This window comes from Amblyomma americanum, chromosome 5, assembly GCF_052857255.1.
Source record: "Amblyomma americanum isolate KBUSLIRL-KWMA chromosome 5, ASM5285725v1, whole genome shotgun sequence".
Taxonomy (NCBI): Eukaryota; Metazoa; Arthropoda; class Arachnida; order Ixodida; family Ixodidae; genus Amblyomma; species Amblyomma americanum.
In genome coordinates this window covers 56,370,621-56,506,325 of record NC_135501.1, presented here as the reverse complement: position 1 = coordinate 56,506,325, position 135,705 = coordinate 56,370,621, and the positions used below count along the sequence as shown (strand labels likewise).

At 46.9% G+C, this 135,705-nt stretch overlaps 3 protein-coding genes across 3 annotated transcripts in view; 1 reads left to right on the top strand and 2 right to left on the bottom strand.

Annotated features, from left to right (window-relative positions):
- The window catches only part of LOC144132460 (uncharacterized), a 113,030-nt gene extending 83,201 nt beyond the window's left edge, over positions 1–29,829 (top strand). Inside the window, exons 8-13 of the mRNA XM_077664879.1 lie at positions 3,123–3,261; positions 10,622–10,743; positions 15,061–15,172; positions 18,771–18,938; positions 24,799–24,909; positions 29,355–29,829. Of these exons, the coding sequence (XP_077521005.1) occupies positions 3,123–3,261; positions 10,622–10,743; positions 15,061–15,172; positions 18,771–18,938; positions 24,799–24,909; positions 29,355–29,501 (799 nt within the window). The 3' untranslated portion in view covers positions 29,502–29,829. The remainder of the gene's footprint in view (positions 1–3,122; positions 3,262–10,621; positions 10,744–15,060; positions 15,173–18,770; positions 18,939–24,798; positions 24,910–29,354) is intronic.
- A 27,522-nt stretch (positions 29,830–57,351) lies between these two features.
- Positions 57,352–61,379, bottom strand: LOC144134714 (uncharacterized). Its single transcript, XM_077667561.1, has 4 exons — positions 61,082–61,379; positions 60,080–60,208; positions 58,875–58,997; positions 57,352–57,881 (listed from the first exon to the last, which is right to left on the bottom strand). Exons 1-4 carry the CDS (start codon positions 61,377–61,379, stop codon positions 57,457–57,459), a joined length of 975 nt encoding a protein of 324 aa, XP_077523687.1. The 3' UTR covers positions 57,352–57,456.
- Positions 61,380–62,881: 1,502 nt separating this feature from the next.
- On the bottom strand, positions 62,882–134,989 carry LOC144134713 (medium-chain acyl-CoA ligase ACSF2, mitochondrial-like). Its single transcript, XM_077667560.1, has 16 exons — positions 134,765–134,989; positions 133,121–133,301; positions 126,085–126,213; positions 120,737–120,790; positions 115,767–115,885; positions 112,407–112,454; positions 110,247–110,352; positions 84,372–84,464; positions 82,370–82,518; positions 79,564–79,655; positions 76,465–76,538; positions 72,897–73,004; positions 70,320–70,471; positions 69,608–69,749; positions 69,149–69,259; positions 62,882–63,743 (listed from the first exon to the last, which is right to left on the bottom strand). Exons 1-16 carry the CDS (start codon positions 134,896–134,898, stop codon positions 63,618–63,620), a joined length of 1,818 nt encoding a protein of 605 aa, XP_077523686.1. The 5' UTR covers positions 134,899–134,989; the 3' UTR covers positions 62,882–63,617.
- Between the last annotated feature and the right edge of the window lie 716 nt (positions 134,990–135,705).

Here is a 135,705-nt window from a genome sequence, read left to right as displayed (position 1 = left end):
CACTTGATATGAGTGCTGCAAAGGGCCCAACTGTTTTTTTCTTTGTTTCAGGTGTTCTGTAAACTGGCAGCGCGTGCGAGATTGTTCAGTTTAAAGTGCTTTGGGTGTCTTACCGAAGAAATTCAGTTTCAAAGTAACTATAATTGGCTTCGTTTAGAAGCCAAAGTGAGAAGTTTTGGCGTACTTTTAAACTTCGCAGTTTATTTGGTATGTGAAATATTTTGTAATTCAAAGATAAACATGCAACACGAGGATGCCCAGCTATGAACTGCTAGCCGGGAGCGCTTGCCGAAAAACAAAAGACAATTGCAGAAGTGTTTTTTTCCAATGCAAGTTTTTTTTATTCACAACTGCATTCCTCAAGCAATGAACATAGCGCCGTTTTTTGTTCCAAAGTACATAAATATATATATAGCATGAAGCGCTACCCAGAAAACTATAATTAACGACTGGTTCTAACATCGTGTAATATCTCATTGCAGAGTAGAACCGATATAATGCATGAGTTAAGTCCTCTAGCAGAGATGTGGGCCGATAGAACGCAGTGAACAACACAAAGTGCCGTGCCACCGTCACTTACGCTGTTACTCCTGTGTTCAATAATCGTGCCCAAGTGGGTGACGTCAGCTGCCTCAAGTCCTCTACTTTTCCTGGGGACCCTTGTGTTATTCCCATTCCGTTCTTCCTTTCCTGACATTTTTATCCCCATTACATGCTCACCACTTCAAAAAAAGGTGCGTCAAATTCATCCCGCCTTGTTAAAGCGCAGCGTTTAGAACTTGCCTGCAGCCATATGCAATGTTCAACCTGGGAACAGAATGACCTTGAATGTCTGTAATTACAGCTGTGTCAAAGAGAATTGGGTGACACATAAATGCGCAATGATAACTGGCGCGAAGACGAAGAGGAATAACACACAGAGACGGGACAAGCGGCAACTACCAACTCAGTATATTTTTCAAAAAAGCACAATATAAACCGCACCGGATTACACAAAACCGGTAGAAAAAGAGAGTGAACAAGGATAAGATACTCGCGAAGTAACATGAGGAGCGATTAAAATACTGGCAAAGACACGGTCAAAAAATCAATTATGTCTCGTTACAACCAAGTAGCTCAAAATAATGCACTGCTAAACACTGCGTGCAGTGCGAGGTACAAACAGACGCGAGCGGTCTACAGGGAGAGTGGTTCGGCTCAAGAAATGGCGTTGCATGCGTGTTTTAGGTACAGCAACACCAATAAAGAAGTACCGCGCCGGAACGTAGTCTGCGTGCGCTGTCCTCCAGTAATTGAAAACGGGAACATCCGTGTGCATCTTGGCAGGAATAATCGTAAGCAAAGAAACATGTGGTAGTGCTACGTCGTGGTAGTGGTGACCTGCTTCAACCCGCGTTCATTTTGGATATCTGACATTCGACGATGCACCTGCCTGACGGCTTGTCATCTTTTGTATGGGAAGGAAGTATTCGTCAAAGTTAACGCAGGCGCCGGCGTGAATACAATGAGTTAAGGGCTGGCTTCCATAGATAAGCTTGCAATATTATGCTGGAGAACTTTCGCAGAGCACTGTGCGCGAGCTTTTAAGTGTCCAGCTTCCATCCCTCCATTTCGAACGGACCTAAATTCGGCAAGGCACCCAATGCCCTTCTCTCCAGTTCACTCGAAACGCCTGTATTCCAGCGTTGACCAATGTTTGGTTTCGCGCAAATATTTACAGAAATACAGTACCCTTGTATGGAAGAGGGGCGAACGTAACAGTGGGCGAATGTCAGATATGCTGATCAGATTAGTAGGTTTTAAGAGGTAGATTTGCCGCAGCTGACTACACCAGGGATAATTTAAGACCACTCAGAGGGCCGTCTTTGACCAGCAGCGGACGTGGTATGGCGGTGGCTGATAATGATGATGGTGAAGCAAAGAGGCTCTTCAGAAGCTTTGACTTCCGGTCATTGTACTCAGAAAGCTGAATTTCCTGGCGGCAGCGCTCCAGCGCCCTACATGGATTCCTGCTATCTTATCCGGCCTACAGTTTATCGTTTTACACTCGCAGATACAGACATTGAGTACTGGGGCTAACAAAAAAAATTGCAAAATAATGTGTCCCTACGTGAACTGGTGACACCCGACGGCCTTAACAAAGCAATAAATATAAATGAGAATGCCCTTACAGCCAAATAGGGTTTGACACTCGAGAAGGCGGGAAAATGCTATATTCCTACATCAACTTAATTTAAGCGAAGCATCAGCAGGCTAGTGGGTCCAGGGCTCTACCTTGAGATGTGGCCTTGAAAGGTTGAGAAGATATGAATTTTGATGAGGATGCTGGGAGTGGGTTGAGGTTTGGAGTAATGTGGAATGGGAAAGTGTTTCCAATAGAGTCGAGCTCTTTTACAGGCCTCCGTAGAGCCTAATCTGGCACTCGGCTTCCAAACGAGCTTCGAAACTGCAGAACAATTGCCGGGGTCTCCAAGCTAGGCCTACCTATAACAAGGGAGGTATCCGGGTTTCCATTCGCCAAGCAAGTTCCGTCACCCCAACCTTCCTCGACTACTAGAGACCTGTGATTTCGATCTCTCTGAGGATGTACGGATCTTGCTAACCGGTTTTTTATTTGTTTGCAACTCAAGGGTCCCGATACGGGACATTTCATGAAGCTGTTTCGTGTGCGGGAACCGTCACACTTTTGGGCCCGCCGTAGCCTGCACGTATGCTTGCATGGCCAAAATTCTTGCACAATTATTTTGAATATTGCAAAGCTAGGTGGTTCCGATATAGAAATATTGAAGGTCCATTCTTCCGATATGTAGCGAAATCTTTCTTTTTACTGTTTCCATCGCTCGCATCGAGCAGTTGAGACTGCTGTAGAAAACCAACGGGGAACGCTTATGACGATGGCAAAAACGTCGATGAGAGATCTGCGGATATGTTGAGCGTTAAAGTGAAATCTTAAATAATGTGAAAAAATTCACTTAATAACACCTTCCAGTTCAAAAATGCTCTTATCCAAAATTTTTCGGTATGCCTGCCAGGAGTGGTTTAATGTCCTCTCTTCAGTCCAGAATGTCAGTATCCTGCAGCTACTGAGGTACGGGAACCCTTTTTTAAATATATATGCGCAGGTACGCTCAGGACGCCGCCGCTCAGGTGTCGAGACTGAGCCATCTGTGGAACCGCGGCGTCCGCCACTTCGGCATCCTCCACGCCTGGGACACTGCCAGCAACCTCACCTCCTATAACTACAAACTTAATTTCATCAAGGTCAGTGAGGAATGCTTTGTTAGAAGCGGTTTTGAACGTTATCTTTATTATGCGTAGGTGAACATCTCACTTAACGTGCAGGACACGAGGAATATGATACAAGTTAACGGAGCCTAATAACCCCCATGTAATGGGCGCTCGTAGGAGCACAGCTGGGATAATTAGGCGTAGATGAACACAAGAGTAGGCTTTATAATCATAGGTTGTTAGTACCGTCCATCTGTTCATTGCCCCGACAAGCAGGTAAAAATGTGAGGGAACACTTAAGCTCCACCTTATAGGCATGACGCGACAGCGTTTCGGGTTAATTCCCGTATACGCAAAAGGTCTTTCTCTATTCTACATTCATAGATCCTTGGGAGTCCTCATGCCCATCCAGGTGCAGTGATGCAGCGGTTAAGCGATGCGTCGCTGCCCCGCGATGGCAGGTGCTCCCGGTTGTGGGCCTTGTGCGGCCCAGGTTGCCCTTCCCTAGCGAACAATCATTAATTTACCTGGCACTATCTGGTTGCCAGGTTGTGATGACGCTGCAAGGTGACGTGACCAAGCTGGCCCACCTGCCTCCTAAGTTGCTCTCTGGGCACCACCTGCCGGAGTATGCTCGTGAATTCTAGCTCACCATGCCGACGCCTGATTTTCTGGAGAACCTGGCCTCGAACGCCATCCTTTTAAATGTTCTGTAGAATTTTGCAGAGGTAGCTGTTAAGGGCGCGTTTGCCGTTCTTCGACGCAGGCGTAACACAGCGCCACACTGATTAATAAACAAGCAGTAGCGTCACTCATGAAGTCAGCCCAACGCGAGACGCTGATTAGTCGGAATTCCGTGATGTACAACAGAACTTCACTGCAAAGCGCCACGAAAACGTGTCACATCGAGTGGTTCGAACACTTCAATTGACGACTGACAGCCTGCTGACGTTAAGCACACTCTGCTTTCGAAGAAGAGAATTGATAACGAAGAAGCGATGTGGTACAGCTCCGCAAGGAGCAGTCGGTGAATCTAGCGTTACGCAGTGTTAACCATGCTGCGCGATATTTTTTCTTATTTCATTTATGACAAAACTAAATACGCCGTAACATCGGTGGCTTTAAAAGAGTAGAACTGGTTGCAAAGCTATCGATCGTGCGCCACCCATGGGAGGTGTGTGACGGGTCCTCACAGTGGCGCAACCAGGTTTTACCTACGGCGTTCTTTAAGGACGCGACAAAAGCCGACGGTCAAATTGCGTCGCGGGCATAGGCACGCTACGGCCGATACACGTTTTGAGGCCTTACCACTGCACTAGCGATGGTCGGAGTGCAAGCGAATGATCGCTGCTTTTGAGGGTTAAATATTAATGGGTCACCTAAATTTCAATGTAGTCTAGCGTAATGGGGCCACAAACCGAGCATAATCAGACCTGTTACACGCAGAGAAGCTCGTCCAAAGAATTACTCTATGTCACCTATGGCATGAACACAGCCGGGATAAGCCATAAAATATTTGTGGGCAAAAGGCGTGTGGCCTTATCCGCGAATACAGGAGCTTCATTATTTAAAGATTTACTCGCCGACTGCGATACGTTGGTCTCTCTTACTTGCCAGACTGCTTCAGCGGCCAGGTAGTGGTCGACTGGCAAATGGGTTTCGGTCGATGTAGCATGTACATAATGAGGCGGTGGTTTCCAAGGCGCGTGAAAGCGAAGCGTGCCTCCAGCATGCTTTTAATTAAAGCCTTAGCGCGACACCGACAGATGCGCAAAGCAAGCACGAGCTTCCAGAGTCACTCGCGCTCGTTCATTTAAGTGAAGCCGCAAGTTTCAGAGCACCAAAAGGTGGTAAACATATTGGCTTCGTAATCACCTGACGGATTTCGTAACAACGACACAACGATTATTAGGTCAAGTTTTCGTTACTTTCCCTTAATTTGTCGAGATCTTACGGCTTTTCAGGTCCTGAAATTAGCAGAGCACCACGAGCGTTGTTTGAAGGGGCTGATGGGAATGTAAATTGTGGCAATCATTTTCTATTCCTTTCTGCACACCAACCAGTCTTGTCCGCTGGATAGCCACTGGTAGTTCCTCGTGTCGTACCCGATAACCATAGTTTAGGCTTTTTTGCTAGGCTAGTATTTTCGTTCGGTAAAAATTTTAAAATATCATTGATTTTGCTCAGCACGAAGTAGTGATGTCATGCGTGTAATTATTTTTAAAGGAAAACAAAAAAAGAGAGGGTCCTTCTCGTCTATATACCCGAAAGAATAAACTAGTGTAAGAGGCCAACTCCGCGCGCATGCCGACGCTGGGAACATTTCTTCCCATCATCGATTATCAGCAACATTCAAAGCTTGCGTGTGCCATTTAGCCCACTTGTAGGTTCTGTGACTATTGCTTCATTAGGGTCAGAAACGCGTCAGGCGAAAAATTTTAGAAAGTCTTCCGGCAAATAGATGTTTGATAATTAGTGTTTTCGCTCTTCCCTTTTATGGTTTATAGTTTATGGTGCTTTAACGTCCCAAAGCGACTGAGGCTGTGAGGGACGCCGTAAATGGCTCCGGAAATTTCGAACACGTAGGATTCTTTAAAGTGCACTGATATTACGCAGTACACGGGCCTCCAGAATTTCGGCGGTATTGAACCCGCGTCTTCCGGGTCAGCAGCCGAACGCCGTAACCACTCAGCCACCGCGGCTGCCTCCCTCTTGCTTTTTCTAGGTTTCCATTGAAATAGCGGCTGTTTGAAAGCGAACCAAAAACCTCTAGATTTCTTATTAAATATCAAAGGACGGAAATGGCGGCATCCGTGGTCTTTTCTTTTTCGATTATACCAGCAGCCTTTGCGCGTCTTTATCAGGGTGGCAGCGAATGTACTGTGATGCTGGTCTGGTCACTCCGGTGAGAGCTTGCCACTGCCTAAAGTCACTATCGCTTGCGGTACAAGTTATGTGAGACGCATTCGCGTAGGAAATACTCACTGTGCGTTTTTGTGGAGCTCGTTGTTGCACAGTTTTATTAATGCCAACCCGATTTCCCTCGCTATATTTGGCTCAAACAAGACTTCAAAACTGTTCGATGAACAGAAGAGCAGAAATGTACTTATGTCGCGGTTCACTTTCATTTTACACCTTATTGCTGCGTCTGAATGTGAACTCCTGTCCTTATATGTCCAACGCTCGGACTCGGAAGGCAGCGAACATCTTGGACTCTCTCCTTATTGTCTCCGTTAAACCGTAGGAGCTGCTGGACGCTAACAAAACTGGAACATGAGGAAGGGACTATATCATAACAACATATGTGAAATGTACAGAGTGTTTACAGATGAAGTTTCATTTTTTTTACCGCGATTGCGTAAAATGCCCCGTTACCCAGAAAATCCAGGGGGTGTCGGCGTCGTTCGCGTTGTGAGAAAAAAAAGCTCGAGCATGGCTGTGGCAGGTGATGCCGAGAAAGCAAGCTAGCAGCAAGGTGGGCCACCTTGGTCTCGTGACCTTGCGGCGTCATCGCAACCTGTCCACCGGAGATTGAGCAAACTGCCCACCGAGGCAGGCTACAGTTTAATTACTGATTAGTAGCTAGGGAAGAGCAACCTTTGCCACACAACGCCCACCGCTGGGAGCACCTGCAATTACAGGTGCGCATCGCTTAAGTGCTGTAACAGTGCGCCCGGAGGGATTTGAGGACTTCCAGGGTTATGTGAATGTAAAGTATAAAATTACCTCCTGCATACATGGGAATTAACGCATTGCGCTATCCCGTCATATCCTTCAGGCGGAGCTCTAGTGTTCCGTCCAATTTTTTTTTCAAAGAAGCACCAGTTGTAGACAAAACCCACGATACGCGCTCATGAACGGCGCCCTTCTGTCACATAATCTTTGGAATCTCTGCCCTTTCACTTGCTTTATGCGCGGCCGTTTCCTTGAACGTCTTAGTCACGCCGGTCGGGCTTAGTAGTCATCTAGCGCTATCCAGTGAGCTAAGAGACGCTTCTATTTTCTTCCGTATTCGCTCTTTAGTTGCTTTCAGTTTTTCTTTAGAGCCGGCTAATTATTTTTCGTTGTAAAAGCACTATTAAAACCTAATAAAATATTTGCATGATCACTGTCTTCTTTTAGAGCGCATTTGGTTAAGATGCGTCAGGAACGGGAACAGAAACGCGTACCGCTGTCTTTAGCACGATTGCCGTCTTGGTGCCTCCGACGGCCCATCTGTACTGACGTTTGTAACGCCCCCTGTTGCCCTGCGGAATTAAAATGGTCATTTACACTCCATGGATGAGAAGAGGATGATCTTAACGTGGCGACACTGCGAGCATGAGAGACTTGTTGAAACAACGAAACAGCTCGCCTGTTTTTTTGAAGGTGTAAGCCTTTCTTGGCACATTACAGAGAGAGACAAATAAATTTATTGACCATGGGATTTGGAAAACGTAGGTACCTGGGTCCCTGCATGACCACACTGCGCTATACTTTCATTAGTTCATACAGTACCACGACGTGGGCGGCCCGGTCAGTCCCGATCTTCTTCCTGGCCAGGTCCGTCGAGTGCTGTAGGATCTCCCATACCTCCCAAGTGATCAGGAGCTTCAGGCCCCGCGGGGGCGGGTCCTTAAGGGAATTCAAGGGGAACGTGGGTAAGAGTAGCGTGGCGGTGAGTGCACTGTGTACAGGAGGGGGTGTATGCTCCCGTGTGGATGCGGGAAAGGAAATAAGGGGAGGTAAGGGTACAAGTCTGGAGGCGGCATCATAATATTTGGCGATAATTGTCAAGGCAATGATGGAGTGGGGGTATAGCTGGCGTTTGGCACGATATGACTGGGTCAGTTCACTGAAAGAGTGCATGCGCTCCCGGCAGAGGCTGGCTCCAACTCCGCCGCCACCGGATTGATAAGACCTCGGGCGTGCTCATTGGCGGCCTCGTTGCCAGGGTTCCCAGAGTGCGCAGACACCCAGATTAGCTCCGCATGGCGGGGCGCGTTTATGGGGGGCGAGCTGAGGATGCGGAAATTTGTCTTTCATGGACTCAGACTCGTGAAAAATTAGGAGTGCAGTTTTTGAGTCGGTAAGGACATACTGGGCATGAGTGTGTGTAAGAGCAAGAGCGATTGCCGCCTCTTCCGAGGATTCCGGGGTGTATGTGGCTGGAAAGTGAGAAGTGGAGATGGGTGGGTTGGAGAGCGTAGACAACGACTGCAATTGTCGCGTCTTCACCCGTGCAGGCTGCGTCCACGCATACGGCCGGCGTCGACTTCCAAACAGTAGTCTTTGTGGAGAGCTTTGCACAGGCTATGCGGCAGGCCCAGTGATAGGTGGCATGGGTGCTCTGAAGGAGAGGTTTTACTAGGAGCTGTGTGTATGGGGTGGGGGATTGGCAGTAGTGTGGGGTCGGCTACTGGTATGCGAATGTGGAGGGTCTCCAGTATGTGACGTGCTGCAAAAGGTTGAGGTAGGCGAATGTATTGCGCTGTTCTGTGGGCCTCTATGAGTTCGTGTACAGTGCTGCGGAGGCCAAGCTGGAGAGGTTTAGTTATATGGGTGCTAGGGGGATCGTGCAGGGCTATCTTGTAAGCTTTACGGAGCAGAGCATCTAGTGTGGCGATTTCTTGTCTGAGTCGGAGGTACGGGACTGCGTAGAAGAAGCGACTGCGGATAAACTCATGAGACGGCACAAATCGTGCTCCTTCATGCTGCAGTGTTAGCTGGCAATTCCGTGCATGAGGTGCGAGAGCGCTTCTGTCATCCGCTTGAGTTTCATGATAATGAAAGTGTTCCACCCGTTTTTCTGGATGTGAGGGCCCAGTATGCGGAGTGCGTCAACTTCCGGGACAGGGCGTCCGCCCAGAGTAACTCTGATGTTGGCTGTGGGAGGGGTACGTGGTGAGTGGCATATGAATTGGAGCGGGGACTTTACAGGAGAACAGGAGACCTATGCTGTGTGCGCGGTGTTGTATTTTGCTTGTAGTGGTTTGTAAGGTTTCCTCTATGGCGCTATCACTGCCGTCGGTGGCTCACAGAGTGATTTCGTCCGCATAGAGGGTTTGTAGAAGGTGAGGTATATTGTGAAGAACGCTTGCTATGGGAATGAGTGTGGCATTGAACAGGAATTGGGAGAGTACAGAATCCTGCGGGGTGCCCACTCCTCTAAGGGTGTAGGGAGGGGACGCATGGGGGCCCTTGTGAACCTCAGCCGTGCATCCCAAGAGGAAAGCTTGTTTGTAGGCGCACATGCGGACGCCTACATTGAGGTGAAGAGAGCCGCCATAATAGCCTGGTGTTCTACGTGATCAAAGGCCTTGGATAAGTCCAGGGCCGGCTTTAGTATACGCGACGATGAGAGGGTAAAAGATGTCATGCGTCAATTGAAGCATGACATCTTGGGCAGAGAGACGCGGGTGGATGCCTACCATGCTCTGCTGGTATAGTCTGTTTAAGGCAACATGCTCGAGAAGTTCCCCGTTGCACGATGTTGGGGATGATGGGGATGAAGATATTGGCGTGGCACCAGGGCTTTGGAAGGGTGCCCTATCTCCAACAGTGGTTACAATATTCTGCACTCTGTGTGATCGACTGATCATCTAGGTTACGGGACATAGGGTTGGTGATTCTGCCTTCTCCTCGTGCAGAACTTGTGCGGAGGTTTTGGAGGGCCATGCAGACCTCTTGTTCCGTGGGGTCGGCGTCCAGAACCTCATTCTTGGCTCCTGTGTAGGGCGAAAGATGGGAGGACATGCCGGGTGCAGTGTGTGTAGTCCGGCGTTCGTCCAAAAGGTTGTCCGTTGAGACTATGGAATTATGCATGAGGCGTGTAATGTGATGTTGTGAGGCTGTGCATGAGTGTGTAGTGTCTATGAGGTGCCGCAGGAGTTGCCATGCGTTCTTCGTAGAGAGTTTACCGGCTACGCTGTTGCACACCTCACCACAGTTAGCGGGGTGTAGCTCCTCGGCGTGTGCAGTTATTTGTGCCTGTTGCGCGGCCAGCCGGCGTGATGTGGACAGAAGTTGCAGACGGATGTTGCCCGCCCGAACTGTCAATCATAAATAGTATGGTAAATAAAGTAAAATGGGAAAATTTTTTAAACATCTATTCATAAGCAACATATATGTAACAAAACCCAAAAATAAAATAAAAATGAAAAAGTATATAAAGAACATAAACAGCCAAAAATAAACATTCTGGAAATAAAAATAAATGAAATAAAAAACGTATAAAAACCATAAATATAAATAAAACAGATATGAAAAACTCTAGGATTAAAACGAACAATGGCGGGAGAAAGAGAGGACAGGGAAAGGCTTTCGCATTTTCGCTCTTAAGAAGACTTAAGGGCAATCACAATTTTCTTTTCTCGGGACAATGTTGCCGACAGCTTATGCGCTTATTTTGCAGGAGGCTAAAAAAACGCAAACCGCGCTGGGAAGTGGCAGCACCGTACACATGGCGTTGGGATTCCAGGTGAAGAAAAGAAGCGAGTCAAGCAAGACCAGGAATATCTTGAGTTACATTCAAAAGTGAGACCTTCTCATTTTTGGCTACTACAAACATCGCATAGAAGCAGGAGTAGTCGCTAGCATTTGGGCTTAAGCAATATTTCCTGCCAGTTGGATTAAAACAAAAAACAATCAAACACACAGCGCGATGCGTGAACATGTTGAAACTAGTCCTTCAGTGGTGCCATGCAGGACGTATGTACGTATGAAGCCAATGCGTAAGCGTTAAGCCTCAACCAAAACCAGCATGAACAATTGCTTCGGGATCACGCCACACGAAAAGACGCGCCACTTTCCTAACTTTTGAGGTTTGTTTGAGACAGGACGCCACCATCTGGAAGACGAAGTAACTAGCGTTAGCTGTTTGGTTTACTAGCTGAAGAGAGCGAAAAATAACGCGCCGCTCGTCTCGACAAACGGAATGTAAGACCCTTTGAAACGGAGAGGATTGCCACCATGCTCAGCTACGCGTGCACGCACGCCGACTAGCGAAATAATCGCAGTCTAGCGCAATCTACCAGAGAAATTACGATGCACGTCTACCCATTGTTTAGTTGCACCCCCTCAATAACGTCCCAAACGGAATTTGCTTCGTTTGGGGGGTCAAGGTAGGCCTAGAATTCGGTTTCAGGTGCGATATGGTAACGCTTCAACTAGTAATGCATCTATACAATGTTTACCTATTATTTAACTGCGGTTTTATTTTACAACCCATAGGGCTATATTTGCCTACCAAATTCGATACACAACTTTCCCCGGATGGGTGGGTGCCCCTGTGTTGTAGTATATATATATAGCGGAACGAATGCATACCTGTATAGCCGTCCGTAGCGGGACAGTTTTCCTACCCGTTATAGAATGTTTTTGGTGAGGGGGGAAAGAGATGAGAGGACACAACAAATTTTAATGGCCGCCATCATGGATTCGAGAAACCGAAACTATGCTGCCATTTCGCCCGCTGACGTCATACTCACATAGTTCCACCTCTATCCACCCGTATTGGAGCGCGACGTCATCAATGGCACGCGGCAGGTGGTTGTTTCTACAATGCTATTACAGATGGCGCTACAAGTCTCAATACGAAAAATCCAGGGTTCGACGGAAACCCGTCTGGTCGGGTACGTTCATGGCGGAAAATCTTCAAGCGCCGACCAATCGTTAAAAAGATGACGTTTCGGCCCCGGCTTACAAGGCCCCCGTAAGCCGGGGCCGAAACGTTATCTTTTTAACGATTGGTCGGCGCTTTAAGATTTTCCGCCAAGTCTCAATACGAGATGCGCGTTTTCTAGTGGCTGCCACAGATGGCGCTTTGATCTCAGGCTGGTAGGAAACTTCACGAAGTCTCGAAACGTAATGAGTAGTTGCTGCCACAGATGGCGCTGTGCTCAAAGTTTGTAGCAAAGCCCACAAAATCTCGAAACGTGATGAGTAAGTGCTAACGTTCTTAAAAACCAATAGCAGCGTTCTTTTGAAGAAGAAAAAAAGCTTTTTATCGCGAAAGGAATACTACGCCAGGTCTAACCGCTCGTCGTAACCGCATATCATTCAGCTGCCTGCCCCTAGTCAATGTCATGCTACGATTTGCTTCGGCTACTTGTTATTTGATCATCCCTTTCCTCTGAGCCGCCGCGGTGGCTGAGTTGTTATGGCGCTCGGCTGCCGGCCCGAAAGACGCGTGTTGAATCCCGGCCGCGGCGGTCGCATTTCGATGGAGGCGAAATTCTTGAGGCCCGTGTACTGTGCGATGTCAGTGCACGTTAAAGAACCCCAGGTGGTCGAAATTTCCGGAGCCCTTCACTACGGCGTCTCTCATAGCCTGAGTCGTTTTGGGACGTTAAACCCCCATAAACCAAACCAATCCAAACCATTCCTCTTACACCACTTGAAGCGTAACGGAAGCTCAAGTGATTTTTTAGAATTCCCAGTTTTTCAGGAATTCGAATGTATGAAGCTTCTAGGAACACGTCTACTTAGGGCAGGTAGTGACAGCTGATCCGGATCATGAGAGGGAAATAACTAGAAGGATGAGAATGGGGTGGAGCGCACACGGCAGGTTCTCTCAGATCATGAACGACACTTCACCAATACCCCTAAAGAGAAAAGTGTGCAACTGCTGCATCTTACCGGCACTCACCTACAAGGCACAAATGTGGAGGATAACGGAAAGGGTTCAGCTTAAGTTAAGGACCACGCAGCGAACCATGGAGATAAAAATGATAGGTGTAACGTTATGAAACCTGACGCTGGCAGACTGCTTGAGGGAACAAACGCGTGTAATTGCCATCCTAGTCGAAATCAAGAGGAAGAAATGGGCTTGAGCAGGGCATGTGATGCGAAGGCAAGATAACCGCTTGTCCTTAAGGGTAACGGAGTGGATAGCAAGAGAAGGCAAGCATAGCAGGGGGTGGCAGAAGGATAGGTGGGCGGACGAAATTAGGAAGTTTGCAGGCATAGGGTGGACGCAGCTGGCAAAGGACAGGGTTAATTCGAGAGACAGAGAGGCATTTGCCCTGCAGTGGGTGTAGACAGGCTGATGATGATGATGATGAAATGCTAGAGCCAAACGCTTTCGCAGGTTCTACCTGAATGTTTCACACTTTCGGCCCTTTTAATGTCATCGAATTATAAAATCTCTTGAGTTGCCCTGAAGCAAACTGCACACAAATGTAGCGCAAAATTCATGCCTCTGGTCTCGTATCCGGAATGCGACGAAAGGAACGTTATGAATCGTTCCATAATTAATAGCTTGTATACCTCGTGGCGTCATATGAAAGTAGGAGTGTATTGCCTAATGTATATGTGCTCAGTTTGTTTTTATTAGGAGAAACAGGAAGTGAGTATCGGAAATGTTGAATTGATTGTAGGATTTTTATAGATAAACAGCTGTGGTCCATGACTGAATCGGTACTGGATGACTTTTTATTACTTTCAACCACCTATGGTACGTTAAGATGCACATAAATTTTCGTGCATGGGCGCTTCTTTATCTTTTCTGAGTATATATGCCTGCCGCGGCTGGAATAGAAGGCGCGAGTAATCGGGTTTCGTCTCTTTGTGAGCGTACTTCTTGTGTAGGCAGCAGACACGCTAGAAGTCAGGATATGTTCGTTCAGGGAAGCAATCAAATCGCTGTGGCGCGTTTTGTTAGCGTTCGGCTTGGATGCAGCTCGTCGTTCTGGCAGTCGGAATCCACCCCTAGAGCCGGAAGCATTGACGCTTGAGAGACGCGTGATAGTCTTTAGCGAGCGATAAGCTTAATTTATTAATGAACAGTAGCTATTTACCTATAACAAGACTCTGCTGATGGAAGTTTGCGGTGAAACCTTAGCATGCAGAAGCCCGTCTGTAGTCCTCAGATCACTAGAGATATCTGCGCATTTTTTTTTTTGACGATCGCATAACTGCAGCGCGCCTGACGAAGGATCACACCTGCTTCGTGGGGACGGCCTGAAATGAAGCGTGTCTCTCTAAACTTCGTTAGATCCTCCAAACGTCGCAACTTCTGGCGCCCTTGGTGTGAAGGCTGCACCAAAGATAAGACGGGGCCAGCAAAAATTGGTACCAGCGCTTAATGAGCCCAAAGGCCAAACAGCACTCAAATAACCAAATCCCACGGTAGAGCGTGCGCTAACCGGTTTGCTAACCGATTCTGGAGAGGATAGCATTACTAGGCTGTTTAAACCCACTTGATTAAATATACATCGCGCGAAATATTCCTAAGCTTTGACTTCAGTCAATTTTAGAAAAGACTGAGCTCACGAAACACAAGTCGTTTGCAGTTTATAACATCGTAAGGCTTCCGGAGGTGTTAATTGCCGCTCATGGCAATAACATGTACACTTCAGCACTGCTGTATATTTGGGGGCTTCTCTGTGGAAGCCCACTTTTTCTGGTGAAATGTCTTTTAGGTGGCCGGGGTGTGGCAGAACTATTGACGAAATAAACGCCTTGTGTAAGTGTACAACCTCTAATTTACAAACAGTGCCAAAGAAAGCAAGTGCTTTAAAATAAGACATTTAATTTTCCGCGTTCGGGGTTGGTGGTTTTAGTGTCTCTCTTTAAAGCGATCCTAATTGCTCGCACAAATGACAAACAAGGAACTAATACAAGGATGGCAGGGATAATCTAGTAATAAGGAAGATAGCGAAAAACTGCAGTAAACGATGATGTCAAGGACAAAAATGAATTGAGCAACTTGGAGTGGGGGTGGGCCAAACACAGGTGACAGATACGGTGGGCGACCTGTTAAAACGAAAGAGTTTGCTTAAAGCAATTCCGTGAGCTTGTGCTATTAGAAATAACGTTTCTTCTCTTGTTCTTCTCTTGTTTTTTTTTCAGAAATTACCCTGTAACCATCCTTATTACGGTCACTCACACAATCAGGGCTGTAAAGAACGACTACTCCGAAGGGCCTACTTCGTGGGCCAACAGCCATGTTTCGTACTCATTGGTGAGCGTGGTATCCAACAGTTGTGTTTCTTGAGGCACGGCCTCGGTCTGCGAGATATTCACGTGTATAACAACACAGACCCCTCATGCTTTCACCCTACAGCGATTAGAGCCGCCCCCTGAAAGCCCCTGTCAATTGCCGAAGTTGTACCATCCGGTTCGATTCTTTCAGAGCTTACTTTTGAATTCCTAATTGCAAAATTAAATGCAGACTCTCTTGAGTGTAAAGGTGCCTCGCTACCCAAACGACGACTTCCAATACCCATGATTAATTTCGAGGGGAAAAAGTCGTTGTATTAAAAATAACAAAATGATGAAGAGGTTTACGTTTCGGGAGGAGCCACCCCTAACAGGGCAACGCAAGTTTAATAAAGCTCTGCGCCCCTCAAAATACTAGACACATCTACGCGAAACATTATCCGTAAGCCATGACAATATCCAACCTATGCAAGTAGTGAACGAGCGAAGCAGTGAAGTCTGAAAACAGTACATAGTTCATCATATCTGCTGCGCATTGTGCCTGTGGGGATCTATGCTTCTAGTTCTCAAAATTGCGCAAGCAACTTGCACATTTACATTGTTGCAGATAAGTCAGCCGTGCAATACGTCCGTTTACCCGCGGCGGTAGCTCACTGTCTTTAGCGTACGGCTGCTTATTCCAACGCTGCGAATTAGACTCTGCCGCGACGGCATTGCTTCGACGGAGGCAAAATACAATTACGCATGCGTGCTATGCGACATGAGCGCACCGTAAACAACACCAGGTGCTCTAAATTATTATGGGGGCCTCATTGCGGCCTCACTCATAGCCTAAATCACATCGACACTTTAAATACTCCGAAATCCTACACGCTGAGTACTTGCCAGATGAAAACAAATACCGTTGTAGAAAATGTGTTTAGCGCACTCTTCCTTCCTCCTAAAATTGTTCATTGTCTTTCATATTTAGTGCCACAGTTATAAAACCGGAAGTCACCTCGGAATGACCAACGTATGCTGATAAGTAATGTCCCGTGTGCCTTTAGTGCAAGAGGGCTTGTTTCGTTCCTTACCCGAAATGGCAGAGAATGTGCAGTTTCGCGTCGTAGATCCTCTGTGTCAATTATGAACCGCAAGTACCCATCACGAGGAAGTCGAAGTCTGGGTAACGCTAGTCCAAGCGAACGTTCAGGACCCTTATCTTCCCGTGGCCTTTGTTGGTAAACACGTGCACTGCACGGCTGAGTTATATATAACATGGCATGCGTAAGCTTGCTAGTATACGTTTGAAAAATAGAAGCATGGATCCACACAGGCACAAGGTGGAGCCGTCCTCAGTTCCTTCTGGAGGGTGCTTCCGGTGTCCACGTTGCGCATATAGTGATAACCGCAAATTTTACGACAAATATCTGCACCAGTTTGATTTCCGGTCACATGGTATACGATCCTCGGCTTGCTTATAGGCAAAAGAAAGATAAATAATTTGTGGATACCTGGAATTATGTCTCTTTACAATAGCTTACATTACAAAAATCTCTATACATTTTTTTTAAGCGAAATGATATTGTAGTTCTCTTTTCGTTTTTAGTGCGACAAAGACAGCATCCACTTCATCCGTGCCCACCCCAAAGAAATAAATGGTGGTGGTTCAGCTCTCGTTAAACATGGAGTGACGCGATAGCTACAGCTGGCCGAGTGAAACTTGCTCAGTTCAATTGCAAATTCAGTCTTTCGCCCCTCCGTTTCTCTGGGCGTTCCTTCTTCATCTTCGCCCCACTTGACATGACGCATGCGCACAGGTGTTGCAGCTCGGTTTCGCCGGGGCGCCGCGCCCCGGCAGCTGCCCTGCACCGCTCGACCAACCACGTGACAACGTGGTGGCGCAGCCACGGGGTGGCGGCGCCGCCACGCTAAAGGCTCGAAATGCTACCGTAGTGTAGCTATCAGTACAAAACTACACATTATGTAGTGTTGAACATCATTGGATGAAGTGGCTGCAACCACTAGAGGGTGGGAGGGGGGATAGTCATCTTCCACGAATTTCACTGCCTTATCTCCAATTTCTCGAACTTTTTACTCATATAAGTACTTGGTACCTTATATTATTATTGAGGCATCCGTTGCATACGCCTTCAAGTGGCCTCCATCTCTTACACCACCTCGATTATTTTGATACACAGTAAAAAAAAATAAAACACCTAAAACTAGTCTTAGTACTGAGAAATCTGTCCTAATATCGGGATCCTGCATTTCGTGAATCTTCGCATAGCTAGTTGCAATTTTACCTTTTGTGAAAGCAGAGGTAAATATGAAAAAAATATTTTTTCAGCGTCACTCGATAACATTGAGCATTACTCTGAATATAGCTCTTATATTTCCATACCTTAGATTAGGCTTTCTGGCACTCCCAGCCTATACCAATAGCAAGCTGGTGTGTGTTACTATTCTCTTGACGAACTCAATATTCTCGCTGGAGGAAAATTTGATAAATATACATCAAGAAGACCAACTGTGACAAGGATTAATTACGGTCTTCGTACACACTACTTCAGATTGGACACGGCGTTCTAGATTTCAGGAAAACTTGTGAATGATTCCAGTGATATGCAGTCGTTATGAAAAAGAAATAAGCCAACTGCAAACAATTTAAAGCTCTTGTACTTGCAAAATAGTCAAACTAAATACACTGAGTGGATATGTATCAGAGGTGCAGTGGTGTATATAATTTTTTACAAATTAAATTTTCGGCCTGAGCAAAATTGATCGCGTCTACATTGGAGGCCATTTTTCTTTGTATACAAGAAGTTTGATATTAGTAAGCTCGCATACACAAATGTGGTTGGAACGGCGTGAAAGTGTTTTGCTAATATATCACCGCCTATACGTCTTACATAATGCAGCGAGTCAGGCACGAAAATTCATTTGTAGAAATTTATAGCCGCCACTGCACCTCTTAAACATATCCATTAAGTGTGTGATTTAGCTTGCCTGTTCTCAAGCTCTTCCACCCACATTTGTGTACGCGAGCTTACCATTATCTACCCTCTTCTATACAAAAGGCAATTGCCTCTAATGTAACAAGGTGAAAAGTTGGGCTGGTTGGTGCATGATCTTATGGCGGGAGCAGCGCAGCGTCGTGTTCTGCCTCTCTCTTCTTTGTACCGTGCTGCGCTGCTCCCGCCCAAAAATACCTCTATTGTGGACGCGGTAAAATTTGCTCAGACCGAAAAATTAATTTCTAGAAATTTATAGGCACCACTGCCCCTCCGATACCTATCCATCTAATATATGATTCAGTTTGCAAGCACAACAGTTTTAAATTTTCATAACGACTGAATATGACAGTAATCATTGAAAACAAGTTTTCCTGACCCCTCGAACGCCATGTTTAGGGGTCAACATGGTTATAACTGATTATACGAGAACCAGCATAATTAATCCTTGGCATCATGCGTAATCTTCTCGATGTATTTTTATAATTTTGCTTGTAGATGGGCACAATTTCTTACTTTTACCGCAGAACAAGTAAAATTTCCAGCTCTGGCATTTCCTCCAGCCTTCGCGCAGGTTACCACTTCTCGAGGCAACGCTAACGTGCATCCTCTTATTGTGTACTCCAGGCTCTCATCGCGGACGAGTGGAGAGCAGCGGCGCTAAACGACACCGTGTGGTTCATGCCATCATTCACACTGGCAGCCGTAACGTGGAAACTTCTCAACGACTACTACTCGTCCCACCCAGATGGGTCCTACCAGATTAGATATTGGGGTCCAACGATCTTTGAGCAGGTATGAATACGTGGAAATCTGTTTTTCAGAGCGAGACCTCTATTCTTCGGGGTACGACTTCCGATTTGGATCCGGATAGATAAGGGCCTTCAAAGCCTCACAAGGTCAAACCGAACTTAACTGCGTAGTCATATGGGCCAAGCTATGGTAGTATGACAACATGATCACATGGCTGACCATTGGGTACCTGACCCTGACCCTTCACCTTGACATTTGATTTGAGACAGTGGGGACCATGTTTAATAGAGCTTTCGCTCGTGCAACCAGAAGGAATTAAGAAAAAGGTGCCGTAGTGGAGGGCTCCGGAATAATTTCGACCACCTGGGGATCTTTAACGCGCACTGACATCGCACAGCACACGAACGTCAGCGTTTTTCCTCCATAAAAAAAAAACGCTGACGCCCGTGTGCTGTGCGATGTCAGTAGACGTTAAAGATCCCCAAGTTGTCTAAATTATTCCGGAGCTCTCCACTACAGCACCTCTTTCTTCATCTCTTTCAGTCCCTCCTTTATCCCTTCCCTTACGGCGCGGTTCAGGTGTCCAACATTATATGAGACAGATACTGCGTCTTTTCCTTTCCCCCAAAACCAATTATTATTAGTACAACCAGATTCAAGCCACGTTTAACCCCAGACATTTTTTTTCTTGTGGCAATCCTCTGAATACTGCCACATTAAGGCAGTTGTAATCCGTGCATAATAATAATAATAATAATAATAATAATAATAATAATAATAATAATAATAATAATAATAATAATAATAATAATAATAATAATAATAATAATAATTGGTTTTGGGGGGAAAGGAAATGGCGCAGTATTTTCTCATATATCGTTGGACACCTGAACCGCGCCGTTAGGGAAGGGATAAGGAAGAGAGTGAAAGAAGAAAGGAAGGAGGTGCCGTAGTGGAGGGCTCCGGAATAATTTCGACCACCTGGGGATCTTTAACGTGCACTGACATCGCACAGCACACGGGTGCCTTAGCGTTTTTCCTCCATAAAAACGCAGCCGCCGCGGTCGCGTTCGAACCCGGGAACTCCGGATCATTCAGTTTTCCATTTCTGATATCATTAAGACTCAGAATTCCTGCAATCGATGCACACCCATCGTTATGATGAGTTCGAGACGAAGGCATGAATATTGCACTGCACTTTGCCTCCAGTACCTAAACACTGCAGTTTATTTTGTTGGCGCTCTCAGTGCAAGCTTACCCTCAATATTGATTCAGTGGCTGAATTATTCGATGTAATTTTTCAATTTACTCAGCATGCTTTCCGTGCGCCTCAAACTGAAACCGTGTTTAACATCAAGGTCTGTAGGGCTGTGCAGACCACGCATACAAAAATCGAAATTCTTTTGGTGGCCGTATCCTGTAATAAATACGCGAAAATCACGCAGAAACACATTGTGGCAGAAATACATTTATTTGGAGGTTGCGAGGCGGGTGCCTCAGAGGCCGCGTCCGCTGACAACGCTAGCCTGGCTTGTCTTGTTCTACCGAGCTCGCGTCAGTCACCATCTCTTCTACGCCAGCCTCAATGGTGGTGCTACAGAGGCCCCCTCTCAGGCAACAGGTCAAGTAAACGAAGGAAAAAATAATGTGAAGCACAGGGCAGAGGAGAGCCCACCTGCACTTTGTACGGAATTGGCTTTTTGAGGAAAGGAAATGACGCAGTAACTGTCTCACTTGTCTTGGCAGACATCCGAACCGCGCGGTAAGAGAAGGGATAGAGGGGGGAGTGAAAGAAGAAAGGAGGAAAGATGTGCCGTAGATCGGAATAATTTCGACCACCTGGGGTACGTACGTGAACATTTTTAAAATTTGTTTTTGGGAAAGGAAATGGCGCAGTATCTGTCTGACATCTAGGCGGACACCTGAACCGCGCCGCAAGAGAAGGGATAAAGGACGGACTGAGAGAAAAAAAAGAGGTGCTGTAGTGGAGGGCTTCACAATAATTTCGACCACCTGGGGATCTTTAACGTGCACTGACATCGCACGGCACACGGGCGCCTTATAGCGTTTCGCCTCCATCGAAACGCGGCCGCCGCTCTCGGGTCCGAGCCCGGGTGTTCTAGGTCGGTAGACGAGCGCCTTAACCACTGAGCCACCGCTTTAATAATTGAAATAAGGGGAGTGTTTCTTGAAGCTTTTTGGGGGGAGGCGTTCTCATTCTAGGACTCCACTGGCTTGAGCCGTCAGGCGGACCTGTTTTATGGGGTTGGTGGTGGTGGAAACTTTATTACATACAGGGGAGTTTAGGACGGCAGGTCTTTGGACCCCGCAAGGACCCACTGCACTCAAACGTTCATGTCCCGGAGGCTCATAACGCTGGCAGCCGCTCTTTTAACGTGCACTGACGTCGCACTGCACACGGGTGCCTTTTGCGTTTCGCCTCCGTCGAATCGCAGTCGCCGCGGTCGGGTTCAACCCCGAGTACTCCGGCTCAGATGCTTTGGTGAGACGCGATGGGAGGGTAACGGCAGTTGCGGAGGTCGTGGCTGGGAGAAACGTAAGGTGCAGAGAGGCAGGACGACGCTGCAATCGGCTAGTGAAGCGTGTGCCATCGCTGTGCTGGCGGCAAGGGCAGGAAACAAATGACGCTGATCTCCAAATGCACTGCAGGTAGGTGTTGCTTGAGCACGCAGAATTGCGGGGGAATCTTTGGGACGCGGCGAGGGTCTTCGGCCAGTGGCCGATGCGATCGCTACAGCGAAGATTGTGCGGGTTTAGGGTGCTGTCGCTTGACCACGCAAAGCTGCCGGGACTGGGGCTTAGGCATCGTTGGCGTGTCGGATGGCGCCGAGCGAGTCAGACGGGCATGACGAAGAGCTGGGGGGGGGGGGGGGGGATGCGTGTATGAGGTCAAGGGTGGAAACAAGTCATTAAGGAAGATGGTGCCATGCCGTGGAACCTTGGTAGAGCGTACTGTGGGGAAAGGCCGTGACGGCCGATACCGGCGGGCGCTGGACGTTCAGGTAGCTTTGGTGAAAACTTCTGTACAGTATGATTGGAGGGTAGTGGGGAAGTCAGAGCGGCCGCGATGAAACAACCCGGTGGCGTTTGGTAGGGGTCGGTGGCCCTCCGACGGTGTCCTAGTGAGGGCGCGGACAAACAGCACGCTCCGATAGGTGAGGCGCATGAAAGAGAGTCTCGTGAGCGGACGCACCAACAATGAAGAGGCGATGGCCGCAAGAAGACAATTGAGGGAGACAATCCGCGCGTTGCTCGAGTGCACTGAGGCATCAGCAGAAGCGAAAACCGCGGGGAGCTCGGAGGTGAACTCGCCAGGAAGCACCGAGTCGGCGGGTGTCTCAGGCTTGTCAACCCCCATCGGAACTGGGCTAAGGGTGGTGCTGCAGTGCGCAGGGTGTGCAGGTTCCGAGATAGGGAGCGGCGCAGGGATGGTAGCCGAGGTAGCGGTGTGATGCACAGGGCAGTGTGCGCCGTCGAACTTGCAGAAAACGAGGGCATGGCTTAATGTCTGTAAGAGGCGGTTTTGAGAGCATCAATTAAGATTTTCCTCCGGTGGCGGCATGTCGAGCTGATCGTAGAGCTTACCGGGTAGGCTCCACTTGACAGGCGCCAGCCCTGGGAACTGATGCCGCTGACGTACGGCAGAGACTCGGCCTGCGTCAACCAGGCTGCCCGGGATAGCGGGAGGAAATGCGGGAGGCGCAGCGTAGCGGGATTGGCGATGATGGGCGCACACCAATAGTCCGTCCGTAGTGCCATGGCCTGCAGTCGGTATGGCGGAACGGCCGGGACGGCAGGCGTAGGTGCATCGATGGCGGGCAGCGAAAGCTCCCAATGGCCGGTTCCAGGGGCTCAGGGCTTTCCGTAGTCACCTATGTCGCGCACACAGAGAGCACATCTATAAATGGAGCAATAAATTAAAATTAAAGAAAGAAATAAACAAGATGCAATTCAAGCAGTGGAATTAAAACAAAATAAAAACAATAAAGATAGAAATGAAAAGCAAAAACTAGAAATAGAAAAGAAAAATTCATCAAAAATTAAAATAAAATAATAAAAAATAGACATAAGTAAAAGTAAAGATTTGAAAAAAGAATTCTACAACGAAATTCGTTGACAATTACGGAGAGAACTAAAGAAGGAAATGTGTAAAGAATTGTAGAAAGAATTTAAGGAAATTAGCTTTCGCACTGCATTAAGGTTCGGAAGAATTGCGATGAACATGCGCACATTTTTTTTTTTTTGGGGGGGGGGGGGGGAGGGAGGGTTGGCGTTCTTTTTAACTTAAATTTTGTTAGGTTGCTCGAATTCTTATGCTTTTTTCCCACCCTGCCTTGTGTAATGCTTTTATGCCTTTGAGAGGAAGTAAATTAAACTAAATGAAGCCGTTCCAGATGCGCAACTTCAATGCAGCTTGTAAATTGCGAGCATCGAGGTAGAAGCGGGAAATGCGTTGAATGTACCCCATCGCAAGAGGTGTTCCGAGATGATGAATTACGAAGAACGCAGCCTATCGTCGTTCTAATGCAGACCCGAGATCCCTGCAGGATGTGCATAATTGTTTGGATGTAGTTTGACGATGGACATCGACGGTTCCACGAGCACTTCTAATAAATTTTCGTGAGATGATGTCAGCCGACAGCTGATGCACCCTGTGCTTTAAGACATTTCGTGTCGGAATTTTTCCACTCTGGGAGCAGTGTTACGAAGGCACTCTAGTTACGCGACCCTTGCTCCAAAGCATGCGCCAGGCCGTGCGTTTGTCGGGGCCCTGATTGTGCTTATTAATGTTTAAGAATCCTCACGATTACCGAAATTAACATCAACAGCAGGAAAGTTTGGCCCCTGTTGCACAGATGGCACTGCCATTATAAGGTTGCACGAATTTTAGGCGCGCCCCCTTTGAAACGAAGTGGTGGCAGCTGCCACCATGCTCGACAATTTTTTTCTTTATCTCTCTCTAACCAATGTGTGAAAGTAAACGGCGGCTCAATAAATTCGCCTTTTTTTAAATATACATTTGCTGATCTTCCCAGATACCAGCTTCTGTCACAATGTCCTAGCGAAATGCCTAACCCCATCTTTCCACGCTACCCTCGGCCGCTGCACGCAATGCTACCCTTCCTTTGGAATCGAACTCACTATGCCGGCGGACTTTCTCCTTTCGGCCTTAAACCTCGCCGAAACTCTATTATAATCTCCTTGTGAATTACGCAACAATATTATTAATTCCGGGTATTTCTGGTAATTCACGTTGTTGGCTTGCTCTGGCTTCTGGTGCACTGCCCCTCTGAATGCCTGACACAGTTGTATGAATAATCGATAAGATTTTTGTTAGAGCCACCAAGTTTCTCCTTCATGTCTGCGCCCTGGCAGGACATGAAAAAAAAACTTGTTCATGCAATATTGCTATAGGTGTGTTCATAACATGATAGTGCCTCTCTAATGCATATAGGCGAGGACAACTCGCTGTAGGATCTGAATTCCGCCAGTACTATTTCCTGACAAAAAAACTGCGCGCCGATAAGTGAGGGCTTCGCTAACTGCCAAAAAAGAGGTTAGCTGAACAATGCCGTAAAAAGTGGTCAAATAGAAAGGCTGCATTCAGCAGATACGCAAGCAGCTCTTATCGTGTAAATTGGTTCGAGATCATAACTGTCAGGTGGCACGCCGCGTTGTTGACGTTGGATTAATACGCTTATTGTTTAGTTTTCGGAAAGTCCACACGAATCTTAATGCTATGCAGAAGGTGAAACCGCGTCCTGGTATTTTATTTTGCAAAAAAGATGGGTTCAAGTGCACATTTAGCCACACTCTAACGCTTGGTTTACTATGTCGGTAATGTTATTTCACTGGTAATAACTCTCCATACGCAACACAGGCCTGCGGGGGCTCAGGACATGAAGACAAATCCGGTTGGTACATGTACCGGGGCAACTGGAACTCCGGACAACTGCTCACGTGGGACTACTCTTACACCTTGGTCAAGAAGGTACGATCACCATAGCCTCGATGCGCAACGCAATCGCGGGTATGAAACGGCAGCTGCTGCTGGCCGCTTGCTGGAGGCATCCTCAGGACAATTCCACCCTATGTACATTATGAGTAAAAGTCAATTCTATGACTCGGTGTACCTACATCGATGCTTGTCTGGCAGCAATGGACGCATTTATTGCTGACGAAGATGAATTTAATAATATGACATATGTTTCTTCCGCTTGGTCCAAACCAGTAACGCCAAGTCCAAGGAGGACTCGGTGTTCACCATTTGGAAGTGAGTGGCAGCGAAGCGTAGTCTCAGAGATCCGCGCATAAGGTCACCGGAGCTAACTTAACACAAAAATAATAAAAGCTCTGTTTTCAATGAAAGTAGCTGCGTTGCAACTCGAACGCGGTAGGATATCGATACAGGCCATCTTGATTTTTTTCTCGGTGTCCCCCCAAGATGGCAGTAATCCGTGTTACTTGTCTATTGTCTCGCACAGCAGGGCACGGTCATTTCTGGCCGCCGAGTAGCGCTGTCGCGTGGAAAGCCTTTGGCTAAGGTGCGGCGGCGCAGGCGCCTGCAATAGTAGATTTGTCCGGCGTATGGTTGAATCTCAATACCTTTATTTAGCCAGATAAATTGGAAGGATCTGCTCGGGTTTCATGAAGACTGCCACACACGGCATTGTGCAGAAATACAACACATAAATGATGTGAACTGTGAATACTGAACTGGTTACGGTGAACTGAAAAAGAAAAAGCGCGGTCTCACCTGCGAACTGGAGCTGAAGATTCAAAGCCTACAGTAGACAAGTATAACGCAGCGTCATTTAGGATTGCCATTTGTAGGCCACCTCCGCGGAAACCGAGTTTTTTTTAAAGCGGTGCTGGAACTTGGGTTCATCTTTTGCCTTGTTGTCAAGACCCATGTATTGTGCATTGAGTGTAACGCAAAAGACCTTCAAACTCATAGACTGTATCACATCGATCACTTATGCGGTTTAGCTCAACGCAAACTTGGCTTCCTAAAACGAAAACTGAGACATGCGACATCATGTATTAAGCTTCCAGCATATGTGTTTAGTCCGACCAAAGTTAGAATATGCAAGCATAATATGGGAACCACATTGTCCATATCAGATCAATAAACTTGAAAAAGTGCAAAGGTTAGCTTTAAGATTTATATTCTCTGCTTACTGCAAAACACAGTCAGCGACAGCATTACGCCTCCAAGCTCAACTTACAGAACTACCCACACGTAGAAAGATAGCTCGTCTCAAGTTTCTTTACATGCTTCGTGAAAATAAGTTAATTTAGACACCTCTTTGTACATTCGACCTCCAGGGAGATTATCTTCCGGTGCTAACCACCCATTCGCCATTATGTCATACACAACTAGAGTTGACATATTTAAGTACTCATTCCTCCTGAAAACCATCGTAGAATTTAATAAACTGGATCCGCACTTGTATCAGGACACAAATTCAGCTGACATTTTTTGCTCTTTTTTATTTTTTCCTGCCACCCTTTAACAGGCCGTGAAGGGCTTACAGTATTGTAAAAAATGCTTTTGTACAGGTACTGTACTGTGCCAGGTATTTGGACTACTGTATCTGTACTTTGCTCGGAGCGGTATCTAGCAGCTCTTATACTCATTGCGTCCGTGTCAGCATTCGCACATTGAAACGTAGCGAACGAGCGAAGCGCTGAATGTTTTCCGTGCAGTCAAGTTGTGAGTTTACGGCGTACAATAGCGGTCAGGAAAGGTGCGGGAAGTGCTAGAATTTCACTTTGATTACAGCAAGTCGTTGCGATTGCTATCCTTTGCTCAAAGTGTATCCCGCTGTAACTCGTATATATACCTTCTGCCCTGCTCCTAGCGTGGTAATGACAATAACCTGAGGATAATCCTTTGTTCATGATTTAAACAGACAATAAATGTGTGCACAATTGTGTGGCCTATTTCTGTTATTATGGCCAAATCAAGCAATCAGCAAAAAATTAGCAGTGGCCTAGCTCGGCTATGCCAGGATATACGTAGCGCGAGCTACGCTGATGCCCTGAGCATCAACTGCCGCTGAGCAGCAATTTCGCTCTCCTTCTCCATGGCTATACAACACCAGCAAACGCCCCGCTATACGTATACCTCCACTTATACTTCTGCGCATGCGCACAAAATGAGAGGTGCTATCAAGCGGCTCCGGCGCAACGTCACAATTGGCTAAACGCTACGCAGGCGCACAACTGGGCACGCGCTGGTGCCAGTGCGTCTGCCGTGGCTATGACGTCACTCCTCCGGAATGCGCAGACCTGCAAAGCGCGCGCGGCGGCGGCAGTTCCGGCGCTCCAGCTGTGCGCCGTGTGACGTCACTGCTCCTCGCGCATGCGCAGCACGGCTGTCCAGGAGCCATGAGAAACTGCTCAACCTCGGTCAGTGTAGCTCATGCTACAAAATTTTGGGCTATTCAGCCATGCTCGCGCTGGAATAAAAGGCTGCTCATCTGTATAGACACGGCGCTGAAGTCCTCACGTGGCGTTACGTAGACTGACACAAACCGAGGTGACGTTCCTATCTGAAAAAAAAAATTGCCGTGCTTCTCTACACTAGCCCATGTCTTGCTTTGTGTAGTGCTTATAGAGACAAGCCAGGTATGTAGTGAATGCCGAGTAAAGGGTACCATGGGTAGTTTGATGCATATTAAGATCTGAATATTAAGAGCTGTTGCGATACTTTTTCTGGCGGACGCGTGTACAAAAAATGTCGAGCCGTTTTTTAAGCGGTCGGTTCTACTATCACCAACGGCATCCAGCTTTGATGAGCTGCGGGCATGGAGGAAAGAAAAAAACTCGAGAGATGTGGCTACGTCAGATTTTTTACGCCGCCTACCCCTGTCTCCCCTCCTTCATATTCCCCGCCGTCTCGGCGCGCTTACGCATGCGCTGCAGGAATTGCAGCAGACGACGTCGCTGGATACCGTTTTACTATTGGCTGCTCTGCTTTGTCCGCCAAAGACTCCCAGTAGTCCTTGCGAAAGCGCGTGACTTCCTGCACACTTTTTTGGCATTCAGCTCAAGATAGCAAGGGCCCTCCCTAGCTGTCCTTCCTCCACGGCTCTGGGTATATGCTTGACCTTTGGAATAGCGCCGTCGCAGAGTCGTCATGATGACGTATCCTTTCGTCTGTTGCCGGTCGTATTGTTTGCGGGCTCGAACACGCCAGCCGTAAACGAAATAAGGATGATTACAAACCATTTGAAAAATTTCCTCATTGCATTTCACATTAGTGTCTCTATAGATGGCGATTAATAAAACTACACAGTTTCAGGCGTGCACATCTTTTTACACAAACAGTGCCAGGTTAGACTGCATTGGGGTTGATTGCGAGTCTCAAGCAGGCAGTGACCGAGAAGTGAGCAGTTAAGAATTCGATCGGCGAGCAAACTCTTCAGAGAAGGGAGAATAAATACTTCCGTTGTTAGCTTACAACACTCAGAGTGAATGCTTTCTTCAGCCTGACTACTACAGCATGTCTGGAACTGGAATGATTAAAAGGGGTCATAACTTTCAAAGCCTCTCTTCGCTGGTTAACGGCTTTCATTTACGAAGTTGGACTGTATATCTCAACTGCCGGAATTTTTTTTTTCAATTTCAGTTTATTTCTTTCATCCTGATATACAGAAACTGGAGCAAAAGCAATAAGCAAAAAGCCTGGCAAATGCCTCTGCTCCTTATGCACACAGACATCACAAACATATAACACCGAAATTGCGCACAACAGTCTCACTTTTTAGGGGACAAAAGAGATATATCAATGTACACTGAAAGGCCGCAAATGCTAACAAAACACAAGAAAAATAATTGAAATGAATTCAATGTTTTCTTGCAATATTAGACTGTTGAGAAACTTCTGGGGAATTGGCTTGCTGAAATGAAGAAATTTTTCAGTGTGATTTAGTAGAGACGGTATTTGAAACTGTACGTGTTGCCGAGCGTTGTTTCTCCTGACTATATGGGTTTTTCTCTACGTGTGCGGAAGCAATACTATGCCGCGAAGTTTTCTGCGCTGTAAAGTTTCTGGTTCTGGACATGTTTAAGAGCCTATAACGTTATAATTGGTTAACCGTTATCAGTGAATACTTTATTACGTTAAACCGCTTTTGAATGTTAACTGTCGCCGAAAACACAAAGGTCTAACAACATGGCTTCTGATGGGCTATTGTGATAAGCGTTAACTTTGCCCTGTGAAATCCCCCTTCTTGTAGTTTGCCTTTTTCGCACTGATTACTACGTCACAGCTCATTATTATAGAAGAGCACCTGTTTCGTCTTTAGAAATTTCCTTTGGAGACGTCAGGTTTGTATACATTCGCGCTGAGCGGAGCACGCGCGGCATTTGGGGGCACGGAAGTATGTCCTTTCAGTGTGTACAATTTTCTTTTCTTTATCCTCGCAGATGATGAACTTCTTCGGACGCGTGGGAACGGCTCCAAAGAAGCACGGTATAGCCGTGTACGATGTGGATTACGACGACCCGCATGCCAAGTGCCTGAAGGGGGCGTTTTTCCGCCTGAAGATGATGAACAGATATATGCGTCTGTGAAAAAGCGCATGTTCGAAACCCGGCGTGGAGCCATGATGACTGTCTTATGAAACAAATGTTTTCGACTTATCCTTCCGTATTGTATATAATTTCCAACCATCGCTCGTTAAGCAGTAACTCTGTGCACTAAATTCGGCGGTTGTCTAGTTCTTCGAGCTTTTACTTTGGCGGCTGATGTGGGGTCTGATCCGCAGTGTCTCCAGGTACCCACCGGTGATTTAATGGGCTCATGAGTTTCCCTGACGCGGTGCACAGTTCGTTTCTGCTGGAATGCAGGAGTGGAAAATACTTTTTGCCATGGCGCTGTTTCGACAAGAGCAACCTTTGCGCTATTAAAATTCATCAACAAAATTATTTACTTCTTGACTACATACCTTTTGAAGCTGTAGGCATGACATGTGTCATTTACGTGCACTTTTAAGAACGCTTAAGACGGGCAATCATTGAAGCGGAATGCATTTCCCGGTTGGAAGATGACTGCTGTGCCTTTTCGTCGCTCTGCTGCCAAAGGAGCTCTCATATCTGGCTGATACGCTTTGCTAGCGAATGGTTTGATGGTGCATGTTTGATAAGACGATATAAACCACCCTTTGCGAAATAATTTTCTGGATGTTAGCGTTGTGTGTGGTTGTCTTTCTGAGTTGTTTTTCGTTTTGCGCTATGATTTTTACCCTTGAAATGAACCAACAAGCCCAAGGGTCTACCCTTCAGGAGGCATTAATGGGCGGCGCTGTGCACATTCACGGCACCACGCAATTAGTGCTTGTAGTAGGCCTCAGAGCTGTCTTCGCTAAGCGTTAGTCCTGCTTTGGGAGAAGGTTAGGACATTTCAGAATCTAGCCGTTATTCCCGGGCTGCCTTGGTTACACAGGTTTGCCTCTGAGGGCTGCCATCATCTGTCATCACCCCACTACGTTCCCTACAGTAAGAAGGCCCCTTCAGCTGATTCTTAACTCTGTGCCCAGGTGTTAAAAGTCGCCACTTCACGAATATCTTGAGCAGATATTTCATTGGCTGTGAATGGTTGCAGCTGATTTTTCTGTAGTTAGAATTTGAAATTTAGCATTTTCGCTCCTTTCTCCCTCTCGTCACTTTTGCGCAATTAAAAATCGACGCTCCTCCGGTGGCCTCACTCCCTTGGCCACACAGCCGGCTGCTGACGCGGGCACGAATTTCCCGGGATGGGGGGGGGGGGGGGGGGGGGCTGCTTCACTTGCCGAAACAAAGCTACTGGCTGGCCGCAGCCGTGGCAGTGCGTGACGTCTTAAAGAATCTAGTTGCCATCTCTTAAATGACATTCGCAGAAACCTGAAACGGAAGAGGGCGCGAGTACAGAAAAAGCCAGCGGAAAGGGCCCGTAAAGTGTTGCGCGATCGTGGGCAGGACGTATTCATGAGAACACAATGCAGTGAATGAGCGAGTTTGTGTGCTCTCCTCGAGGGGTGTTTTATGGCCCTTTTAAACATAAATGTTGGTAAACGGTCTGCTACTGCATTACAGACCTTGCCCTCGCTAATTCGCTGTCGGCTAGGATAGAATAACTGGCATTTTTCCCTAACCTAGACTACTTTTTTGATGTCTTACCTCTCTCCATAGCTGGCTGTGAAGTGTTCAGTTTTGGTTTTCGGTAGCCTCCAAATGTCGGTCATATCGGCGAGTCCATAATTTTATTCCCTTCCGAGCAGCTTTTTAGCCTCAGGCACAGTTCAGAAAGTCATTTGTAAAGTTTTCGCTTACGAGGGTGCTCGGCAACAGGTTTTGTCTGTGCAATACTTTCCCTCATCACTCGCTCCTGTTGAACAAAGTCCTTGTATATGATTATAGTCACTGTATGCGTTCATTTCTTGCTACAACGACTGTTTTAGATCGCTACTCGTTGTTTGCAAAAATATTTATCACATCGTTATGTTGCCTAATGTAACAAGAATTTTTCATCCTAGTGAGTGCGAAGGTAAGGTCATTGACATCGGTAGCCGACGAAGACTCGTAAAGTCTTTCCTGCATGAGACTGCATGAGACTGAATCAAGTTACAGTGACTTCAGTGTGAACGCTTCAGTCCGCAACTACGAAAGCATAATTCTGGACATTGCCCTGCACTTCTGAATCTGTTTCGCTTGTTTCGCTTGGATGCACCCTGGCCGCATGGATTTCTTCACTTCTCGAGTAAACCTCGTTAAGGTGATTGTGACGCTTCCGGCCAGATCTTCGCTCCATGTGAAAAACTGAACAGGGATTAAAATCAGTAGGAATAGCGGCTTGTATGCACCTTTTTTTTCAATAAGCTGAGGCGTCCTCACTGTATTCATGACGAACTGAAGCTTTGCAATTGACCTGCCTGGGCGCATCTTGGTACTGAGTGCCGCGCTTCCCTACCGCATTCGTTAGCTTGGCGGCCTTCTAGTAAATGAAAACTAAAACTACTTCGTTGTATTTTGAAACTGAAATGCAGTGATGTGAACTGATTTTTTTTTCCTTTTTAGTGCCTTTGAACTGTTAATCTCTACTGGCGTCATCATTGGACGGTACCTACTAATCAAGCACTCTTGCATATCCGCTTGGTAGCAAGGGGTATCCATCGTGAATGTAGTTTTATTTTTTGTTTTATCTATCGGACACTGCATGCCAATGCATTGCTTAGGAAAGAGCGGGAAAAAACACGAAAGACTTAGGCTACACAGTTCTTAAAAGAGTAAACCATGCACTGCACTGAAAGAGAATTTAGTTTCTTTATAATTCAAATCATTTTCTACTCTCTTGCCTTAGCCCAACGAGAGGCTGCAGTGAGTTAAATAAACAAATAAAATAATGTTCCCTGTTACTTATTCAACACTATCTTCGATTGCTTTGCGTAACAGAGTTAATTGGCGCACCATCATACCCGACAATTTTGGACAACGGGATTTTTGAACCGGAAATCTTTTATGAACGCAATATTTTCATATGACGTAAAATTTCACTGTAACAATCAATATATTCAGAGACCAGCCTACCGCGGTCTTTCAATATATTAGCGTTTTTGCCATCATCAAATGCGTTCCCCATTGGTTTTCTAAGGCAGTTTTAACTGTTCGATGCGATCGTTGGAAACTCTTTAGAATAAAGATTTTGCTACATATCCGAAGAATGGACGAATACCTTAATATTTCCATAACAGTACCTTACAATTTTCGATTTTCAAAATTTTTGACCGAGAATATTGGGCATGATTCATTTTCAATTTCAACAGGTTTTATCTGATTGTCACCAGTTCGCGGCATCCAGGTGGTGCGCATCTGAAGTGAAATCAGAACCTCGTAGCCGCAAAAGTCAGGGCAGAGGGAGGGAAGGACGTTCTCCTCTCTGAGCAGGAACCAGAGGGGAAGGGATTTCCTTCAGGCTTCGGTGAGTATTAAGAGTAATGCTGGCGAGACGCCACACCAATTAAGACAATTTTCTCGCAAAAAACTGCTGCTTCCCTTTTCGATACGAAACGAACTAAATTGCCTGAATGGAACATGGGTAACGAACAGTCTTTTACACTTTGGAGAAAATAAGCAAGCGATTACAATCAAACTATCTCCATCATAAAGTGTAATTGATTTCGGAGATCAATTACAGCCTGAACAGTCTAACTGATCTGAACCACTGCGTACTTTTCTTTGTCTTTTATTGCTCTAACACAACTTTATGCACACCACAATGAAATAATGAGGCTACGTGTTAATTTTCAACAGGAGCTCTTTTTCGAAGTCGCCAGTTTTCCCACCTTTCCTCGTGAAGAGAGCAACAGACACTGAACACTCTGAATTATGCGCTGGAGGGAGGGGCGTTATTTTAACATACAAACACTTCCACACGGGCAAGCAGTCGCGCAACGCGTTAGGTAAAACTCTGGCAACGAATACGCGTGATAAAATTTATTTTTTGTCTCTGTTGTGCTTTAGCGTCGCTTACTTAGAACTGTTTCATTAAAAACAGTCTATGATCGCCGCGCATTGTTGTTACTCCGCTCATAATGTGGAAGCCTCACAGTTTGGTATAGTTGGAGGTTAAGGTGCGGCGCCAACAGACAGGAGGGGGTCCGCTACAGAACGGTCAAGTGATCGTTCTCTCGAGAACTGTCGTTGAATAGAGCGCTGACCTAGTTAGTCCAGACATGATCGCGTGCGATGTTTCTCCGCAGCAGGTATGGTGTCGCTGTCACGAAGGAAACATCCTCATAAGCACCAGTATTTGCCTTTATGTTGAGGTTTTTAGAGCAGTACCGTTGGTTACAACTTGTTTTTGCAAAAAGTAACTGATTACGAGTAATCGATTACGGAAAGTAATTCAATTACTTGGAACCTTACCGTTTGAAACGCAATTGTTTAATTAGAAACTGCAAGAAAATGCAAATGATAACAAGTAGTCAGTTACTTCTGACGCGTTAGGTAGAACTCTGGTAACGAATACGTGTATTTTTGTCGCTGTTGTGCCTTAGTGTCGGTTACTTGGAACTGTTTCATTAAAAACAGTGTTCACACTTCTCCAAGCACTAGCTGGCATAATTAGATCGAAGTAATGTATTTTTTTAGTTAGCGCCTCATAATGAAACCAAAAATGTCAGTGATTGCGTGCACAGTAACTTGGGTTGAAAAGCCACTATTTAGGAGAGTTTTTTTTTTCACCGGGAAATTTAGTTTCTAAACGACAGCAGAACGCAAAGCATGGAGCTTCCGTTGCTGTGCTTACGTGTCTTCTCTCCTTTCTTTCCAGCTTAATTGAAGTTTCCCAACATGCATTATTGTCATCTAATGTTCTGATGATTTATGCACGTGTATATTTCATGTATTCCAGCAACAACAAATGCAGCAGAGAGCACTAATTCGAGAGGCAACGTCTTGTCTGCGCAGTATTCTCTATTCTTTGGTCTCAAATAATTTTAGGAGGGAAATCAAGGTTGGTAAAATTAGCGGTCATACTGAAAACTTTAGGGTAAATTCATGCTGTGTTCGGGAATAGATTCTGCCCAAATGAATAAATAAGTGGTAGGGTTTTAATGTGTAACGTAGCTAAACCGAGAAGACATGCGAAAAATGCGAAAACATGTACTTAGCCTGTTTGGCTCATGGTTTTGCTTTGCTTGGTCGTCGGCACGTCTGGCGACAATATTAGAAGACTGAGGTTGAGCTCTGATTGAGGTTAACTTGATCTGATCTGTTCGCGCCGCAAATAGAAGTTGACTAAGATAACGATGTGCAGGGAACAGCGCGAGAGTCACGATGTCGCAGGCTAACACGAGCCGCGATCGGCTTCTGCGATAGCATAGTGCCTTTGTGCTGTGTCTAGAGAAGCTGATCTGTTCGCGCCGCCGCGGGGTCGAAGTCTAGTCGCGGCGATTATTTTATTCCTGCATGGGCTGTTCCTATGCTACGTTTTGCCTTGGTCACATTTAAGGTCAAGCTTAACACAAACTTGGTTAGCCGGTTAGTACCCGTGTAGTAGTTCTTTCCCACTAAAACAAGAACCGATAGTCATCCTGACTGTGCATTTTATGGCACCTGCTACATTCTTAATGTTATCATTGGCGCTTTGTCTGTTACGTGTGTGCAGTTTAAATACAACACCGTTCCTGTAATCTTAACTTCAGGACTTCGATGAAATATTCGGGATATAAAATCATGTAATCCACACTTCCGGCGCCATAATTATATCCGCGCATTGAAGAGATAACTTGATATAGATTTTTGAGCCCCGTGTGCAGCGATTTGATAGGGTGGCCCTCGTCCGCTATTGTATCTGATGCGTGCTGTGGCGGTCGGCAGACGTTTAACCTATCTGCTCCGTTTGCCCAGTTTATTACACTGAACGTAATCAAAATGGCGTGCAACAAGAATCAGAGGCCCTTTGTGACATCTTTCTGGAGCATTCGAGGTGAGCAACAGGGCAGATCCTCTGAAGTTGCTCCTTTGAGCCGATCTGATGCCGATTTGAGCCGATCATTGAGCCCAGGTGGTCGAAATTATTCCAGAGCCTCCACTACGGCATCTCTCTCGTCCTTTCTTCTTTCACTCCCTCCTTTATCCCTTTCCTGACGGCGCTGTTCAGTTGTCCAACGATGTATGAGACAGATACTGCGCCATTTCCTTTCCCCTAAAACCAATTAATAATATTAATTCTGCGCCTCTGCATCGGTGTGGCAGCACGCCCTCTGAACGCTTCTCTTTATCCCCCTACTAGGCATATACAGACCTCGGGTTCCTGTAAAGATTCTTTGCGCAGAACACTGTCGCAACATAATCAGCCCACCGGTCATTTCAGCTGTCTACCAGAAGGCTTTCCTGCATTGCTCCAGCTTATCTGTGAGCCATGAGTGTACGCGCTGAGGCAGCTTGATGACTTAAATGCTGCATGTTTGTAAAGGCTGCAGATGGAAATACTGGAGCTCCATGAGAGTGCTACGCCCCGTTTTTGTCTCGTTGCCGTGTTTAATTGGAAGATGCGGAATTTTACCATTGTTTGGAAGAGACAGAACACCAAGGCATCTTTCTTAACTCTTTCTAGACGCTTAATTATCATGCGGCAATCGTTTTTTTCTCTTTGTAGTATAAGACGTCAGCTGGCCTTCAACCAAGAGGTCCTTCCGAAACCAGGAACCCGGTATGGCACGACACAGTAGCGTTTTTAGCGTTCGGCCCGTCGTCGGCTACTTCTTCCACAACACCAACACTGCGTCGTCGTCTTCTTTTGTCACCGGCCGCTGGCGCTTCCCAAGCCTCATTTCTGTCCAACATCTGTTTTATCTGGGTGAATAAAATCTGTCGCATATGGGTGTCTTTAGCATGACTAATATACCTGTCATATAGACAACGTAGAGGTTCTTTTTATAAAGGCGGGACAGCATATAAAGTTGAGCATTATCTTAAAGGAGCAGTGGCGCTGCTATACGAAGCAGAGCCGACTTTTAGCTGCTGCTTTCTCATGCCACTTGGAGAAAAGATATATGGAGCCAATGTTTTACGTGCAGTTATGTTTTTATTTTTGTGTTAATTTGTTTTAAACAGGCACATTATATTTTTGGCAAACTTAGGCGGCCGCTCCGACGCACAATCTTTAAAAAGACTTCAATTTACCGAGTTCAACCGAGTTCGCATCTATCCCACACTCCATGGATCGGTTTGCTTGTTCTTTTTTTTTTTTTCATGCACAGTGCTTGCTAGCGTCTGCGGTGACATCGTGCCGACTGTCACTTTAAGATACTCCGCATGCGTAGTCAGCAAGATTGTGCTGGTTTTTGATTCACAGAGTGTTGCACCTGTGCCTGTTGCGAGTGTTGTGTCGTGTATGTTGCGAGTGCCGCAACGAGTGAATGGCGCCTCATGTAGTCGACTGAGGTAACCCTGTAGAGAGTATATGGCCGTTATAAACAGAATTACTCTACGACTCGCAACCGCCACCAAATTGCTTTTTATTGCAAACATGTTTTTAAATATTGAAGCTCCCCGTGTGGAATATTGTGTCCCACACTGGGAACAGGAGGGCGCCTTAGCTGAGGGAGATCATCGTGCTTCTTTAGTATAAAGCTCCGTTTAGCGAAACGTGCTTTAGCTTCCCGTGTGGCACCTCATGCAACTCCCTGTATATAAAAGAACATTATCTTAAAGAACTTTAACCTGTCCGCGTGACAGGAGTATAAAACGTGCTCCTTTTGTCACAATCGTATCGCCCAGCAAGACTATTGCGTAGACGTAACAATAAAGAAACCTCTTTGCGCCGCGCAATGATGCCGTTTCATGCTGATCGTGATAATACCAATATTAGCAGAAAATGAACGTGCGTTCTGCTCCCCTCCTGCATTATTCCTGAATTTCACTTTTTTTTTACAAAAGCATTCCAAGATACTTGGGCGAGACGCAGAGAGCTCATGGATTCCGGTCTTCTTTTGCATATCTATACAGGCATTTCGCAGCAAAAGATGTCGTAGAGCGACGCGGCGGTGTGAGTAAAATGTGGACGCAATAGATGAAGAACGTGAAGAAACGCCCATTGGTTTTCGGTTGATTTTTGCGCCGACGTACAGCTGCTTGACAGCCTCTACTTTGAATGCGCGGGTGCGCCACGTCCAGGACCAAAACGGCCTGAGCTGATCCGTGCAGTCATGCATGTACAGGAGTTCCAGTACACTATCCGCTTGTGCAAGGCGCTCATTAGCAGACGAGGCTTTTCCGGCACTGACTGAGATCAGTCTTACGTTCGCCGTATGCCGCACTCGTGTGTGTGTGTGTGTGTGTTATGTCTTTTTCCCTTCTCTCTTCCTCCTTTTAGTCCCCTAATCCCCCTTCCCCAGTTGCAGGGTAGCCAACCGGAACCTCTTTCTGGTTAACATCCCTGCCTTTCCCTCCTCCTCTTTATCTATCTATCTACAAGGCCGTCGCTGTGGGATCGGGAGGCCATCCTGACCGTCGTATCGTTCTTCGCCGGCCTTATCGTGGCCAGTGCTGCTGTCATCGGCATCGGCATCGAACCCAAAAGGTTATAACCAGTGAGGAAGCAGCGGGCGTCGGCGCTGGCCAATCAGCTGCCATGTCTCTGTCTGTATCTCTCTCTCTCACACACACACACACACACACACACACACACACACACACACACACACACACACACACACACACACACACACACACACACACACACACACAGACGTTACTTGTGTCGTCACGTTTACCTGTCACCAATGGCGCGTTCTGAACCTGCAATCTGCGAGGACACTCCACCGCACTCAGGAGCGTTTATATTGGCCGCGGATGCACTCAACTATTGAGAAGCACGCAGCCAGTTGTGCCCAGTGTCAGTCACAAACATCCGACTGGTGCTGCTTCTGGTATGCTTCACCCTGTGGCGCCACCAAAAACTCCTTTCGAGAAAGTCGGAATCATCCTGTTGGGCGCTTTTCCCAAGTCGCAGAATAGAAACTGCTGGGTCGTCGTCTGCGTGGATTACTTCAAGCGTTACTTTGCGACGGCCGCCCTTCCCGCGGCTACAGCGTAGGACGTGTCGCTTTTCTTGCTGCATTCTATCATCTTGCGACATCGGCTCCCACGAGTTGTGTTAAGCGACATAGGCTGCCAGTTCACCGCCGACGACATCGAGGAACTCTCCTGTCTGTGCGCATCTCATTTCGGACATTCGACCTTTACCATCCTCAAACCAACGGGTTAACGGACCGCACCAACAGAACACTAACCAATATGGTTTTAATGTACGTCGCTTCCAATCACAAGAACTGGGGCTCTGTGTGACCGTTCATCCCATACGCTTTCAACACGGCCAGACATGAAACAACATGCTACACTCCATTCTTCCTCCCTTATGCGCGTTCCCCTCGCCAGCTCTCGACACCAGCCTCCCATTCTTCAGCGATGACGATCCTTGCTTAGTGGAGACCCTCTGCCTAATTTAAAAGGCTCGCCGGCTTACCCACCTGAGGACTGCCGCATCCCAAGACCACACAAAAGAGACCACTTAAAAGCTCGCTACGGTGGCCACCATGACCTACCTTCCGGGCGAATTTGTCTGCCTTTGGTGACCAATAAGAAAAAGCGGGTTACGCTAGAAAATTCTGGCACACAACACTTGCCCTTATCTAATCGTGGGCCAACTCGGTGACCTGAAGTACCGCATTGAGGGCCTTACCGCCAGCGGTCGGCGTTCCGCAACAACGGAAGTCACGCACGTTGCCCAGGCGAAGCCCCGCAATTCTCCTTACAGTGCCTTACTCTCCAAGAGGGCTTCGCGTGCGAGGGTAAAGTGTTACGTGACGATGACGACTTCGGGAGCTGGGAAGAAGACGAGGACATAGAAGCTCATGCTTGTTTTGATGGGATAGTGTACTCCCGCTAGCCACTGCCTGTCTCTGTGTGCCTGTGTCACTAACTGCAACGTTTCAGGCGTTGTACTGTTCTAATATAGAAAATTGAAGACACTCAATAAACAACATGGATGTAGTGTCATCTGCTCCGAGTCGTTAGGGCGGAGCACAGAACCCGCATTACATACGCCCCTCTAAAGCTACAGTTATAGCCTGCGGCCCATTCAAGACGGCTCTGCCAGGAGAGATAGCGCGTATACGCCGCACACACCCCTTTGCAGAGACAAATGCGCTGCTACCTGAGGAGCGCTATGTTGCAGTGCGGGCGTCTGACAGCAGCTTCGTGTGTTTCCAAGTCAGAGCCGGAGGACTCGTAAATGGCATGCGCCGTTTCCCTGCCCCTGTCCGAAGCAGAACTCAAAGAACTGTGCGCTTGTGGAAGCTTCATTACTAGCATTTAATGAATGCAAAAGTGCACGAAGAGCTTGTTTCGGTTGCGATTTTCCCAGCTTTGCAAAAATTTACTCTAACTTGGAAGCACAATTGAAGAAAAAGTTAAAATTCACCCTTCGGCCCGCAAACAAAGAGCTGTGTGCTCATAGGCGGTTAAGCCAATTGGAACAACATTAATTGTCAGTGAGCAAGAAGAGACGAAAGTAGTAAGCGCGAGGGAAGATATGTATGTGTCATAGTAGAACGTTTCATTTCATTTATTTTATCCTTAATGGCCCGAAGGCATTACATGGAGGGGAACTTTCCTTTCGTTTGCTTACAAGATGTACGGTTGAAAGTTTTAAGCAGGGAAACGGAAGTTGATATGCCGTGTTAAGTGAATTTCTAAACGACTTACCATTAGGAAAAATAGCACTATCCAGCTAGATTTAGTGACCTGAATTCTATCGTTTTTTAAGCTATGGTGATGATTTTGGAAACGAAGCATCCGATCGTATCTCCCAAGCTCTTTCTCGCCCTAGTTAGCAAAGCGATGACCCTTCTATATTGTATGAATTCATAACTCCTAAGCGAATCCGGAAAAACGAGAGAAGCTACACCTTTTAGCGTAGGACGATACACCGTAATCGGCTCCTTTTAGCGGTTTCTTTTCATAGATAGTCACTCTTCGTTGTTGAAATTCACACATTTATCACAATTATCATCACACAATTTCCACATTCTTGTCTTTTAACTCTAACGCACTGCAGTTAACGCACAAAATGTTCCTCTACTCAGTATCTCAATAATCGGCACACCTCCTCTTCACCCCACCAGTTTCAACTTACTAGGCTCGATATTAAGAACCCCCCCCCCCCCCCCCCCCCCCTCAACGTACCTCACTCAACTCAACGCGCCTATGTGGTCTAGTCGGGGGCGTGCCTAACTGGCAACCCAAGTGCCGTATTTTCGAATAGGCTAAAATTTATAATTTTCCTTTATATTGTAAATATAAAGCTTATTTAATATCAATTATTTTACAATGTTAAGCCTGAGGAGATATGGGTTGACCTTGAATTCACATTATAAGTGTTATTTTACACTATGTTCATTCCAGGTGTACATGCCTGACGCCAGGCGTGAATGGGTTTCACGACACGACAACGCCGCCGGGATGACGCTAAGATTTCAACCGATGACGAGCCTTAAAGCAGTCGCGTTAAAACCGTTTGAACCAACAGTCAGATAGACTACTTCTAGCAATATACATGCCATACATATCACCGCCATCCCGAGTTCATCAGGCCCTCGACAGTGCCACAACTTTGGTACTCCTCTCAATGCTACGAGTCGGAAAGCGCGCTGATTCATCTGAGCGGTAAGCCTCCGCAGTGGCTCAGTGGCTTTGGCGCTCGGCTGCTAACGCCAAGATCATGGGCTCGATCCCGGCCACGGCGGCCATATCACAATGTATGCGAAAGAGAAAAATGCCCACGTTGTGTACTGTCACCGCACATAAAGAATCCCTGATAATCGAAATTAAATCCGCAGCCCGCCGCCACAGCGTCTCTCACGGCCTTAGTGTCGCTTCGAGGCTTAAACCACACAGTTTATGCAGATCTGAACGACTGTGCTAAGCTTACGGTTTAAAGTTCTTGCGTTATACGGCTTCACGCGGGCCGGATGTGAAAATGCAGTAGGGGAAGCTGGCCGAGCTAAGCATTCTCGTACTTTAGTAACTCTCTGCGCTGCCTATATTCTATATGTACAATGTTTGCCCATAGATCTAGCGTCGCATAAGCAAGAAGTAAATTTTTACCAGAATAATATGCGCTTTACCGGGCACAGTATGCCCTCACCTGCTACATGTCTTTTGCCATTGCGTTTGTTTATGGCTTTGTCAGGCTTTGTCATGCTCTGAATGGATGGATGGACGGACGGACGGACGGATGGATGGACGGACGGAAAACTTTATTAGCGAGCGAGTTGGGACCCTTTAAGGTCTCAGGGCCACCGCACAGCCCTCACATTACACGCATGTGTCCAGGCCACGTAGTGCCATGGCACTGGCACCCCGGTTCACACAGAGAAGTTGGATGTCCGGGTCCAGCGACGCAAGGAGGGCCTCCCATTCCTCCCATGTTCCCATGGCGGGCTGTGCCTGCGGGGGAGGACCGGCAGGGCAGCCGAAGAGGATGTGGTCCAGGGTGGCATGTCATTCTCCACAGAGAGTGCACTCTGGGGAAATCGGGTGGAAGTAGGATAGGAGCTGAGGGGTGGGAACAGTTCGGGCCTGAAGTATATTGTCACATTCGCGTTGGCGTAGAGACAGCAACGGCGTTAAGCGACCGAGAGTCAGTAGCGGCATAGCCCTGGACGAGAGCGCTTCCTCAACACTTCGTTCTCTTCTTGATCGGCGCGTTCGTCTTCCCGAGTGCTGGCGTCATTAGCCCCCTCCTCCGAAAGCATCGACCCGATGCTGAAAAGAAAACAGGGGGTCTCGAGAAGAGCTAGGGTGGTGTCCTTGCGTACTAGGGCTTGAGGCAAACCACGTGGACCACTTCGGACCGGTGGTGGCGTCGAGATTTTTGAGTCTCATGAGGGACGACTTCATAATTGAGGGCTCCAAGGCGTCGCACAATTCGGTACGGACCGAAGTAGCGGCGAAAGAGCTTTTCACTCAGTCCGCGTCGTCGGATTGGAGACCAACCCAGACAAGGTCACCAGGGTGGTATTCCACATGCCGCCTCCGTAGGTTGTAGCGTTGTGCATCCTGGCCCTGTTGGTCCTGAATTCGAACCCGTGCGAGTTGGCAGGCAGATTCGGCGCGTTGTAAGAAAGACGCAACATCGTCATTTGGACGATCGTCGACATGAGGCAGCATGGCATCGAGTGTTGTCTTGACCTGACGTCCATAAACTAGGCCAAATGGTGTCATGTTGGTTGTTTCCTGCACGGCTGTATTGTATGCGAACGTGACGTAGGGTAGGACGTCGTCCCAGGTTTTATGTTCCACGTCCACGTACATTGAAAGCATGTCCGCAAGCGCCTTTTTTAGACGTTTCATCAGTACGTTAGCTTGGGGATGATAAGAAGTCGTTCGACGGTGACTGGTGTGCCTGAAAATTAGAATATGGTGCAGGAGCTCAGAGGTAAAGGCAGCCCCTATGTCCGTAATTAAAACTCGTGGAGCACTATTACATAACACGATTTGAGTAACAAAGAACTGGGCTACTTCAGTGGCGGTGCGACTTTGAAGAGATGCTGTCTCCGCGTAACGTGTGAGATAATCAGTGGCTACTATTATCCACCTTTTTCCGGAGTCTGATGTAGGAAAGGGCCCGAGCAAATCCATGCCAACTTGAAACACTTGCGAAGGCGGCTCAATTGGCATGAGGAATCCGGCTGGCTTCACGGGCGGAACTTTGCGGCGCTGGCAATCCCGGCAAGTGCGGACGTAATGCGCAACGTCAGGGCTCAGGCGAGGCCAGTAGTACTTGTCTTGAATCCTAGCTTGTGTTCTAGTAACACCAAGGTGGCCGGAAGCTGGTTCGTCATGGCAGGCGTGAAGAATTTCGTCGCGTAGGTTCACAGGGACGACCAGCAAGTATTGCTTACTGTTCGCGGCGAAATTCTTCTTGAAGAGAACACCATTTCGTATGCAGAGAGACGACAAAGCTTGCCTGAAGGCTTTAGGAACTCTCCTGCTGGTACCTTCAAGATAACGAATGATATCGTGGAGGTCGGGGTCGGCGCGTTGATGCTCGGCGAAATCGTTGGCATGTATTGCATTCAAGAAGACTTCATCGTCATCAGCAGCGTCGACCGGAGCTGCTTGAACGGGAGCACGAGATAAGCAGTCGGCGTCTGCGTGTTTGTGACTGGATTTGTAATTGACGGTGATATCGAACTCTTGGAGTCGAAGGCTCCATCGTGCGAGGCGCCCGGAGGGATCCTTGAGGTTGGTAAGCCAGCATAGTGCGTGGTGATCGGTCCCTACTGTAATGTTGTAGCGTGCGGCAGCCGAGCGGCCGCCCCAAAGAACCAGCGAAGACCGGTGCAGGACAAGGAATCAGCGTTTATTTGTCTGACGCTTCTTTTATACGCAGCGGTTGCTTATCCGCTGCTGCTATCAGTGCGCGTCATGGCAAAGTGACGCGTCATGCACTTGACGCTATCACATTCCTTCCCTCCAAGATCTTCGCCTCCACTCATTAGCTGTAGTGGCGGAAATCGTGGGAGGTATATCGGTCGGGTGGTTTCCAGGCGCGCTGGCTTCTGCGCAGTGTTGTTGGTGGAGAGTCGGAAGGCGCTTCAGCTTGCGCCTCAGGATGTGCGTTGTGAGCAGCTGGCAGCTGCAATTCTTGCCCGTCTTGTGGTGGCGGGGTCGGGGTTGGTGCATCATCGCGAAGAGGGGGTACTGCCGCGTCCGCGTCATGCTGCGCCTCTTGTGGTGGGGAGGGGAGCGTCTCCTGATGACGCTCAAGGTCGTCGGTGTCGGGTCGTCTCGGGGCTTCCGCCCCGGTGTCCAGTCTTGCATACTGGAAAGAGCTGCGGGATCGCAAATGATCAACATGAACGTACCGAACTGTGTTCTGAGTCTCTACGAGATAGGTCACAGGGCTGACTAGCCGCACTATACGCCCTTCCGTCCATGACACCTTCTCTTGCCGGACAGTCTTCACGTACACCCAGTCTCCTTCCTTAAACGAACGGAAAGTTGATCTCCGTTGGTCATGCTGCTGCTTTAGCCCTTCTTGCCTACTCTGCATGTCATCCCGAAATGATGGTCTTAGTAATGACAGTTTAGTGCGTGGAGTTCGTTTCAGAAACAGTTCAGCCGGACACTTGCCAGTTGCCGTGTTAGGGGTTGTCCTATACGCCAGCAGGAAGTCGTCCAGTCTCTCCCGCATCGATCTGTTGTTACCTCCCTTGTTGTCGTGCAGAAGCTGCTTACGAAGACTCCTTTTTACAGTTTGCACCGACCTTTCGGCAGCCCCGTTGGACTGCGGATGGTATGGCGGGCTGTACGTGCGTCGGATGCCACAGGCATCGAGGAAGTCCTGGAACTCCTGCGCTGAAAACTGGGGGCCGTTATCAGAAACCAGTTGTTCAGGGTATCCGTAAGCAGCAAACAGACTTCGCAAGCGCTCGATAGTTTTCGCGGCTGTAGTAGAGCGCATAGGAAACACTTCGATTCACTTTGAAAACGAGTCCACGCACAAAAGAAATGTCGTTTTTTCAAAGTCAAAAAAGTCCACATGCACTCGCTGCCAGCAGCGGGCGGGAACCGGCCATGGCTCGAGTGGAGAACGGGGAGCGCTATTTTGCATTTGTTGGCAAATGCTACACGTTTTTACCGTGTTTTCTATCTCTGCGTCTAGCCCTGGCCACCAGAGCAAGCTACGTGCGAGCATCTTCATGCGTGAAGCACCGGGGTGTTCCGTGTGCAACAGACTCAACACTGCATTTCTCATCTTTGTTGGCACAACAACACGACTGCCCCATGTGACGCATCCCGCTTCCAGCGACAGCTCCGCACGTCTGTTATAGTACGGTACAAGTTGAGCATCATTGATTTGTGCTGGCCATCCTTCAAGCGTATATCTGTAGACTTTGCTGAGAATGCCGTCATACTTGCTAGCTTTGCCAACGTCTTTAGCCGTCAGTGGCGCAGTTTCAAAAACAGCGAGCGTATGTGTCTCATCAACGCTGTTTTCGGTTGCAACAGGCAGTCTGGACAGCGCGTCCGTCACTTCCATTTGAGATCCTTTCCGATATCTCAAGTCGTAGCGATAAGAAGCCAGGATTAACGCCCACCGTTGCATTCGAGCAGCCGCCAAAGATGGGACCTGCTTCCGTGGCCCTAAGATGCCTAGTAATGGTTGATGATCCGTGAACAACGTGAATGCCCTTCCATATAGGTAAAGATGAAACTTCTTGAGAGCAAAGATTATTGCCAGCGCTTCTCGCTCGATCTGGGCATAGCCGCGCTCAGCTTGCGATAACGTCCTGGAAGCAAAAGCGACAGGCTTTTCTTGCCCACTGGGAAGTATGTGAAAAAGAACCGCGCTGAGCCCATACTGCGACGCATCACAGCTTAGAGCCAAGGGTTGCTTCGGATTGTAGTAAGCAAGTACCGGACTGGTCGTGAGCAAGTTCTTCGTTTTTCGAAACGCGCGAGAACACTCGCTTGTCCATTTCCAACGCGTGCTCTTCTTCAGGAGCTCGTAGAGCGGCGCAGCCACAGTCGCCAAGTTCGACAGGGACTTGGAGTAGAATGTTACCATTCCCAGGAAAGACTTCAGTGCAGTACCATTTGTAGGCTCCGGTGCACGCTCTATTGCCCTTGTTTTCGATTCCAGTGGCTTTATTCCATCCGCTGAAATTATGTGGCCCAGATAGCGGACTTCACTGCAAAAGAGCTTGAATTTTTCTATGCGCAGCGTCACATTGTGCTCCTGCAATCGTGTCAAAACTTCTTCCAGCCTTTTCCGACATTCATTCTCACTTGAACCTCCAATGATGACATCATCAATATAACACCCTACTTGAGGGATACCCTTGAGAAGCCCGTCCATGAGCGACTGGAATATGGCAGGAGCACTGGCAATGCCGTAAGGGAGCCGCTGGTACTGGCAAAGGCCTTGGTGGGTGTTTATAGTTAAAATCGCCTTTGCATCGTCGGCAAGTTCTACTTGCTGGTAAGCGGCAGCAAGGTCTAGGACGCAGAATACTTTTGAGCCTGCCAATGTTGTGAACAAATCTTCTGGCAAGGGAAGAGGGTAGTGCTCAGTCAGCAGCACAGGGTTCACCGTGACCTTGTAGTCACCGCACAACCGCACTTTTGCTCCTCCGTCTTTCGGTACCACTACCAGCGGAGTCGCCCAATCGCTTCTGGTGACCCTTTTCAGTACCCCCGCCCGTTCCAAGGCGTCTAGCCCTTCTAGCTTTACTTGAGTCTGGGTGGTGGCTAGTTCACGATTTAACGCAATTTTGCACGCCTCTTCGAACGTCAGCTTTTCAGCGGCAACCAGCTCACGCTGAGTGTCGACGCAGCGTAGCCCGGCGTCGAGAAACTTGCCAAACTCGCAAGTTCTGGCCAGGTGCTTCAGCTGCACAATGAATTCGGCTACAGTCTCTTGCTCAAGTTGCAATCTTCGGTTAAATCGGCACCTTTCCGCAATCACGGCCTTTCGGGGACTGTAGTGTGTTTTCAGTAGCGCCGTGACCTCGTCATACGTTTTGCTGGCAGGGGAATTCGGAACTAGCAGGTTCTTCAATACTTCATACACTCGAGGTCCTACTACAGTCAGGAATACGGCTAGCTTCTTGCCTTCAGCCACATCATTTGCCAAGACGTAAAGCTCAAATCTTTCCAAGTAGGACTCGAAGCTGTCGCTCCTTTCGTCAAAAATATCAATTTTTCCCACCTTCGCCATTGCAGCATCCGCCAGGCAGTAGTCTTCAGCAGCAACCGAAGAAAGCAGCCAGCCGCCTCGATCCCATCCTAGTCGCCAGTGTAATGTAGTAGCGTGCGGCAGCCGAGCGGCCGCACCAAAGAACCAGCGAAGACCGGTGCAGGACAAGGAATCAGCGTTTATTTGTCTGACGCTTCTTTTATACGCAGCGGTTGCTTATCCGCTGCTGCTATCAGTGCGCGTCATGGCAAAGTGACGCGTCATGCACTTGACGCTATCACACCTACTTTGGAAGAGCGGCCATAAAGGTATGGCCTGAACTTCGAAGCTGTTCACACGATGGCGAGGCATTCTTTTTCAGAGGCAGAGTAGTTGGCTTCTGTCTTCGATAGTGCGCGCCTCGCATAGGCGATGACACGTATTGGTCCCGCCGAACTTGAACTAGGACAGCGCCCAAACCAACGTTGCTTGCATCGGTGTGGACCCTGGTGTCTGCAAGTTCATCAAAGTGCGCCAGCCCAGGGGGTGACTGCCGGCGGCGTTGAAGCTCTTGAAACGCCATCTGCTGTGGTGGTTCCCACCTGAATGGCACATGCGCCTTTGTCAGATCAGTAAGGGGTGAGACAAAGTAAGAGAAATTCTCCACGAAGCGGCAGTAATACGCGCATAGTCCGAGGAATCGACGAACTTTCTTCTGATCACGCGGCGGTGTAAAATTGGCAATGGCGGATGTTTTCACGGGATCTGGAAGGACTCCTTCGTAGTTCACGACATGGCCTAAAAACTTTAACTCTTCGTATGCAAAATAGGATTTTTCGGCTTTTAGAGTAAGGCCTGATGACGTTATGGCCTGCAATGCTTCCTAGAGGCGGCGCAGGTGCTCCTCGAAAGAAGGGGCAAAAACGATGATGTCGTCCAGGAAGACCAGACAAGTTTGCCACTTCAAAGCCGCAAGAACGGTATCCATGAGCCTTTGGAATGCCGCGGGTGCCGAACAAAGACCAAATGATATCACCTGGAACTCGTACAGGCCGTCTGGAGTGATGAATGCCGTTTTTTCGCGGTCCCTTTCGTCTACATTATTTTGCCAATATCCGCCCTTCAGGTCCATGGAGGAGAAATATCTGGTATTGCATAAGCGATCCAAGGCATCGTCAATTCTGGGTAGCGGGCACACATCCTTCTTGGTGATGATGTTTAACCGACGGTAGTCAACACAGAATCGTAAGGTGCCGTCCTTCTTGTTCACAAGCACGACAGGTGCCGCCCACGGGCTCCTAGAAGCTCGAATAACGTCGTTGGCGAGCATTTCTTTCACTTGTGTGCTGATAGCCTCCCGTTCTTTAGTGGACACTCGATAAGGTGACTGCCGGAGTGGTCGAACATTTTCATCAGTAATTATGCGATGTTTCGCAAGACGCGTCCGCCCGCCCGACGCGTGACGACGACGCGAAGGCACCACGGTAGGGATCGAGCAGTTCGCGCACTTTGTCGCGCTGCTCGAGCGGCAGGGTTGGGTTAATGTCGTACTGAACACCAGGAGGTATACCAGGCTCAGTCGTTGAAGCAGTCGTTAAACTGTGCACACACCTAGTTTCACTAAGAGCGTCAATATATGCCACAGTCGTCCCCTTGTTAAGGTGCTGGTGTTCGTTGCTGAAATTTGAGAGAATGTTCACCTTGCTATCTTCGAGGAAGACAACCGCCCTGGCGACGGATAGTCCTCGGTCCAGAAGCAAGAATTGCTTGCTTTCCACGACACCCTCAATTTGCCGTATGTTCTTTGAGCCGACGGTTACCATTACAATGAAACGTGGAGGAAGGGTCACGTGTTCGTTTAGAATGTGCAGCGCCGCTGGGAGAACACTATCGACGGATATGGCCTTCTCAGTCGAGAACTTGACGGACTGCGATTGCAGATCAATGACGGCACCATTTTCAGTCAGAAAGTCCATGCCGAGTATTACGTCCCGAGAGCACTCGGCTAGCACAACGAACGTTGCCAGAAATGTTTGGCCTTGCACGGTTACCCGCGACGTGCATGTTCCTGGTGGCGTGATCAAATGGCCCCCCGCAGTACGCATCTGTGGGCCGTCCCAAGCGGTTGCGACCTTTTTCAGTGGCGCCGCAAATTTTCCACTGAGCACAGAATAATCGTCGCCAGTATCCACCAGCGCGATTACATCGACGCCATCGACCGAAATCTCTAAGTCGGCTGTTGCTAGCGCCTTACATTGGGGATGCCGAGGCATTCGGTCTCGGCTGCAGTGCGTCGAAGGAGTCCGGCATTGAGGAAAGGCGTCGTGGCCACGAAGGGGTACGTGAGGACATCGGCTTGTCTTGAGGCACTTTGTCTGCTGAGTCGTCGGTACGGCTAGGGCATTCAGCGTTGTGTGTGAACTGGAACTGTCTTGCGGCGATGGAGGATCCTGCACATTTTGTCGTTGAGCAGCCGCACCTCCAGAGGCTGCTGAATCTAGTTTCCCCTACGGGAACTCAGAGACTGGTCTCGTCCTCGAGAACTGCAGCGACGAGGAGATCGTGATCGAGAGAAGCGACGCTGTGCTGAGCCCGCTGGAGAGATGTAGTCCGCGATCTCCTGCGGTCGTTCGCCACACGTCGGACGAGGACAACCGACGGGGAATCCTCGAAGACCTATTTCCTTGTATGGGCAGCGGCGCCAAACATGTCCAGCCTCATCGAATGGTAGCACAGCGGCTGATTGTCTGGTGCTCTCCAAATATCCGTTCTTCTTCGTCCTTGGCGCTCTGGAGAATTCGGCTGGAGAGGTTGACTCCGCATAGCGGCGGAGGCAGCTGCATCGTAACGTGGGTCGGCTGGGACGGAATAAAACGACGTGTGACGGCCGCGTAGCTGAAATCAGGGTGCTACCGCTGTAGCGGGTCTGGGAGACGTAGTGGTGTGCTCGTGCTTAAAGCTTGTTGCACATCCTCGCGAACAACATCAGCAAGTGTGGTAACCTGAGACTGTACCTTACCCGTAAAGAGTTTCGCCAGTTCTTCGCGCACAATGGATCAAATTATCTCACGTAGAGATTCTGCCGAGTTCATCGTGCCTCCCTCCACAGTGGCCGTGTGCATCGATGCTGTTGGGTGGTCGTACTGTCGGGCCCTCATGTCAAAAGACTTCTCGATGGAGCTCGCCTCCTCTATGAAATCAGTTACAGTCACTGGAGGACTTCGAAACAAGCCGGCGAACACCTTCTCCTTAACCCCTTTTCATCAGGAAGCTTACCTTCCTTTCCTCCGACATGCTTGGGTCCGCACGTCGGAAGAGTCGCTTCCTTTCTTCGACGTACACCGTCACATTCTCGTTGGGGAGTTGATGTCGGGCACGCAAAAGCAGGTCAGCCTTCTCCTTGCGTAATGTGCTGTCCTTTAACACTTGGAGAAACTCGGATTTGAACGTATCCCACGTTCGAAGGCCAGATTCGTTGTTGATAAACCAGGTCCTCGCGTAGTCTTCGAGGGGGAAATAAACATGACGCATCTTGCAGTCAGCGCCCCAGCCATTGTAGATGGCCACCCGACCGTACTGGTCCAGCCAGTCTTCGGCGTCCTCGTGGGGTTGGCCGTGGAAATGCGGTGGCTCACGCTGGTGGTGGAGCAGGACCGGTGGAACTGTAGCTGGATTGGTATTCATTGTGGGAGCCCTTCGCGGTGAATTAGAAGGGAGTAGTCCAAATTCGAGATATAGGCCTTGCAATTGACGACTGCCCTGGTGGACTGGCATGTTTACCTTAGGTATTTCTCCGGGACTTGAACTGCGGCTTGAAGGGGGCGTACGGTACATGAACAACGTACGCAGCACCTGCACCAGATGTCACGTTGGCGTTGGCGTAGAGTCAGCAACGGCGTTAAGCGACTGAGAGTCAGTAGCGGCGTAGCCCTGGACGAGAGCGCTTCCTCAACACTTCGTTCTCTTCTTGATCGGCGCGTTCATTTTCCCGAGCGCTGGCGTCAATATAGCCTCCAGAGGATTTGTTGGGAGTTTGTTGGGATTTTTTGGGAGGTAGGCGGGGTGGGGAAAGGGATAGATTCGACGGGCGAGGCGTGCTTGTTGTGTGAGTTCAGAGAACGCGCGTGCCCGTGCCCTCGAGAAATCCCGGCTGGGGTCGTCATTTGCCCGGCAAATAAGTCCAAGAGCTATGTTATCAGCGGCCTCATTTCCGGGTTTTCCACAGCGAGCCGACACCCATACGGGCTCAATACGCCTATCGGAATTTAGGGTGCACATTGTCAATATCTTCCACGCGGGGGGATGGACGCGTCCGCGGGCAAAGTTAAGAATGGCTGTTTTGGAATCGCTAACTCTATCAGCCGCATTGGTTTGCGCGATGACTAATGCTATAACAGCTCCCTCTGCGTCCTCCGGAGTACAGGAGGGGTCTATGAAGTGGTTGAGCGGGGGGCTGCTGAATGGTAAGCCACAGCTACTGAACGGTGTTGACCACGCGCGGCGTCCACGCAGCGCACATAAGTGCCATATTCTTTATGGAGAACTTTGGCTCGCGCGACTCGCCGGTATTGATGGTATTCTGGGTGGACAGCATTAGGAAGGGGTTTTGATGATAAAGGCGGAGTGAATGGCTCAATGGAGAGAGATTAAGTCTGTAGCATTTGCGGGTATGCGAATTCTCCGAGAGTCCAATATATGCCGCCCTGTTTCTGTGCCAGCCGGACGAAGTTAATGTGTGTGTCGATGTGCCTGTGTAAGTTCTTGTATAGTTTTGTGCATTTCAAAATTTTAAGAGCCTTTCCGTGCTACCGCTCTTTGGTAGGTTGAGTGCTGCTTTGGTAGCCATTCTGATTAGAGCATTGGTTTTATATTTAACGGCGCAGAATAGGTTCAGGTAAGGAGAGGTGTAGAGAACGCGACTAAGCACAATGACATGCAGCACTTTGAAACTGTCTGCTTCATCTATACCGGCTCGTGAGTGTGAAACCCTTCTAAGAACATGGATGACGTAGTAAGGGGACTGTTTTAGTGCATTAAGGGTAAGGTTGTTTTCCCCCTGTTCTGTAAATGAAGGCCAACAATGCGGAGCGTAGGTGTTTGCGGTACGGGTCACAGGGATGACACTTACCTTCTTGACGTATTCGTGAGACAAAATGTTTTACATGCATAGTTTATAATTTCTTTCCAAGAGCATATATTTTATGGCACGCCCTATAAATATGGAGAGTGGCGAGTTTAGCCTTTCCTAGAAAACTGAAATGGCTGTTTGGCTTTCACAATTTTCTCTTTTTGTGCTACCACTATAGCACAATCTCAGATTTCGGCTTTAGTTTCGTCTAGTAGATAGGGCTTAACGTCCCATAAGGAGTCAGGCTATGGGCATGCCGTAATGGAGGACTCCGTAAATTTCAACTACGTGGCGTTAAACTGCACTGAAATCGAAGCCTCCACGGGCCTCGAATATTTCGCATCTAGAGAAATGCGATCGCCGCGGCCAGGATTGAACCCGCGTCCTTCTCGTCAGCATCCAGCACCGCAACCAGTGAGGCACCGCGGCGGCTACCAACCTCATATTTCCCCCATGTTCTTTTGCCTGAAGCGTCTTTCTTGGTGGCACCCTAGGTAGCGGGTAGGCCTCTTAGGAGACGTGATCTTCTGATTTCACCGCAACTTGCTCGTCGGACTGTGCGAAAATTGGCCACACTGGCATGTGGCACAGTATGGACGCTTAGCTCGGACGTGAAAGGCGTGAATCAGGTGGCAGCCGTGTGATGAGGTCCGGGTGACGACCACGACAGAGAGTAGTCATTGACCGGCAATACAACAGTCTTTCGTTCGCATTATTTGCAATGTGATGACTTGATCACCGAGATGGGGCACTATTTACGAGGGTGCTGTGGCGAGCTAGTTGGTGTAACATGGCAACAAGAAACCGCGCAAAAACCGGGTGAAGAAGAGTAGAACCGAAAGCGCGTGTGTCGTTCTTTTCGTCGTCCTGTGTTTGCGCTGTTATTTGTTGTCAGGACCACATTTAGGTTGCCAATACCACTAAGGTACTAACTCTCTAAAAAAGACTCTTACTCAGTGAACACCTCAACACAACCACGGGAAGACTGCAACGCAAATCTGCTTTCATATCAGTGAGTATCGAATTGATATTCCTGACAGTTTTGTAGCGATAGCTACATCACGGTAGCGTATCGAGCCTTCAGCGTGGCGGCGTCGTGGCGGTGGCGGTGCCGCCACCCTGTGGCTGCGCCGCCACGCTGTAACGTGGTTGGTCATGTGGTCAGCTGCCGGCGGCACGGCGCCGTGGCAAATCACGTGGTTCGTCACGCGGTTGGTCACGTGACCAAGTTCCACTCAGCCAGCTGTAGCTATTGCGTCACTCCAGGTTTAACCAGGGCTAAACCACCACCAATTTTTTCTCGAGACGTTCATTTGCACTGTAACGTGAAGTTAAACGCGATCGATGCTTGAAACAGCAGCAATAAAATAAGAATGTATTACTTGAGCAGAGCGGCAAGATGGGCCAGTTGATGGATGCTCGTCTTGAATATGTCGTTACTGCGCTACAAACCACGGACAACAGAAGCAGAAGTGGAAACGACACGCGCGGGCTCAGAATTACGTGTCGTCTTTTCTAGCGCAGTGACAGCATTTTCAGGCTTAGGCTTCTTGAGGAAGACTGATTGTTAGTGTATTAAAGGGATAGCATTAATGAGCTCGTGTCACAGAAAATCCGGCATCACATGGGTTCTTTGACCATGAGCGAAAAATCCCCATAGAGCAACCTAGGAGGCCGATGGGCCACCTAGATCACTTGACCTTGCAGTGTCATCACAACCTGCCCACCGCATTGTGAGCGAACTGCCCACCGTGGCAGGTAGTAACTTAAAAGATTTTAGGTCGTTCTGGAAGAGCAACCTGGGTCGCACAAGGCCCACCACTGTTATAGCACCTGCCATCGCAGGGCAGTGGTGCATCGCTTAGCCGCTGCACAACGGCGCCAGGAGGGGTATGTGGACTGCAGGAACCTATCATTGTAAAGTATAAAATGATGTGCAGCGCAATATGAAAGGTGTTGCTTGATATAATGTTCCTTAATCTTAATTTTAGTAATACGTACGGTATGAAGGCTAGCCTTCAGTTCTCAGTCCAATATGGTTAAATATATCTCACTCAAGACAGGGACGATACAGGATCCTATACAGATATCGCGATTCAGGACTCAAAATCCATTTTAAGAGCTAACAATGTTATAATTCAAATGCAGGCAGAGCGCTTTAACCGGGCTATCCGAAATTCCAAAGCTTAAAAACATAACCCAGCAGACGTTTCCTCAGGTGGCATTGAACAAACTTGCTCACAAGCGCCAGCCAGCATTCTCGTTCACTAACAGTGGTTCTGAAGGGACACGTACTCTTGTTCATCTGTCTTCATGATAAAAACACTTAACGTGTCCCCATTCCATCTCTTCACTTCGTTCTGTAGGTTGAGAGCTTAAGGTCATGTACTTACCCTCCAGCTAATTGATCACAGTTTTAGCATTGGGTACGTGAAGTCTAAACATGGGCTGACAAAGGTGTCTTCCGGAGCAGGGGCCGCTTAAAGTGAAGCCTGTCATATTTAACCGCCTCTGTTTGTGCAATGCCCTCAAAAATATTTCCCATGCAGTATGCATCCTTGCTTTCGAAAGGAGTGTAATCGATCGTCAGGAGCGGGATAGTTTCTTCCTATATCATGACTTTAGTAGTAAAAAAGACGCAAAAGCAGGGAAAAAATTCAGGGGGGCACTTTGTTGACCTAAAGTGCGGTGAGGCGAAAGCCTTTAGCGTGGTGTTGCTTCTTGTGTCACTGATGTGTGATTAAGATGTTGATTAGTTGATTAAGTACACAATTGTTCGTGAATCTTAAATGCTTGAGACACTGCACGGCATTTGGAAGGCATCCGTTTGATTCGACGCCTTTCGGCAAACACTCTCCAGCCTCCTAGACAAGGAGAACTACATATCCATTGGCAGGAAGTAGCGCAGTCGTTAGCACGCTGGGCTGTGGAACGAAGGGATGGTGGTTCGAATCCCATCGTGCACAACAACTTTTCTTTCCTATCGAGTTGCTGACGAGCGTAACAGACGGACGGACGGAGAGGCCACGAGCATGGGCCATTAAAGACCGCCGCCGTAAAAATGGTCAGTGATAACGTTCAGGCATAGAAGCTGTGAAGACAGCGAGATAAAAATAAAGAAGTCGTCATTCAGTATAGCCGCACTGTGTCACAATGTTTCAAAAAGAACATGAACCGCTGCAAAAATGACTAACGGTTTTGGCTGCACCAGAAAAGCTGTACAAGAAATGCACCCGCCTCAACTTCACCCCATGATAGTAAGCATTCGTGGAAAGAGTTATGAGTAACGATTTATTCTAAATGAGAAAAAAGTGGTATACAGTCGAACTCGCTCATTATGAACCTGACAGTCATTCGGGTGCAGTTCGTTGCATTCGGAGTTCGTTGCAAATGGACTTCTCATACTGCGGATGAGAAAGCTAAATCCGTCAAAAGTGGGTTCACTTCCTTAGAATGCGAGTTCCTTGCGTCTCCTCCTTCAAAGCTGACCGTACCGCGGTGCTTTCAAAGCTCCGCACTGCGGTCATATTCTCCTCGCCGAGGCCTCTGCTGCTAACTACATGGTTTAAGAATGCGTTATAACGTAGAAGTAACCACCGATGAAGCGTTCACGGTAGTTCGTTGCAGTTCAGCTATATTAATCAAATTTCTGGCGGTTGGGGAATGTTCGTACTTCGCATATAATAGGTTTGGTTTATGTAGGTTTAACGTCCCAAAGCGACTCAGGCTATGAGGGACGCCGCAGTGAAGGACTCCAGAAATTTCGACCACCTGGGGCTCTTTAACGTGCACTGACATCGCACAGCACACCGACCTCTAGAATTTCACCTCCATCGAAATTCGACCGCCGCGGCCGGGATCAAACCCGCGTCTTTCGAGCCAGCAGTCGAGCGCCATAACCACTGAGCCATCGCGGCGACTCTCATATAGTAGCTTCGTTAGAGTTCGTCTCTTCGATGTTGGCGTCCGCCCCAAAGAAGTCATCCCGTAAGACATCCAACTAGTTGTTCATGAAGGACGCGTTAAAGAAATCCACGCTCGGAGGCGCTTTGTCCGCTTTGTCCACGCGAGGCGCTTTGTCCCGTTCATTTCGTTGTGTTCTGTGTGTGTTCGCGCCTAGTACCAAAGATGAGTTGTGACGAAGTCGCCCAAGAAGACGGTCTATTACGCTCGTCTGACCTCCTGGGCTTTCGATAGCGTCATCTGTCGTTCCTTGGTCATGCAGCGACTAAGGTGGCGTATTGTACATTAGCACAGATTGTATCAGCAGCACTGTTTGTTGTCTGCGCGCCGTCTGCACACAGGAGAGATCAACAGCCGACTGGGCAGGATTCGCATGCCACATGGCCTGCTTTTCCAGCGAGGCATTCCCAATTTTCAAATAGCTCCCGCTGATTGATCGCTTACCGTGCGCAGTGCACCTCCGCTTTCGACGCTGCCCATGTCTCGCGACCACCGCGCTTCTCCTACGTTGACACTTTGCCAAACCGGCACAGAACCAACGATTGACTTGCAAGCCATCGGCGCACGCTTGACGGGCGGTTGTCTCCGGTTTCAAATGCCGCCTTTTAGTAGCGATAGCTACATTACGGTAGCATTTCGAGCCTACAGCGTGGCGGCGCCACCATGCTGTCACGTGGTTGGTCACGTGGTGAGTAGCAGCTGCCGGCGGCGCGGCGCTGTGCCTTATCCCGTGGTTGGTCACTTGACCAGCCATGTGGTGCGGAGCAGTTGCTGCCGCCGGAGGCGCGGCGTGCCGGCGAATCTCAGCTGCCACAGCTATGAGCATGCGCCGTGTGAAGTGCAACGAAGATGAAGAAGGAACACGCAGCGAAACGGAGCGGCGAAAGACTGACTTCGAAATTCAACTGAGTAAGTTCCACTCGGCCAGCTGTAGCTATCGCGTCACTCCAGGTTTAAGCACAGCTAAACTGTTACATCGTTACGACACACGTGGCGTGACTTACTGTATACGACAGTACGCCGTTCGAAGGTTGCAACATGAATCTTTATTGCTTCCGGCTCGGAGCGTATATATACGAAACAGAGAGGGGGGAAAGGGGAAAGGGAGAACAAGGGAAGGATATCAAACGATAAACGCACGTGCCGTCAGTGCTTGCAAGGCAGTCTGATTGCGGCTGACGTCACTTTACAACATCTCTTCTTCCTTAATAGTGAAGTCGCTGTACTGGTTTTCTTTGACGTGTAGAGCGCCGCAAGGCTTGGGGTGATCTGACGGGTTCAGCGTTGCTCCCTGCGAGTTCCGGCTGAAGTTCATGCTCAGGTTCTGTTATGCCCCCTTGTTCGGCTGGCGTTCTCGGCAACAGTGGGTAGTCGCTAGGAGTACCTGTTCTCGAGTCTCGTTTTGCCGCTTCTTGGTCTTTACCAAACGGTGGCGTCGCATCTTCCCGGTCCCGCACCTGGTCAACATGTCGTCTTACTGATCCGGCTGGTGTTCGAATGCTCACCATCCGAGAGCCTGTTGTAGACTCTACAATTCCTGGAGTCCATTTCTCACCCCTTCCGAAGTTGCGGGCGTACACGGTAGCTTCAGGCAATGGCAGTGGCCACTCGTCTGCTTCGTTCGCTGGCCCTGCGTGTACAGGAGGGAAACATGTATCTAAACGGGATCGAATTTTATATCCGAAGAGCAGCTCTGACGGCGATTTTCCAGAGCGGTCAGGTGACCTTCTGTAATTGAAAAGGAGCTTGTTTATATTACCTTCCAGCCGCCCCTCACCAATCTTCTTGAGGCCGTCCTTAATTGTCCTGACAGCCCTTTCTGCTAGGCCGTTCGATTGAGGGTGATATACAGCTGTGCGCAGATGCGTTATGTTGTTCCTCTTGACAAAAGTAGCGAACTCGTCAGCGGTAAACTGCGCTCCATTATCGGATACGATGATTCGTGGCACGCCAAATCTGCAGAAGATACCGCGCAGGCAGTTGATTGTGCATGAAGCGTTTGCTTGTCGGAGTGGCACAGCTTCAATCCACTTACTGTATGCGTCCACGACCACGAGTATCATGTTCCCTGCAATAGGTCCTGCAATAGGTACCCTTGTCCATTTTTTGACAGTAGCGGACCAGCCTTTTGGCGTTGCTGTAGCTGGCATGGGCAGGTTTTGGACACAACTCTGACATGACGCTGTCACTGCCTCTATTTCGCGATCTAACCCTGGCCACCAGAATGACGATCTAGCAACCGCCTTCATAGCGGACGATCCCTGGTGCGTCTCATGCAAAAGGTATAAGATGCGACGTCGCGCCTCCATCGGAACGACTACTCGCCGGCCCCAGTATAACAACCCGTGGGCCAAAGAAAGCTTCAATTTCTTGTCAAAAAAAGGTGCGACACTCGTGTTCAAGCCTTTCGCGCAGGGCGGCCAACCGTTCTTGGTGAATCGCATAACTTGACTCAGAGCAGGGTCGCCCGCAGTCAACTGCCTTAGCTCCTCAACTGACGCAGTTCCCTCATCGAACACACTCAAGCCCAGCAGATAGTCTGGTGGGTCCGCTTCTGGTGGCTTCGGCTCAGACGTCCGTTGTGGCAGTCTACTAAGGGCGTCAGCGTTGAGGAGTTGTTTACCAGGAGAGTATTGAAGCTGATAGCGGAATCCGCCTAAGTACAGCGCCCAGCGCTGTATTCTGGCGGCTGCCAATGCTGGAGTTGGTCGATACGCCTTCAGCAGGCCCACGAGCGGCTGGTGGTCGGTGACCAATACAAATTCTCGGCCTACGAGATAATCACGGAATTTGGACACTCCAAACACAAGAGCAAGGGCTTCGCTCTCAAGCTGGGAATAATTTTTCTCAGCCCTTGTTAGCGTCCTAGAATGGAACCCGACAGGTTTGTTTACCTTTCCGAATTTATGGAAAAGCACGGCACGTATTCCGTCCTGTGAAGCGTCACACTCTAGCTTGAGGGGTCCTCGGGATCATAGTGAGCCAGCACAGCCGCTTCCCGAAGGCATTTTTTTGCTGCACGAAAAGCTGCTTCTTGCGCATGTCCCCAGAACCAACGTGTGCTGTTCTCCAATAACTTGTACAGCGGTGCAAGTACGGAAGACATGTTGGGAACAAACTTCGAATAAAATGTAATCATGCCCAGAAACGACCTCAACTGCTGAACATTTTGTGGGTTGGGGGCTTGCGCGATTGCTTCAACATGCTTCTCTATCGGATGCAGACCTTCACGATCAATTTTATGACCCAGATACATCACTGCCTCTTGACGAAAGCTGCATTTCTCAAGTCTGAGCTTTATTCCATGCTCACGAAAACGCTGCAGTACTTGTCGTAATCTGTCGGTTCTACCAAGTTTTTCCGATACCAAAACGTCGTCAAGGTAAGCCTGAACACCTGTCAGGCCCTGCAGAACTGTTCCTATTTTCCGCTGGAAGATGGCAGGCGCGGAAGCTATGCCGAACGGCAGTCGGTTGTAGCAAAAGAACCCACGGTGTGTATTGATTACGCACATCTTCCTTGAGTCCTCATCGAGGGGGACTTGGTTATACGCGTCTCTTAAATCCAACGTGCTGTAGCAGTCCCCACCGTTCAGGCATGCGAAGATGTCATCAATAGCTGGCAGCGGGTACTGCTCCAGTTCACAGACGGGATTCAAGTTCACCTTAAAATCAACGCAGATTCTAACCTCGCCGTTCTTCATTACAAGCACAATGGGAGTAGCCCATTCGGCGTGCGTTACAGGTGACAGTACTCCAAGCGTTACGAGCCTATCAATCTCTTTCGAAACTTTGTCGCGTAAAGCAAATGGAAGGGAACGGGCCTTACAAAATTTCGGCATGGCGCCTTCCTTGAGCTTCAGATGAACAGGGTGTCCGTCGATTAGGCCCAGCTCGGGGCTGAAGACGTCTTTGAACTCTGACAGGACGGCATGCATGGCGGGGGTATGGCTGCTTCCTGGACCAGACTTTTGTTGCACTGATACGTTCAACACCGAGGTTCCTGCGTCATTGAACTTGGAAATCAACTCCCGTCCACAAAGGCTCGGACCTGAACTGTTCAGGACCATCAAGGAACTCTTGACCTCCTTGTCGTTGTAGGACACCGACATACTCAGTTTCCCTAATACTGGAAGTTGTCCAAGATAACAGGACAGTTTAATGAATGCGGGTTCTAATTGCGGCCAATGTTCACGGTTTTTCTCAAAAATCTCTTTGGACACAACACAGACGGGTGAGCCGGTGTCCACAATCATAGGTACGTTAATGCCACACCATGTGAAAGTACGAAGAATAGGTGGTGGTAGCCGACCATTGAAGGGTGCGGTTAGTGTCCAAATGTGCGCATCGTCTCCATTTTCCTCAGTAACATCCGCTGTTACTGCAAACGCTTCTCCTTGCCTGCATTGTGAACGTGCCTTTGGGCGTCCTTTCCGCACGTCGCTTTGGCACATCTTCGCCAGATGGCCGTATACACCACAGCGGTAACACCTCGCTTTCGCCCAGCCGCAGGCGTTTCTGTTGTGTTTCTTACTTCCGCAACGCCCACATACTGACACCAGTTCATCAGCTTGTCGTGCATTGACCTTGAGTACGGGTTCAATGTCAGAAGACATCTTCTTTGTGTCGTTTTCCGCTGCTTCTGCTGATATGGCAATTGTTTCAGCCTCCTCCAACGTCAAATCTGTTTTCGCTAATAGCTGCTTCTGAATAGCGCTTGACCTCCCGCCACAGACGATTCTGTCGCGAAGCATCCGGTCTAGCATGTCACCGAAATTACAGCCATCCGCAATCCGGCGAACTTCAACGATGAACTGTTGAATGGGCTCACCTTCCAACTGGCAGCGATTGAAGAACCGATAGCTCTCCGTTATTACATGACGCTTGGGGTCGAAGTAGGCATCCAAAACTTTGACTGCTTCCTCGTACGTCAGCGAGTTTGGCTTCCTCGGTGCAACCTGTCCTGAGAGCACTTGCACGGTGCGCGTACTCAATGCTGCTACCAGCAACGCCCTCTTCTTTCCCGAGTCGCTGACGCCAGTTGCCTCAAAATAAGCTTCTACCTTCGTGATGTAGGCCTTCCAGTTGTCGGAGTGGTCATCGTATTCCGGTAGTTGATGATGAGCCATGGTCGGTATTTCCGCGGCCGCTGTTTCCTGCTTAACTGGCTGGCTTACATCATTTTTCACCTCAAGGGTTCTTTCTGACCTCGTCGCCACTGTTACATCGTTACGACACACGTGGCGTGTCTTACTGTATACGACAGTACGCCGTTCGAAGGTTGCAACATGAATCTTTATTGCTTCCGGCTCGGAGCGCATATATACGAAACAGAGAGGGAGAAAGGGGAAAGGGAGAACAAGGGAAGGATATCAAACGATAAACGCACGTGCCGTCAGCGCTTGCAAGGCAGTCTGATATCGGCTGACGTCCCTTTAAAACATAAATCACTGTAAATTTTTTATGTATTGAGTCCCCATGTCATGATGGTGTCAAGAGATACACGAGACGCGGCGATAGCCGAGTGATCTTAAGCAGCAGAACGCTAAGCGGATTTGTTCGTGCGGACGCGGGTTCGAATCCCGGATTAGGGTACAAGTGTGGCAAGTTTTCATTTCCGTCGCCGCTTTCTCCGTGGCTTCAGAGCGCGACTGAGAGAATGAAGTCACACCCTCCCCTCCTCATTTCTCGCCAAACTTACCATCTCCATGCTCAATGCGACGAACGTCGGACGTCGGGTTCACGTTCACGTAACCGTTCCAATGCTTACGCATTAATGAAGGCAAATGTGTCAGTGCGCCCTCGGTGCATTTATCGCACAATTAAATCATAATCGTTTCTGCTAAATTTACTTGTTTGCCTTTTATCTTCGTAATTTTGCGTCATTTACGCATACCCTTGTGTTTTATTCTCCTGAATATTTACATAAGCAGGCCTGCATGATTTGATTTCTCTACTCAGTGAGTGCCCAAGTGTACGACTGTTCTTTCATACTTGCCTTGTGTGCGCTGTTTTTAGAATATCCTGATACAATTTTAGGCATTATTTTCTAAATGGCGCGTTTCGCAATGAAAGATGAAACGAAGACAAAGCGGTTGCACGCGCAGCCATTTTTCACTTCCGCCAGGAAGTGAACTTCACAATGAGAACCTTAAGTCCTAAAAGTGCTCATGAGTCTCTGATGAATGTCTTCTTCTGAAAGGAACAGCGTGATTTCCGGTTTTGAGCGCGGCTCTGGCTTGCTGAACACTCCTGTACGCACGCTCTTGGTGTGATGTTATCAAGAGTGCCTGGCTTTCCAATGTGGACAAGCAGCTCCGCAACAAATCCTAATCTAACATAGTCGAACGGGAACTACCCAGTTCGTATTCCCGTGAAAACACCCATCGATGAGGGCGGATTTTTTTTTTGGACTCCGAAGTTTCCTGTCTTCGTTCAGGAGTATTAGGAAGCTGGAGGCCACAGACACAGGCCGTAGACGACGAGTTCTGCACCCACGGCGTTGGGTGAACCAGGCATTATCGTGCGCTTTTTTTTTCTGAGTTTCTTGAAAAGAGGCTCGTCAGGATGTTCAACAGTGCATGGAAATAAAATAAAAATAGCCGGTCATTGCTAGCATTTTATTTTAAGGGCACGCAACTTGACCGCTACGAAATAAAGGACTGAACAAAGAAGTCGGAACCTGGAAGCAGCGAAAAATTTCATATCTGCAAAAAAAAAAGGAGTATTACGGACGTGGTATGCGTCCGTAATATGCGTCTGTGTGTTAGCTGTGGTGCGAACTTGACAAGCACGCCGTGCTAATACTGGCCCCATGCACCTTGGCGCGCGGCCAAGTTCGCCATGGGACGAGTCAATGCAGCCGGCTGTCTCGCTAAACATCACACCGAGGTTTTGGGCGCGGCAGCTTCGGACACACAGCCTATATCACCTGTTGTAGCAGGTGGTCAGTGCTCCGTACGGCGGCGACGCAGTAGGCGGAAACCTGGGGAAAGAGCCAAGAGGTAGCTCTCTGAAATTCAAGCAGAAAGGACGAACACGTAAATAGATTGGAGTTTTGTGCACCAGTGTATATTGCTATATTCTTTCTTTTTGGGCTGCCACAAATTTGGCTTTAGCGGCCAGGTCGTCCATCTTTGTTCTTGAACAATCACAGCATTTCGAAACAGTTCAGAAACACCCTCCAAACGAACATCTACAATTTTGATGGTAGGCAGCATGCGGCACACAGCGCCTCCACTCTGCCGAGACAGCGGAGGCCCGTGTCATGGTTTTATCAGGTCGTGACGGGCACTACCCCGTAGAGCATCGGTGTTGAAAAGCACATTTCAGCCGACCAGCACAAGCCATTGACGAAGCCGACAGAGTCACTTTGTGAGGCCCAGCATTTCGGCTGCCAGTGGACGCATCTTGGCCTTTTGCGGCTTCCCGATAGCCGTCCTGGGGACGTTCGCACTGTAGATGAAGTACCGGGGAGTCTTGAACCGAGTCAGCTGGGAGAACGAACGATGGAAAAAAAATTAAGTAAGCGCACGGTGCTTTTTCACGGGACACAAATTATTTGGTCCACATATAAACCACTCTCCTAAATTGCTTCTTAACGTAAAAACAACTAATTTGCCTATTATGGACATTTTTCAAGGTGCGAAGGCATTTAAGAAATAGGCCGCATGCTAGCATCGTACTTGGTTAGCCAATGGTGTGGGAAATATACCATGGTGCATGATACATATTATTACGCAGGCACAGAACTCACCACCAATGTTGTGCCGCCGCGGTGGCTGAGTGGTTACGGCGCTCGGCTGCTGGCCCGAAAGACGCGGGTTCGATCCCGGCCTCGGCGGTCGAATTTCGATGGATGCGAAATTCTAGAGGCCCGTGTACTGTGCGATGTCAGTGCACGTTAAAGAACCCCAGGTGGTCGAAATTCACGTAGCCCTTCAATACGACGTCTATCATAGCCTGAGTCGTTTTGGGACGTTAAACCCCCCATAAACCATAAACGAAACCAACCAATGTTGTTGACGTAAGCTAATCAGCATGTTTAGTCAAAATATAAATTTAAGATCCCATCAAGTTTGCAAAAGCAAAAGAGCATTCCTAATCTGCCGTGAAATACTATAAGGACGCATCCACAAGTATCAGAGTGAAGGTCAAATGCCCAGAAAGGCGGGACAATGGCTAACCAAGATTTATTAGTGGTGTAGTGCCGAATCAAAGCATGAAATAGTGCCTATGAGGATCAAGTAGGAGGATGCATAAGAAAACGGTGGCTGACTGCTTAGCCGTTTAGGGTGATTTTTATATAATTCGCAACATTTCCTGATATCGTCCTACAACTCCCATGAGTTTCTTTATTTCAAATGCATTTAGCATCGTTTACGCCACAAATAACCTCGATTTTTACGTTATATAGCGAACGCAACAAACACTCTTTTTCTTGAAATGATCATCTCAGCAGCACGTCGAGCAGAACTTCCACGCACAGGGATTTTTACACTCGACATCAATTCTTTTTCAATATTTCAATCGCAATATGCATCTTCTCAAGAAATTGATTGCAGAACACTTTGGGCATTTACTGGAGAAAGCCTGGTTTTTCTGTGCTTCCATTTCCATCAATTATGATGGCTTGTTCGAAAATATACATATCTGTGCAGAAACCCAACCGCTGGTATATTGGGCTGGAAAACTTAAAAAAAATCATTCTTGACGCCTTAATATACAGTTTGAAATCATTTTTGCTAGCGCTTAGTAAACACACGAGACAAAGAACACTACTACACAGGACAGACGCTACACTTCAACTGCCGTCTATTCGAAAACATTCATTATAAGACATCTCAAAATTCTTACACTCACACACCCTGCCTAAAGGAAGAATGTATATACACAATAACGGACATTATGTCACGATTCCGCCTTAATAATATAAAATTCAGGGGAGAAATTATTTCTTTTCACCACTGTTTGAAAGCGTGTTGAAACGAAGCATCTTTTCACAAGCCTCGCTTTATAAGATAGCCACATGTCTATAATCAAGAGCACGCAGACCTGTTTAATTGCTCGATGCGCGCAATTAGGCTTGGGTACACGCGCAGCTTCCCCAATCTGTTTTGTAGCGACAGCTACATTACGGTAGAATTTCGAGCCGTCAGCGTGGCGGCGGCGCCACGCTGTCACGTGGTTGGTCATGCGGTGCGGAACAGCTGCCTGCGGCGCGGCGCCGTGGCTGATCACGTGTTTCGTCACGTGGTTGCTCACGTGACCCGCCACGTGGTGCGGAGCAGCTGCTGGCGAAAACGAGCTGCCACAGCTGTGCTCTTGGGCCGTGTCAAGTGGGACGAAGATGAAGAAAGAACGCCCAGCGAAACGGAGCGGCGAAAGACTCACTTTGCAATTCAACTGAGCAAGTTCCACTCGAACAGCTGTAGCTATCGCGTCACTCCACGTGTAACCAGAGCTAAACCACCGGCAATTTTTTTTCAGGCGTGGCAGGCACGGCACGCTCAGCGGTAATCGCGTTCGCCACACCCTGCCTAAAGGAAGATTGTATATACATACGAACGGACAATATGCCACGATTTCACATCTAAACCTTATTTGCAGAGGATAAAATTCGGGAGACACTTAAGCTCCGCCTTAAGGGCATGCTGCGATAGCTTTGTAGACGGAGCGGGCATCAAGACTGCGTGAATTAAGAACACTACTAAATATCCAGATCTACACAGCAAATTATATTACTCAGAATAGTGTCCGGCTGCTACTAAGAATGCGCAGCAAACACAGGTGCGACTGCCTGCGATGCTTCCAGGAGAGAAAATGGATTGATTCAGTCAAGGTCAAAGCGTGCGCCAATTGGCACCGAGCAGAGGCCAAGGCTTATGTAGAGTGGCAGCGCTGGTTGCATACTTAGAAGCCCATACGTTCAAAACATGGCGGCTTTTTGTGCGGAGCCAGCCCTCTCGTCGAAGTATGCTGACAACTAAACAAGGACCACATAATTAAAGAAACAATAACGTGACGTCATAGCGCATCATTTTTGCGGAAGAAACAAATAGTCCAACGTCTCGAGGTTCAGCGCGGCGCACAAGATAAGGACAGACGAAGAGGACATGAGGAGCGCAGATTAAGGACACCATTTTTAGTGTTCCGCGCTCGCTGTGTCTTCTTTCTTCCTCTTTGCCTCGCGTGTCGCGCTGAAGTCGAAGGTAATAACGTACCTGCAGGCCCAACTATTTGTGTTTCTGTCCGTCCGTCCGTCCGTCCGTCCATCCATCCATCCATCTATCCATCCATCCATCCATCCATCCATCCATCCATCCGTCCGTCCGTCCGTCCGTCCGTCCGTCCGTCCGTCCGTCCGTATCCATCCATCCATCCATCCATCCATCCATCCATCCATCCATCCATCCATCCATCCATCCATCCATCCATCCATCCATCCATCCATCCATCCATCCATCCATCCATCCATCCATCCATCCATCCATCCATCCATCCATCCATCCATCCATCCATCCATCCATTCATCCATCCATCCATCCATCCATCCATCCATCCATCCATCCATCCATCCATCCATCCATCCATCCATCCATCCATCCATCCATCCATCCATCCATCCATCCATCCATCCATCCTATATCTCTAGCCGGCGCGGCGGCTCTGTGACTATGGTGCTCGGCTGCTGACCCGAAAGACACTGCTCGATCCCGAGCGCAGCGGTCGTATTTCGATGGAGGTGAAATCCTAGAGGCTCGTGTACAGTGCGGTGTTAGTGTACGTGAAAGAATTCATGGTGGTCGAAATTATCCGAAGACAACAACCACGGCGTGCCTGATAGCGTTAGCCGCTTTGGGGCGTTAAACAAAATGTAATAAAGAAACTAAATCAACTCTGATAAAAGGCGAGCAGCCGCACGCAATGAAATCACGAGACGACGAGATACGCCGGTCAAGGCTGGCAGTAGTCCGAAGCTAGCCGCAAGCGAGCCGCAGAATAGTCAAGGTTAATGGCATAAGAGCCGCTTGCCGCTGCTGCGAGAGAACGCGAACATAAATACTATATTATAAAAAAGGTTTATACTTTCCGTCCAAATGTACAAAATTGAAACGTTTTAGAATCATAATAAACTTAGTTTTAAACTGTTGCAAATTATAAATACGTAATCAATTTTTTTTTCTCTCAGTTCTGCTTCTCCGCACACTACATATCGGCTCTTCCGCTGCACAGCCTTACTGATTTGATATCCCTGGTTCTTGGTTCTAGACCGCATTCGAACTCTGCCTTCGAGATCTATGCAAATTTACTTTGCAGTGGCTGTGCCTATGGTTATGCGTTGCTGCCGTCGATAGTGCTGCTGCAGGTGTGGCGCAGCAGCGCTCCGCGGGTCGCCTTAGTTCCGGCGGCCGCCGCATGCCGGCGCAACTACACCAGTAAGGTAAAGCCCAGTAAGGTGTGCCGCGCTGCCACGGCAGCCAGTCAACCCGGGATTTTTCTCTCCGGTAAACGGTGACGATGGCACTATTTCTGGGACAAGGGACTCTTAAGCTGTCGCTTGGTAACAGAGAGAATAATCATTCTTAATAGCACCAAGTACGGTGGGTGATGATACCAGTCCTCACTAATCGCTCTAAGCGCTGTACTGGAAGCTGCCAGAGAATACGTCTGTCGCTGCGAGGGAGTGCATGCACTCCCCATTCCTAGGCTGTAGTTTCTACTGCTGGTTAGTGCGTGCTGGGCTAAAAGAGTGAAGAAGACATTTTTCGAAAACTTCCAATGAACACCACGAAATCCTCGACTTACTGGTTGTGGATCATTAACATTTACGGAAAATTGGGCAGGTCTGCACACTAAAAAATTCTTAAACATATAACAAAGGCTACGATGTCGTACGAGAGTCACACAGCAAACTTCAAAAAAAATTGACTGACAATTATTATAGCCGGTAAGGCGCAACTTGGGCGCAGCTCTACACGGCTTGCAGGTGGCGCCTTACGCTGCTAGCAACCCTCCGGGAGCTTGCCGCGGCAGCCACCTTTCTTTCACTTGGCATTTCGCTCTGCTCATTGGACAACCGGTTGCGCCGACAACACCAACAACGTCGACGCCGATGACTGCTACACGGAAGCCACGAATGGGAGTCTAACAGCTGCGCTCTAAAATCATCGCTGACATTCCATGAACGCTTAGCTTTCTTGAAATTCCGTCACAGCACAGGAACTACCCTCCAGCCAAGTGGCAGCTCATCCAGAGCACTTGTAAAGCGCCCTGTTCCTGGAGGGCGTGAACCGTTCTTGTCTTTAGCAGTTCGGACATGTGAAGCGTCAGAGACGCAGGAAGTACTCGAACACAAGGGTACGCAGTTATAAGTTAAGGCCTACGTGCGTGCGATGCGAAGGGGGATAATTTCAAGGACATGAAGAATTTGATAGAATTCTCATGCTTTCCGTTAGGCGTGAGTGGTGTGCAGAAACTTTGGAGATTACAGTGCAGACTACACTCTAGGTAAAATATTTATAGTACTCAAAATGCACAAAGCGTTATTCTTAAATTTTTTCATAGCACTACCCTGGCACGATTAGGCTTGATATGTTTGCTTTATATCAGCATAAAATTAAGCATACAGACTGTGTTCAGATATACATATTTTCATTCGAGAAAGTAAACGCATTACAGGCACCAGCATGCATGTGAAGTCATGGTGCAATGTCTGCCCTTTTATATTTGCTTTTATGATCGGAGTTTAAAAGATATGTTTCACGAGCTCCGCAAATTAAGTTCTACGTAAAACCCCTACCTTTTCTTGAACTAACCTTTAAGCTGGTAAAGATGACAGAGGTTGTCAGTCAAAGAAAAAGGAGCTTGCCCAACAATCTAAAGTAATATGTCGTACCTTTCCCCCACAATGCTCTCTCAGCTCCTCGTCAGTGACACTTAATCCATCCTTGAGCACGATCCATGCGCACAACTCCTCGCCCATTCGATCGTCGGGGACTCCGATAACCTTTGTGAAAGGAAGTAAAACAACCATGTCTTCCGTGAAATAAAAAAAAAATTCTTCGGAAGTCTTAAGGCAAACAAGCAGATAAAAACGAGTAGTAGAGGCTACTGCTTTGTGTGTTCAACTTTGCGACCATAGTAGCTATAGTCCTGTCTTTTAGGAGTTTGGTGTGCCTCTGCAGTGTTTCTTTAGAGCACATTGCTTCAGAGAAATGATGAATGCTTAGAGGCGGCCATCCACTTCCATGCAGAGTTTCAGATTTTTTTCTCAGAGAGTTAATGTACTGTCTACTACCCTTCACTGTCACTGTATTGAACCTCAAGCTTGGATAAATAAGATACCTTCACTTACCAAACTCTCGTGGATGGCGGGATGAGTGTTGAGGACCTCTTCTATTTCGACCGGGAAGATATTTTCTCCACCACGGATTACCATGTCTTTGATTCGGCTCACAATGGTGATGTAGCCGTCTTCGTCCATCACGCCCACGTCGCTATAAAGAAGAGTGTCTTTAAAGGTAACAAAGGATTTGTATCACTGATGAGTAATGTCATGTATTATGTCGCTGGGATGAATCTGCGAGCCATTAGCTGTGCCTTCTTGCATAAAGTTCGTGTTGTAGCCCAGTTCCCGCTTAGAAATTCCTGCTTTAAGCCGAAGTGAATATGTGCGTTAAAATGTTCCTCCAGATAACAAGTACAAATCGGCTCGTGAAAGAAGACTTCCAGGATGTTTTCGATATATGTTGAAATGAGCGGATTTTTTAAAACTTTACTTCACTCGTTGCACTGAATCTTGCAGTGACTGCTGTTGCACAAGGCGTGTTCACCCTCAATACTATCATGCAAAAATCTTTCAGGCAATGTCACGAGGCCCTAAAGCTTTGAAGAAGAACAGACAACTGAGCTAGTTGGTGCATCATGGACGTGCGCTGTTTTTTACCACGTCCCTAAAGCTTTGTACCTGCTGCATGCGAACTTTTCATAAACCTCTCAGCATCGTTCTCTTAATTTATCCTCAATCGAACATAGTTTCGGCACCAGCTGTTCTTGCGCAGTCGTACCCTGTCTTGTACCATCCGGCGTCCGTGATGCATTCACGAGTTCTCTGCTCGTCGTTGTAGTAACCGAGGAAGATGATGTGGCCGCGGGCCCACAATTCCCCCGGCGTGTTCACTGGCTGTTCTCGTCCCGTGGCCGGGTCCGCGATTTTCACCTGCTCCGGACATAGTCGTTTACAGTACAAAAAATTAATGCGCCCCCTCCCCTCCACAAAATAATTCGCCACAAGGAAAGTTAATAGAGCGACGGTTATTGACCATGGATCCAAATCCGCAAAGTCACTCACATGTCGATGATGCTTATGATTCCATTGTGTATTGGGATACTCGTTTAACACTAACCCTCACAAACCCATCCCGAGTGCTAGCTTTCACAATGTTGCTGGTATTCGTAGCTAGATGGAATACGGATTTCCAAGGCTTGGAAACTCAGGTCCATGTCTGTTCGGATTCTACTTGATACCACCGTATATTTCACAAAGCTGTAGCCTCTGCTTGCAAGCTCTTTCAATTGCATTCTGGAAACACCAGCCTTTGGCGACTCATAACTGGCATAAGAGACCACATGTCATTTACGCAGTGCCTGCAATCGTCAAGATGCGTGACAAGCGATGAATATTCCTGCAGAGGATGCAGGAAGCAACTGCAAAATGCACAAGACTTAAATAATTAATAGAATTTTCGTTAGCGGGCATTGTAATTTGGAGACGAGAGAAGCAAAGTGCCAACAAATTAAACCCGGCCAAAGCGTTTACACGACCCGAGCAGCAGAAACAAAGAATGCTCTGGCGTCAACTGAATATAAAGCGTAATCTCTCGATGTGTGTCTCAATGCAAAACATTATATAATGAATGATATTTTTGTTCAAATAAACGGTGTCATTAAGCAGTCGCGACCTCCAATCCAAGAACATCTGCAACATTTCGTTATTTTTGATCTGAAATTCATTCTTACATATAAGTTTACAGTTCAGTGTTAGTAAACACTTTAAAGATCCTTTATCGTTTCAGTAAGCCAGGTATTTAATCAGCGACCATAATTTTAGAGCAATCGCCAGTACTGGGAAAGTTTTGAAGGTTTAAAGGCGCCTTATTATTAGTGTCATGTTTTTTTTTTTAGAATTAGAAGCCAGTAGTTCATACAATTTTGCTTTCATAAAATAAAAACGTAGTCCTAAGTAGGAAATATTTTTTCAGTTGAGTTACTGTAAAGAAAATCTGAAAACTACAAGTCCTACCTTATTATGCATCGCTTCTAATTGTGGGGCTACTGTTAAACATTGTAAGATACTCTTATGAACCTACAGATTGGAATGGCCTAATCAGCCGGTGCGTACCAAATCTAGCTTTTGATTTTGCACTGCGCTTGCACTGAGCAGTGCGCTTGCACTGCCATTAAAAAGCAATGACCCTCAATATTAACAATAAATGGTAGAAAAATGCAAGCGTCTCTAAGGGGTGTGTGCTGATATATTGATTTTCATGGCGCAACATGCCGAAAATTGTGTTCGCAAACATTTTCTGTTCAAAATTGTGCTTGTCCAGAAATTCCGGATATGACGAACTCAAGCAGTATTGCGCGGGTTCAATCATTTAATTTCTAGAAATTTCAAATAAGACTGGGCGTTGCAAGGCTACGTTAACGTTAAACATCACATTTAACCAAGGCGAATTTAGAGCGATGCTCTTTGCTGATGGAAACACACGGGAGACGCTGGAGAGACGCTGGGGAGACGAAGTCTAAGCGCAGAGCACACCTGAAGCAGCACAATTGGGTGCGTAAGGCGGCCTTTATGCAAACCTTTCCATGCATGTCCCCAGCTCTAAATCTACATTACTGGTACTTGTTTTTTGCTATGTTCATGCTGGTTGTTACCGTTAGGTAGTGCCATAGATCGCGTTTGTGATGTCAGAAAGTTTGGCTTGTTTTTGTTTTTTTTAAGTAGTTTTTCATCTGCCTCCTCCCATTATCATCGTCCCCCATCGTGACCTTGTTTTATCTCCTCTTCCCGTCCCCCAGAGCAGAGTAGCAGGCCAGATATTTATTTTTCAGGCCAACTTCTCTGCCTTTCATATCAATAAACCCTCTCAGGTGTCCCACAAAGTCCTTAATTTTGGACGTTTGGTTTGAACAGATAAGATTAAGGTTACGGATTCCAGTTATCCTAGTTCTATTACACGGATGATAACGTCCTTACTCCCAAATGAACGTAGCGGAAGCACTCTGAATACTCAAAAATTCCTTAAATTATTAAGTTATCTTGCGAATGACTGTCCGCATGCAGTCAGGGTCCTCGAGGGAAAATGACTGGCAGCATGATGTAGATTAGATGCACGAGCTGAGGTTGTTTATGCTTTTGAAGTGTGCGTCTAACAAGGCATAGGACGATCGGTTCATCTCCTATTCGAAAAGAAAAATTGAGACAACCTTCAGCATATCGGCACTGGACTAACTACTGAGGGCCTGTCTGCCTAATATAGCAATCGCCCTATGCGCGGAGGCGCATAAATTGTTTATATCGAGATTGTACCGCCGTTATGCCAAAAACAGGACAGGATCATCTCAGCCACATTGTTCACCTCCAGGTGCGGCATGGGCCGGCCCACGGTGTGCAGCTGCTTGAGCTCCGGGTCGTCTTCGCTCACCAGTGTGGTTGCCGCGGTCAGCTCCGTGGTGCCGTAGCCAACCTGCGGCCAGGCAAGATACTCAGACACGTATGCTGCTGGCGAGCTGTTAAGATAGGAAAATGAGCTGGAGTTTTTTGTTTTCGATGATGAAGTCTAAAAAGGTTGTGATTTAACAGCCTTGCTCATGTTATGCAGTGCAGATAAAAACTAAGGTCTTAGTATATAGGTCTTAGTAGAAAATATAGTTCAGTACGACCTAAGCCAGCTGGAGATACGAATTGAAAACTGGTCACGACAGGTTGTTGACAGGATCAAGATAGAGTTAATTCCGTATCGGAGGAGGGGGGGGGGTGAGGATATTTGCCTTGCCGTAGACGTTACCTATATTGTTATGCTGACTAAACTGGGGTCTTTTGTTCAATGTTTAGCTCAAGCTAGCTAAGAACTTTTTTGCAGGGAACACAGTACTCACGGACGGCACAACTGGTTGTGTGTGTTTTCACGCCAGAAAGCGACCACGGATTTATATTTCAGATAGCCACTTCGACGCCACTCAGTGAGACGCAGCCCTCAAGCGCAGTTTCATATGAAGATGGCACCATCACCAATTTTTCGGGAAAGCCGCTTTGTCCACTCCTGACAGCAATACTTCAATAAAGAAAAAATTCCAAAACGTCCGTCTTCCGAGATTAAAGTAAACGGGACGAGGCCGAATGTTTTATAAATTAAACTGGAGCTTTAGAATCCTACGTCTCAAACAATGTCACCAATATGCCCTTAAAAATACGTTATCTATTATAACATGGAAACCAAACGATATCCTGCATATGTATGTAATACACAAATTTGTGGAACATGACCGTCGTCAAACCAGCATACTTGAAAACCGCCATCCAAAGCTATCTGCAGTTGTTTTACCGGCCTATATTTAGCATCTCCACTCTACGTTGTGTTTCGGGCTATCAAGAAAACGAAGAGGTAGTGGTGCGGGCGGAGCGCTAGGCAAGCAACAACAGCGCTAGCGCTAGGCCAACATGCAACAGTTTACCCTGCTCTCTTGGCCCTCGTAACTGAACCCTGGCCAATCCCCCGTCGTTGGTTTGTGCCGTGTCACTGAGGCAACAATAACAACAGGCAACCTGGATGGCCTCTTCTTGCGTTGACATAGCTCGCAATTCACAACATAACGCCGAGCAGTACGACATAGGCCGAGCCAGAAGAAACTGCATCGGACCCAGTGAGTGCGGTGGACACCGATATGGCCTGCGGTTGGCACGCCGAGAAGTTACGCAAGGACAGATGAACGAGGACCCGATTTTTGGGAGGAGATAGACAACCTTTTTTCTGATTCTGTTTGGATGCTGATAATAAACGCAAATGCACCAGCTGCCGCCTCCTTTTTATCTAGGATAACTGATGAGGACCTAGGCCTCGACGAAGGCTTTGCGCCTATGACGCCTTAAGGGCGCATCTCGTCCTTCTGCTACTGTATTATGTTGCTTTCTGTACGAACGTCCGCGAAGAGGACTGGCGTCACAGGTGCTTATGCGATGCTCAACCACAGGGTTCCGAGGGCACAGCGGTTATCAGAGTCAAAGATTCCGCTAAGAGGCCAGAGGACATTTATGTTCATCTGCTTGCATTGGTAAAAAGTCAAGCCCAGAGCATAAAAGCGGTCACCGTTTCAGGCCCGATACACGTATAATGAACGCCGAACTTGGCCGAACGGTGCCCTTAAATTTTCTGAGGAGTTTTTTTTTTCTCACAAGGATTCCTATCTTTTAAAAAAGAACGCAAAGAATATAGGCGGCGAGGAGCTTGTTGTCCCTCATTGCGCGCCTAAATGCAAGCACATAAGCGAGCCATTTTTCTCAGAGATGTCGTAGAAATGTTTCTAAATATGCCGCACTTTGAACCACAATATGGCTTGCAAGAAACCCCAACTTCTACGGATTTTCTTTCACGTATACTCGGAATTCTGCAAGTGTTGTCAACTTGTGAAACAAGTTACACGCAGAAGGCCCTATCTTGTCGTCCTGTTTTTTTGTGTTTGTCATATGTAGCACTTTGTTTGCTAAGTTAACGTACAGGAATGTTTTCAGTGAGAAATTCGAGTGTGCCGTCTTCAATTGCTCGTGGTGTTCCGCTACACCTGTTTTTGCTAAGGATGTGCGAATATTCTGAAATTTCAATGAACTAATCGAATATCTTCCTATACGATGATTCGAATGAATCAAATAGTGTATGTTCAAAAGTACTGGGCACGAATCGAATATTTCGAAACATTTCGATCATTGATTTATTATTTATGGTCTTTAACGTCCAAAGCACCTAAGGCTATCAAAGACGCCGTAATCAAGAGCTCCAGGAGTTTGGACTGAATACTTTTCAAATATCTGGAAAGAAGTTCTAATAAGCGCGCCGTTTTAGTCTTCGACGGCTGCTCCAAAAACGAAACACATGCACCGACGCCGTGTACAATCATATCAGTATCCGCGCGATGAAGGTATCAGCGCTGCGATGGGGTCCATTCTTGTACAGGCATTCAGGATTCTCACACATGCCCTTAGGGCTAGACAACGCGGCAGAACTGAGGCTAGTTCAATTAGTCCTGACTTGATGACCGATCTCTGAGGCTATGGCTCATGAGCAGCTGTCGCCCACTCCAACGTCTATAAGAGCAAGATCAAATTTCCTGCCCGTACAACTTGACGGTCATATAGTTAATGTACTGACTGCATGCAACGACCCCTCAGTGTAGATTAGTGTTGCGTCTTTAAGTTTTAGCACAATACCGCAGCACCTTCGCTGGCACTCCAATGGTTTAATTATTTTTATTTATTTGTAACATTCTTTCAGACACAAACGGTCTAGAATGAGAGAGCAAAACGCAGATGCTCTCTTCCTGACGAGGGCCCTGTCACCATACAATGCTCAGACATGTACAAAGGATCACAAAATTATTCAAGTGCTAACGCAATAACAAAACAAAAATAATATCCAATACAGAGTTTTGTTCGTTTTCAATACATGTATGCTTAATGCTTTGAATTGGACATTATGCCCGTTCTCATTTTGTACGAATATTCGCACAAGTAGCAAACATTAGTACAAATATTCGATTCATATTGGATTGGTTTCTATCGGTATTCGATTCGGTCTTTAGTTTCTTTAGGTAAACTATTCGATTCGGTTAGGAAATAGTACTATTCACTCACCGCTACAGTCTTTACTGAAACAATTCGGATTACATTGCCCAAGAATTTGCACCTTTTCTTCCCATCGCAGCGCAAAGTTGTGCGCTATTTTAGAAGAAAACCTTTTCATATTATGACAGATGCTTAATATTCGGCTGCTTCTCAAATGTGTTAGTGACAAAAATGCAGAAAAATTAAACCTCGCCTTGTTTAAATACAGGTTACTTTGGTACAAGTTGTCAGTAAATAAAAATGTACCATAGTTTGCCCGAATTGTTTTTCGTTACCTCTTTATTAAGATATAAGATGCTCGTCGCACTCACCGCTACTTGTATGTTGAGCTTTTCCTGGATCAGTTTCCGGAGAGAAGGCGTAACAACGTTGCCCCCGGACTCGGCTGCGTAAGTTTTTTCTCTTTGTTTTTGTGAACTTCACACGACGTCTTCGTGCATCATGGTATCTATCGTAGACGCAAAAGCAAACTAAACGCGTCGTGTAGGTCAAGGCAAAGTTTTGGCTCATTCAGTGTTGTACTTATTTTGCTGTGGTGCTCCTCGCGATAAATGTGAGGATGAACTCTTGTCACTACAGACAAGGTTGTGGTATGCCGCACTTTGTTCTATGCTTTGCGGCTCTTTACATCGTTCCGCCTACAGTCCTCTAAATTTCACACGAAATATCATTGGACCATTGTGCACTAAGGAGAACTTATGGCATTTTATTGCAGAGAATATTTTTCTCCACAGTCGTTTGGTTTCAGCTGGAAATAATTTTGCACCTCGTTGATGGTAATAAATCGGAGGTAATAAGTTTATAGTTAGAAGTGTAAAAGTAAGGTTAAGAGACAATACCATTTGTTGGGCGAGTTGGTGCTCACGATAATCCATATCAGCGCGTGTTGTGTTCTCTCTTCTCTGTCCCGTCTGTCGCGCTTTTATAGATTAAGGTCAAGAGGTGGGCTTTCATTAAAGCCAACCATAATTACTTAGTTGGAGAACTAAATCTTAACATTAGTTGTAGAGGCGAATGGGGGGAAAGTAAGCTTTCTACATGGTCCTGGAATTCCAGCAGCGTTAAAATTGAGCCTGGATATATCGTAGCTGGATATTCCGAATTATTGGCTAGGTTGAACACACAGGTTACCCCTTCAATATCCTTCATAAAATACACGAAACCCGCGCAATATACCGACCTCCAATTTCGTTGGTCATCCCATATATCGAACATGAAGCCGCATACCTGAAATATTCCTTTTCCCTAATTCCGCTCTTCGATTAGTTTTTGCGCGCAGAGATGGCTCGGCTGTGCAGAACTGGACACTTGCTTGGAGCACTAGCACTGGGAAACCGTGGTTAACGTGGAGTGAGCTTTAGGGTTAGCTTCGATCTCTTGTACTCAGTTTCCACGCCACATTTCCTCTCATGCAGTGAACTAAAGTCTGTCAGCTGCCCTCGTCAGGAGTGCGTAGCAGTTGATGGCGTTGCGGAAATCAGTTCTGGTACATTCACTTTAATGAGCGATTATTCTATGTATAAAGTACTGGTTGAAGAAAAATACATCTTATGATAGGCAGTGGCTAGTTCGAAAGAACCATGTACCGGCAGGCGGCATGTCGATGGAAGAAGCGCTTCACTAGCGGGAGTACAATACAATCTTTCGCCTGGTTATTTATACGTATCAAATTATTGCCACTTCAACCTCTTCCGTGATCCCCTTCGGGTTCGATATATCCACTATCGATATATCAATTATCACTACACTATCAAGCTTATGCAAAGTGATGAATGCATGCACTCGAAACATGGACAGGAACAGCCAGCTGCCGAGGATGCCCAAACCGCATTAACCACATCTCGACACGCAGTGCAACCTTGGTATTCAACCTGATATGAAGTGTATCATGATTTAGGCATTTCGCCTATAATTTATGCCAAATAGATATAACTTAATGTTTGTTCTATGCATTCGTTTTGGCGCGAGTACAGGTCCACGGCAGAGTTATACGCACCATGATAATTGATATTTGCTTGCGCGTGCGAAGGAACTCGAGGTCCGAAATCCCACTCCCTATATATCCTCAAATTCAGTCTATTTCTACGATAAGTTCGCCTAGTAAGGTAGATGACGCAGAAAAATGATTGTCGATTTGCGCAGTTAGGCCAGATGCGAAGTAGGTGCTCTAGCAGTTCGCTTTTCACATTTGTTCTGGTGTTGAGATCCAGTGTTCACGGATGGCAGCTGTTACGATAACAACAATGGCTTAATGTCCATATATGCGGAATTGACCATTCTCTACATTCATAGATCCCTGGGAGCCTTCCTACCTCTCCTGGCGCAGTGGTGCATCGACGAGTCGATGAGCCACTGTCCTTCCATTGCAAGTGCTGCCATTGGTGGGACTTGGGTTACTTGGGCTGGGTTGCGATCCAGTGTGCTATTCCCGAGCCCCCTCTCACGATTAATTGAGCTGCCTACTCACGCGGTGGGTACGTAAGCAGCCTGCCACAAAATACGCTTCAGACAGACAGGCAGACAAACAGACGGATGGACGGACGGACGGACAGATGGGCGGGCGGGCGGCCGAGCGGCCGGGCGGTCTGGCGGACGGGCGAGCGAGCAAGCGGGCGGGCGGGCGGGCAGGCAGAGAACAGCTAAATGAGGGGCATGGTCATTACAAGTTCTAGTGCAATAAATATCCCTATAGCTAAATGTTTCTTAGAAAAAGGCGTTAAAACACGTTTTTCAACGAATGAAGGTACACATCCTTTAAAGCCGGAGTTTTGGGACGTAAACCCCATAAAGAATGAACCGGATCAAGGTACACTTGTAACAAGATAGCGTTTTAGCTCTAGTTATGAACGATGCAAGTGAAGCTGATTCAATTTTTTTTATTGCTTTGTAAGGCCATCAAAATCAAGATCTACTGTGTTCGATAGATAGATCAAAAAGTATCCTCTGAACACTGCTGAAGTTTGCGAAACGCTGCTCTTTGCGTTTTTCGTGCAAAAACTATATCAACACCTAAGTGCCCTTGATGCCTGTTGTAAAGGTTCAAATCAGTGAACGACCGTTTAATGTTGCGTCGCTACGATTTCAAGCTGTGACCCATACGGAGTCACAAATACAGAGCCCACGCACTACTGAAAAGGCAGCGATAAGAAAAAGAACAAGGATAACTTTTCAATCCTAGGACATCGTTGGTTAGACTTCTAAGCTAAGAAGCCACTCGACGGCTCGTCGCTTAGGAAATGGCTGTCGCAAATACCAGCGAAGCGGGGCAGGGATCTTAATATCCCACTATTCAATAAAGTTAAGCCCACCAGCTGACCTCTTCGACGCCCATTAAAGTTAGAAGGGAGATTGCACCCGCCAGTTTCTTTTCAGTTACAGTGTTCCCGGCCAGATACAGGCATGTGGCTCACCTCTCTTTAGAGATGATATGTCGTAGTGCTTGAGCAGTGGACTTCTGATGATGTCCACGTACATGGTTGGAGATCCGCTGATGTCGGTGCATCTGCGAGACGTTATGGTGCGCCACTGAGGACAGCGCATCAACGAAAGTGATACTGCAACATTATGCTACAAAAATGCGACACTGACCGCATGAGTTTTGTCTTACTTCACGAAAGAAAAATTTGGAAATACACACGAGTGTGTGGTGCAGATACTTTCCACGGTCAATTGACGTTGTCGAAACATGTGCTTACGCCTTGTCTTTTTTTGACAGGAAAACACCTAGCAGAGGATATTTTTATGAATGTGGGTAAACTGGAGCCCTGTAATTACTCGTGTATTTGCACTCAGCTGGAACCGGCTCAACAACTGCTTGAAGGTATTTTCTGATTTGAATATAGCATGCAATTACAACAAAACAGTTAACAACAAAACAAACGGACAACTCTTTAACCACTAGCAATCAGTTTCAGCCCTGTGCTCTCCTAGCTTTCTGCTGGGGGCATGTTTCCTTTGTTTGCCATCCGACACGTTGCTGTTGGGAAGCCCCCCCCCCCCCTTCCTTTTTTTTTGCTGCTTTCGTATTTTCTTCGCTCATTGGAGTAGTGAGCATCTTGTCGCTGCCAAGAAATCCATTTGCATTTAAGTAATTCTGGAAGGAAAGAAAATAGTTACAAAAAAGGCCCAGGTGATGATACGATGCGATGCGACAGCCCTGCGTAAGCAGGATTGACTGTATATTTCGAGTGCTTCCATTTTATTTATGCGTCGCCTTTGATTTGTGTTTCTTCGCTGGCTTATGGTGAATGGAAGCATCTGGAGGGAACAAGTGGGAGGGTAGCTGCAGGCTGGAAGGTGGAAAATGCATTTTAAAATGACAGATATTAAGCCCGCGTTCCTTGGGTTTCGCGTCGTTGTAGTAGTGCGTATTAGGAGCATATTTTAAAGCGACAGCTGTACTACGCCATGTTCCGCGAATTTCACCGACTCCGTCGCTTTGACGTTCAGCGACATTCAGCCGCTCAGGAGCTGCGCCGAAACCGATGAAGAGCGGGAGCTTCGAAAGCAAGGAAAGGCGCATAACTGGTCCTGGGTTTTGGAGGGCTATATATGTCGAGTGCTTTCACCCTCTTTAAAGAGTTGGAGTGAGCTCCCGTGGTGTATTTTTTGTTGCATGTGTTCTCTTGGCGCAAAAATCTCTTTATTACGTCCAACAATATGAATGCATCTAACTTTTTCATGGGAACGACCCAGAGAATGGTTACCTTGCAAGGAGGAGTGTACGACGAACGAGAGGAGTGAATAACTCGAGGCTGGTGTGACGGAAGCTACCCGGGGGTGGTTACTGCATAAGGAGGAAACGGTGCAGGGTTACCGGGGAAGTAGGCGGGAGGATGAAAACGCAGCAATCCGCTACCGGAATGTCGTCACCGTGAAAGGAGGAGAGTGTTGCGAAACTGAGAGAATCCGTAACCGCAACGGGGACCACCATAAAGTTGCTTACCGTAGAAGGAAGAGGGCAACCGTGGATTATAGTGCGAGAGCGGAGTTCGTAACCGGCGATTGGTTATCACGGGAGCCATCCGAACGATGGTCGCAATTGCAGGATGAGGGTACAGCGGGAGCGGAGACATGAGCAACCGGAGAATGGCTGCCGCTGGAAGAACCTGTAAGGTGATTGCCGTAGAAGGAGGAGGAAGAGTAAAGTGCCAGCTCCAAGGGCCCTTCCGGGGCGTACGCGCACAGCGTCGGCGCTCTTGGTGTACGCCGTAACGGCCGAAGAAAAGGGGCATGCATCCCCATGTTCCTGTTGCTGGCTCGCTTCCCCTCCCGAGCGGATGGAGAGAATTTCAAGCCGTGAAGAGAAGGGGTTGGGGGGCGATGAAAGGACAACTTAAACCGCGAGGAAAAACTCCGAGAACCTGAAAGAGCTTCAAGCCATGAAGAAAAGAGTCAGCAAAAGGCCCGCGATCCTCCGAGTGTGTACGCGAGCACCCGTGCGCTGACGCCGATATCTAGCACGTAAAGATATTGGCGCCTCGCCGTGGCTCGCTGGCGTCTTCTGCAGTGCGCATGCGCAGACCGGTTTTGGCGTACATCAGTCGTCGCCCGGAAGCATGAGAACCCAGTGCTATGAACGGCGCACAATCATTTTATGGCACTCTAAAACGCCGTCCCGAAGCAGAAACATCTACTTTCATATTTATGCGCGCCGGCAGTCTGAAGAATGAATCGAGCTCGCAGATCGCGATTACATAGCTGCTGAACTGGCACGAGCGCTCCGTTACGTGCCATTGTATGCTTCGACATTCTCTCGACCTTGACACGACCCGGGACCATCGAGCGATCGCCCTGATTGCCAACTAGAAAAATGACACTGGCGATGAGACACAGGACCTGACGATGAGCGTGACCGAAGGGTTGAACAGAGAGAGAGGATGAAATGCTTGCTGCCAAGATCGAAGAATTGAGTCGACCGACGGTGACCGGAAAAATGAGACGACCTGACAGATGGCGATGTGTTGATTTAATGGCTGCTGGCCTATCGTGAGCACTCCGTCCCGCCTCCACGCCTTGACAAAATTACCGACACTTGCAGCGATGAACACGGCGGAGTTTTCAAGCGCGTGAGAGCCGGTAGTGGTCGACATTCAAGGCACAACGTGCTGGGTGGCTGCACAAATATAAACTTCGAAGGCAACTGTTGGCGCATTAAAAGGGCGAGAAGCCATACCAGTGTACAACGTGGTGTCATGCAGATACCACTCGGAGTACCTCTGTTCCTGGATGGATTTGAGAACCGCAGCCACGTCGTAGCTGGGCGCGGGTACAACCGCCTTGACACCAGGCACCAGCGTCCGGCCGAGCACAATGTTCTGGCCGTACACGTGGAAGAAAGGCAGGGGGACGCACACCACCTTGTCCTGGGAGACAGAATGGAGGCGCAGTCACATATATGCCGGATATTTCACCTAAAAATTAACACAATTTTCATAAATAGGGTTTTTAATTGAGAACAGCGCTTTTTACGCATAGCACTCTCGGCGGTGTAGAACACAAAATTACAGCTCAGATGTGCTAACTAGCAGGCTGGTTAAACGATATTAAATAGTTAACTTAATTTATAACTATTACTGTTAACCTGCTAATCTTTTGAGAGGCGTGCAGCCCACTGTAAGTAATAGCCATATCAGTTTTTTAGAATTTCGAAAACGTAGCAGGGGGCGGCAGAAGGTTAGGTGGGCGGTAGAAATTAACATGTTTGCAGACATAGTGTTAATTCGAGAGACGTGGAAGAGGCCTTTTCTTTGCAGTGGGTGTTGCTGATGATTATGATGGTGATGATTAATGGTTACTCCCGGCGCTGTGGCCCAACAAATTTTGGCTACATCGCCCCAAAATACAAGGCGCTTTCGAGAAGCTTGCAGGCAAAGTATCCTCTCCAGCGCAGGTAACTCGTCGAAATAGCCAAAATTAGTTGTGCCACAGCGCCGAGGGTAACCGCAGTTTAGAAATTGTATAAACTGACATGAATATTACTTACCTGGGGCTACACGCCTCTGAATAATTAAGGAGCTCTGCCGTAATAGTTAAAAAGTTAACTATCAAGTACAAGTTTACCACTTCTTAGCTGTATTCTGATGTAGTGCACCGCTTACAGTGCTATGACGAAAAAAACGCTCATGTATCTCCAAAATCCTATTTTTAAAGATTGTGCAAAGTCTTCGGTGAAACACCCTGTATGACCTTTTATCGTTGTTTCTAGAACCGTCGTTTACGGCCTATCGGGAAAGAGCAGCGCAAAGACGGGACGACGAAAGGCGGCGACACAAACACTGCGTCTTTTCATCATCTCGCCTTCGTGCTATCACTTGTCGTTAAGTCGGATCAAGTGGTCCTTATACTAGTGCCTCGTCCGCTTACGATATTTTTCTAACACGGCTCCCACAAGGTTGTACCATTGCCTGCGACGCTCTGCAAATGTGCATGCAAGTTCAATGTACTATATGCACTGACATGAATTACACAGCTGAGATGGCGCCTAGTATGGATATCGGAGTGGTTCTCGTCAACTTTATGCGCCATGCTCTCTGGCTACCCACACTGAACACGTTAAGTCCGCACTATTACACGAATCAACGGAGCTGCGATTGTGAAGTCCTCTATGGTAATTCAACCGTGTGTACACCTACTACAGTGTTTCGACGGCACTTTAATCGAGCGTGGCTGATAGTAGAAAAGGGGTAAATTGCGTTGCGCTTTGCGCCTCTCACCCGTGTCGTGCCCTTTGTATCTGTAATCTTTACTAGGGAAGAACGTGCCTGTCTTTTGTCTTCTGCATGCTCCGCTTTACGCTGCGTCAGACCAAAGTCTACTGCCGACTCGCTCTGCTCTTTGCGTTTGTAATTTAATATTTAGGGGGACAAAAATATTGTAAGCTGGGCGACCGAGCTTTATTGGCACTGCCAATGATGGCGTCGAAGATCAAACCCACGAACGAATGTCGACGATGATCATTCACAAATGAGGATGAAGTTCACGTCAAACGAAGGGTGATGATGGATAATCACAGATGTGGATAAAGTTCACTACAAGTGCGCACAATATGAACGTTTTGGTCCTCATTCATACCCGACAGCAAGTGCAGCACACACGTGGTAGAGTTTAAACAGAAGGAAAGCTGTTTCCATTGCACAACAGAAGAAAAGTCTCATCCTATAGCTTTGACTTGACTGATTTTTCTCTTTTGAGCTTGGAAGCACCGATCAGGGCTTACCTTATTCAGCTTTGCTCTGTGCTCGAAGCAGAACACATTGCTGAGAAAGTTGTGGTGGCTAAGAACGGCTGCTTTCGGAGAACCCGTTGTTCCCTGCGAGAGAACAGCATCGGACGTTCAATACATTGGGTCATTAGTGGCGTCTGTCACGCCCAACAGTCTTCATTTTATTCGCACGGTAAAGTCACACACAGATCAAGTCACACACGGAGCGACAACAAACAATATGCGTATTGATTGGAAACTGTATTTTCTGGACATGCTGTACTGGTGTACCATTTTGCATACAAGTAACGACGCACGCTGGTTTCCTCCTCGGCGGTTAAAATGAAGCCCATAACGTATTATAAAATTAGGACACGTTAAAGCTACGCATGAAGAGTGAAACTATCCTTCCGTCGTGGTCGAGCACCCGCTGATTTAGATGGCACATCAGCATTCAGGGAAGGCGCTGACTCAGAAGATATGCGCGCCATGTGCCGGGCCAACGCCGTGCATGGCGAAGGGGGCTTTCAGTGGTTGATACAGGATGGCGCTACTACTGCACGCCAAGCACGGAGGAATTTTATTGGAAACGCATGGTACTGGCTTAATTCCGACATCTCTAATTTGCATGCTCATAATTACTCATGTGTGCCTCAGTACAGATCTTGAATATATGTTTCTAAGAAACCCGTGCAATCACTGCACGGGCCTTTATTCATATTGAAACGTCGAGCCGTCGAGGCGGAGTGTACGCTGCCCTGCAAGAGCCGCCTGGCTGGCTCCCCTATCTGGATACACGAGTGTGCCTCCCAGACATTTGATGTTTTAAAAGGAGGGGTCATGCAGGGGCATGGTGGCATGGAGTGTTGTGGCGCAAGCATGCTTATACTTTTATTTTCGGCACTATTTCCATGCAATAAAGAAAATAAGAGCCGTCGTGGCGGAGTGGAAGCGTTCTCGTCTCGAACACCAAAGGCCCTGGTTCGCTTGCCGGCTTTTTTTCAATCACTGAGCGTGCGTGTCTTCTGACTTTTACGCAGTCCCGTATATTTCTTGCATCTGCTGTGCGGCGCATGTGGAGCAGTGGGCTCTGCCTGGCACGGTGAAATCGGCTTTACATGGCGTAGGGAAGCTATCGTTTCAAAACCCAAAGTGTGAAAGCTGAAGAGACGGGATCTGCTTACCTAACAAAGATAAAGAGCTTAAAGGTTGCGGTACACGGTTAGCTACACGGCTAAGAATAAACCCACTTCCATTATTACTATTGGCAAGCACTGTGCTTGCAATATTTCGCATTTCATTTTGCTCCTGTTGCATCGGCTCTCTCGACCATGTGGCATTCAAACGCTGCTACGACTTACTTGGAAATAGAGCATGATTATTGATGGAACCATAGTTAATTTTAAGGCAAGATAGACATTATTTCTAAAGTCAGAGTATCTTAGTGTGTAAGAGGTTGACGAGATATGCTCAGAATTAACATATTCGCTACAGTAACGGATTCAGTCCACTGATCAGGACGATGCGCGTTCAGAGCTCGTTGGGGCCTTGTGGTGGAGGAATAATTTTTTCGTATAAACTTTAAGTACGCTCGAACGGAAGTTGTTTTCTCGTAACCTAGGACAGCCACGTGGCATTTCCTGCCTTCAAATGCTGTGTAAAAGAGCTCCTGAAAAGTATTTGTGGAGGCTAAGTTTATCTGTTGTGTTGTACTTGTATTTTGCCCGGATTGCTCTTATCTCAAAGTCGGAAATTTTGTAGAGTAACTGCTTGCCCTAAAAAATATCAATAAACTCCTCAAGCAACATTCACTCTGTTCGACAACCATCGAGCACGCTTGTTGCTATTCCGCCGAGTAGTGATTCAGTTCATTGTGGGCACAAGTCTGACCATATAAGGAGCTTTTTTTTAGGAGCTGTTTTCGCTATCTTCCTGCTCTCCGGACTGCAATCACCATTACGTGGCATCTGGTGGAGGTGCTAACGGATGTCCCTGTCGGCGTCACCGCTTGGGAGCCGCCAAAGCAGCCCAAACCGTTTCGAAGAAGCAGATCACGATAAAGCTGCAGAAGCCGTCCCAACCGAAGAAGTGCGAAGCAGCCGTCGTCTCCAGAGGCATTCACCTGAATACGGACTATTAGTGGACCGCAAGTGAGCTATGAAGGACTCCTCAACGCCGACGTCAGCCATTAATGAATGAATGAATGAACTTTATTTCCTCGTCATAGCGAGTGGAGACTGGGACTAAAGGTACCAATGGCCTGACGAAAGGTCCTAGCCCCCTACAGTAAACAGTTTCGACTGCAGTGATAAGAGAAAGAAATACATATAAAAGGGAGAAGTACAGAATTTACACAAGTACAAACTTACTACACTTGTTATACCAATCACACAGCCACAATGCACACATAGCACAAGTGCAGTGTATATATTCAGCTTGTGAACGGATGTACGTACATACAAACAGAAATGGAACAGAATGACATTGATCAAGAAAAGGAAACAACATCGGCTAGTAGCAATGCGGTCAACTATTTTTTGAAAGTACCCAATGGAGCGCTAAAGTCTAACAGTTACTCAACCTTGTTTAATATTTCAGTTGGCTGATAAAAAAATGTCTGCTTTCCATAATTTGTTCTTGTTTACGGCTTGTGTCGGATGTTTCGCCGTAGAAGGTGCCGAGATGTATCTGGATTGAATGTTTTAGAGAATAATTTCTGTTTGTGCACTTTACGCAGAAACTCCTTATAATTAATTTTGATAATAATAAATAAAATAATATATAAAATGGCTGATAGCAGCCGCTATTAGTTTGCACCAGCCCCGGCTGCCGTAACCGTTCAACTGTTCAACAGGAGAGAATCCTGAAGTATGGTTGGAACAGTATGATTGTGTTGCCATATTCAACAGTTGGGATGACCTGACTAAAATGAGGCATGTTTTCTTCGCCCTAAAAGGAGCAGCCATAGTTTAGTTCGAAAACCACGAAGCTTCTTTAGCGACGTTGAAATCATTCAAGCGGGAGTTCCTGAAGGCATTTACAAGCATCATCAGGAAAGGAAGAGCTCAGCTGCTCTGCACTCACGCATCCAGCACCCGAATTAAATAGTGACCACATACGTAGAAAACATGGCTCGCCTTTGTCGATGCGTCGATCATGGCATGACGAAAGAGAAGAAGGTGGAGCTTTGGACACGCGGTGCTAAGGAGGCACTTTTCGTTGGGGTGACTTGCAATCCACCGAAAACTGACGCTTAATTCACCAGCAAAGCAGCCATCATTGAAAAAAAAAACTTGAGAAGCACGAGCCCGCAATTTCCTCGATAGCCCCTAGTGACCTCAACAGAAGTGGCTATCAACGACCAAAAAGTTACCGCTGTAGTCAACGAAGAAGCCCATTGCTCAGTGATGAATGAAACATTTTCTGCGCAGCTGAGGAAAGTCACGATCGCTTGGGATGGCCACAAATTCACACTGCTGGAGGCCACCTCACTACGCTTTCAGGACGATGCACAGTGCGAGTAACTTTCAAGCGACATAGCTATCCTGCGACCTTCGATGTGCCACGGCAATGTACCCGCAATGTGATCTTGGGAATTGTTTTTTTTTAATGAGCGTCAGATTATCATCGACCCGCGATCCAAGCTGATCACGCTTTCGACAGACGAGGCCATCCCATCGATGAGAGCTGTGGAACATCACGTTACCCTGAGTGTCGTAAGGAACAAGTGAGCGTCCCACCGCACTCAAGCGTCATCGTCACCGTAGGCGCCAAGGAAACCAATAACACTTAAGCCATCATCAAGCGGAACATGCAGCTGCTTCTAGATCGAGTAATCAGCATCGCACATTGCCGCAATGGCCAAGCCGAAGTATTGCTGACTAACTTAATCGGAGAAAAGCGGCACGTTAACAGAGGAACGACGATTGCTTTCTTCGACGAAATATCCGACGTTCACGACGCCTTCACCCTCTCCGAGTCATCCACAGAAGATTCGCGTGACCAAGAGAACCCGCCCACTTTCGACATCAACCCTGCCTTGCCTCGGAATATAAAAGACTAGATCCGCAGTCGCATTCGAAGCTACAAGATGTGTTTTTCGTCATGGCAGAAGGCCCGACAAACGACGATTGCCAAGCATCGCAATATAATCGGCCAGCACGCCCGACCTCTCCTCAAAATCCCCTGCCGTGTTTCGCCAATAGACCGACAAACGATAAGCCATCTGGGACCAAGTGTAAGAGATGCTTCGCGACGACGTCATCCAGCCATCGAAGAGCCCCTGGGTGGCATCGGTTGTTCTAGTAAGGAAGAAAGAAAAGACGGTGCACTTCGGTTCTGCGTTCTGCCGCTTGAACAACATGACAAAGAAGGACGTCTACCTCCTCCCCCGCAACAAGGACACACTGGACCGGCTCTGCAACGCTAATTCTCATCGATGGACCTCATTGGCGGCTACTGGAAAACTGAGGTTGATGAAAGATCGCGACAAGACCGCATTGATCACTCCTGATGTCCTCTTCGATTGGAAGGTGATGCCATTTGGTCTCTGTTCCGCACCAGCGATGTTTCAGCAAGTAATGGATACAATACTGGCCGGCATGAAGTGGCCAATTCGTCTGGAATATTTAGATTACGTCGTTGTCTTCGCCTGGACCTATGAAGAGCACCTAAAAAAGCTTCAAACAAGGCGCGCTCACGTCGCCTGGCCTAACATTGAAAGCAGAGAAGTGCCACTTTGCCTATGAAGAGCTGCTGTTTCTAGGCCACATTGTAAGCTACACTGTAAAAACATTCCGTACCTATAACGTAGACTATGTACGTTTTAAATACAGAACCACTTCTGCTTTCAATGAAACGTAGGGAATGACCGTATATTCAGTCCAGCATTGAAGGAAACGTCCGTGCTCCTCTGTAGTCGTTGCAGGGAAAAATACTAAACATTCAATTTAAAGGATCAAAACTTAACACGACAGGACGGTTGACCCCATCGACTATGTGTTGCACCAACCGCACTAATAACTTGCTTAAAGGCAGCAAAAACAGAAGATGCTTATGATGGGACGCCACTTTTACACGATGAACTGCTGGCCCGCGGACTATAGGCATCACATGACGTCCGATTTTTTATTTGTCTGGTTTACTCTTAGCCAACAATGTCCGCAAACTAGCATGGCGAACGACCGTGAGCATGTCTAATGTGATTAACACAATGAAGAGCCGAGGAAGGGTGATAACGCATTACGTTGCTTCAAGGTTGAGTGATTGGTACAAATTGTGAGCAACGTTAAATAACAAAGGCCTTAATTTACTATAATGTTAAAAGCTGACTTGATGAAAATACTTTTCGCTACATTGCTAGCCGCATGATAGAGTAACATTTAATAAAAATGTTACTGCAACATTTGCTTTCTGTGAGAAATGCTGCGTAATGAGGTCAACTGTTAGAAAACATTTAGACACAGACAATGGTTGAACAACTTCTCCAAAGTGAAACTGAACACCAGCTGAAAGTACATTGCAAACATGATGAAAGTGCACAAGTTGAAAGCCGAATTTCCGTCTGCCATTTGGTAAGGAAATAAACAACTGAGTAAACCAAAAGCATGGGCAAACAAATCTGTGAATGCAGTGCAATGTAGCAGTTACATCTTTGCTACACAACCATTAACACCAACTCCTTCATGGATAACAAAAGCACCGACACAACAACATATTGCTCAATGCAATGTTTAATTTAGTAGGTACCTAGTGCCGCCCATTCATGCCTGCTCTTCCTGCAGATAAATGAAACGCCACCAAAAAGCAGCGAGCAGCCATAATTGCTGCAGTGACAAGGAGGATGTGCACCATCGATGCTGTTCCCCCATCCTGAGTAAGAAATAATAGCAGTTTTTTCTGGAAATACTCTGAAAGCACGAATTTTCTATCCATCGTTTACTTAGCTTGCACTGACACGACCCATTGTGTACTCGGTACCTTTGACAAACAAGGGGCCAGCCGATAGGCACACAAGACTGTAGAACCTTGCTAACTTGCAAAAAATGAATGCACAGAAAGAAAAAGCTGACAAAAAATGAGGAATTCCTTATTTGCACTTTTTATACAATACTAAGAATGTGGCTAAGATATGGCATGAACATTGTTTTTTTCTGTTCACTTACAAACTTTCCAGCCTGTGCTAGCATATTACTGTGATGTAAATAATGAAGCATGCCAGCACTGTACAATATGCCGTAACACTTATGAAATACTCCCCTTCAAGGCTACCGCATGCCTCTTACATGCGGTAAAGATTAAATCTGCCAAACTAGCTAGTCTGCAAGATGAGACGCCAAGCCTCTGACATCTGGCAATGCCTACCTCCCATGTAATTAGAGTGATTGGAGATGCTCCTTATTGATGGCATTTCAGTTGCTGGGTGTGGAAGGACCAGATATGAAGGGCAACAACTAGATACCAACTTTTTAAGCAACATCACAATAAGCAATGTGCCTTAGCTTTCCTTCTGTCCAAAAAGTAGTTTAATTTTCTATGTTCTGTGTTCACATAACTACTTGCATGTGCACATTTTGGATGGCTGGGAGGTGCTTTCCTCTGTTAAACTACAGTTTTAACTCTGGCCTCAGTCTTCTGCGCCTTTTTAATTTTTTGCTAGCGTTCACCTTAAGTCGCGTACAAACTCACGCAGATCTCCACTTTTCTACGTTTCCAGCTGTCACATATTCTCTGCCTTCGTCATGTCCACCACTGCATCCAATGCCTTCAAGTCTGCTGTGTATAATTATTTTAATTAATCTGCCTACACATGTATTTATGTTAGTCGCTCTCCTCTCTTCGATGCCAATTGGCCCTGAGAGTAAATAAGTGAAATGGTAGTCTAATCTAGGTCTGAGCAATCACGCATTATGTTGAGTTTATTTTACCACGTTGGCCAGTAGAGAGTGGAAGGAAAAAAATCTGCTAAGTGGAGCTCGACATGCCTCTCGACCCCTACACTGGAAAGCAGCAGACAGCAAGGCATACGTAATCACTAACGACAACAGAACATGACAAGTGTGAAGTAATTCAGTAACGTTCGTCGCATTTACCACAGTGCATACTCGCTGCTCAGTAATTTGTTACCTCATTAGACATTCTTCAAAGAGAGTGTACAATTATGTGTTTTGTTTGAACATGGCACCACAGTACAATGACAATCATTAACCTTGTGCCAAAACAACATAAAATAAACTTCTGCCCAGTAAATGCATTGCTTACAGTGCCACCACGGCACCTGTTTAGAAAATAAGCTCAAAATATTAGTGACATTAAATTTGAGCAGACAGTAATTCCCGGTACGTTTGTACGCTGTAGTATTTGCGAGTCCAACTACGTGTGAAATTCAGATATAAATAATTAACGCCAAAAGCATTCGGTTGAATGAGAGGCGCCAGGGCGCGGGCAAACAGTAATCGTCTTCAGGTATCCACTGGTGCCACGCCCTGAGGGCCACTGCTCGGCGAATACCATTCATGGCCACGTTCACATCCAACAAGCTTGTCAGAAACATCACACAGGTGATGATGCAGCAGCAGTTCATCATTGCTGTTGGCCAGTGCTGAATTTTTTGGCGTGGTAAACGGAATCATCCACCGAAACGCGCGTCGACTGTTACTCGCCAGATTCTTGCAGTCCCACGAGGGAGAGCAGCTTTTCCGTCGGCTTCAAGTCTCCTCTTTCGTGCAGGGCCACTGGCATTGTAACGCACATTCTGCATGATCGTTTTACTACGCACCGATGCCGCACGGGACAGCGAGCTGTTGTATGTACACTCCAATGCAGCGTTCCGGCCACACACATACACACACACACATACTAAAGACCCACAACGCGCAGAACGCACGCAGCGAACACGGAAGAACAAAAACCCATTCCATAGCGCCTGTTCATTCAACTCCACACTGCGCTAACTGCGCACTATAGTGAACTAGAATATTCTAGTACACTATACTGCGCACGTTTCCGACTATAGTGTACTAGAATACTATTCTAGTTCACTATATTTCCGACTGCGGGCTCGGCTAGCGCTTCGACTTCGCCATGGCTAGCCATGGCCAAGCTGCGCTGCCGCTGGTGGTAATAACGTTTATGCAACGAAAAGAAAAAACAATATATCAAACGATTCAGGTTGTCAGCTAAAAAAGCTACCGTAAAATTAAATACATCTTATATGTTTTTGCCGTTGTGCGCCTTTGCGACATCAGCGACGTGAGCTTGAGCGCGAATACGCGAATGGCGCTATGAATTTCCCGTGTAGCTCCGTAAATTGCAAATGGCGTGGCTGCGCCGCTAACTTTTAGACATGCTTGCAGAGGTAGGCGGTGCGAACAGTTGGAAGTTCAATCGACTGGAATTGCTCAAGGAAAGTCAGCGGCACTGCATTTTTATTGTTTCTGTGCATTGCGAGTGACTTTGGCGGCAGCCACTCGGCAACGTCTCTGGTTTGGCGAACTTGTGAGAAGGTGAGCCTTTTGTTCTCAAATTTTGAAAGCGGTTTTTTGTTTGTATTGTAACCCTGCGTCTCGTCGCATGTTATGTTCACGATAACATCAGTACAACGTGCATGCGCTTTCTGTCTCTATTTAGAGTAATATTGGTCGATCAGCGTAAACTTTTGGATTCAATTAAGCACGAACTGTCCATGTTGGTACTGCGTGTCGAATGTGTTTTGAGATGATTCTGAGCGGGAGATGGTGTTCTGATAATTTGTGTACTACCAGATATAGTCTAGAGATTTGAAACCATTTATCACACTGAAACACAGTTGGAAAACTGTTTTGTGTTCATGCATCTGCTGACCTTAAACTTGACTTTTCGGCAATCATTCGCATGGCTCCTTTGGATCTGGAAAATTGACTACTGTTGCTAGGGGTGCCTGGTAGCAGAGCTCCTGAGGACGCCCAGTGGGTCATTTGTTTGTCCAAGTGCCCAGTACCAAAGGTACCATTCCTGGCATTTTTTCCCAGACCGTTAACCTCATATTCCTTGCAAAGATTACAGTATGTAATCAGGTAGTAAAAAAAATTGGTAACTTCTGCATATTTCAGAACGGTTCAGAGAAATGCACATGCAGCATCAGTATTCTCTTGGTAGACTTTGAGACCTGGATTCATTTTTTCTAGGACAGTGGCAAGCAGTAGATCAACAGTACACAAATTCATTTTCCTCTGGTGCAAAGTAAAGAAAGCAAATATCATAAGACAAGTCCCTAGTCTGTTTCATTCTCACTGCATTTGGCCAAAGCATAATATGAAATGCTGTATGTTTTATGCCCTAGTTTCCTTTACTTTGAGCAGTAGATATTGACAGTGAATAGCAAGGCAACTCCACTCGCTGACGGTTTTGCCTTCGGCAGCAAAACAGGGAATACCTTACCCCATGTGTTATCTCGACAGACTCAAAACTGCGATGGACAGCTGCGTCCACAGCTGCTATCACCTCCCAAGTGCATGCGCTCGTGAGACACATAATAACTCTGGATTTCCATTAACATAGCCTTGCTCATTGCAGTTGCCGATAAACACCTCATAAGTGGTACTATTATGCACTCTTTTCTTTGGCACTATGTATGAGCTTCTGTTCTCGCACTTTCTAGAAATAATGCATGCAGTTTTGAAGTGCGAAAAGGGAATTTACGTGTAAATATATTGTCATGTCAGTATGTTACAGCCAAATTTACATTGATGTCAGTGCTGGTGGTTTCTTTTCATTATTTTAGGAGAATGTTATAATTTTACCTATAGCAAATAATAGCCCTCACTAATTAGCTGATTTTGTCATGTCCAGTATTTTGATATGCTAAGCCACCAGAGCATGATTCAGAATGTTGTCAGAACTAAAGGCACTGAGTCTTTCGTGTCAGTAAAAAATGTGCTTTATACCCCTGTCACATGGCATTCCTCGAAGGCCTTTCCAGCAAAGGCACCATTTTTCACCAAAGGAGCGAAAGCTTAAAGGAGCAGCGATGCAGCTACACGGTGCAGCCCAAAGGTGAAAGTCGTTCAGGCTTAGCACCCGCTGCTATACCCGAGGTGGCTGAAGTGAGTGTTCTAAAATTAAAGTGGTGTATTGTGTTCATTCGTTGAGCTTTGACAATTTTTTTATTCTGATTGCTTCCTTAAAAGTACTGCAACAGCTACTCTCATCAGCAGGAGCAGGTTTTGTACGTGTATTGCCTTGGCCACCATGGGCGCTCGGTGTTGCCGCAACACTTTCACTGTCTTGAAATTTGAACATAAAACATAAACACCCGTACAAAAACCAAAGCCAGACACACCTTTCGTATTTGAAAAAAATGTTTTCAAACATTATTAGCTTATTTATTTTTTTTATTGCTTTTACTTTTTGACTTTGGATGGTACTGCGATCACAGCTTCTCGAATGCCGCGTCTTCGGGCTCCGAAGGTCTCGGTTGAGCGCCTTCACCTCCAAGGCCCTTAGCGACAAAGGCGCAACATTTGTACCGGGTAGCTGCACTCCTTACGCCTTTGGATATGATTCTCAAAGGCCTTCGCGGTGCCTGTGTGACAGGGGTATTAGTGTGGTATGGCTGCTTGAACACCTGTCCCTGGTATCTCACAAACTGAATAAGGAAGGGAAAAGCCTCAGGGTGCTTGCCGACGATTCGACAACAATACTTGTCTTTGTCTGGCAAAGTGTTCATCATTGGTGGGGTTTAAATAAGGTTTTCACTTCGAGGCGAAATGCCTGTTGTGCGGGACGAGGGTGCGATATGGGAAGGGCGTTACGATGGGGAGCGTGAACCTTGACCAGGCATGATAGCTGCTAAAGAAGATTAACCGGTTGACCTGCAAAACTGTGAAAACAAAAAAGCCCAATTCAGTAGAAACGAATCTCGGGGTATGGAGTGTGGATAGTGGGCTTGAATGGCTTTATGTCCAGCCGCAACAGATGGCTTGGTATGGCTGGCTGCCTTTTCCTGAAAAACTAGGATAAAGGAATTAAGCAGCATGGCAGAATAAAATACCAGGGGGGGGGGGCAAAATAATTTGAAGGAAAAAGAGAAAATGAGGGCAGGTTCGGAAAAAAGGCAAAAAGAAGGGGGAGGGGGAGGAGTATGGCAGCCAAGGTTCCGGGAAGTGATGTCAGGAGGTGCAAGGCGTAAGGTTAAAGTATAACGATAAATTAAAGAAAGCAGGAAAGGAGGGGGAAATTATGGGTTGGGAAACCTCTGACCATGTGCAAGGCGTTTTCAAATAATTATGCCAATTCCGGAATGTACAGAGCTGGCCACATTTAGTGCAAACATGTGAGCGCATGGCCGCACTCTTTAGAGGTCCACTGTGTGCGGCGCAGCCACTCATCGCTGCAAAATGGCGCAAGAGGAGATGCACCTGGATGTGGTGCTTCGTGTCATGTTACACTTCGATGTGTGGCAATGTCAGACACAGTAGCCCAAAGAGCACAGCCATGTGCTCGCGTGTTCGCACTAAGAGTGGACAACCCTGTACTTGATTCTAAGTTTCCTCTGTATATGTTGACCCCAGACGAAAACAAGTTGTCTTGTCGAAACGGCAAGCACCCTGAGATTTTTCCTTCCCTTGTTCACTTTTTGAGTGTCAAGAAACCATCTGCATACTCTCTCTGTACCATGCACTCCACATCTTGTACGGTTATCTTTGTATGTATACACCAGTGATAAACAATGAAGGAAATGAAGGGATTTGTGTTTGTATTGCTTAACACTTACTTTAAAGCTATATCATGAGGGTATAGTTGAAAATGTGCTACGGGAGCTTGGTTGTGTGTCGTGACTGGTTTCTCTTTATCAGAGCTACTTGACAGCCACCATGAAACGCAGGCTTTTGAAAAGTCGTTCCTCAAATAAAAGAGCGTTTCCACTGTTACAATGGAAATGTTATTTGCTAAAAACTTCAATCATTGCAGTTCAGGGATTGATATTTTTCAAATAACTAACCTGAAGTTCAAAACCTGCAGAAGGAACTATGTAACTTCTTTCCTGCCTTATTTAACCCCAGTACTTATTTGTCAGTTTCAGCAAGCAGAGGTCTGTTTTATGGCACATACTTTCCGCTACCTTGCATGAAAATTGTGCAGTACAGGCCCACCATAAAACTAGGGGCATAGTATACTGCTTGTATGCAACTACTTTGGCATTAGAGCATGCATAGCATGGTCTTAAAGTTATTCTTTTCATTTGCAACTGGTTCATAAAAGGCCTATTCTGGCAAAAGGCATTTAGCAAAATTATCTTCCTCTGAATGCTTCTACGGATAACTTTAGTTCATTCAGGAAAATATATATTGACAATATCTCTTAAAGGCATGATTGTCCATATTAGCTCATGTTACCTCACAGTATTTAGTTTTGTGCCTCCAGCATCACTGACTTGCATCATATGTTAAATAGAGTAGTAAAAAGCTCGCTGTTAGTTTAAACCACAACTCATGATGGGGCTGTGCACTTTTTGTTGTGTTACATGAAATATACTTATGTATGAAACAATTTCTTTCAGCTGCACCTCACATGATTCAAATTCCACCAGAAGAAAGGCTGCAACACAACATTGCTCACTAACTGTTGCTTTCCCAGCACATAACATGCCATAACAGCACATAGCAGGTAAGATGTGAACAAAAACAGTGCATGTATATGTTCCACACATGCATTTTGTGTACTACCAACACTATGATATGATTAACTATGTCATGTAAGAGAGAGCACACAAATCATTTTTTGTATATATTGCAGCATGGTTATTTCAAGTTTTAAACTGGCCATTGAAACGACCCATTGTATCAGCGCTGGTTACCTGGTGGCACTGTGGATCGAACTCCGCACGTCCCGCTTGCGAGGCAGATGCTCGGACCACTAGGCCACTCCTGCGGTCCCCCCACTGATGTTGCTTACACCAGGTGCTGTTAAAGCCCCGGTATGTATGTTAAATGCATTTTAGAAAACCATTCACTTCCAAAGTACCATTTCATCTTTATAGCAAAACCACAGTTCGCCTAGCTAGACAAACCTGCTGCATACAAGCCAGCAGAAGGGTTGCACGTACATGCTTCGTTAATAAATCATAAAAATCAAGCAGAGCCTGCCCTTCATGGTGCATTATACCCTGATTTTGAGCAATGATCAAGATAGGCAGATGGTCATTTCATTGAACACTTGCATGATACATTCGTAGAATCGAAAAGACAAGTACTATTGCAAAATCTTCAAACAGTGTTTATTCTCAGAGAAAACATATCATGAAAAAAGTGTTGGATTAGTTATGGTGCACCTTGTATGGGGAAAGGGGCTCCCACTTTGCGAAAGGCTTAATTTTGGAATAACGACAGCGTTTAGACTAGTTGGGTTACCATGTTTAGATAGTGGATGTGCTCAAAAAGACACTGGAAGTAAGCGCACTGTGTGGAAATCTCTTTCTGTAGCCTTGTCTTTTTGAGCGCTTTCACGATCTAAACTTAATTTTGCAAGAGAGCAAGGAAAACAAATATTTAAATTCTGATAATTAAGGATAAAAGATCATGTTTCATTGTGTTGCTTAAAGTGTACATTGTATCGCTATTGCTGTATTGCAGCACTTATGTCATGGCCTTGCATTGCAGCCTCTTGACTTTTGTTTATATAATAGGCAGTCCTTTTTTTCATTCGATTGCAACACTTTAGGAGTTACTACAGAGTTGCGTGGTAGCGAACTCTCAGATTAACGGTTTGCATTATTACGCCAGCATAACTTGCTAAGTGTTTCACTGCAGTCTTGTTACTAGAACAGCCTCTTGAAAGTATTCAGCCTGGTGGTCATTGAGGGTTACTGTTCACATATCAAAATGCCGGATCAGCTGTATACTCTTTACAGCTACTAGAACTATGGTACATTTCATGACATGCTGGCTGAAGAGTGCTGGAGCACCAGACTGGGGATTTGGATGAAACAATTTTCAAATGTGTGCTCGGTATCACGCTGTTTTGTTCCAGTTGTGGAGAGGTTTTCTTTTCATATTTGTTTTGTCAAACATTTAAATTTTGGGCAATATGTTGTTGCCTTTATCTTGTGTTCTCTTTGTTGTTGAGGTTTAGTATTTTTGGCACAAGCACTCCACTCTATTACTTTTCAGTATAATTTAAAATTTGTAGGGCACGGCATGAAGAATAAAACTTCTACTTGCATAATCTGCATGTGTTTATGTTCTCATTGTTGATATAAAAACTTAGTTGAGACAGCTTGTATTTTAGCTCTGGCTAGAATTTTTAGGAGAGCCTCAGTAACATAATCACATGACCAACACAAACTCGGTATTATTGTTTGTGCAATGAAAAACAGTTTTAAAATAGTTATTAACAGCTGTCAGTGTAGGACTGGCCTAAAATGTTTTGTGCTCTATGTAGCTCTTCTCTGAGGCAGGATTAATTCATCTGCACCTGCAGCCTGATACCGCCAAGATACCAATTCTTGGGTGAACTTATGATTTTTTTTCACTGAGCAAACTTGCACCATCTTGAAGCATGGAACTTGAGCTGATTCTTAACAGCTCTAGTGTAGCGAATTTCATTATCCTCACTGCTTTGTTTACATTCACCTCAGGACAATGGCCTTTTCCAGTTTAATTATCTGTGTCTTGCACCAGCTACATGCCACACTATCAGAAATCCCCTAATCTTATCTAGTGAGCTTATAATCAGCTATCTCCTGCTATATTTTCCTTAGGGTGAAATTCATTTTGTTGCGATACAATGCACAAGCTGTTTCCTGGCGTGGTGCTCAGCTTATCTGGAATGAAATGCTTGGGAAATGGGTCTCTGATTTCACCTTGAGTAGACGAAATTAACTTGTGCTAAGGCACTCTTTGGCCACAGATGCCCTTGTGCCATTAAAATCCATCAAATTCATTCTGTTGCCCTAAGATACCATTGGTGATTCATTCTCTGCATTGTATGCCATGGCCAGATCCATTTTCTTCTTTTAATTTCTGCCAGAATATTAACAACTTCCTTGTTCATCTATTATGGTTTCACTTGGTCAGTTGTTCTATTAATAATTATAATCACTTTATTGAAAACATATTTTGGGCTAAATGGCATCAAGTTTGCCACTCTGCACAATGATATATATGTTTGGTCTTGTATGTCTTTACTTGTGTGGTAATGTTTATTTTGTGCTCACTGTCTAAACAACCTTATTTTCCTATGATATCCTAAGCCCTTCTATACCTATTTTCCTTCCCCCTGGCTCTTTCTCTTTTCAGTCATTCCTCCTCTTTCCTTTACACCGGCCATTGGTCACAAGGCTGCTGTGGGAACGACAGTCAACACTGGGCCCTTTTTGGTTCATGGAACCTGCACTGCTACTATTAACACTAATAGTACGTTATCAGTATTTTTGGGATACTGCATTTATTGTTATTTATGAAGTAGTTGGCTAAGGCAATGGTAGCAGTGTTGGATATTGCAATATATTATGCATATATCTCACTTGCAATATATCAGTGTGTTCACTATTACACTACCCTCTATTTCTTTCAGTTCAGTTATTTGGCTATAGATATATTGTGCTGCTTTCCTAGTTTAGTCCACTCAAACTAAAACTTTGCTCTTTGTATCACAGGTAGAATCTACAATGATTGCTGCTCTGTGTCTTGTAAGCAGGAGGCAGTGTTCAATGGAGCCATGAACTTTCCTTGGAATTGAAAAGCCTTTGCCGTATTATGCGCTGAACCACGAATGTGAAGAGTAAAATGTCATGCCTTGGATTTCTGCAGAGGTGAGCCATTGCGGTGAATCCACCAGCGCGAAAGACAGGGATGAGAAAGGAGACAAGACAGGTGCTGACTCGCGACTAAAGTTTATTGGCGTGAACAGGGAATATATAAAAAGCCAAGCAATACCATAAATCATGTAGTTACAGATAAGCATACAGGACAACATGAGTCAAAAATCGCCCTCAACATTTCCCTGATCGAGGTAGTCCAACTCATTGTGTGTTAACACGATAGACAAAACACACATTCTTCACGGAGTCATAAGATGTGTCTAGCCTCGATAATCTCCCATTTAATCTCTCTGAATTTACTGCCAAAATGCGTGTTGCCAAAAGGAAAGGGTAGCAGACTTCACATCCCGTGCAGTGTACAGCAGAGTTACCCCAACCATCTAGCCAAGCCCCTACCCTCTTGTGTTTCTGTAGTCTTACATTCATACACCTTCCAGTTGCACCTACGTAAACCAGACTACAAGATAATAATATTTGATACCACATTCATTTTACATGGTACATATACATTTCGCTCTACACGTGTACTTTTCTCGAGCCACATTCACTGAATTATTCTTAAAATTTTACATGCTTTAGACAACGTATTAGGGGCCGAGAAAGCCACTTTTACATCATACCTTCTGGGCGCATTTTTCAAATTGTGCGACAATTTATGTACATACGGTAACACAACTGGTCTTTTGGCATCTCGCTGGCTGGCCCCAGCCTGATTGTGCCGGTCACCGCAAAACTGTCTCAGCTTCTTTAACAATTTATCATATGCTCTTGCCGTAACAAGGTTTGGAAATCGTGCGTTCGTTAACCTTAAAATCTGCTCTTGGAAACTAGTCGTCATGCTGTGAAAGCATAATTTCATCAATTCTGAGCCCGCGCTAGAAAGTGCAATGCTATCTTTCACTAGCTTGGAATGGTCGACATGTAGCCAGGTAGCAGCTTAACACTCGCCAGCACGCATGAAGTGTGCTGAACATCAAGGTAAGGTCCAGAAACCACAGCTTTTTTTCTTGGGACATTTGCTCCAAGGTAAACCTAAGATAAAGGCCTTGCTCCTTAAACAACTTGAGAAGATGTACAGGTCCCGAACTATCACAACCTTTATAAAAGACCAGAAAATCATCGACATAGCAAAAGATTTTTCCCCCAGCCCATGCACATTCTGGACAATCTATCCACCCTACTCAAGAAAATATTGCTTAGCACAAGGTCAACCTTTGAACCACTACATATTCGAGACTTTAGAACACATACCGCACTGCGCTACTCTACAAACATGCTCTTCAAATAAATGCTATTCAATAACATGCTCTTCAGATAAATTTCAGAAAAGGATTCATGCAAAATTATCTCTGGTTAATTGCAAAAGCATCTGTCTACTTCGCATCTTGAAGATTCATTTCTTGTACTCAATTCGCAGTGTGGTTGAGTATCTTAAGAATGACAATCCAGCGGATTGTCTTGTGATTAGTGTCGATGTAGAACTATTTTATTCTATCCCGTATGAAGATCTTGTGAAAAGCTTATGAATGTGTATATCGGAGCACAACGATGAGCTCGTGTTTAGGAACGGGTGTGTAACATAAGTCTTTTTTGGCACTTGCCTCCTTTTATTTGAAGTGAAGAGCATGTTTGTGGAGTATGGCAGTGCGGCATATGTTCAAAAGTCTGCTAAATGTATCGATTCGAAGGTTGCCCCTGTGCTAAGCAATATTCTCTTAAGCAGGGTGGAAGGAATGATTGCCAAGAAATTGCATGGGCTGGGGGAAATCTTTCGCTACGTCTATGATTTTCTGGTCTTTTACAAAGGTTGTGATAGTGTGGGACCTGTAAATATTGTGAACTTGTTTAAGGAGCAAGGCCTTTGTCTTAAGTTTACCTTGGAGAAAATGTCCCAACAAAAAGAGCTGCGGTTTCTGAACCTTACCATGATGTTCTGCACACGCCATGTGTGCTAGCGATATTCACCCAGGAGTGTTAAGCAGCTACTTGACTGTTGGTCGAACGATTCTAAGCTAGTGAAAGATAGCATTGCGTCGTCAAGTCTAGGCTCGGTATTGGTGAAGCCATGCTTTTACAGCGTGACAACTGGTTTCCAAGCGAAGATTTTAAGGCTAATGAAAGCATGATTTCCCAACCATGCTATTGCAGAAGCGTGCGATAAATCGTTAAAGCTGAGCATATAAGATTGGGCAAGTTGGTCTGACATGCTAAAGATAAGAATGGCGCAGCATCAAGTAACGAGGACCACAGTAGAGCACACCCACGCACAAGTGCCATCCTTGGAGCGGATGCAGAATCTAAGAGCGTGTACTTGACATTCAGCGTTGGCAGCCAAGGATCGGGCTCGTTCAATCTTTAGCGTTCAAATCCGTGTTTCCTCGTTTCCTTGACTGTCAACGCTGAATGTCAAGCACGCGCTCTTGGATTTTGTATCTGCTCCAGGGTTGGCACTTGTGCGTGGGTGTGCTGCCCTGCTTTCCTCGTTAATTGATGCTGTGCCATTCTTCCCTTTAGCATGTTAAAAGCTGAAACCCCTTCGCAAGGACTGGCATGATCAGGCTGGGGCCAGCCAGTGATATGCCAAAAGACTGACAGTGTTACTGTACATACATAGATTGTTGCAAAATTTGAAAACTGTGTCCAGAAGGTATGACGTAAAAATGGTGTGTTCGGCCCCTAATAAGTTGTCTACAATCTGTAAAATTGTTAATAATTTTGTGAATTTCGTTAGGGAAAAGCACATGTGTCGAGTGAAACGTGGCAACATATATGTGCCTTGCAACCATTGCATGCATTGCATACCATTATCATGTGGTTGGGTTTATGTTGGTGAAACTGGAATGTGTATCAATGTAAGACTACAGGAGCATGAGAGGTATTTGGATATTGGTAGGGGTTGTAACTTATCTGCATATTACAAGGGATGTGAAGGCTGCTAGCCATTCCTTTCGGCAACACGCATTTTGGCACTACGTTCACAGCAGATTAACCAGAAAATTATCGAGGCTAGACACATCTTATGACTCGGTGACGAATGTGTGAGTGTGCTACCCATAGCGTTAACATGCAGCGGGTTGGACTGTCTAGATGAGAGGAATGTTAAGGGCAATCTTTTACTTATGTTGTGATGTAGCTTATGTGCAATTGTGTAGTTTGTGGCGTGTGGCTTTTCTGTATACTCTCTGTTCACTTCAATAAACTTCAGTTGCGAGTCAGTGCCTGTTTTGTTTCTTTTCTCGTCCCTGTCTCGTGCTGATAGATTCAAGTACTTGTAGAGTAGATTCACTGAATTGTGTACTTGCAGAGGCTTGTGAAAAAACGAGAGGAATTTTCTTTCCTTTATGCGGAATGGAAGGTTGAAATTGTTTCACTTAAATGTTTGCAGCATTAAATTCTATTCGGAAAGGTAAAACCCACTTTATTGTACATTTTGTGTGCAATGGTGCCGGTGGCTGCATGCAACTGAAAACATTCGTTCAGGTTATCTAGCTAGCGTCCTTCTTCCTTGTGCCACATTTTCTGAAATAATATTTTGTCAGATTTATTTCAATCAGAACTTCTAAGAACAAATTGGTGATCACATAATTTGGTGATCACATATGACATAATTCAAAGCGTGATCATTGGTTATTTTTTAGTCTGGGGCAGTACAATGAGAAGTACATAGTATATAGTAAAATTAAATATGACCAGTCTAACATAAACAAAACTACTTTTTTTAAAGGAAAATTTTGCTACCGAAGTGCTGGAGTGACATGGCATTATGAAGACATGGACAGTGTGCTGTATTCATGATGGCACGAGAACTTGCGTACAGTGCTTCAGGTAACTGGTGAGTACCTTGGTGCTGTGCTTCTGCTAATGTAGCCAAATTATGTTTTTAATCTAAGAGTGTATCTGAAAACTTAAGCAAAAATTGAGTAGTATTTAGATATTCTTGCACAAGATACCACCGTGAGAATTAGTTATTAATGATGTGTCTCACATGTACCCTTGTCTGCTGAATATAGTCAGCATGGCTTTCGAGCTGAGTGCCTCCGACATATGAAAAAAAAATGGCCACTGGGCTGCTCCACGACGCGTGGAGCAGCCCAGTGTAGCACATTCAGGCTTCATGGAGTGGAGAATGAAGGCAGTAAATAGTTTAAGAGTAGAAAACACAGCACAAACCACAGGACCAGGAAACTGACAGAACACACCGACCCTGATGACACTCTTTGCACGAAGGGTGTTATAAAGTTGCCTGTCATGTAGTGCAAGATGGAGGTCGCACAGGACGGGTGTTAAATATGAGTTGATGCAGACACCTGTCATTACGTAGTACTCACAGTAGAACTCGAGCAAGAAGCAAAGGTAACAGCTGAGCATGGCCACTCTTGTGCTTTCCTCCGCAAGCAATCTAGAAATCTTTTATGCTTTCTCTTGACATATACATCATTGCTGCATGTGGCGAGGAAAAGTACATACCCTTGATGTCAAGTGACAGTGAACTCACAGGGCTGGTAACAGCTCACTGAGGTGTTGTGGTATATCTACAGGGCACCTCATGAGAACAAAGAGCCCTTGAAGGAATTCTCTCAAAGTTTGTTGCCACATGGACCTCTTCGTAATCAATGACTCTAAAAGGCAAGCCTTCCTTTAGTGTCACAAAAAAAGGCCTAGGACATGGGTCTTTTTGCTTCTCCATTAGTGCCAAAATGTTTGCTAGCGAGAGCTATCGCAGATATATAATTATTTCACAAAATGTCAAGAAGGAGACTGAAGCTGCACCAAGCAGTACCAGTAAAAAACTTATCACAGCTGTTCAAAAAGCAGAAAGACTCATGCCTTCATCCTTCTTTTGCATCAGACACATGAGGACACTTCGTCTTTCTGGGTCATCATTTTGAAAAGGTTCACATGGCAACGGCCTTTGGTTAAATTTCTGCCAAGAGCCCTTTTTTGAAACTTGAGCATCCGTTCCTTGTGAGGCACACTGCAGAGATATTGGAATGCCTTAGTGAGCCGCTTCCGGTACGTGTGACTGCATTTTCACTGACATCAGATATTAGTACATTTTCTTGCACATGCTGAGATAATGGAAGCTATGAGTGAAAACATGCGGTTTTGGGGAAGTGTGCTTCCTAGGGCCGTATTCCAAGTTTGTGTCATAATAAAAAGCGTCATAATCTGCCGCAACGGGCATGCCCGGGAACTGGATATAAACTGAGTGCGGGACTTTCGCTTCGTCTTGTCTTGCCTATAACAAATTGGATGGACGATAAATTCGGCAAGCATCTCCCACCTTTTTCAGATGTTACCAATGTTCCTTGCTCGCTAAGTTGTGCATTTAGTACTATGTACAGAAAGGCACCTGCATTGAATTGCATCTGGCCCCCATCCTGAGCTACTTTCTATTTGAACAAAATGATAAGCAACTGTAAAGACTTTCATGCGCACAGTGCCGCCCGGGAAAGCGCATTTTATCTGCTTCTTTCTGGACCTGTGGTTTTTACTGTTTACTGTTATGAGAAATGAATTTTGGGCAATAAATTATAACGGGTTGGTTCTCGGTGAATGGCTTTTGAAAGCTTCTACGAAAGCCGATTGTTCAATAGCGGATGGTTGAAATGTATTTGTGAAATTTTTATTTGGTGTTGTGTGACCACTAAATGAGGATTTTTTATGCTTTTCAAATGGATTCGACAGCAATGTGCAGATGTACAATGTGTGTAGTTGGCCATGAAAATAAAACGTATGTACTTGTACTCACCCAAACACTTACCACTCTTTCATTCTAAGCTGCATTCTTTGTACGTATGCACTACACAATATGCGTAAAGGAAAGCCTTGTACATAATACTTGTTTTTTCGGCACCTGGCCGGCTATATCTGCAGTGAACATTGCGGGCAGAAGCTATACGAAGACGCATGTTCATGTACTACAGAAAGTGCATAATTACAATACAGATAATTTCCGCTCTAGATGAAATGACTTCCGAGTGAACGGAGGACGTATGCATACACATTGCGGAAACTTCAATAAGAACAAAACATAAGCATTCGTTGGGAAAAAACGATTTCGGTCTCGTGCATAGCATGGCATAACTTTCCGTTACCAAGAATGTGACAGTCGTCATACGGAGTCTCTGTTTCTGACATTTAGTCCGTACCTCATGTTGCGGAAAACCCTCCGGCAACGCATTACCAGCGGGTTTCTCTGTACTGCGGAGCATTTTTTTTACAGTGTAGGAGGGAGTTCGCCCAGACCTGTCGAAAACAGCTGCTATCACATTGTTTCCACCGCCGGCCGATAGGAAAGCTGCGAGCAGATTGCTCGGACTGTGCGCATATCACCGACGATTTGTCCAGAACATTTCGCGCATCGCGAATCCTCTGACCAAACTGACAAAGGCAGACGTGCCATTAAATGAAGAGCACCGCAAGCGGAAGCATTCAAAGAACTTCAGCGTCGTTTACAGTCCCCACTGATACTCGCGAGTTTTCATGAAAGCGCCGAGACTGAAATTCATACCGACGCAAGCAGTGTGAGCCTAAACACAGTACTCGTTAAGAAAACCGATGCACTGGTGAAAGCAACTGCATACGCTAGCCGTTCCCTTTCCAAAGCCGAGGCTAACTATTCGACAAATGAGAACGAGTGCCTTGCCATCGTCTGGGCTACGTCGAGATCCCGTTCCTACCTGTACGGACGACCGTTCAAGGTGGTCAGCGATCACCACGCGCTGTGCTGGCTTGCCAATTTGAAGGACCCCTCTGGCCGACTCGCTCGATGAAGTCTGCGTCTCCATGAGTTTGACGTTACCGTCGTTTACAAGTCCGGACGCAAGCGCTTTGATGCCGATTGTCTCTCACGAGCCCCTGTAGACGCACCGCCGCCGGACGACGATGAGGACGCCTTCCGGGGACCCATCAACTCCAGCTCTTTTGCACAATTTGCACAACAGCAACGCTCGGACCCGGACCTAAAACGTCTCATCGAGTACTTAAAAGCAAGATTTATTCACCCTCCGCCTCGTTCAAACGAGGATTGCCTTCGTTCTGTGTACAGAATGAAGTCCTCGTGAAAAAGAACTTCGCAGCGAACAAAACAGATTACCTTCTTGTTGTACCGGCAAGTCTGCGCCAAGAAGTTCTTCAGGCTTCGCACAACGAGCCGACAGCTGGACACCTCGGGTTTTCTCGCACACTCCGCCACATTCAAGACAAGTATTACTGGACCCGACGGTCTGCCGATGTCGCACATTATGTGAAAACCTGCATAGGTTGTCAGTAACGGAAGACCCCTTCCACCCGACCAGCAGGATTTCTGAACCTATGGAACCCCCCTCAAGGTTTTTTTCAGAAGATCAGCATGGACTTGCTTGGCCTTTTCCCGAAGTCAACGTCTGGAAATAAGTGGATCGTGGATCGTCGTAGCGACTGATACCTGTCCCGCTACGCCGAGGCAAAAACCCTACCGAACGAAACAGCGGAAGAAGTCGTCAAATCTTTCGTGGAGTGCGTTATTCTGCGACACGGCGCCCCCGATGTGCTCATCACGGACAGATGAACAGCATTTACGGGAGATCTGACGCAAACCATCCTGCGTTACAGCCAAAGCAGCCACCGGCGGACAACTGCATGTCATCTGCAGACCAACGGACTGACCGAGCGCTTGCACAAAACCATCGCCGATATGCTCGCTATGTATGTTGATGCCGAACATAAGACCTGGGACGTCATCTTCCCTTACATCGTCTTCGCCTACAACACCACAGTGCAGGAGACCACCCGGATGACGCCATTTAGGCTCTTCCATGGCAGTGAGGCCACGACCAAGGTAGACGTCATGCTACCCAACGTTACCGAAGAATATAACGTCGACGTCAGCGCCTACTTTTAACGCGGAGAAGCCCGAATACTTGCTCGATTACCAATCAAAGACCGGCAGCGGACCGACGCCAGGGGCTACAACATACGAAGACGCAACGCGAAACACAAGCCAGGCGAGCGAATCTGGGTTTGGACGCCCATTCGCCGCCGCGGATTCAGTGAAAAGCGCTTATGCGCCGATATTTCGGACCGTACAAGGTTTTTCGTCGGCTATGTGAACTGGGCTATGAGGTCGTCCCTGACGATATGACTGCATTCAAGCGACGCCGCGTACGGCCAGCAATTGTGTATGTCGTCCTTCTAAAGACCTATTATGCGCTCTAAGGAACGCTGTGTTTCCACACTTGGTGTTTATTTTTGAAAAATTCGTTTTATTTGTTTCTAGTCGCCTTATTTGTTTTAAAGCATCGTGTCGATGCTTCTTTGAGAGGGGATTAAGGCCGCGAATCTTTGTAGTGTTCGTTCGATCTTTAACGCTACCGCTACGCCATTTTATTGCTTCGTTTTTGATGCAGGGCGCGTCCAGATTTATCTCGATTGATCGCATACAGTCGGGGCCGGTTCTACGTTGTCACAGAATGTTGTAGTAACTTTGCACGCCGTATCTCGCAAATTCGCTATCAGCTTTAAATTAGCGCGGCCTAGAGCGGCGGGCATTCTGTTCGACGACCGCTGAACACGGTTCTTGATGAGCCGCCGCCAAGTGATTCAGTCCATTGTGGGCGCCAATCAGCCCAAATAAATTAATTTGTTTAAAAGATATTTTCGCTCTCTTCCTGCTCTTCGGACTGGAGTCATCACTACATGACAAAATAGAGCAAGAACCGCAGTTGTGCACACCTATTTTGCATTTGCAGCAAGAACATCGCCAGAATTTTTTGTCCATTGTCAGCGTAATATGCTCGTTGTAAAAACAGCATAGAGGAGAAAGATAAAAATAAAAAAAATCCCCATACGTACTGTGCAAACTTTTTGAGTTCACATGAAGCAACAAAGCACTTCTGATGCTTCAACTGACTTCTTAGCTTTAACTGGCGAAACCTTCTTGTCCCTTCACTTCAAATGTTGATGGAACTCACGGAATTGTTGGAACTGTTGTTCTTCGATCATTATTTTACAATGTGGATGAATACTGCTCAATGCGAAATTGTCTTTTGACACAGGCTCCGTACTGAAAACGTTGACTGGCGTCCCACCTCAGCTACCAGCAGTAAACGTCAACTATTCTACAAACAAACGGAGTTTATTTCGTGGAAGCAGTAGTCGCCATGATGTGCATACCTCAGAAATATGTGAAATAAGCGTGCGGGACGTTGATTCATTGAGACTCGTGCAGTGTTTCGAAATACCTTTGGTGAAAGAAGTATCGTAGACGCTGTGCAATAGTCGTCTACACTCCGGCGTCTTCTGCACGCTTTTCTTACAGGAAGTTCTTCACGTGGAGATGTGTTGTGGGCGCCCAATATTGGCTATAGTTATAAAATTGGTGACGGTATTGTTTTTCATTTCGAAGGAAGTAAGCTTACCTCCTGCGCATGATGAAAGAATGTAGAGAACATAGCGGACGCTGACCCAAGGAAACCCTTTGCAGCCTTCCTGCTACTGACAAGTCGTTCACCACCCCGCCACTACGTATTGTCCTGTGCATCCACTTGAATACTCTTTTCCCCGCACCTGTTCTTTTCTGAAACTCTTTCGACCCTCGCCTGCATGCCCATACTGTCCCGAAACCTATGCTAATCTGGAACATTCCCTGTTTTTTCGCACTTTTGCAGTTCAATCTCCCGTTACCCATACCCCTCTTCCGGAACGTGGCGGGCCTAGCTAACCTAGGGCCAGCTGATAGATCAGCTCGCTTTGGTGGTCCTAGAGCAGGCTGTTCCAGGAGCTTAATTCTGCGTCCTCAATAAATTTTTTTCTCTACCTCTAACATTCATAACTAAATTAAGAAATTATAATAGTAGCCGATAATACCTGTTAAAAGAGAACTTCTTGCTGGGCTAGTTGGTAATTGATCATTGTAATTTAAAGGCGCCAAAACCACACACACACACACACACAAGAGAAGAGAACGGGACAGAGTGCCTGTTAACACTGTGCAAACACGGGAATGACGAAAGAACTGTAGCAGCAATAATATTGATTTCATTGCGCACCACAGCTATTCCTTCGCTAGAAAGATGATTAAGCAGTTAAGCCCAGGCTGAAATACATACCGATGTGAAAACAATGGTCAGTGGGTCGTCCATGCCCACTTGGTCTTGAGCTGCCTTCACGTCGGCGTCCCCGCCCTGCATGAGCTCTCTAAACGAGATGCAGCCCCTGCGATTGGAATAAGTACGCGAAGCAACCGCCAATGTTGACACAAGCTCAGATGGAAAGGACGGCATCCGCGAAAGAACACACTCCAAAAATGTTTACAACATTCGAATACAGTGCGAATGCACGCCTTTTTATTTTTTCTTTGCGCCTGAAATTCTGCCTGAAACTTGCTTGCAATTTGAACTGAGGCACACAAATGACGGTTGATTTAATTCTCCGTCTATATTTTTTTGGCTTTCAAAAGCAGAGTCTGGATGCATGAAGAATGTCCTGTGGTCTGTGTAGCAGTTGGCCATTGCGTAGATATCTGTGACAAAGTTAGCATTGGCAACGACTATGCCAAGTCGGGCGCCGTATTGGTGGTAGGTTCTGTATCCGTGTTTACCAGGCCGGGAACCGAGGGCCCTTTCATAACCACGAGAGGACGAGATGTGGCATGCAGCTTCCTTCCAAGCTACGAGGCTGCTGCAGAAGAGCCTAAATTCTGCCGCATACAGACGGGAGGGACCCCACGGCGAGGGCTCTTTCATGGCTACGAGTGAATCGGCACATGGCACGCGTCTTATTAGCGCCACTTAGAAGACCACGATGAGCGGGCAGTAGCGCGAAACGAAGAGCTAGCACTATGCCAGATGGGAACAGACAATGGGACAAAGGATGATTTTGATCGGGGTTGGTTCCCATCGGATTGGTGGTTACGCACTGATAAGAGAGCAGTTATAATCACACTTGGACCCTTGCGCTGTGTTCGCTGTTTTAGATTGAAGCTCTTATGCGCCCGTTCGTGGGTTGAGCCACATTGGCGGTGGTGGTAAAAACGTTTATTTCCTCTAAAAAGAGGGAGTTACATGGAGGGTGCTCAGGAGTCAGGCTTAGTGCCCTTCCCCTCACAATCACTAGGTGGAGTCCCTAGTACGGGACCCCAGTGGCTTCCTCTGCCGCCATAGCTCGTTCGACCATCGCCTTTTGGGCTTTCAGGTCGCAACAGGCGAGTAGGTCGCCTGTTGGTGGCGTCGCCGTCGGTGTAACCGAGCGCGAGGGCAGCGAAAGGAGGGGAGAAGTGCGAGGGGAGAGCGTGCACGCTCTCCTCAATACCGGCCGTGCCGAGCGAACGAAGTACTGCCGCTCGCTCGTAGACGGCGCCAGTGTGGTGCTGGCCGAGCGCGTCGTCGTCCCTCACCACTGCATGTGAGGAGGTAGGCTGGATAGAGGAAGGGAGGCTATCTGCAGCGGCATGAGCCCTCACGCGCTCCCATCTCGCAGTCGAGCTATGCTCCGCATCGTTGGCGGGCTGCGCTGTGATATGTGCTGCACGTGACAGATTGTCCCATCAGCCACGCCACTCACAGCGTTGTCTTCCTAGTGTAAACTGGCTACTTAAGAACCAGGCATTGGTGCAACAGGCTGAACCTATCTCCATACATTTCTCAGACTACAAAGCCACCTTCATGACAATATAAAACTGAGAGAGGAGTTGCGTTGCTTGAAAAAAGTGCTTTGTAAGTGCACATACATGCATGTATCTGAAATTATTTGCCTCTGTACATCCCAATATCACGCCTGCAGAGCTGCGCTGAAATGTCGCAATAGGGAGTATCGTAATCGTTCTTAGAAGCAGTCAGCGTAGACAGTGGGTGCTAGTGAACGCACCGGTTGCGCCAGTCAACCTGTGTCGCATAAACCTAGGGGTGGCTCTGTTTGGAACAGCCGCCTGTCAGTGCAGGGGTGCATCACGTGAGCACTACAACTGTGGTTACGGGAACAAACGTCTAAACAGCTATCGCTGACTCTCGGGTTACATATCACTTTTGTCCGTAAAGTTTAGAGACCGATTTATTTTCTTCTCTAGAAATGATTTCCAAAAACAAGTGTTGGTGCGTATGTGTAGCGCCCTCTCTCAGGGCTAACCTGAACTATTTATGTTAACCGCTGTGGCAGCCCCTAGATGGCACTGTATGTAGAAAATACGTTGCCACTAGTAGTCTGCGCATTGCACTGTGAGTGGCAGGCTAATTTAGCTCCTAAAAGAATTGAAGTTTAGCTTTTGTACTCACGGCGCTTTTTGGTCACCATCAGCAATAACAGCTTTGAGGAGCGCGTACCTGAAGAAAAAAATAATGCAGTTGGTTAAGGATTATACCCAAGAATTGAAAACAACAGGAATTACCATGAAACTCGGCCAAGAATCATATGTTCTAGTCCCGTGCGCAACATTGTCGCTCATGCTTCGTGGCTGAAAAACATTTAGCCATAAAACGAACACCCGCCGCAGTGGCCTTAAATATCCTCAGGTGGTCTAAATTACTAATGAGACCTCCGCTGCGCCCCTCGTTCTCTCTTTCTTCGTTCATTGGCACCTTTCTCTTCCTTCCCTTACGGCGCAGTTTGGGTGTCCACCGAGATACGTGAGACAGTTACTGCACCATTTCCTTTCCTCACAAGCAATCTTCAATTACACAAAATAAACAAGAGCAGGAGAATATTGTCACCGATAAACGGTCGAAGCACACAATCCAGGTTTAACTTGACGTGCTGGGCGTGCAAGACATCAGGGAGCTCGAGCGAGGAAGATGACAATCCTCTAGCCCCTCGAATGCGCAAGGCATGGCAAGTCCCAGCTAAAACAGTTCGGCCGCGGTATAGCGCCACTGGATGGAATGGTACTGTGGCAATGTGCTGTCAAATTCAAAGCAGCGCAAACTGTACGATTGGGTTGTAAGTGACTGTTATAACTGTTTATGTGTTTTCAATGTACCGAATCGTGTAGTGAGAACACTACATCTTCAGTGGCATTTTCGACTCTTACCTAAGTTGCCACCCCACCGCGGTGGCTCAGTGGTTGGGGCGCTCGACTACTGACCCGGAGTTCCCGAGTTCGAACCCGACCGCGGCGACTGCGTTTTTATGGAGGAAAAACGATAAGGCGCCCGTGTGCTGTGCGATGTCAGTGCACGTTAAAGATCCCCAGGTGGTCGAAATTATTCCGGAGCCCTCCACTACGGCACCTATTCTTCCTTTCTTCTTTCACTCCCTCCTATATTCCTTCCCTTACGGCACGGTTCAGGTGTCCAAAGATATATGAGACAGATACTGCGCCATTTCCTTTCCCCATAAAACAAATTATTATTATTATGAAGTTGCCAACAATTTCATAGAATGACTCTGCGCCAACCCCAGAAGCGCCTGACGCTTCGTTGAGCTCGAATTATGCGTTGAATAAAAGTTATCATATTCTATGCTACGTATTGTTGCATTGGTAATGACATTTTGCTTTCTTTAAAGACGACGCTCTGCACTGCATGCTATCATGTTTAAAAAAAATAGCTAACACGTAGCAGCCTCGAAAGCTGGCATTGCTTTCGTTGCCTACGTGCTCAGTGCGCTTGGTCGCTACGGCGTTCGGCATCTGGGCACGGAGGCGCCGGAAGAAGCTCTAGGCGTAGCGGCCGCGTTTCAACGCCGGAGAAAATGAAAATGAAAATTGATTTTTGGGGAAAGAAAAAGGCGCAGTATCTGACCCACATCTCGGCGGAGACCTGAACCACACCGTAACGGATGGGATAAAGGAGAAAGTGAACGACGAAAGAGGTGCCGTAGTCGAGGGCTGAGAATAATTTCGACCACCTGGGGATCTTTAACGTTTTTTTAATTAGTTTTTAAGGAAAGGAAATGGCGAAGTAACTGTCTCATATATCTTTAGACACCTGAACTGTGCCGTAAGGTAAGGGATAAAGAAGGGAGTGAAAGAGGAAAGGAAGAAAGAAAGAAAGAAAGAAAGAAAGAAAGAAAGAAAGGAAGAAAGAAAGAAAGAAAGAGGGGGCGTAGTGGGGGACTTCAGAATAATTTCGACCCCCTCGGGATCTTTAACGTGCGCTGACATCGCACAACGCACGGGGGTCTTAGCGTTTCGCCTCCATCGAAACGTAGGCGCCGCGGTCGGGTTCGAACCATGGGACTCGACCGCGGCGGCTGCGTTTCGATGGAGGCGAAACGCTAAATGAAAAACACCTCTGCGTGCGGCGCGATATCGGTACCGGTTAAAGGATCGCAGGCGGTCGCAATAATACGCAGTCATCGCTTGCAGCTGCTCTCTCTTTTCAACGAACTTATTCTTTATTCCTTACTTTAAAGCGTTTCTAGGTGTCAATCCTAAATGACAGTGGCTGCAACTCTCCTTTCCTCATAGCAGATATTATTATGAAATAATTTCCTAGCGTCCGAGAAACGGAATTACAAATTTTCCGGGTTCGTTCCGGGCCCGTAACTGACATCGCACAGCACACGGGCGCCTTAGCGCTTTGCCTCCATAAAAACCGCGGCGGCAGCGTTTTTATGGAGGTAAAACGCTAAGGCGCTCGTGTGCTGTGCGATGTCAGCGCGCGTTAAAGATCCTCAGGTGGTCAAAATTATTCCTGAGCCCTCCACTACGGCACCTCTTTCTTCCTTTGTTCTTTCACTCCCTCCTTTATCTCTTCCTTACGGCGTGTTTCAGGTGTCCAACGATATATGAGACCGATACTGCGCCATTTCCTTACCCCAAAAAACCAATTAATATTATTCGTTCCCGGCCGTGGCAGCCGCGTTCCAATGGAGGCGAAACGCAAAAGGCGCCCCAGTGCTCTGCGATGTCAGCGCAAGTTAAAGATCCTCGGGTGGTAAAAATCATTACGAAGCCCACCACTATGGCACCTCTTTCTTCCTTTGTTCTTTCACTCTCACCTTCACCCCTTCCCTTTTGGAGCGGTTTCGGCGTCCACTAAAATGTGAGACAATTAGAGCGCCATTTCCTTTACACAGGAAAAAACCAACAAACCAACGAACCAACCAATCACTTGTTCACGCGGACCAGGTCCTGCGATTACGATACTGCCACATGGCTGTAACAATAGATACAAACGCAGCCATAAGCGACAGAGTTACTCTGGCGCCATACTGAAACCTTTTACTGATTTAAATATACATCCAGGTAAAGCACTCGGCTGCAGCGTCGGTACAGAATTCATGACCGGTGATCGGAATCAGCGTGCACATCACTCTTGACCTCCTTTTTAATGTCTCTGGGCACTTTGTGCCGAGCTGGTATAAAATGCAGTAAACTGCGAATACCCTAAAAGCGTCTTAGGGCACGCTTAGTCACATAGGCACGCAGTATGATGTATCCTGAGTATATTTGCGCCTTTGCACACATGTGGAATAATTGCTGCTTTGAAAAATGGGGTTCCCAATGCCTTCTTTGAACTCCCCGCCCGGACATGCCGTACTGTGGAGTGTGGGCCTGGCGTGACTCTGTACAAAAGGCTGGACGTGAATGCGATACCCAGCTCAGTCTCAAATACATCCTGCACAGCGGGTGACGTGGAAATCAAACTCAAATCCGATGCCTGTATTGCTTTGAAAAGAGTTAGAGCACCTACTTTTTTGAGTTGAGCTGTCCTGGCTTGGAGTGGCGGAGCTCCGGTATAAGTGAGCAGAGCATCTCATAGTAATCGAACACCTTGAAAGGCTCGGCAATGAAGATCCCTTTAAAGTTGACCTGGCAACACAAGCCGCATAAAAAGATAACTATACAAGCACACTTCGGGGAGGGAGATATACTGCCTTACATTTGGCAAAAGATCTTCGGAGGATGCCAGAGTAAGAGAGGGGAAAACGAAAACAGTGAAATGCCGTAAATTCTATAAAGAGGGCATTGATATCTGCCTCTGTTAACAAAGGAGTGTACATGTAAGGCACACAGAAGCTGAAATCGTCATCCTGAAGTAAACAATTCACATGTCATCTGCTACAGCTGTTTTCAAAACGAAGATTTTTTCTCTATGGCCACTGGTAGCTGCAGCAATAGCCTTTAACACTAAACAGGAAGTTATGGGAATCATAATGGTCTCACCAGCATTCCTAAGATGAGATACCTTTATTTTTTGACAAATATTGCAAGGCGAACCTCTTCAACAAAGCATATGTACATTATACAAGTATATTCGACTTCTAACACTTTTTCATCGTAAGTAAGCAGTCACTTAACAGAACCGTGCGCTCTTTAAAATTTTGAGCAGCGAAGCAGATTGTCTCAATCGCAGGCATATTCGCATGAATTTCCAAAGGCGCTGAGCTGGAAACTTTTTTTTTCTCTAACACTCACTTGTAAAAGCCTGCAGAAAACGGGCGCACCAACTGCATCACGCACCTACGTAACCTAACCACTAGTACGTATGGCACTGGCTCCTATTGTTGCCGATTTATACACAGATGTCATTACTGTACGCAACGGTACAAGTCTGAAAATTTTAGCGACTAAGTATGGCCGCCTCTGCTGTCACTTTCTGTATTGCAGGAACATTCAGAAAGTTGGAGCAGTTATTTTGGAAGTCTAGATGCCGAGTACTAAGTAAACACAGCTTACAACAGGAGCATTTTGTCTAAGGCACGTTGTTAGCAGCGCTTTCCATTTAACGCCCTGCGGCTGGTTTCCCAAATTGGATTTAATTGATCAGCCGGGCTTTTCACCACACTCAAGCATTCTCTCACCGCGCACATTACGGATGATCATCCCCATTACGAGGGGGCAGTTGATCTTTGTATCTCCTCTGAATATCGATTTAACACCTGACAATTATCAAGTACAGGAAGCCTTTTTTCAGACCGCCCTTATTTCTGGAATCGCTATGTTGATTTCACCTCACAAATTTTCGATCTATCACCAACAATGTTGTTCAGTGTAATCATGACCGTGCTGCGCCATTGCAGCTGCGGTAGTCCGAAACAAATGCTCACTTCCTGACGTCATCTACGTGTGGTTATGTCAGATGTTCAGCAATGTCTTCAGCACTGAAAACGCCCGAGTTTCAGACGCTACCGGATGATTCGCGCGTGATCATCTCCTGGTCGCATCCCCCACCGGTCTGCTTGGCAATATTGCATTGTAGGAACCTGTATAACGCTGTGTCTTTCATGGATAAGAAAAGATCACTGAGGACCGGTGCAATGGGTCGAAGATACTTCGGTTGCATCATAAACCATCACCAGTAGTTGTGCTGAAGACATCGTGTATTCGATTACCTTGCTTGTGGCCGTGCATACTTAAGCCAAGCTGGCATTGGCAATACAAGAGATTATCAGAGCACAACTACAATGTGACAGAGCGGATTTCAGGAGATATCGGTATTCACTGCCGAGATTGTAAATTCATGCCTAAGTTGAGCAAAGCAAGCGTGCTGCGCATGTGCGGTGACAAAACTACGCGTGAAATCATTGAGGCCAAAAAATCGCGAGCCTAAAAAGGGCGCCGTGTCAGCACTTTTTCCATAGTCCTTCTGGATAAGGAGTTGTTCCCAACGGGAGTTGGGTGATCATGGTTCTCCTGCTTGGCTTCCGGTTTCAATGTCCGTTTATCATGATTCATTCTTCATGTTGTTTTTGACAATTTCTGCATATTTACCGGCGTGTCATAGCAATAATACTTCAGTTGTTAGCGCGAGTGTCTCGTATTCCCGTCCTTTGTACTTTGAGAGGTTTTCGCGGTTTTTCTTAGTGTAAATATTGCCTTATTTACAGTAACAAAAATGTGTTTGCGACAAGCGATGCGCGCGCTTTGAAACATCCACATATGCGAGTTCGCTTCGAACGAAGTTTCGTTTTGCATAGTGTAGGAAAGCTGCGTTTTTCCTACAATTCTCGCCACTGCCGACCGCAGCGCGACCTTTGTTTGCCGACATGACGCTTGCCTACAGGCCTCTTCCGGCCGACGTCAGGAGTGCATTTCTGGCTACCCCGGTGAGTAAAATTATCGGCTTTTCACAGCGTGCACGAGAACATCAAATGCAAAAAAAATAAACAGGGAAAATGCAAGGTCAGATTTCAAGTTTTTACCCACGAAACCACGCACTTGAAAAATAACTCCCATGTCCAACCTTCTAAGGCCGAAACTTTGAATGTTGGAAAATTTTGTGGTACTGGTATTGAAATATTGAAACACTCGAGGTTTAACTCTCCAGGTTAAGCGGCACTCCAGGTTTAACGAGAGCTAAACCACCGTCAATTTTTTGTAGCGATAGCTACATTACGGTAGCATTTCGAGCCTTCAGCGTGGTGGCACAGGCACCCTGTGGCTGCACCGTCACCCTGTGGTTGCGCTGCCACCCTGTGGCTAAACCACCACGCTGTCACATAGTGTGGAGCAGCTGCCGGCGGGGTGGTGCCGTGGATGATCCCGTGGTTGGTCACGTGAACAGCCACGTGGTGCAGAGCAGCTGCTGCTGCCGGCGGCGCGGCGCGCCGGCGAAACCGAGCTGTAACAGCTGTGCGTATGCATCGTGTCAAGTGGTACGAAGGTGGAGAAGGAACGCCCAGCGAAACAAAGCGGCGAAAGACTGACTTTGCAATTCCACAGAGCAAGTTCCACTCGTCCAGCTGTAGCTATCGCGTCACTCCATGTTTAACCAGAGCTAAGCCTGCGAGAATTTTTTTCCCATAACAATAAATGAGTGCGATTCCTTGCCTTCGCACACTTTCGCAGGAAACGACGTTAAGGAATTAGAGCGTCAATTTCGGTGTTGCTGATTGTATTTCACTCGTAATAAACATTTTGCCTTTGTGTTCTGTATGTCATATGCTTGTTTTGTGTGAACTTCAAATTTGTCACAAATACCCTCCAGCGTGGACTATGTGTATGTGGTCTGCCGTATCTGCAAATAAACAACCTAACCTCCAGCATGCAAGAGGTTGGGAGTAATTCATCGTCTGGTGACAAGGTGAGGGAAGTACCTCCATTCAGTACAGCTCAGTTCCGCAAGAACCAAGAGTGAGGTTAATGACAACCGTACGCATGTGGCTCGTGAGTGACAACACAATACCAACCTATTTGGGTTTTAGTGTTGAGCCCGTGAAAAACGGTAAACTATGCGGCAAATTTCGCTCGCAACTCTACTCTTCAGCGCTTCGATCATACATAACATGATAATAGCGAGTAATTAAACGCTCAGCTACTGCAGAAATTTGCATCACATATAATGCAGAGCAGTTTCAAGCTGGTTTAGGCTGGGAACACGCATTGTAGGAAGCCGCAATCTTACATTATATTGCTCACATTGTAGTGCAAAAAACACGTTCCCGTATGCTTCCCTTGCCTGATACTGTTTTTGTTTCCTGGCATGTGTGTATTTTTGATAGGATTGCTCACAAGAACAAAATCAAAGTTGTCGAATAGTAAGGAAAGTAGTTGAATAGACAAGTTTCTGGCATCTGCTCAGTGCCACAGGGTGCCGAGGACTTGGCTTCTCTTTGATGCATGAATTCTTTTCAAGCATGTTGTCGAGTTTGGCCAATAGTGGCTCTAGCCACCAGAACAACACAAATGAAGCCCTCTGACCACTGCGGTACTCATTTACTGAAATTTTTTGGCCGGGCTTATGTATAGTATTGCACGCACTTCTATATAAATGTCATCGATGTCACCAAGCATCAAGTTTTTGTTGACCATTGTGAGGTCTTGTCGTCTTATTGTTCGGCTTTAAATACTTCGCACTAACAAAATCACTTAGTGACGACTTTAATGCAGATTTAATTGGTCGTTTTTTCAAGAAAGCATGTCTTACTTAATGTAAAGATTTAGGGAGTAATTACTCATTGGCGACCACCAAAGCGCAGCCACAAGGCTAGAAAGAAAACCTATACAGCTTCCACATAATTTCCGTGCTTAAAAAAAATTAGCAGGCTCATGGGTTCGAAACCAGGACGACCGCTTTACCGGATCTGTTGCTGTACCAACCGAGCTAAGCGGAACGGCAAGCATAAGGTAGGGAAAGAGCGAATAGATAAATATCTCGAAGTGTGAAGTGTTGAATACCGCAAGGTACGGAAATGTTTATAAAAATCATAGACGAGAAAAGCCGTCCAATTTTTTTCATGGCGCAAACAGTTTTGTGCGCAGTAGGTTACTGAATAGCTAAAAAATCCAGACAAAAAATTCCGTGATAAAAAACTGCAAGTCGCGATTAAGTGAACAATTGCATGTCCGCACCGCAAAACTGTTTTTCACGCAGTGGTTAGAAATAAGCGCAAATTTATTATGTCTGGTGTTAAATGAGGGCAGCGTATTCTGTCAATATTATACATTCAAGATAAGGCTTAGATATTTTCCTACAGGAGCAAATAGAAGGCAGCAAAGTTGGAAACATTCGAGCTGTTCATTCTCTAGATTAACGAAATCAAGTCACTGTCCAGTTCGGTCATTGTTTATTTTTTTCACTTAAATATGTTCCCAACACTTATGATCTTTTACTCGAGCATCCGCAAAAGATGAAAAGAACATGATAGTAAAACTAGCACAAAGACGTCCGATAGAAACACGAATATGAGTAAAAAGTAAAGAAATAAATGTTTTACTCACTGCATTCAGACATTTCTCAATTTCTCCAGCGGTCAAGGCAAAATGCACACTTGCCTGGAAAACAAATGCATACGCGCAATTACTCGTTTTCTTTTCGTGACTGAGGTAGAAAACCGTTACTAAGGCTGTTTCTAATCTCACTCACTTGCTTTGCTTAAGCACTGGCCCACAAGAGTAGCGAAAGCAGGAAGAGTATAAACTAGAAGGCACGGATAGGGGAACCATGAGCGCAGCGTACTTACCACACATTCCTCAGTGCTCTTAGGCGGTATACATCGACAGGAAAGCAGGAAGAGGTGTCTAAACACCATCGTCCGACGTGCTGCACGTTGTTGCTTAATGGCAGGAATAGTTTACTGAGCCTACAAACACTTACTATAAGCAGTCGCACTGATTCGCTCTATTTAATTATACATGGCTAATCCTAGGGCGCCAAGCAGAAAAAAAGTCGTCGACCGACAGCACATGTGTTGTATCATTCATCGGTCATGTTTTTGTTCTTCGTGCAATAGCCAACAACTACAGACTTTATGGCAACGGTCAATGATTGGCTTAGAGTTGGTAGTATGTCATGACGGTGTAAAGGATGTCTTGTTGAAGGAAGAGGATTAAATATTTGAAGCGGTGTCAGCTAACGCGATGAATACGCGAAGACAATCGAAAAAGTTGTTTCGTCGTGGGTTGCCCTTTAGGAAACCACACTGACTGAAGGCACATGAAGTGTTCCTTTCATCTTATTACGCTGGCAGAAGGATGTAAAAGAAACATCTGAGCAGAGACTCATCACAACGAGTTCCGGTTACATGTACTCTGTGCAAGCAGCAGTGGGATCTTCATCTGTCTTACTTTCAGTATTGTTATTCGTAAATGCATGCACTATGTGCTGTTTTATTTATATTCCGCTTGTGTTGCTTAGTACACAGCAATTGCTACAAATTCAAACCTAATATACAAGGCATCGCCACTGAATGGTCCGAAATTACTCGCAAATCCGCCATTTATCTAACATGCCTACAGCCCATTAGCGGGCTGCATAAACTCCAAGAGAATAGATTTGACCAAATTATGGACGCAGGGAAATGATCCTAAATCGACCGCCTAACTGAACCTCAAGTAAAAAGAGAAACAAGCCATTTCTACCCCGAAAGGAGACCCCGAAACAATACTCTGAAATATAAATTAAATGACAGCTGACATCAGAAATTGCAGAAGGAGGTTGGGTTCTTACAGCCAATGTTTTTGGGGGAACAAAGAAGAAAAAAAACATTATACTGAACTATGGTAAATTTACTAAACGTTAAAAAACATCTAACCTATCACGGCGATGTTATATCAGTATCCCCTGCGGAATACTTGATGCGAATGCGAGCTCGAGGGTACAACTTCTGCAAGAACGCTGTTTTTTGACGCCCGCGGACCAGACACAAAGAATTGCACGCAGTCCACTCCCCTACGCAGCCTTCACTCCAGTGACAGGAGAGAGCGAGGCAGATTATAACTGAAAGTCAAAAGTAACCTCATACGCTCACTTGTGCTCTTGCCAAATTGGAGAAACGGTTCGAGTTAGCGCATTTCTTTTCAATGTTGCTGTCGCGTTTCTTGCTACCTTCGCGACCATTGTCTTATTCGTTTATCTTACATATGACAACATAGTGACGGAAACTCAACGGCCGAGTGACTGTAAGGAATTCTGATCGATTAGGAGTTCTAAGAATTGTGTCAACGCCCATGATTAGAAATTTTTACTAAGAAAAAAATGTGTGTAATGCTATGTACCACTGATAAGCCGAAGAGACACATTCTTCTATGTGATGTCTCATTAACATTGATATCTACGGGCCCATGCGCGCGCGCGCGCACACACACACGCACACACACACACACACACACACACACACACACACACACACACACACACACACACACACACACACACACACACACACACACACACACACACACACGCACGCACGCACGCACGCACACACACACACACACACACACACACACACACACACACACACACACACACACACACACACACACACACACACACACACACACACACACACACACACACACACACACACACACACACACACACACACACACACACACACACACACACACACACACTCACACACACTGTCAGCTTGACTACGCCCACTGCAGGGCAAAGGCCTCTCCCGTGTCTTTCCAATTCACCCTGTCCTTTGCCGGTTGCGACCACCGTATCAACACAAACTTCTTAATCTTATCGGCCCACTTAACTTTCGGCCGAACCCTGCTACGCTTGCCTTCTCCTTGAATCCACTCCGTTACCCTTAAAGGTGCACTAAAGAGGAATTTGAACTTGTGTTTTTACCCCAGGAACTCGATCTAAACGTTCCGAGCATTCTTAGAAACTTCGAATCATTGCCCTGTGTGGCCGATTTCCCAAATTCAAATCGGATTAAACGTCCCGGCTCCCGCCTTTTTTTGAACTCAACGCTGAAGGTACGAGGAGTCAACCAACGCGTAGATTGCCTTTCAGCCAGTCGCATGGCGGCTTCGCTTTCGCTTTTTTTTAGGTTTCTGTGAATAAAAAATTTCAGTCCCAGACAACATAGCCTAAAATTAGGCCCACAGAAATAAAAATACGCGTGGACTGTTTGATTTACGCGTCACTCCGCCGATGGCGGAGCGGCTAGCCGCCACGGGATTGGCTGAAAGGCACTCCACACGTTGGTTGACTCCTCCTACCTTCAGTGTAGGGCTAAAAAAGGGGGGAGGATGGCAGGACGTTTATTCCGATTTAAGTTAAGGAGCTCGGCCGCACAGGATAATAAGTAATAGCTTCTAAGAATGCTTGGAACGTGTACATGGGGTTCCCGCGTTAAAAAGATGAGTTCAGATTCCTCTTTATCAAACCTGTAAGGACCAGCGCTCACCTTGCCTTCGCATTACATGCCCTGCCCAAGCCGAACCAACGCGGCAGCCATGGTAACATGCTTTCGCGTTCCTCCGCGCAAGCAGACTTAAGTGCCTCTCAGAATTTTGAAATGTAGATTGAATATTGCGGCGAATTATTTAGGCATCGGCCTGTCTCCTTCGAAATTAATAAAACTACTTCTTGATCAGTCGCATTTTATTCCTACTTAAACTATTTTCCCTTAGTGTGGGGACAGGAACGGTTACTTTTCTTCAACGCGTATTCAAAGTACAGGATAAAATCCAGCGTCACATATTGTGCGTAATCTTTTGGCGTTATTTTTGTAATCTTGTTTGCATTAGGCGATAAATTCTAGATTGTTATGGTATTCTTCAGTGTGAGTTTCTTGCCTATGACACTGTAGAATTTGTGTGTATAAAACGTTTTCTCCCTAGCCGCTTCCAACTGAAAGAGGGCTGCGGTTTTGTAAAGCGGCGTATCGCAGCGTTTTCTGCAGCTCCTCTGTCTGTACGTTTTTTATGTGAAAATAACAAATTTCAATGAGAATTTAATGCATATGAATGCAATAAAATAGCCTGTGGTTTAAACTTTGGTTAACCCTGGTGAGAAGCGAAAGCTTCCTTTGCACGAGTACGTTCACAAACGCCACACACACTGCCGAACAGATTGTCTATAGAGCGTCGATGAAATTCCCGATGGGCCAGTTGCCCCCTGCCACGGTGGGCAGATTGCGATGGCGTCAGTACGTCACATGACCTGCCATGTGTCATGTGACTGCACTGACGCGGCCCTATTGAAAACCTAGCGTAGTGAAGCTTTTGCTTGAATAATTGCAACCGGCGAGCTCTATTTTTTTAAAGTCCCTTTAAACACGCCGATTTCGCGGGAAGACATCTGTGAGGCCACGAAGTTTCGAATAAACCGCTTCGCTCGCCCCTGGTCATCGCCCTTACTAATAATTCACTGGACGACCAACGGCAACGGTAAGTCTCCCGCCTCTTTTACTGTGGTAATAATAGTTTCTGACGAGCTGTGCCTCTGTCTATTGCGTCCGAACTTTTCGTGACTGGAACTTGTTGCTGCTCTTCGGATTACAAGTCAATGCTTGAGCACACGAAACGGCTTCCCCAGCAGTTGCGCAGCCCCGCCGCGGTGGCTCAGTGGTTAGGGCGCTCGACTACTGATCCGGAGTTCCCGGGTTCGAACCCGACCGCGGCGGCTGCGTTTTTATGGAGGAAAAACGCTAAGGCGCCCGTGTGCTGTGCGATGTCAGAGCACGTTAAAGATCCCCAGGTGGTCGAAATTATTCCGGAGCCCTCCACTACGGCACCTATTCTTCCTTTCTTCTTTCACTCCCTCCTATATCCCTTCCTTTACGGCGCGGTTCAGGTGTCCAAAGATATACGAGACAGATACTGCGCCATTTCCTTTCCCCAAAAAACCAATTATTATTATTATTATTATTATTATTATTGCGCACTATGTGACCGCGAAAATTTATAACACCTACATACTATTATGGACAGAAGTAGCAAGCAGGCGGACTCGACGGCCGGAGCAGGTGAAACTGCATCGGTGCGCCATCTAGCGATGACTCGTCTGGTTCGAGACCGAGGAGGAGCTAGGACGCGCGTGCGCTACTGCTTGATCTCGAAACAGACGAGTCACCGCTAGATGGCGCAGCAAGGCAGTTTCGCCTGCTCCGGCCGTGGAAGCCGCGTGCTGGCTACTTCTGCCCATAATAGTACTATATAAGTGAAACGCGAACAAGACCACTGAGCCACGAACAGCAAAATAAGTTCTTAGGCAGACGAAACTTTGTACTAGCGGAGGTTTGTGTAACTTCGAAAGCGCGAAGACTCTTCTACAGAATTCTTTATCAACCTCACTTGTATTCGCTATGGTAAATTTACTAAACGTTAAAAAACATCCATACATACGTACGTACGTACATGCATGCATGCATGCATGCATGCATGCATACATACATACATACATACATACATACATACATACATACATACATACATACATACATACATACATACATACATACATACATACATACATACATACATACATACATACATACATACATACATACATACATACATACATACATACATACATACATACATACATACATACATACATACATACATAGCATGCTCACACACATTAAGTACCTACGAGCTGCCAGCCGGTTTGAACGAACCTTTAAGGCTATTCAACGATAGACATCGTCAGAAAACGTTACCATATAGGCCTCACATGAGACATGTACATCTTTGCAACTGGAACAGGCATGGCCAGTAACGAGAAGTAGAGAAGACGTAAACCTTCCAGCGAATTGTGAAGTTTCAACCATGTGCCTTTCCTTATATTGCGGCCATGGACAACGTAAAGAAGTACTCACAGATATTATTCCAACTTTGGCCATCGCTGCGGCCATGAGTACCCAGTTGAACGTGTTGGGAGACCAGATGATCACAGTGTCTCCCTTGCGAAATCCAAGCGACAGCAGTCCCCGGGCTAGCTGGTCAACCTTGAATTATGCGAAAGGAGAAAGTTAAAGCCAATTCCTTCGGCGCTGCCAACTCAAAAAGAATTTACTTTCATGCGTTTGTTGTACTGCCCTTCCAGAATAAGAGCCATCTTGCGCATGGAAGGCTGAGCAAAGCCGGAAATCTTTGTTCCGGTGGAAATGAACACTTTGTTACATGTGCCTGCAGTCACATATGGCTGACTATGTAGCTCAGAAAGGAAACATGGCATTTCTACAGCAGATTCATTTTGTGATACTCAAAACACGGTGTAATGCTCTCTGCAAAATTTCCCTTTGTTCCGCAGTAACTGCACCTTTGCCACTTACGTGACTATTTCATTCATATTGTCTCTGCAGACAGAGTTCGCGTGCAGATGACGCTTATTGTCGCGAATTATCGCTTTTATGGCGGAAATTCTTCGCACCTCAGATCATCAAACCTTCGAGTAGAAAGGGGGAAAGTGCTGCCATGTGGCGATTATGTAGGCAACTTTCAGAGCTCTCTACAAGACAAGAAAACTCCACACATACAACACGAGAAAACGTTCCGCACGCTTTCTCCTTCTCTATATTTCCCACCGACCCGGCAATATGCAGCAACTGATGAACTGTTTTTCAGAGTTTTCGAACAAATGTATTCTGAGACTCTTGGCTGCACTGATTCTTAACATTTATCCGTATTGCGAAACAAATAAAATGTCTGATCCTCCATATAGATGAAAAAACACCCTCCTTATACGCTGGTGCTTCTTGCCTTTTCGAAATATACGTTTTACAATTGTCAAATCACATGCACCGAACGAATGTGTGATAAATATACTGAGCAAACCATTCAACTTTTTGCGCCCAATGCTTGGAAGAATTGATTTCAGAAGTCCTGAGAACTATGTTTTTGTCACGGCTGCTAACGTTCGTCTACTTAATTTTCCTCTTCATATTCTTCTTAAGCTAATGGTAACCTTGTATAAGCTTACTTTGCACCTATCCTTTCGGAGCACGGTTGTCCCAAACGAGGGCGCTCGGTATAGTAACGGTGCTGTTCGCTCTTTTCACGGAACTGCCCGCTTTGTCACAGCAGTGCTCCAAATACGTGAAAGCGCAGCCCGCACATCATACCGGCCCAGTTCTTACCGTCCAAAGATCGGGAGTAAGGGTGCGTAGTTACCTCAGCTGCTGCACCCTGGGAGCTGACGAGCGCCGGGAAGCGCCAGAGAACGCAACGCCGCCGCACGGCCGCGCGCCTGGCACCGCAGCCTTCGAGGCAGCCTGGTTACTTCTGGCGAAAACTGAACATGGTGTTCTTTACGAGTTGCCTTGCACACGCTGTTCGCTTATAAGAGATAGGCTCAAGCTACAGCGACCGGTAGCGATCGGTCAACGTCTGGATTGACACTGATTTCAAATGTGCTCCGCTGAACAAGTGTCTCTCTGAAAAGAGATTCCGCTGAATTTAGCGGAATTATAGTTGCAGCGGCAGGGTTGCTGATTAAAGAGCCTCAGTACCATGTGGTAAGTCATGGTAATAGCGGGCATCAGGCGAACGGCTTGGCACAAGCTTCGGAAGAAACTGAAATCTTGGCCGCCAAACAGACAAAGTGGCGATAGACGATATAGTGGGCGCATATATATATATATATATATATATATATATATATATATATATATATATATATATATATATATATATATATATATATATATATATATATATATATATATATATATATATATATATATATATATATGCCCCCACTATATCGTCTATCGGCACCGTGTGTTGAGAAAAGCGCTCCACAGACAGCTTGTAAAAGAAGAGCGAATAGAGTCTTGGTGTGTTCTTAGTGCCTTTGTTGCAAATTTGACACGAAAATACTGCTACTTTTCTATTAGGGCTTGTACACATACCCGCTTTCAAACCGATGACAACTACTGCTCAAGTGCGTTGCTTGTAAGGTGATGCTTTTGCTTTTTATCGAAGTCGATCCATGGCGTCTATGGCTGTAAAGGTTCTTTTGAAACGAACTGAACGTCCCTTTCAGTAGCAGCATTTAAAGGTTCTTGCACAGACGCAATTTATTTTGGTATTAATTAAGCGTACTGTTTTTTGGCTGAGTGTTGAGAATACAACACGGGGTTTTTATGTAACACTTGTATATGGTGTGAAGGGCCGCATACGGGAGGCCCCGGCATTGCTAAAAAGAACTAACCAGGCGACCAGTGCCCAAGACATTTTCCCTGCCTTCAAATTTATTGGCCCAGACATGTCGGCGAAGACGCGGTGGTGGGGAATGCGGCGGGCGATTCAGAAGACAGATGTGCAAAGACCGCCAGACGGCTAAAGACGAGAGGCTGCGCGCGGTGCCCTACGCAACTGCAGTCTTCCCTGCGGTTAGCGCCGTGCTACCCCCCCCCCCCCGCCCCCCCACCGGCGCGCGAAGACGGGATCGTTTTGGCGTTTGTGTGTGCAGGCCGACGGCGACCTTACTAGCAGCGGACACGACGGGCTGCGTGATGGCTCGAGGTGGCGGAGGAGGTCGGCGGCTGGCGCCAGACGGACTGACTGCAGAGAAGCGTCGCCCTCCGAGGGACACCTGATCCCCTTCGACCCATCCCCAACGGCGCCATCGGCCTTCCCGTCGTAACAGCCGCGGATTCCTAGAAGTTTGGCGGGTAGCTTTGATCCGCTGTGTGGGCAGCGACGACGAAAAATCGTTGGGCGAAGATTACCCAGAGAGAGAGAGAGAGAGAGAGAAAGGGAATCTCCGGAGAGACGCGGCGGGGGGCAGGGAGACAAAGGAAAAAAGTCGAGCAGAGAAGGGCGAGGCGAACGGACGCAAGATATCGCGCTGGTCAATAGTCAGCGAAGCCGGACCTCAGCGTCCGTAGCAAACTAACCGCCAGCCGAAACGCCCAAGAGTCCTGTGGCCTCGACCCGTCACAGCACCGCCAGCCGAGAGACGCCGGGAAGAGAGGCAGACCCCGGGAGAGCCGAAGCAGCCGCGGCCCGCCGACGCGAGACGATTGGAGTGGAGCCCCGATCTGCCGGACCTACAACCAGAGGCTCCTGAAAGCCAGCGGTGAGCGGACCACCAGTTTCGCCTTCAGGCAGAGAAGAATAAATATTGTTTTGCCAGGTTACAGCCTTGTTGGCTCATTTCTCCTCGCTTCAGCAGGACCCATAGATTCTGTGACTGACCCCTGACAGGTGGGAACGTCACGAGTGGTGGCAGCGGTGGGATTTTGCTGAAGTTGTGGTGTGAGACCATTCACCCTCGTACCCGAGGAGAAAGGGGCCATGTCGCTACAGGAATCGCCGAGTATTCATGAAGGGATGATAGGAGCAAATCAGATGCTGTTGGGAGCTGTGATTCCATCGTTCACGGGGAACGACAACGGTCCCAAATTAAAAGATTTTCTCCAAATTTTATAGCAGGTTGGTAATCTGGGCGGATGGCAGTAGAAACAGTTAATCGGGATGGCGCGGTGCAAGATGGTCGGGGCGGCTCTAGACTTTGCGTGGTTGGATGGGGAGGTGGCCGGCGTGACTTCGTATAGATCGTTTAAAGCGCTCGCGCTGAAACGTTTTGATACTGCGCCGGCGTACAGGAAGTTTGAGAAGTTTCTGAGCGCAAGGCAGAACGCTGGTGAGAATGTACGCTCGTTCGCGAGCCGACTGCGTAAGCTCGGGGTGGAAGCCTTCGGTGACGTTGATGGCGATGAGGCGTCGAAAAGTGAAGTGAGACGCGAAATCCTTAAGGAACAGCTGACCTCTATTTTTCTGAATGGGCTCCGCGATCCGGTGAGAAGATTTGCTCTGTCACATGATCCCAAGACCTTCGAAGAGGCGGTGGAGATAGCGTCTAGAGAAGAGCTGTCAGAGGAAGTGACCCGCAAGAACGCCGCTATTGTCCGACGTGTAGAAAGCGGGGAAGAGATGAGTGAGCTTAGTAAACGTCTAGATCGGCTGGAGAAGCTGCTCGTAAAGAGAATTCGGATACGTGAAGAGCCTCCATCCAGGCAGACGGTAAAATTCAATCGGCGCGTCGAATCAGGCGTGTGCTTCTCGTGCGGCAGGTCCGGGCATACCTCTCGTTGTTGTCGTGTGCGTCAGGTATCTCGCGGGTGCATTCCAGATCACACGGCCTGTTACGAGCGGCGTACGGAAGAAGGCGAGGGCAGCCGTGAAGCTGTTGAGGAAAGAAATAGAACCTCTACTGACGGCCATCACGAGCGAGGGCGTTCAGAAGCAGTAGTGAGCCTATGCGCGGGCAAAGCGGAAGGGCTGCGCGAGGCAAGGGAGAGCAATCGCCATGCAGATGCGCTCAGCAGCGCGGCGGACGCCAGAGTAATCGATGTTCCCCCTGCGAGTGAGCGAACCCGCCTGTAGAAGGAGCAAAGGAAAGATCCGTCTGTCCTAAAATTGATAAACGTGTGCAACAGCTCAGAAGGGAAAGAGTCAGGATTTTATCATTTGGACTCTTGTGGTATACTCCGTTACAGAGACAAAGCGCACGGGGCCGCAGACAGAGCCGTTGTCCCTTTGCAAATGAGAAGTGAAGTTCTGAGGTTATGCCATGATATGGAAGGCGGAGGACATTTAGGCTTTCAAAAGACCCGTCGGGCAGTTAGCGAAGGCTATTTCTGGCATGAACTGAGACAGGATGTGGCAGAACACTGTAGAAACGGCCAGTGGAGAAAGACACTGAGGGTTAAAGAATTGCATGGACCACCTCCTGATCTTACGTAACATTTTCGTGGGCAGCATGACGTAAGGGGAGTCTGTGAGTTGCTGCGACCATTGAACAATGAGAATGACTGATTGGCTACACATTCTCGTCTTAGTAGCAAAATTTTGTCTCTGAGCTGTCATGCGTGAATGACTGGTGATTTACAATAAGAGCGGACCTGGATTTGTTGTTTTGTTTGGTTATATTAATTTGATCTGCCTGATGGAGTTACTGGCCCGTTCATAACGTGGTGCTATGAAAGACGGAGTTGAGAACTCTGTTACGAACAGTGTGCTGTGAGAGTGCCGTGAACGCGAAATTTTCGTAGAAAATTTCTTTGTAAGAAGAGGGGGTTGTGAAGGGCCGCACACGGGAGGCCCCGGCATTGCTAAAAACAACTAACCAGGCGACCAGTGCCCAAGACATTTTCCCTGCCTTCAAATTTATTGGCCCAGACATGTCGGCGAAGACGCGGTGGTGGGGAATGCGGCGGGCGATGCAGAAGACAGATGTGCAAAGACCGCCAGACGGCTAAAGAGGAGAGGCTGCGCGCGGTGCCCTACGCAACTGCAATCTTCCCTGCGGTTAGGGCCGTGCTCCCCCCCCCCCCCCCCCCCACGGGCGCGCGAAGACGGGTTCGTTTGGGCGTTTGTGTGTGCAGGCCGACAGGCGACCTTACTAGCAGCGGACACGACGGGCTGCGTAATGGCTCGAGGTGGCGGAGGACGTCGGCGGCTGGCACCAGACGGACTGACTGCAGAGAAGCGTCGCCTTCCGAGGGACACCTGATCCCCTTCGACCCATCCCCAACGGCGCCATCGGCCTTCCCGTCGTAACAGCCGCGGATTCCTAGAAGTTTGGCGGGTGCCTTTGATCGGCTGTGTAAGCAGCGACGACGAAAAACCGTTGGGCGAAGATTACCCAGAGAGAGAGAGAGAGAGAAAGGGAATCTCCGGAGAGACGCGGCGGGGGGCAGGGAGACAAAGGAAAAAAGTCGAGCAGAGACGGGCGAGGCGAACAGACGCAAGATATCGCGCTGGTCTATAGTCAGCGAAGCCGGACCTCAGCGTCCGTAGCAAACTGACCGCCAGCCGAAACGCCCAAGAGTCCTGTGGCCTCGACCCGTCACAGCACCGCCAGCCGAGAGACGCCGGGAAGAGAGGCAGACCCCGGGAGAGCCGAAGCAGCCGCGGCCCGCCGACGCGAGACGATTGGAGTGGAGCCCCGATCTGCCGGACCTACAACCAGAGGCTCCTGAAAGCCCGCGGTGAGCGGACCACCAGTTTCGCCTTCAGGCAGAGAAGAATAAATATTGTTTTGCCGGGTTACCGCCTTGTTGGCTCATTTCTCCTCGCTTCAGCAGGACCCGTAGATTCTGTGACTGACCCCCGACAGGTGGGAACGTCCCAATGGTGATGCAATTTTTACTCAGTTTTATTGCTTGTGTGAAGCTGCCCGTGTGTCTAGGGGCACGACATGGACGCACTCATTGTTAGACTTTGTTTTCTCTGTTTCTGCTCTTGATATATTATGCTTCGTGTCCTGTATTTTTTCCATATGAGTAAGAATAGAATGAGGTGTTCTTTTTTTGTTTTGCAAAGCGCGGATTCCTTCGTGTAAAGTTTGTAGACGTCCCGGACCCAGTTATGAGCCTGCGAGTGCCTTTTTATTGGAACACTTTGGTTTTGTCTGCAAGGACACCAACAATAAATAAATAAATAAATAAATAAATAAATAAATAAATAAATAAATAAATAAATAATGTAAATAAGTAAGAGTTTTCGACCATGGTTCTGAGAAGTGGTAACACCTAGAAAAAAAGAGTTTTTCTGTTGTATATATTGGGCACGGCAACAGTGATCGTAATCTAATTGTCACTTTTGAGCAGACGCGCGTTTTCTTTTTGCCTATAACAAAACCCATGAGAAAATTTCCACTCAATTAAAGCGGCTTTTATTCATGTAATCTGTCTTTCGCTAAGTTTGATAGCTTGATGATGCATTTACTTCGAACATAATCGTTTTCTTTCAGATTCACAGCCTTCGTTTTGGTAGCTAGCGATGAAGTGTGTTTGCATGGCCCATTGAGAGAATAACGAAAGTCTTTCCTTGCCGGAAACTCGACAGACGCCGTGTATCAGCATAGGCGTACCGTGCTGCGTTGCGCTACATAAACCCCACCTGTTCCTTGAACTGGGCGAAGCTGCAGTGTTTTCCTTCTTGCACGAACGACCAGCCGACGCGGCCTCCCCACTTCTCGGCCGCCGAGTCAATGTGCGCCCCCAAGGTCTCCGACGAGAGCGGCACGGCGCACGGCTCGTGCCAGTAGCTGAGGCGCAGCTTCTTTTTCGCCGGTAACGAGCTGCGAAAGGAGGAAGCGTTTTTCGCTACTCCGCGCAAAACTGAGCTAGCCACAATGTAGGCCCAGAAAATTTTATACGGCATCATCCCCGGGCACATGTAAGAAAATTCTAAAACGCTTTTATATAGCGTCTCTTTCACAAGACACCTCAGGGAACATTGACCGCTATAATTTCGCTTGCAAAAGCTGCCATCAATTGAAATGCGATCTTTGCCTAATAGAGATATTTATATCACCAGAATGTTTGTCCTGGTTAGAAAGAAACGCAATATTCTTCACAGCAGTGATCGTTTACGAGCGTACCTTTTAAATAGAGGTCAATTAAGGCAGTGACTACACGCATTCGCCTGCATTTCTGCATAGCTTTAACATTGTCTAAGGTTGGGCATTCTCGTCGTAAATAAAAGAAGAACAACCATCATCAGCAGCATATCTACACCCACTGCAGCACCAAGGCGTCTGCCATATATCTACATTTAACTCTGTCCTGTGCCAGCTGCGGCCAAAAGAGAAAGTGAAATGAAAGCGAAAAGCAGAGTGCGGCACCTAATATAAGCTGCAAACGAATGGTTAAGGAAAAGAACTACACAATCAGATGTTTCCGAAATTTCAGCGAAAATCTACAATAAGCGAGAAGAACGACAAGCTTGTTTTTGCAAATGACCTTTAGAGTAAACAGACTAGTTGTCCTGAGAGAAGTTGCAATAGGCGAAATTATTTCTGTGCATTCACATACATTTTAGACCTCTAGAGACGCTTTTCGCGGAAAGAATTTTACTCTGACTCTAATCACATTATTTGGCTGCAGACGAACTGTGATCTCTGCAGTAATGGGTAACCATAAAGACTTTGACTTTGGTTACTTTTTTGCGTGATACAGCACTTCTGATTATAAGCTCAACAAGAACGGAGTGGCTAGCAATAAGACGATTTCTACAATGCGATTATACACATGAAGAAATCGAATGTAAGGCATGGCGCTGGAATTTCCTGCTGTACTGGTTGGTACTATTCATTACCGTTTTCAACCGACGGGCTAGGAGAAAGTTACGTACCATGCGTCAACGGCTCAGCTTACAGTTAGCGAAACATCGCTTAACGTCAGGAAGAACGCATCTCGGCACAGGTGCTGACAGGCTGGAAATTTTCTCCAAGGAAGAATTGAAAGCCCAAATAAACATGAATCATAAAGGAATTATCAAAATACCTGTTTTTATTTCCAACGCAAAATGCCTTTTACATTTTTCTCTTCTGATAATAGGACATACTTCGTTCCACGAGCTCACGTATAGCGCAGAAGCGTAGTTATGAGTAACTTTCGTTCAAAAAACAGGACGTTCACCCCTGAAGAACTCTATTATCCAGCGCGCTCCCGTTACATTGATTGCGTTTCAATTGAAAAGCCGGTAACGGCGCTGCTAGCGACGCATGGCGATGTTTTCTCAGCGTCTTCTATAGCTTACCTGGACAGTGGTCGGCATAGACATCGTGCTTGAATCTCTGGCGCCTTGATAAAAGCCTTTGGGAGCCTGAGGAAAGTCGCAATCCGCCACGAAGCCATGCCTAGCGCTTCATTCAAGCGTGCGGCCCACAGCATCACCGTAAGCACCAACAGACGTGGACGATCTCAATGACAGTCTCGAGGGAAAGAGAAACTGAGGGAAAGAACTCCCTTTGCAGCACCGATTCCATACCCCCTATCTAGAGGGTTGATTTGAGCGCATTCCGCCGCAGAACTCAAGGGCAGGCAGCGCACGGCCGAAGTAGATGTAGAACTGGAACGAATCTTGTTACACTGTCAGCTGTGTCATATAACTGGCTGGCCTTGTGAAGTGCGTGTCCTGGCAGCTGCTCAGCTTCAAATTCACACTCGTCGAGCGGGTTGCAGTACACACGGCAGGGCAGTGGGCATTTTTATCTTGCTCTTCTGCCGTCCCTGCGGGAGCCATCAAGTAGCGCCCGACAGCCGGACGGGATCATGTGGCGGAAAGGCTATATATTTATATCCGGCGGGGGTTCACTGTCCGGCAGACGACGTCGCGTTTGATAGCGCCGCCTGCAGCAAAATAGAAAGGGGACGACTGCGACCTGCTCCGTTGAAACTGGTTGGTCACTAAATGTTTGTTTCTTTTTATCCGCCTCTATTAAAATTAGCGGACACAGATCTAGAGGTGAAGAACATTATCCCAGGTCGGCGCACAAATATATAAGGCCAAGCGTATTGGGAACGCAATTTAAAAATAAATACAGTAGCATGCATTTTAAAGTTTTATCTTACGTTCATTACATATAGCTCGTTTGCGTTCGGCGCGCTGCGTGAGATAGCCTGACGGCGAGGTTTGGAAGAGAGATATCGTAAACTGTATGTGTTTGTTATGTGTATTGCAGGGTTGACGTCCGAACA

Bases quoted from the DNA above. Each gene is read 5' to 3' on its own strand.
- LOC144134714 (XM_077667561.1), bottom strand. From the start codon at position 61,379: ATGGCTCATCATCAACTACCGGAATACGATGACCACTCCGACAACTGG. The intron at 60,209-61,081 runs GTGAGCCCATTC...AGTCTGGTCCAG, and splicing joins CAATCGCTGCCAGTTGGAAG to GAAGCAGCCATACCCCCGCC. The intron at 58,998-60,079 runs GTAAGGCCCGTT...TATTGGTCACCG, and splicing joins AGGCGCCATGCCGAAATTTT to ACCACCAGCCGCTCGTGGGC.
- LOC144134713 (XM_077667560.1), bottom strand. From the start codon at position 134,898: ATGCTGTGGGCCGCACGCTTGAATGAAGCGCTAGGCATGGCTTCGTGG. The intron at 120,791-126,084 runs GTGAGTACTTCT...TTTGTTTTCCAG, and splicing joins CCAAAGTTGGAATAATATCT to GCAAGTGTGCATTTTGCCTT. The intron at 115,886-120,736 runs GTGAGTAAAACA...TTGTGTTGCCAG, and splicing joins TTGAGAAATGTCTGAATGCA to GTCAACTTTAAAGGGATCTT.